The 121,896-nt window shown below is 47.7% G+C and overlaps 3 protein-coding genes and 1 non-coding gene across 4 annotated transcripts; 1 reads left to right on the plus strand and 3 right to left on the minus strand.

Annotated features, from left to right (window-relative positions):
• Positions 1 to 40,072: 40,072 nt before the first annotated feature.
• On the minus strand, positions 40,073 to 40,262 carry LOC149346977 (U2 spliceosomal RNA). Its single transcript, XR_016282603.1, has one exon. It is a non-coding gene; the product is annotated as a U2 spliceosomal RNA (small nuclear RNA).
• Positions 40,263 to 50,311: 10,049 nt separating this feature from the next.
• On the plus strand, positions 50,312 to 82,219 carry LOC149346978 (cytochrome P450 3A11-like). Its single transcript, XM_089586799.1, has 15 exons — positions 50,312 to 50,495; positions 51,797 to 51,893; positions 52,840 to 52,892; positions 53,038 to 53,134; positions 53,873 to 53,998; positions 57,157 to 57,406; positions 59,899 to 60,029; positions 69,349 to 69,463; positions 73,032 to 73,119; positions 74,455 to 74,563; positions 76,131 to 76,219; positions 76,452 to 76,592; positions 78,332 to 78,497; positions 81,165 to 81,263; positions 81,880 to 82,219. The coding sequence occupies exons 1-14, from the start codon at positions 50,440 to 50,442 to the stop codon at positions 81,243 to 81,245; spliced, it is 1,599 nt and encodes a 532-aa protein (XP_089442925.1). The 5' UTR covers positions 50,312 to 50,439; the 3' UTR covers positions 81,246 to 81,263; positions 81,880 to 82,219.
• LOC149346979 (uncharacterized) lies at positions 81,693 to 100,785 on the minus strand. Its single transcript, XM_089586798.1, has 10 exons — positions 100,693 to 100,785; positions 99,533 to 99,636; positions 97,900 to 98,024; positions 95,700 to 95,812; positions 93,235 to 93,363; positions 92,345 to 92,444; positions 90,842 to 90,942; positions 89,989 to 90,129; positions 87,603 to 89,072; positions 81,693 to 84,864 (listed from the first exon to the last, which is right to left on the minus strand). The coding sequence occupies exons 1-10, from the start codon at positions 100,783 to 100,785 to the stop codon at positions 84,217 to 84,219; spliced, it is 3,024 nt and encodes a 1,007-aa protein (XP_089442924.1). The 3' UTR covers positions 81,693 to 84,216.
• A 785-nt stretch (positions 100,786 to 101,570) lies between these two features.
• LOC149346980 (uncharacterized) lies at positions 101,571 to 118,507 on the minus strand. Its single transcript, XM_089541453.1, has 6 exons — positions 118,481 to 118,507; positions 116,529 to 116,670; positions 113,267 to 113,398; positions 107,487 to 107,665; positions 104,638 to 104,813; positions 101,571 to 101,817 (listed from the first exon to the last, which is right to left on the minus strand). Exons 1-6 carry the CDS (start codon positions 118,505 to 118,507, stop codon positions 101,571 to 101,573), a joined length of 903 nt encoding a protein of 300 aa, XP_089397579.1.
• Between the last annotated feature and the right edge of the window lie 3,389 nt (positions 118,508 to 121,896).

Raw genomic sequence — 121,896 nt, forward strand, 5'->3', positions numbered from 1 at the left:
CGAACTTGTTATCTGCCGTGTTTCGTGTATCAATCTCGAGTGCGAAGTGAGGCACTCGAACATTTCCCTGCCGAGTCGCCTGATTTCGCCATAGCTAATCGCTATCAGTGTCCTTTCACAGCTTCTGGAGGACGTTGGTAACATCATAGCGCGATACGAAAAATAGGAGGAACTTACGGCATATTTTATGACCATTGCCATTGCGCGTGCATAATATCTGCCGACCCGACCCTTACTACGGCGCAGGCTCATCTCTGCAGCAGCGTATAACCAAGCCCTAATAACTCCTGCTATACTCGGATACAACTCAAGAACGAAGCGGGATATGCTCCCCAAAGGAGCCCCCCCCCCCCCCCCCCCCCCCCAACCAATGGCGTCGGCCTAGTGTCTTGACGTCCCTGTCAACCGCCTCGCCCTTGCCACGACCGCTAGCAGATGCAAGCAGGCTCTAGGTTCGCGGTTATGACCGCGACGTCCTAACCATAGGTCAATGCCATTAGCAAGAAGGCCTCATTGAAGGAACATATCCTTCTTTTTTCTTTAGTTGTTTTCTTTAGTTAGTCTTCCTTTTTAGATTCTCATCGGATTCCTCTTAATCCAGCTTTTCGTGCACGAACCTGTAGCACTGTCTCTTCCAGAGTCGACCGAGATTTCAATGCCCCTTCATCATCAACTCCTCCAGTGGCGCGCTTGACTCAGGACACGTCGCTAGAAGCACAAACTGCCCCTTATGCGCCAGGAACTAGACTTCGTCACCGGAGACATTTAATTTATGCTTAAAACAAAATAATTTACGCCTCTACCTCTCATCACCGGCACTGGAAACCGGATATCTGCAGAGGTGCGGAACAGCTTGGTCTTCCTCTGGGTGTGGAGTATATATTTAACCGAACGCTTACTACAAACACTGGTAAAAGCCGGCATTTACTAAAAATGAGAAGTGGCGTGTGAAACACTGTAGCAGAGTTAAACAAGGTCGTCAGATGAAGAGTAGACACAACAGTGGCTGTGCATGAGCTAGTTTCTATTATTCGCAGAAATGAAGCGCAAAAGATCGGGGCTTCAAGTAGCAGTTATCTATAAGTAACACTAAGCCAGCACGCATGTTCACACGTCGTGTCGTTTCCACATGTCTCCCTCTGATTTTCGTTATTGCGCAGTACATGTTTCCAGGCTCTATACTTCACCTATCGGATGGGTAAGCATAGCGATGGCGGAATATTACTTTACACACTTCACAGTAGCTTCCAAAAGGTTCAGAGGTTGACTCCATGGACATGGACAGTTTGCCGTTTTGTGAACTGTACAAAAACGTTTTGACTGGTACAGTCTGAAGCTATTAAAGAGTAAAACAAATATATAAAGTATTCAGTAGCTTCTCCTCTCGGCTTTAAAGAGTTCAGCATAACCGACAAAAAAAAATTGCCGGTACAGGAAGAGCAAACGCAAACTAAAAAAGCCGTTACAGGTTGGTAGGGTGGAGGCGCTACAAGCGAGGCGAAAGGCAAAGGGAGCAGGAAGGAGGAAACACTTGGCAACAGGTTAGAGGTAAACAAACAACTGGGAACACATTGTATTGTATAGCGAGACACAAAGACGGGCGGGAGCAAACAACGTCATGCAAATAAGCTCGTGCATGAGGTGTAACAGTTCAGGTGGTTTGGAGGACACTAATGGAGTGTGCGAAAGGCATCTGCCCTGCATGGGGCCATTGTTGGATGCCCTCTGTCGCGTTCTTTTTTCGCACGCGTATGACATGTTGCCGCGAGGTACCAAGCACGGAAAGCCTAAGTGGACACCTGAAATGACTGTCAGGAATGCGATGATGGCAGTGAAAGGGGCAGAATTACAGAGAAAATGGAAGAGAAAGCAGGGGAAATACAGTTACAATATCATCATCATCAGCCTGGCTGCACCCACTGCCGCCATGGACCATCAGTTATCTTGCCTTCGCATTACATGACCTGCCCAAGCCCATTTCTTCCTTTGGATTTCGACTAGGATGTCATTAACCCGCGTTTGTTCCCTCACCCACTCCGCCCGCTTCCGGTTTCTTAACGTACACCTATCATTTTTCTTTCCATAGCTGGATTCGTTGTCCTTACAACCCTTCTACACTTTTACCTTGAAAGATATAGGTAAACTACCAATTTAAAAAACGTCAGCATAGAGAGAAAGGAAGATGAACGGAAAGGCAGGGAGGTAAACTAAGCGACGCCCAGTATGCTACCCTACACGTGGGGAGGGGAAGGTTAGCATAAGTGACTGTTTACAAGTGTGACCTGATAGGCTAGTTCGTGGCCCACAGTAACAACACAGCTCTAATACTATAGCATGGAGAAAATACGACAAGCAAGCACCGAAAAGCAACTGAAGTTCTATTTTAAAGGACAGGCATATTGTTCGGACAAAAAAGGGGTTTGATGTCACAAAGTTCGTGCCTGCTCTGTCGTTCTGTTACTTTTGTAGCAGAGGTAGCCAAGGCGCCTCTGTTTTTCAGAAACATGTCGTGGCGCGGCGGTGACGGCTTTGCCCTCCGCGTGGACGGTAGACCCCTCACGGCGCTCGAGGGTCAGTCAAGTCCACTCCGCCACCTCCTGTATTGTCGCCGGGTAGCGAGCGCTTGCACATTGTGGGGACGGGGAGCCCCAGTACCCTTCGCGACCTTCGCATACGAAGCTTGTTAGCATCGAGGCTCCATTTATTTTTGTTTTTCCCTTTTCCATCTTACGTCTGCGAATCTTTGATGCGCTGTGCCTTGAGTTTGTTTGTTTGTTTGTTTGTTTGTTTGTTTGTTTGTTTGTTTGTTTGTTTGTTTGTTTGCCACGAGAACGCGGCGGCGGGAAAGACGCGAGCCGGGCAGTTGGTTTTGAGATTTCGGTGCGTGCGGACGTGAGTGAGGTCAGCCAGGGAAGTGGTCTGCAAGCGAGCCTAGCCGGGTGTCTGAAGAGTAGAGCCAGTAGAGCGCGGCGACGGCGGCCCCGAAGACGCGTGGCCCAAGTTCGCCCATATCCGCAACACCCTGTCAGCCCCGCGACGAAGGGGGAAGGGAAAACTTTATTTACACTAATGGTTTTTCCTGCGGTTTGGGGGCATCTTCAGAGACGTCTTGGTTCTACCCCAAGGAGCCTTCTCTGTCGAAGTCGTCCGCCTCTAATCAGTGGTCGGTTGTCCTCAGTCCAGGGCTCCGCTGGCCACTGCCGCCCGTTGAGCTCGCTGTACCAGACCTTGTTGGTCTTCGCAGCGGTCGCTGGACAGAAGAGTCTCCCACTGCTCCGCACTCGGGTTTTGTATTTTGGGGACCACGTGTATGTTTTGGCAGGCCCATGTGATGTGGTATAGAGTAGGTTTTTCGTCGCACCAGGGACATTTGTCCGTGTGTATCGTAGGGTGCATTTTGTTTAGTATATGTAGGTTTGGGAAAGAGCCTGTTTGTAATTGTCTCCAAGTGACAGCTTCCTCTCTGCTGAGAGATTTGTGCGGTGGGGGATATCGCATTCTTCTGCCTGCATCCGCAGCCCGCCGCTCCCTGCGACCGGACCTTGCCATCCCGCAGTTAAGCCACCGTTTCTTCCCACTCCCCTGAACTCTTTTCGTTGCCCTGTCGCGCGCACTGTTCCTCGTCCTAATCTTTTGTACAATATTGCTGTAATCTTGTAGCGTTGCTATACAGTGATCGCCTTCGTGTTTCCTTCATGTTAATAGTTTTTCAGCGTCCTCATTGTGCTTGTTATTTCCGTCGCACCTGTGTACCGAAGCTATTTTGCTAAGCTTTGTTTTGTAATGATTAGTTGTTGATGCTTACCTGAGTAAAAGTGTTTGTTACGGAATCCGTCTACGCCTCATGCCTCCGGTCAACGGCTAATCAGTCGTGACCCCTATCGCCGGTACAACAGTCGAACCTCATCATTGGCACGCGGGGTGGAGAAGTTTGTCTCTCCACCCCTCCAAACTTCGGGGAGAGTGCAGTGGTAAGTAGATTGGCCCGATTTTTTATAATTTCGGCGTCAACAGACCATCAAGTCGCCCACAATATCCTGACAGTTGGCAACATCGAAGGATTAGTGCGTGGTTGCCGGATTGCAGCGGTGCTACGTCAGTAAATAATGCACTGAAGAGTGAAATCAAATAATATCAAAGACCGAGAGGTGTAAAGACTCAGCTCCTTTAGGACCAGTTCTTTTTTCGCACTTTCAACTTCCTATTTTTTTAACCATTTACATTTTATCAGTCCCTCGAGGGACGCGGAGAGAGAGATTGGGCCCAGGCTGTTCGAACACTGTTCCTACGTCTTGTGCAAGGATACACCTTAAGCAGACACCGGCCGCCAGCCGGCCACATGCATGCAAAATGCTTGCTCATAAAGCCGGCATAGGCACGGCGCTCACACCGGACGTACTCGCGCGCTGGTCCGCCCGCAAAGACTGATGACTGCTACCAAAAGAAATTGTGGCGGGGTTTTCCCCGTACAAACCAACTGAATGCCCTGGTTGCTACACAGCGCTCACACCAGCTACTATACTCCGTTTCATACATAGCAGGCCACGCTGCCAAAGCTAACGCGCTTGTCTGCACAGTCCAAATCCGCACTCAAAAAATAGTTCGTCATAAAACCAAAGTGATCACAAGCATATTTCGTCGTGACAAACCTTCAGTACCGTAATTGTCACCTCCCGGACTTACCTCTTGGCACATTTTCGAACTGCGACTCATCGAGACTTCGAGGAGCAGCAATATTTACATATGGCGGTATGATACGCGGTTGGTAGGGTGAATCGTTCCTACTCAGTCCGCGCCCAAAAAATTGTTCACGCACAGTGCAAATTGCAGCACAGAGCTCGAACAATGAGCGCCTCACAGCTTCGAACTTCATTTTTAGTGCTACCACATCTTTTGTTAACGTCTATGCACTCTTCGAAGTTTCGAGAGGGACAAATGATACTCGGCGGAGTGATATGGTTTCACTGACGCTTACTTCCGCAGCCTCCGCGGCGTTGCCTGCTCCGTATGAAACGGAGTATAGACACCTGCTTTAGGAGCGCCATAAGTTTGTGGATATGCGCCGGAAGTACTTATCTCAAGTCGCCAGCTTCAAGGAGCGGACCTGTTCCTTGTCGGAGGCTGACCGCGTCCTAAGGACTCATCTCGCCTTAACCGTTACATCTCTATCCCCCATCCTGGACCTTCGGGCCGACGAGACAACCTTTTAATAAATTATCACCAATATCATGCAGACGCCGATACTGGAGGTGGGGAAAGAAAGCTTATTAATATTCCAGTACCCGGTGGTATGTGTAAGGAGGGCAGCGTCAGTGGGAAACTGGCTTCAAGGTTGCGGGCAACGTCCAAGGGCCGGAGCAGCGCATAGAGGTCGCTGACGCAGCCGGGCTCAAAGTTCACTTTTTCTTTTTACCTAAGTAAGAGGATGGAAGTAGCCGCAACCCACTGGTAAAGTGACGGCTGCGTCGCCCTGAATGCACGTTACTGCATCCCTGACAAATTCAGACTTGCACCGAGTTCAGTTTGCAGCTAGCTATGGAGGTCTTCACAAACAATGCTGAACTGCACCCAAGGACGTTCCTCACCTCTCGGAGCCTATTTGCTTACCACGACCACAAACGACAGCAGCGACGAGATAAGCACAAGCTTTCGCAAGGGCCGACAAAGAAGTACAGGAGATCAAGAGCGCGTCCTATACAAAGCCACCGTGCTGCTGCTCCAGGATTGCGCTCTTTGGCGACCTGTGATAGATGCCAAGCAATAAAGATGCCAAGTAATGACTAACGTAAGGCCGCGGCGGTCGAATTCCGATTGAGGCGAAATTCTAGAGGCCAGTGTACTGTGCGATGTCAGTGCACGTTAAAGTATCCCAGATGGTCGAAATTTCCGGAGCCCTTCACTACGGCGTCCCTCATAGCCTGAGTCGCTTTGAGACTTTAAACCCCCATAAATCAATCAACAAAATCAATAACGAACGTAAAACAAATTCCAAACATGCGTACACAGCAGCGTCGTTTCAGTTATTACCGTAGCGGTCGTTCCACGCAATTATCCCATACTCCCGACTGGGTGCCGTCTTTGCTGACGAGCAACGCTAAATGCATGTAGAATTCACGGAGAATCCCAAGAGGCAAAGAACCGCATCACAATGTCGGGCCAACGTGAGAAAAAAACAACGCTAGGCCCGATCTGTTTTGCCACGATTGGGCTGAGCATAGAGGTCATGGAGGAAGGAAAACTGGAGAGGCTCTCGCTGTCCGAGCTGCACGCCAAAAAGTGTGCCGGAAGTGAAATCAGGTTGGTTGGTTTATGGGGTTTAATGTCCCAAAGCGACTGAGGCTATGAGAGACGCCGTAGTGAAGGGCTCCGGAAATTTCGACCACCTGGGGTTCTTTGACGTGCACTGACATCGCACAGTACACCGGCCTCTAAAATTTCTCCTCCAAAGAAATTCAGTGAAATCACGCGCTTTCGTAAGGACTACTGGGAGTCTTTGGCCGACGGCGCAGCCAGTAGTAACGCTGAGCGCAGCGGCGTTGGGGGCTGCAATGCCTGTAGAGCATGCTCGAACGCGCTGAGACGGCAGCCAAGTTGGAGGGGGGGGGGGGGGGGGGGGGAGCAGGGGGAGCCAGGTTCAAAAAATGTGGTGTTACCGCCTCTCCTGATTTCTTTCATTCCTCCATGTTAGAGGTGGACACGTGTCTCACGCGGGCCATTGTTGGCACTCTAATCTCGGGACAACAGATGTTGACTTTGTGTCATTGGCCCAACGTATTGCAAATCAAATAGCGGTAAATAGAAGAAAAAAGTACACAACCATTAAAAAAAACTGAGCTAAGGTGTGACTTCCGGAGTATTTTTTTGTTCGATATAGGCACTCATTGAAAGCACCGCTGAAATATATGAGAATAAAGAAAAGGAACACGGATGTACAGCGATCCGATCTCGTGACCTTCGAGTTGGGAAGCGGTCGCATTACAGGAGAGACAACGAAACTTTTTTAGTGTATCAGTATTACAAACCCGTTTCGCCAAAGTTGCCGTGGCCCGTGTGAAGCCTCTGAAGCACACGTTGCCTGGGTGAGCCTCCAATGTTACTGATGACAACACAGATCAAGGAGGACGTGTGATATCAGCCTGCTGTGCCTTGACTGACTGGTGAACCACCGGCATGGAACTGCTCCAATTTTTCATGGAGCAAGGTGTAGAATTGTGAGTTGTGGGGTTTAACATCCCGAAGTGACACACGGGGTATGAGCGATACCGTAGCAAAGTACTCCGCATTAATTCAGTCCATCTGGAGTCTTTAGCCTGCACTGATAACGCGCAGCACACCGGAACTTTTTGCATTTCGCCTCCATCGAAATACGGCCGCGGCGGCCTAGATCGAAACCGCGAGTTTGGGATCAGTAGCTGAACGCCAATGTCTCTGAGCCACCCCGTCGGGTTTCCGCCGGTTATAGGTTTGGTTTGGTTTACGGGGTTTAACGTCCCAACGCGACTCAGGCTATGAGGGACGCCGTAGTGGAGGGATCCGGAAATTTCGACCACGCGGGGTTCATTAACGTGCACTGACATCGCACAGTACACGGGCCTCTAGAATTTCGCCTCCATCGAAGTTCGACCGCCGTGGCCAGGATCGAAACCGCGTCTTTCGGGTCAGCAGCCGAGCACCTTAACCACTGAGACTCCGCGTAGGAAGATATTTGTCCTTCCCTCGATCATGGACGCCTACAACAGCTTCCACAAACTGGCCAGCAGTAGTGGCGGAACTAGAATCAACACATACATCGTGTACGCGACCACCAGCAAAGCCGCCAGCGCTGTGGGTGGAGTGAGCGTGAACTCTGCGTTCAAGCCGAATGTGACCAGAGACCGTGCACTCTAAAAAAAAAGGTAGTTGAGGTCACTACATTTTGGGGTAGCAACAACCGTCACATATATGACTACCTAGGTAGTGACTGTACGTAGTAACTGCAAGGCAGTAACATTTACTACCTGTTTTTTAGTTGAAAATGTCTAGTCTTTCTTTCCTTTGAGCACCTGGAATAAAGAGTAATTTCATTTGCACGTTGCATTTTATTGACATTTATTTATTTTATTTAGGCATACTGCTCTAGCCTGTTGAGAGGCCATGGTAAGGGATGGAATACCGCACACATGTCGCTGACAGTGACCGCTTTCTTCACTTGTTAAAAAAATTAGATCGTATGTCCGAAAAAACACCCCAAAAGAGAAAACACTGAACATTGATGCATCTTGCAGTAAAACCAGAAGGAAAAATGAGCACAAGTCAAGCACAGTAGCTTGAGGTTGGTGAGAAAGTACAATTAAGAAATCAAACTAAAGAATGGAACACATAGGCGCTGCGTATATATTGTATTGAAAACAAAAAACAGCACTGGCAATTTTATTAGATTTGTTGCCATTTAGAAAACCCTTTTCATCATATAAAAACATGGGGCATTGAGTAGCAATGTCACCAGGAATGTTAGTGTACATATGTGTGCATATTCCGATCATCCATTTCCAAATCAAGGTAGTAATGGATACTACCGGGTTTATATTGGGGTAGTACAAGTGTAGTAACTGCCAAAGGAACGTAGTAAGAGCAGAAGTCACTACCTTGTGACTACTTAATTTTCTTTTGAGATAGTAACAAGGTCGTAGGAACATAGTACAGAGGTAGTAAGGGTTAAAAAAAAGGTTGTAACAGCAGCCGTTACTACGTTTTCACTGCCTTTTTTTCTAATGTGTGGCCTAAGCGCCAGTGACCTGAAGACATCCACAACGTGAAATGCGTCATCATCGGCGAGGTCAGCACGATGTCCGTTGACTGGCTCGACTGCGGCGACAGATGTTTGAAGGCCATAATCAATAACTAACTGGTGCCGTTCGGAGGTGTGGACGTAATCTTGCAGGGCGACCATGCGTCAGCCGCTCCGGGCCCGCCAATACTCAGCGGTGTGAGCGGCCGAAGCGGCAGAGATGCGAAGATTCAGCGGGATGACCAGCCGAGCTGGATTCAGGGCGTAGAAAACGCAAAGCGCAAGCGGAGGCCACATGCTTGACACCCTGCTGTCGCAGATTTGTTGCATCACATTGCGGAATTGCTGGTCAGTTTTTCACGAACACGTGCTCAGACCATTTCCTAGAACCTCGCATAACTATATTATCTTTTCAGGAGGACACAGGGGCGCGACGGGAGGCACGGGCGTGGAGGTAGACAGGGACAAGCGCTTGTCCCTGTCTGCTTCTATGTCCGTGTCTTTTGTTGCGCCCCTGTGTCCTCCTGAAAAGTTATGAACCAACACGCCCAAACACAAGTACTTCTGAGTATACTATCGCTCTTTGCACCCTTCCCACGTCATATCTTCCACCACATTTCCGGCCTTCTCACCCTCTCCCTTTGTTCACCTCTCTCTTGCTTTTTTTTTCTTAATCCTAATATCCTACTATCAGTTCTCAGAAACCATGACGTTCCTTTACCCCCTCCGACCCCACCTTTTGGCTTTCTCTGAACTCGAGCCATTCCCCCCCCCCCTGCCCTGTCCTTCCTTGGAAATGCCCCCCCCCCCCCCTCTTTTCTTTCTCCTTCCAGTGCCAGCCTATTTTGTTTGCCTTGTTCTCATTTCCCTGTACCACGCTGACTAATCCTCTTATCTGAGTTTTTCAGGTCCACCCAGCGCCAACCCCACGTCGCAGCCCCTTCAAAGCCTTTGTTCATTACACACCCCCGGGATATAAGTTTTTCCACTATTGCAGCTTAACGAATCAATATTCACCTCCCTCCCCTTCCTGACACGCATCCCCTCTCACACCACTTTCCTTCCCCACCCCCGGGGCCTTCCTCCTCGGAGCGAAGGCCCTATTTAATCCCTGCCAATGATGAACGTTTTGCCCAGACGAAGACAAGTCCCCTTGTCGAAACGTTGGCTGAAGCAACCTGAGGTTTCCCCCTCCCTTGTTCATTTTGTGATCGCCAAGGACCATCTACCACACCCTCTCTCTACCATGGTATTACTTAGTGCGAAATATTGTTCAGCCCCCCATCAAAAGTATACAGCCCCAAAGGGCTTGCTTCTACGCTGTTTAGCGGTGCTCCCTACCACATCTAGCAGTCCAAAGCTGGTGAGGATTAAGAAAGCGAAGCGATTCCTGTTTCGAGAAATTACGGTGGCTGAGGATGCATAACGAGGCAGACAGCAGGCCTGTGCACAGGCAAATCACTTGGGGCGTATACTTTTGACGGGGGCTGTACGTACGTGACCTTACAAAGGAGTGACCCTCAGCGACTTCGGAATGGAAAGGACGGTGTTGTGGGCAAAGTGCATATGCTGCTTGAGTAGTGTGCCGCTTCCATTTTCAACAAGAGCGCTGATTCCTAGAGGGAAACATGGAGATTGTGCTCTATTGTGTTCCCGCTGAAAGCTGCGGCAAGCCTTGAAGCATAAGCACGTCGGTTGTAATGTCGACTTCAGCGATAGAATCAAGGCCAAACTGCACGTTTATTTGACGTCCGGTACATCGCAGCCGCGACTTTGTTTTTCCTTCGCTTTTGTGCCTAATCTGTGATCCTTATGTTACTTTGTTAAAAATGCATATAATATATATAATGTGGAGCTCTGACCGTTGTTGTCCGGCCCGAAATTGGCATGGCGCAGCCGCGCTAGCCTTAGAAAAGGTATAGGAAACTCCTCACTTAATGTCATCGGACAAACCTTGCCATCCTTTTACCAACTGCGCCCTTACTTACGTTGGCTCAACGTCAGTCCTAGCTTCATCTGCCGGTCGCGCCGGCTACCGATCTAAGACCGATGGTGGGCCCATCACCGGCAGCCGGCAATTTCTGCTCCCTATATTTCTTGGATGTACAGTCACGCACAGAAGTTTGCCGGATGCGGGTTCCAAGAAAAAAAGATAATTTCTGCGTTGCCTCGCTAACCAGCCCGAAGATGGTATTCGGCGATCAGATGGAGCACGCATGTCTCCTCTCGCTTGTGTGCATTTCATTGACCTGCTGGGCTTAACAGCGCCGAAACAAATTATTTTCCGCTGATCCGCATCCCGCAAACTTTTGTCCAAGACTGTACAGTCAGGGTAGAAAAATATGGGCCGAACTTTGGTAGTCAAACTCCTCTGGAGCGTTAACTAGCAATATTTAATGGATCTCTGATAGTCATGCACATAAATGCAGCTTGCGCGCTTCTGCGTAGAGGTAGCAGACCATTTACTCTACGCAACGCGACGTAAGAGATGCAATGCTGAAGTATGGTCGATAATATTATTTCTGCCATTGTTCCATTACGCTCACACCGCTCTAAAAATATATTTGCTTTGTTTTTACTCTCTTAACCGTAATTTATTTCTAATGCTTAATCTTTAATCGGGGTTTTGCTTTTTATTACTACCATGAACATTTTTCTCAGACCATCACTTTGTGCATCAAAGTTTACGCGGACTTAATCTTTGTCCCGGAATGTGGGCCAGTGTGCAAGAAAAAATGCAATCCACTTTATGCGCAGGCTGAAATTCTGTCACATCATAAAGAACGCCTCCAGCGCGAAATTACCGAGGCTTTTTATATTTCGCGACAGGGAAATTCATGCATAAGCGCACCGTCCATATCTTTAACAGCAAAGGAGCTGGCATACCTGGATCACACGTGGAATTAATATCATTTCCTTTTTCCTCCTTTTTTTGGGTTTTTTGGGTTTTTGGTTTGCCCTTCGTGATTGTGACCATGAAGTTTCCTGTTTTCGCACCTTTTATGTACCTTTTGCACCCTCAGCATTCTTCAGATGTATCGCCCTCTAAGGTTTATCTTGACGATATCATGTATGTTACTTTTTGATTTACTTCACGAGATGGGTATATATGTCATGTGTTCTTCCATTAAAGTTTTAGTTGCGAAAAAGCGCTCGTGTTGTGTCTTCTCTCCTACTTTAGTCCTGGTTTTTGGCGCTAACTTCATCACGATTAATCTTTGCGTTTACTCGCAAGGGATTTCATGCTTCTCCCCCCTCCATCCCCGACAGGTCGATGTAGACGCTTAGAAGCTATAGTTACTAATCGCTTCTCTTCCCTGACCGCCGCCGCGGTGGCTCAGTGGTTATATATAGTGCTCGGCTGCTGACCCGAAAGACGCGGGTTCGATCCCGGCCGCGGCGGTTGAATTTCTTTGGAGGAGAAATTCAAGAGGCCCGTGTACTGTGCGATGTCAGTGCACGTTTAAGAACCCCAGGTGGTCGAAATTTCCGGAGCCCTCCACTACGGCGTCTCTCACAGCCTTAGTCGCTTTGGGACGTTAAACCCCATAAACCAAACCATCTTCCCTGACCTTTCCTCGCGGGAAGCTTTCACGCAGAATGCTGCTGCCACCTGTCGGCTGGAGCCGAAAAAGCGTTACCTCTAATGGACTGCGAAAGCGAGGCCTTCAAGAGTGGTCTGTAATCAGTAAAGTGGCCGGCAATGTCGTCGCATGATAAGCTCGCAACTGAGTTGCCAACTCAGATAGCATTTGCATTGTTCCTCTTCTTTTCGCATGAAATATGGAACAACTTATCGCATATAAGCCGCGATGCATAGCAGCTCCTGCCACCACGTTTCCTGTCGCTACTTAGCCGTTAAAAGTTTCAGCAGCTCTATTGGGGTGATGACATTCAGAGCTGCTATGCACAACTTGAGAGTGTGGAGCGCACCCCTTGCTTGCCGGGTCCCAGTAGACGGGAACGCACACTAAACAGAACAGCCCTTGCCCATTAATATGTCTTCGAATGCCGCGGTGACTGGCAGCCGGAGATTCATGTACAGAGCACGTGATACGAACGCGAAAGAGTAAACTTTATTAACACGATAGGGCTAAAAGCTCCGCTACCAAGAAAATCCGGCGTTGGCATTGTCGGCGTTGTGAGCGAAAAATAGGGTGGCATAGGGTGGCATAGGGTGGCCACCTTATGCCAGAAGCTACCTAGGTGGGCCACCTAGGACACATGACCTTATGACGTCATCAAAACCTTCCCACCGGATTGTGAGCAAACTGACTACTACGGCAGGTGTCTGTTAATGATTGACCGCGAGAGGTTGCTATGGAAAGGCAACTTGGGTCGCGCAAATCCCACCTGTGGCAGCACCTGCCATCACAGGGCAGTGGCGCATCGCTTAACCGCTGCACCATTGTGCAAGGAGTGGCATGAGGAATCCCAGGTACAGTCAGGCCGGAATGAAACGCGAACAGAGCATGTCAAGAAAACAAAATATTTTACCTGCCTACTTTCAGCTGAAGTGTACAACTAGCCTGATTCATGTGTCTGGATAAAGGGCCGACTGAAATGCATAATCGGAAATAGGTTGTAAAGGAATATCTCGCTGCAAAGCAGAAATGTATGACATATGCGTGTTCGCGTTTCATTCCGGCCTGACTGTACATATGAATGTAAAGCTGAGAATGACTCATTCCGCATAAATGGGCGTTAACTCCTTAACGCTCTAGCATCATATCCTGAAGTCTAAGTGTCCCCTCAGATTTTTTTTTTAATATTATGCCGTTATGCCCCAGATCCGTGACGTTAGAACGGGTGTTCCGTACTTCTGGCTTCGTCCAGCCAATAATGAGTTGCGCTAACGAAATGTTTTAGCTTTCAGCTTATTCTTGTAGGGCATGCAGAGCCGCTGTCCTTTCTCCCTTTTATTCCGTCGTCTTATCGCTGGAGGTTGCGTGGTCGTATGTTGTCTCCCCGGGGCACAGATAGACCGAACTGCGCGGCCCTGCCAGCGAAAGCATTCACCTCGTATGCGGAAGGTGCAGGGTTCGATCCCCAGTGCAGCTGTGTAGGCCGGTGGTACAACTGGCACAAGCTTTCCTCTGGCCTCGTCCTCGGCTTATCTCAGGTGAAATGCTTGGGAAATAGGTCGTTGGCCCCGCTTTGAGCAGATAAAAAATACCCTATCATGGCGCTCTTTAGCCAAGCTTGCCTTGAGCCATAAAAATTCATGATCATCGCCAAGCAGCGGCGGACGCAAAAACATCGGAAAATTGAAGGAACCGGTGAGGTTACCCGCCTTGGTGGCTCAGTGGTTAGCCACTACTAATCTCCCATTGATTAACACAGGAAGGCAAAAAAAAAATGGAGGCTTATCAAGGTTAAGCCCAGTGGATGCGAAGCATGTCCTTAGCGTTTGGAGGCATCTTGACCGCATACACGCCCGGCGCAAAGACGCTGGCGCGGTTGCGGGCGCAGAGACTGACGCGACGGCGGGCGCGCGCCGCTTCATCCCTGGCGTGACGTCACATATCACGTGATGCAGCGATGGTGGCGCCGCCGCCGCGTCGCGCGCGACGGCGCGAACCGAAGCGTGGAGGCCTCCGCCGGGCGACGTCCGACGGCGCGATATGAGGCCCCATCTGCAGCCGGTGTGACGTCACATCATGTGATTTCACTTCAAGGTCAATGGTGGCCACCGCCGGGCGTCGCGCGAAGGCCCGAAACCTACGTTAATATGCTTCGCATAAAACACTACCCTATGCTTCTTGCTTTCGGTGACTGTTGGCTGTCATACGGAGCAGTTCTTTTCCCTTCCCTTGTCTGTTCAGTAGCTTAAATGTGCACTGAAGACGAATCTGAACTGGTTTTTTCACCGCGGGAACTCGATCTACACGTTCTGCGCATTGTTAGAACATTGTTAGAAACATCCCGTCAGACGGTAGGAGGAGTCAGTCAACCTTTCAGCCAGTCCCGTGGCGGCTTGCCGCTCTGCCATCGGCGGAGTGATACGTAGCGATCGGCGAAAGCAAAGAGTCCACGCGTATTTTTATTTACGTGGGCCTAACTTGCAGCTTTGTATCCTCTGACAGGATCTATTTATTCACGGAAACCTAAAAACAAAATCAAAGCGAAAACGAAGCCGCCACGCGACTGCCTGAAGGCACTCCACGCGTTAGTTGACTCCTCCTATCGTCTGGGGCGAGTGCAAAATAAGGCGGGAGCCGGGACGTTTAATCCGAATTAAATTATGGAAATCGGCCGCACAGGACAATAATTCGAAGTTTCTAAGAATGCTCGGAACGTGTAGATCGAGTTCCCGCGAAAAAAAGAGTTCAGATTCCTCTTCAGTGCACCTTTAATGAGGGCCTCGGTTCTGTCAGCCTTGACGCCATAGGCAGCATAAGAGGGTTTCCACACAGCTTCCGCCCTCACCGTTCGATCACGTTCTTACTAGGGGTGTGCGAATATTCGAAATTTTCGAATATAATTCGAATATTATATTTTTAGTATTCGTATTCGATTCGAAATCCAAGTTTCGTGTAGTTTCGAATATTGACACGACGCGAATATTCATATCTAGCCGAATATTCCATTGCGAGCACCGGCGTTCATTTCGGTCCGCAAGTCCTATCGACAAAGGCATAAGTTGCCAGGGTGTCGAACCGGAACCGAACCCGAAACCGGAACCGAACCCGAATTTTCGCCCGGAACCGGAACCGAACCGAACCTATATTTTTTTCGCCATCTTGGAACTGAACCCGAACCGGAACGATTCAATGGAACCGTTCCGAACCGGTTCGGGACCCGGTTCAGCCCCACTTTTTTGAATCCCGGCATACCTCATGTTTACGCACAAAATGAGATGATCTAGCGCATAGATTTACCCATCCGTAGCTCTCTGCACTGGGAAGTGCGAAAATGGTACCCAGTATATGCGACAGCAAACTTACAGGAAGTCTGGTGCCTGGGAAGAAGCCTAATTGGCGTTTCTGTAATGTAGTACCGCCAATACTAAAGACTTGTACGTCAGGTTTATGTGAAATCTTGAGTTATTACTCCTCCCTTTTTACATATTTGCGTAAATATTTAATCAGGTTGTTAGGACTGCTCAAACTCAATAAAGTACTATAAACAACAAATTTTTCCTTGCGTGATTTCTTCTTTCAAACGATGCGTTAGACATTGGGGTACATGGAGCACCCCGTGGTATTCACCAAACACATAATAAATAATTTATATTTGAATTTCTTCTTGACCCTGTTTCGGTTTCACCAACATAACGCTGGCTGTGACGTGTAGTGGAAATTAGGTGGCGTGAGGGGAAATAAAACGGCAATATAACTGCTGATACGTCGTTCGTTGTAATTATAGGTCTTCGAGCCGCCGGCTGATTAAAGTGCTATAGTGAGTCTAAACAACGTATCAGCGTTTGTATTAGTTTTCCCGTGCCTCTCGTGACCTAATGTTGAACTCACGTCACAGCCATCATTCGGTTGATAAAACCGAAACAACATGGGAGAAAAAATTATTTTCTAAATTATTTATTGGCAGTAGGGGAATACCACACGGTGAACCATGTATTCTAAAAACTATGGCGTCATTTGAAAGGAGTAAACACGCAACAAAACTGGGTGTCTATAGTCATTTCAGCAGCGATTGAGAATGCCTTCCTTTTCTTTGCGTCATTTCCCACAAATAGATGAAATATTAGCGCGAGGACCCAACAATGTTGTGATGGTGGTTTTTGAGGAAAGGAAATGGCGCAGTAATTGTCTCACTTCTTGATGGACACCTGGCCCATGGGTGAGGGTGAAAGAAGAAATAGAAACAGGCGCAGTAGGGGAGGGCTCAGCAATAATTTCTGCCAGCTGGGGATCCTTAACGTGCACTGACATCGCACAGCACACGGTGCCTTTTGCGTTTCGCCTCCATCGAAACGTGCCCCCCGGGTCCGGGTTCGAACCCGGGTACACCGAATAAGTAACCGAGTGCCCTAACCACTGAGCCAGCGCCGTTGGTAGTGCAACATTTACTTTTGTAAGCGCTCATTGTCTCAGACAGCAGGTTCTAAATAAAACTCCTCACGATGGGTCTGTAGGGCAATAAAGGAAAAAAAATGGCTCAATGTCTGTGGAGCTCGGCTGCTGATTCCAAAAATACAAAAACCAATGTGTTCTCTCGCACGTTGCAAATCCCCAGCTGGTGTCGTCAATCTGAAGCCCGCCATAACACCGTCTATCCTACAGCCCCAATGTCTACTCGACACGTTAAACCCGAGATATTGCTACTAGTGTTAACAAAAGAAGAATGTATAAATTGGCGCAGTTTCTTTTTTTTTTTTAAATCCGCATATTCTTGTTTGTGCGCGACGAAAATATTCAACGAAAGGCGGGCCCTTGGCAACGGTGGAGATGTACTAATCAGAAAAAAATTAAATACCGATTGCACAAAAAGGCAATGCGGAAATACATGCGGTCGCTGGCATGCGATAGTGATTACGCCCAGAAAGATGCTGCGATGAAATGTAACTGCGATGTAGTGATTTCGTTATGCCGATTCGTTGAAATCGTTCTGCTTCTGAGAACAAATATCTGCCAGTCTCCAGCGCGCGGCTCAAAGCCTCATGCCAGCATAACTCCCTTTCTCCGCCCGCATATGGAAATTCCAGACGGCGCACACGTCAAGAAAGGGGAACCAGTCAGGAGGTTGAACTTGCGCAGCATATTCCTCCTGCATTAAAGTGCACTGTTATCTAAACGGTGACCTCGTTGGACGCGGCGGTTCTGCGTGTTCATCCATCATGCTGGTTTTCCACACGCTAAACAGTCCTATGAACACGAAGAGCTCGCACGGAATTCCGAAGTTTTTCATCGCAGCCATAAATGTTATAATCAAATGTATGATGTCAATAGGTTTTTTTAAGAGACTGCTTAAGTATGTCCTAAAAGAACACAGCATCGCGACAAAAATATCATTTTATTGCTCAAATTGATTCTCGTTGCTCGCACAGGTAGAAATGCACTGACCACGGCACAAACGTCCATTTGGCGTGAAGGTACTGCCTGTTGCAAAAGTTTACAGCCCACCTCACCATTGAAATAAACGGCGCGGTGGGCTCTAAACTTTTGCAACTGACGGTACGTCCTAACATGTAAGGCCCATGTCTGAAGCGTGAAAAAGGTTTTTGTGGCCGATTGAATTTACAGTCGAGCCCACTTCTAACGAACCTGACGGTCACGCGAGTTCAGTTCGTTATATCTGATGTTCTTAGCAAGTGGATTCTTCTTAGAACAGACAAAAACACTAAAGCCGCTAAAAGTGGCGTTTATCTCTAATAAAACTGCGGCCTACTTGTGCAAAGCAGAGCCTGTCGCAGCTCTTTCCAGGCTATATAGGGCGGTCATTTAATCCCCGTCGAGACCTTGCTGCCAACTATCAAATTCAGGGACGGGGTATCACTAATCATGGATGAAGTGTGCATGAAAACTGGTGGCAGGTCGGCCACATAATTGAGATTCCTGGCAGTAGGGAGAGCTCGCGCTTGGTGTTCAACGTCTCCGTCAGAGCAGGAGCTTCTGCGATTTTGTGGTCTGCAGGAACGTAGTTATCCGAGGAACTATCTGGTCGGCTATGGATCCACGAAGCGCGTTGCCACAAATCTGCATGTTCCTGGTCACGCGTGTTTTCGAGCTTCTTCTACCGTACCTGGGTTGATGCAGCGACGAAGTAGCGCAGCGCTTGTGGCGCAGAATGCATCCGTTGCACTGTCCGCTGTATGACAATGCCTGCACATAGTAGCGGCGCTGAAGATGGAGACGACTGGGCAGGCTATGCATGCCACGTGACCGGCATGGCCAGCAAGGATTTCAGAATTGTGAAATCGTTGCTGTTAGTTGATCCGCGACCATGGTCAGCAGCTTCGCTTTCGACGATGCCCCTTTCTCACGCGCACCGCGCTTCTTCTATTCGGGATGCTTTGCCCAGCCAGTGAACGCGTAGGCAAAAATTGCCCTCGTAGGCCATCGACGCGGGTTTGGCCGGCGGTTACTTACTATTTCAATAGAGAGTTATAGCTTATCGTTACCGTGTTTACGTCACCGTTTACAGTGTTACCGGATGCCGGACTTTCCGGTTAGCGCTGCGTACGCCAGTGCCGCCTTTTAATTCCATTTCTAGGTTGACATGTTCTTTCCGGTGCGGTGTCCTGAAGGTTGAGAGGCGCTATTTCATCTGCGTGCTTAGCAGAAGAACTACCTCTACAACTTCAGGGTAGTTCACCGCGCCACCTCGTTCGCTGTAACCCAGTGGTGTGACCAGAGTTGTTCGCTGTATCTGCGACGAATTTGCGTTGCCCTTATGCGTATTTTCACAGGAGCACCACACCCGCTCGTAATAAGCGAGCGTTCGTTATATGTGCGGCCATTAAAGTGGGCTGCACAGTACATCCGCTGATGATACACTAGTATCAAGAAAGTCTAGGTAAGGCTGTATATGTAAGGGTAGAGGAAGTAATAACCGATCGCAACATTTGCCATCTGCCTTGTGGAGAGGCCGTACAGGTAAGTAAATACGAAGAGTGAGAAAAGCGAATGAATCAGCACAAAGGTTTCTCGCGAGCATGTCCCAGAAATACAGGCGAGCACTTAGTCGCCTATTAAGCACAGCTGCCAGAAAGGGGTTGTTTGTAGCTTTGAAAATAAATGGCTGAAACAAGTTGGTAGAAAAATGGTGCAGGCCAGATTAACCACTATTTATTACTCCATCAAGGGCGCCAAACATTCTGCTGGCACAAAGGTTGCCTTTGATAGCGCCCCAGGAAAAGTCACAAACATTCTATGTAGTGCAAGTATATCTACTTCCTCGCACAATGCTGCACTTGCAAGAATGCTGCAGCTCAACGTCGCAATGAAGATGTTGCCAATTGGTGTTCGTGCAAAAACGAAGCTTTCTCAACCCATTCAAGCGTGTGTTTTTTTATCATACACTTTTTATCAGAAAAAAAGAGGTTGACGTCACCATATTAAGCCAATGTCGTAATTTCTTATTGCATTATAGTGAGAAGCCACGATTAGCTGTGTTTTTGAAGATACTGAGCTATAGAGGCTCGGGATACATAACGTGAGTCACAAAGGTGATGTTGAATAGGTGATTTAAATAAAATATATTTGCTAAGTTCTGGATGCTAGGGAGAGCCAGTGCTCCCATGAGGCTCTCGTTGGGCGGCAGATGGGCGGTGGAGGGACTCTCGCACATTTTTTTACCATGCTATAGAGAAGGGGGGGGGGGGGGCGGGGGGGGGGGGGGGAGGACTGGCAAGTCGGTTTCGGGGCGACGGAAAGGTCTCTGTCTGTATGTAGGTGCCGCTACATGACAGTTTCGTTTCTCAGTAGTGCGCGGGAACACACAGGGCGGGTGCGGCGGCAATTTTGGGGCCCTGTAAGTGCACTGCGAACAATAAGGTCCCAACTGACTCAAGCTTCAGGGGAAACCTATTACTCGCGCGACGGGGTCTCCCAAACTGCTCAAGCAGGAGGGCTTTGTAGATGCAAAATCCACCGGCTTTTCGCATTGCACATCATAAGGTGGATTATAGCGTATACATAGCCGATTTTCATTAACTTCGAGTTCATTTCATTTTGCGGTTGTTGCCGTAAATTCATCCTTTTGCTGCGGACAATAAAATAAAATGGGTAAATTGAGAACATCTTGCATTAAACAATTTATTCATGCTTAAGTAACGCACTAAACACGGCAAAAGGAAGACGGGAGACGACACGAGCGCTGACTAACAACTGGTTATTTTTTCTGGGAAAAGGATGATGTCACGTTGTAGTGACGGCAGTCCAGCGGTCAGGAAGACACCAACCAGTCTTGGAAACGAAGCTCTTTATTTTGGCTGACTTGCGCCCACAAAAGAACTGAATCACTCGGCCGCGGCGTATGCAATAAACGTGCTCGTCGGTCGTCGAACTACGAATGCCAGCTGCTCGTGGCATCGTTCAATTTAAAGCCGGCTAGGAAACTTCGAGATAACAGGTCGAGATCATCTAGAGTAATCTAGAAACACGTAGGCGAAGCTGTTCATGGCTGTGAACAATCGAGATTAGTCCGGTCGCTTCTCGCGTCAGGAACAAAAATGATAACAGCCCTTTCCTGCAGCCTTGAGCGTGAACGAACAAACACTACAATGATACGTGGCATTACCCCCCTTCCAAAGAAGCATCGTCTCGATGCTTTAAAATGAAAATAAACACGGAAAATGAAACTTCGAGTCCTTTAGCGTTCATAATATGGCTTCAGGCGTACGACATGTACGACTTCCGGGCGTGGGCGGCGTCGCTGAGATGCTGTCGTGGCGTCGGGGATGACTTCATAGTCGAGGTCACCGATCCGACGGAGAACCCTGTACGGGCCAAAGTAGCGTCGCAGCAACTTTTCGCTCAATCCACGGCGGCGAACTGGCGTCCATATCCAAACCCGATCACCTGGCTTGTAATGCGTGTCTCGTCGGCGCAGATTGTAGCGTCGGGCGTCGGTGTGCTGCTGGTCTTGAATGCGAAGCCGCGCAAGTCTTCGGGCTTCCTCGGCGCGATGAAGGTAGGCGGCGACGTCGAGGTTGTCTTCGTCGGAAACGTGCGGGAGCATTGCGTCGAGTGTTGTCGTGGGCTTCCTGCCGTATACCAGCTGGAATGGGGTAAACCTGGTTGTCTCCTGGACGGCAGTATTATAAGCGAAGATCACGTAGGGCAGAATGGAGTCCCACGTCTTGTGTTCGGCGTCGATGTACATGGAGAGCATGTCTGCGATGGTCTTGTTCAGACGTTCTGTGAGTCCGTTGGTTTGTGGATGATAGGCAGTGGTCCTCCGATGGCTTGTCTGGCTGTAGTTTAAAATGGCTTGCGTCAGCTCCGCTGTAAACGCCGTTCCTCTGTCTGTGATGAGCACTTCCGGGGCGCCGTGTCGTAGGAGAATTTGTTCGACAAAAAATTTTGCGACTTCTGTTGCAGTACCACTAGGCAATGCTTTTGCTTCGGCGTAGCGGGTCATGTAGTCGGTGGCCACGATGATCCACTTGTTTCCTGATGAAGAGGTCGGAAAGGGGCCGAGGAGGTCCATCCCTGTTTGCTGAAAGGGCTTAGATGGCGGTGGTATGGGGTTCAGGAGTCCGGCTGGTCTAGTCGGAGGCGTTTTGCGTCGCTGACACTCACGGCACGTTTTCACGTAATGGGAAACGTCGGTAGCTAGCCGTGGCCAATAGTACTTCTCCTGGATGCGGTGCAACGTGCGAGCAATCCCGAGATGTCCTGCAGTCGGCTCATCATGACATGCCTGCATAATTTCTTGCCTGAGATTTTTGGGCACGACAAGAAGATGCACTGTCTTGTTCGGCGCGAAGTTCTTCTTCAGGAGGACATTATTGTGAAGGACGAAGGACGACAGTTGCCGCTTGAACCCTCGGGGAGGCGATGCGGTCTTGCCTTGCAGATAATCAACTAGGCTTTGCAAGTCAGGATCCGAGTGCTGCTGCTGCGCGAAACTGTTGTTGTTGTTGTTGTTGTCCTCTAGAAAATGGCGCATACCCACTGCGGGGGATTGGCCAAGACACAGGCGGCAACTGATAGGTGTACAAAATGTTAAACAAGAAAATAATTGTGGGGAAAAATAAAACTGCTGGCGCTTACCGGTCCTAAGAAAGCGTCGTCGTCTTCCTCTTCGGGTGCTGCGTCGACAGGAGCTCGTGACAAGCAGTCTGCATCGGAATGCTTGCGGCCAGATTTGTAGACTACAGTTATGTCGAATTCTTGAAGACGCAGGCTCCAACGAGCAAGGCGGCCGGAGGGATCTTTCAAATTGGCCAGCCAGCACAGAGCATGGTGATCGCTCACAACCTTGAATGGTCGTCCGTATAGGTAGGGGCGAAATTTGGATGTGGCCCAAATAATGGCGAGACATTCTTTCTCTGTCGTCGAATAGTTGGCTTCGGCTCTCGACAGTGAACGGCTAGCGTACGCGATAACTTTCTCCTGTCTGCCATTTTTCTGAACGAGGACCGCTCCTAAGCCCACCCCGCTTGCATCGGTATGAACTTCGGTTTCGGCGTTTTCATCAAAGTGCCCGAGCACAGGAGGGGACTGTAAGCGGCGCTTCAGCTCGTTGAAAGCTTCCTCTTGTGGCCTTTCCCATTTAAAAGGCACGTCAGCCTTGGTAAGTTGAGTCAAAGGTTCAGCGATGCGCGAAAAGTTCTTGACGAATCGTCGGTAATAAGCGCACAATCCAAGAAATCTGCGTATAGCCTTCGTGTCATTAGGCTGTGGAAACTCTGCGATCGCAGCCGTCTTCTGGGGGTCTGGGCGAACTCCATCCTTGCTTACGACGTGACCAAGGAACAGCAGCTCCTCGTAGGCGAAGTGGCATTTCTCTGGTTTCAGTGTCAGGCCTGAAGACTTGATCGTTTCCAGCACTATCCGAAGCCTTCTGAGGTGGTCTTCAAAGCTTGAGGAGAAGACAACAACGTCATCTAAGTAGACTAGGCAAATCTGCCACTTCAAGCCTGCGAGCACCGTATCCATTACTCGCTGGAACGTCGCTGGGGCAGAGCAGAGGCCGAATGGCATCACCTTGAACTCGAAGAGTCCGTCTGGCGTGATGAACGCAGTCTTCTCGCGATCTCTTTCGTCGACTTCAATTTGCCAGTAGCCGCTCTTCAGGTCCATCGATGAGAAGTACTTAGCGTTGCACAGCCGGTCCAGTGTATCGTCGATGCGGGGGAGGGGGTAGACATCCTTCTTCGTAATTCAATTCAATTCAATTCAATGTTTATTTTCCAACTCTAGGTTGGGGGGCGCCTCAGCGAAAAAGCAGTTTCTCACTGCTTGAGAGTGCCGAGGGCCCTCGCATACATCAGCAGGCGACAGTTTTAGCAGGAAGCTGCTTTACATGGAACATATTACAGGCATAAATACAGGCATAAATACAGGCATCAATACAGGCATAAACACAGGTATAAACACAGGTATAAACACAGGTAGAAACACAGGTAGAAACGCAATATAAACACGGTATAAACGCAGGTATAAACACAGGTATAAACACAGGTATAAACACAGGTATAAACACAGGTATAAACACAGGTATAAACACAGGTATAAACACAGGTATAAACACAGGTATAAAGAAATAGATATGTGGTTACCGAAATAACAGTGCAATCTCATGGTATTACCAGAGGGATACAATCAAAGCATAAAAAGGATTGTGTCAACGTTTCACGAAATATTCGCGAACTTGTTTTCGAGTAAAAGTAGTGAAATCAGCACGCAGTTTTTCATGTTTATTCAGCACAAAGGGAACCTGGTATGTAAGTGATTGCAGTAAGTATCCCGTGCGACGATGCGGTAGAAACCACATGTCTGAAGCACGGGTTCGGGGATCACTTCTTTGACTTGTTAAGCAAGAAGAAGCGGTTAGAAATGCTTTAAAATCTTCACTTGAAAAGAACAACGAGTAGACTAAGCGGAATTCAAAGACAGTCATCACATTGATAATGCCAAAATCTGTAAATAACTGGCCGGTTGCATGTAGTCTTGGAAGATTGCCAATGTAGCGCAAAGCTTTCTTTTGCAAACGATGAAGAATGTTTAGATTCTTAAGGGTCGTTGTAGCCCACACAAGTGTACAGTAATTAATTCGAGAAGCAAAAAGAGCGTGGTAAACTTGGAGTTTGGCTTTCACTGGTAGGAGCTGCCGGGATCGTGATATTGCACCTGCTGCTGCTGATAGGTGTTTTGATAATGATTCGATATGACTAGTCCATGTCATATCAGCGGAGAAGGTTACACCCAATATTTTAAGTTTATCAACTATTGTTATCACTTCAGGACCAAGTACAAGAGGGTGGTTTATGTCCACATGTTTGTTTCTGGCTTTGAACAGTACACCTTTAGTTTTAGTTGTATTAATTTTTAGTCCATTAAGATTGGACCAATTCCAAATTTTCAGCAATTCAGATTGAGCTTCCGCTAGAACTGTACTAATATGTTTGCCAGAAACAAACATGCTCATATCATCAGCATAAAGCACAAATGATGAAGTATTTCTATTTTCAACAGCGTCATTAATATATACATTGAACAAAAACGGCCCCAGAACACTACCTTGAGGTACGCCGGAGGTAACTGTTTGAAAAGACGAGCAGATATTGTCAATAGAAACACATTGCTGGCGGTCACATAAGTAAGATTCAATCAACGAATGACATACACCACGTAAGCCATATGCAAACAGTTTGCCATATGCAACAGCCATATGCAAATGTTGTTCAGGCGGCGGTAATCGACGCAAAAGCGAAGGTTGCCGTCTTTCTTTTTCACTAGGACGACCGGTGCTGCCCAGGGGCTCCTCGATGGCTGTATGACGTCGTCACGAAGCATTTCCTCAACTTGCTTGCGGATAGCTTGGCGTTCTAGCGGCGATACGCGGTAGGGGCTCTGTCGCAGTGGTCGCGCGTGTTCGTCTGTGACAATGCGGTGCTTGGCAAGCCGGGTTCGTCGCACATTCGATGCTGATGAGAAGCAATCGGTGTACCTTTGAAGAAGACTGCGTATTTGGTCTTGTCTGCTCCGGGGTAATGCCGGGTTGATGTCGAACGTGGGTTGATGGCCTTGGTCAGATGGTTCTGCGGGTTGGTCGGGTAGGGCAAATACGTCTCTGATGTCTGTCAGCTCGTCGAGGAAAGCGATCGTCGTACCTTTGTTTAGATGCCGGTATTCTTCCGTGAAGTTGGTTAGCAACACCTGGGCTTGGCCATTTCGGATTTCGGCGACTCCCCTCGCGACGCCCAATCCTCGATCCAGGAGTAACTGTGTGTTCCCCTCGATAACGCCTTCGGCATTTTCGATGTCTCCAGTACCTATGCCGACGAGAACACTTGATCGGGGCGGCACGCTCAATGCTTCATCGAGGACGTTTAAGGCAACGTGATGAGTCGCGCCCGTCGCAACAGGTATGGCTTTTTCCGTGGAAAGCTTGATCGACTTAGATCGAAGGTCGATGATCGCCCGATGTTCGTTCAGGAAGTCCATCCCCAAAATCACGTCTCTAGAGCATTGCTGTAGGATCAGGAAGGTTGTCGCATAGGTTCTCCCATTTACAGCAACTCTCGCGATGCAGCGTCCTGACGGCGTAATCAGGTTGCCACCTGCGGTGCGGATCAGCGGGCCATCCCAGGTTGTTGTTACCTTTCTGAGTCGGACAGCGAGTGGGCCACTCATGACAGAGTAGTCAGCTCCCGTGTCCACCAAGGCAGTAACCGCGTGACCGTCGACCGTAACTTCAAGGTCACTTGTTCGCGTTCTCGTATTGTACGTTGTCTTCGGTGTCCGATCTCGGCTTCGTCGAGTAGTGAGGCTGCGGTGGGCGTACTGCGACGTTACTTCACTGGGCAGCGGTAAAAGCTTCAAGTCTGGCCGCGTCGTCGTCGTCGGTGTCGTCGTCGTCGGTGTCGTCGTCGTCGGTGTCGTCGTCCTTGGTGTCGTCGTCGTCGGTGTTGTCGTCGTAGTTGAGGCATGGTCTTGAGTACTCGTCGATGGAGGATCTTTGTCATTGCGCTTAGAAGCAACCTCACCTCCAGAGGCTGCTTTACTTAGTTTAACCTTCGGGGGCTGGGGGAGCGTCCACGCACGGCGTAACCTCGGCTAGGGGATACAAAGCGCGGGGACGATGGCGACGGGGAACGTGATAGGCGGCTCGGCGATAAGTATTCTTCCCGTCGTAAAAACTCCTCGATTTCGGCTGGTCGCTGGCCGGGTCGGGGTCGTGGAGCGTCGTAAGAGAACCCTCGGATGCCCAGTCTTCTGTATGGGCAGTGCCGGAGGACGTGACCGGCTTCGCCACAGTGGAAGCATAGTGGGCGGCGCTGGTCGGGAGTTCTCCACTCGTCGCATTTCCTCGGCTGCGCGCGTCGCTCGTAGGACGGGCGGGTTGGGGCGAGTGGGCGGCGGTCCAACGCAGCTGGCTGAGGGCGATAGGGGCTTGGGTCCCGTCGTCGAGGTGCAGGACGGCGCACAGCTGCGGCGTAAGTCATGGCTGGGGGCTGCAGAGGCTGCGTGGGTGTCGGCGTCACACCCAAGGCCTGTTGAACCTCGTCCCGGATTACGTCAGTATGTGATGTAACCTGCGGCTGCGTTCCATTTGGCAGCAATCGTCGGAGCTCTTCTCGTACAACTTGGCGTATAACCTCCCGCAGGTTATCGTTGTTAGCGGCGTCCAGGCAGTTTGCTGAAAAAACGCACTGCTGGCGCTCATATTGGCGGGCTCGGGCGTCAAGAGTTTTTTCCATCGTGGAGGCCTCTTCTATGAATTCCGCCACGGTTTTCGGTGGGTTCCGTACGAGGCCGGCAAAGAGTTGTTCTTTAACTCCTCGCATAAGCAGCTTGACCTTTTCTTCTTCCTTCATGTTCGAGTCGGCACGCCGGAAGAGACTCTTCATCTCCTCAGTGTACACTGCAACGGTCTCGTTTGGGTGTTGTATGCGAGAGTGTAGCAGCTGCTGGGCTCTCTCCTTTCTCACGACGTTTGTGAAAGCCTTGAGAAGCTGCTCTTTGAAGGTTTCCCAATTCGCGAGGCTGGCTTCCTCATTCTCAAACCAGACTCTTGCTGGTCCCTCCAGGGCAAAGAAGACGTACCTAAGTTTCGTGGCATCGTCCCAGTTGTTGAAGATAGCCACACGGTCGAACTGCTCCAGCCATTCTTCGGGGTCGGCGCCAGGCGAAGCGTCGAAGGTTGGTTGGTTTATGGGGTTTAACGTCCCAAAGCGACTAAGGCTATGAGAGACGCCGTAGTGGAGGGCTCCGGAAATTTCGACCACCAGGGGTTCTTTAACGTGCACTGACATCGCACAATACACGGGCCTCCAGAATTTCTCCTCCAAAGAAATTCTAGCCGCCGCGGCCGGGATCGAACCCGCGTCTTTTGGGTCAGCAGCCGAGCACCATAACCGCTGAGCCACCGCGGCGGCTGAAGCGTCGAAGGTTGGTGGCACCCGGGGCTGGTGAAGAATGATTGGAGTCGTCGTCTGGGGCAAGCTCATGGTAGACGTTGCGGCTGGCTTCCGCTTCCGGGTAGGGTCCGGCAGATTCCCGAACTCTGGTGCGTCCCCTTGAAGGCGTCGGCTAGCGCGGTGGACTGGACTCAGGTCCTGCGGTTGATGACTCAGAGGGCTGGCGTCACGGCTTGTAGCGGGTGTCCGGAACATGGGAGGCTACCCCGCACCTCCACCAGATGTCAAGTTGTAGTGACGGCAGTCCAGCGGTCAGGAAGACACCAACCAGTCTTGGAAACGAAGCTCTTTATTTGGGCTGACTTGCGCCCACAAAAGAACTGAATCACTCGGCGGCGGCGTAGAAAGAGAAGTTTATTTTTTCTGTTTTAACATAGAAAATACAAAACAAAACAGATGAACTTAATTCTCTGATCAGTCAAGCACATGCGCAGTGACGCAGCACTGAGCACGTCAGTAATGCAGTAAAAACGCCGTCGCCCATTATGTCGACCATTTGCGCAAGAACTCAGCCTCGCTCATTGACAGAGCGTCCATGCATGCTTGTTCAAAGAGGCGCGTGCGCAGGCGCTGCAACATTGGGAACATTGTTCTTTGCGGACGCCCATTTAAGGATGCCACTCCACGCTGCCGCCACAAAACGAACATGCCGACACACAAGAGCATATTTTGAAACACTTCGGGAGAACTAGTGCGCGCTTCCAGGCGGGTTAAAAACATGCGTGACACTAATGTCCAAAAGGTGCGCGCAACTACACACTCAAACATTGCGTGCTGCAAAGTTTCAAGCAGACCGCACTGCGGGCATCGGGCGGAGGGCGCCACGCCCCACGCCGCAAGGCGGTCTCTTGTGGGCAGGACCCGCCAGCCTCGCTGCCAGCCGAAGTCCCTGACATCTGCAGGAAGCGTAGCTGAGGTCAGTTGGCGCCAGCGTGCCCGTCTCGTTTTCTGGAGTTGTTCGCGGGTCAGCGCAGCGACCGTTAGTGCTTCACACATTCTGGAGGGTGGGGTTTCATCAACATCCAGATCGGGCAGGCTGGCAGTCAACGACGTCAGTGTGCGACGCACATTAACGAAAAATTCCGGCGGCTGCTCGGCTGTAGGGCCAACCACGTGTTGTGAAAAAAACACGTTACGCGCTGTACCCAGAAAATATGTGAGGAGTGTTCTCCCGGGATAGTCTGGGTTGCGTACAAGATCTCGTACTCCTCGCAAGGCGAGCACATTGCACATGGTGCGGATACAAGGTATACCAAACCCACCCATGTACGATGGAAGGCGCATGAACATTCGTGACACAAGTTCGGTTTTGCCCGCCCAAACGAAAGAGCCACAGGCTGAGGTTAGCCTGCGCGCAAACGTGCGCGGTGGGTTTGCGACGCGGGCGACAAAGAAACATGCGGCTAGGATTGTGGACTTAACTATATAGCAGCGCTCTGCCATTGAAAGGCGGAAAGTTGACGCCACCGAGAGGCGTTTCTCAGCGTTCGTGCGGAGGTTAGTCCAGGTTTCGCGGGCTACTTCTCCGCTGGCGAGGAATACTACTCCCAGGACTTTCACTCCCTGCACCCACTCCACCTCGCCCGCAAGGTTCGGTGTGAAGGTGCCAAACCTTAGTGCCTTGCTTTTTCCCCTGTTCAATAGGGCCCCCGATATCTCGCTGTACTCGAGAAACAGCCGCGAAAAAGCGGCGTAGCTATCCTCGTCCTTGAGGAAAAGCGACACGTCATCGGCGTAGGCCGATACCTTGATTTGGCCCTGGCCAGGTAGAGGGAAGCCGCGTATGGATGGGCTGTCGTTAATGCGCCGGATGAGTGGATCCAGGCACAACACGAAGAATGTTGGGGAGAGAGGGCATCCTTGCCTTATGCCCCTGGTGACTGAGAAGGGAGCGCTCTGGTGGCCGTTTACGGAGAGACGAGCATTCAGGTCTGCGTAAAGTAAGCGCAGCCTGCTGACAATTTGCGGAGGGAATCCGAAGGCTTCAAGGACTCCGAACAGATACGAGTGTTCCACCCGATCGAATGCTTTCGCCTGGTCTAGTGAAACAAAGCACCCGCTGAAGCCCGTCCTGCTGGCAAATGTGAACAGGTCTCTAGTGAGTGCCAATGCATCAAACACAGAGCGGTCAGGGACGCTGCTGGTTTGAGCCCGGTGGATTAGGTGAGGTAGGATCGTCCGCATTCTTGTGTTCAGTAAAGATGTGACTATTTTGTAATCTGCGTTTAAGAGGCTTATGGGCCGCCATGCTTGCGGGTCGGAGGGGTCACCGCCCGCTTTCGGAATGAGTATGATGCGACATTCGCGGAAAGAGTTTGGACGTAACCCATCCGCGAGGAAGCCGTTGACCATCTTCAGGAGCGCTCCTTGGATCTCGTAAAAAAAGTTTGAATAAAAACTTGTTGGAATGCCGTCTGGACCGGGGGCAGAGGCTGCATTCATACTCTGCAGGATGGCGTGCAGCTCTTGGCTTGTGGCTGGTGCGCAAAGGTTTTCATGCAGCTCTTCAGCTACTCGTGGCAAGTTTCCAAAAAAGCTTTGTAGAAGCCCGTCATAACCATCTTGAAGATGTAGCCAACTGTCCGTAGAGAATAGGTTCGAAAAGTGGCTTGCGAAGATCGTGCAGATATCGGCCGTGGTGTTGCTTTGGGTGCCGTCTGGGAGTGTCACGAAAGGCACAGTAGCGGGAGCGAATTCCTCTGCCGTGCCTGCGCGTACGTGTCGTAGCACAGCCGGGTCTGATATCGGCCGCCCGAGCTGGTGTGCACGACTAGCTGCCCGTGATGACTGGCAGAGCAACACGTGGTAACGTGCTTTAAGTAGACTCAGGTAATCGCTCATGGCAAAGGTTAAGGGTGCTCCCCTTTGCACTATACGGATGCGCTTGAGGGTGTCATTCAGTGCATGAGTTACCCGGCGTCTGCGGTCTTGACCGGCCGCCACCAGAGTTGCCTGCCAACGAGCCTTGAGTGTGTCCCATGAATCAGTCGCAACGAAGCTCTTGCACGATGCTGCCAACGCCGTACGCAGCGACGCCACGCTTTCCGGGTCCGCCAGTAGGCTCGTGTCCATGCGCCACGTAACAGTACGTGCGGTGTCCTCACCAAAGTCGAGCCTGACTGACAAGGGGTGGTGATCGGAAATCACCGGCGTGCCTGCAGGGAACGCGAGAACTTCGCAGCTAACGACAAAAGAAGCGAGCTCTGGTGGAAAATAGAATTTGTCTATCCGACTCGCTGACTGTGCTCTCTCAAACGTCGCTCCAAAGGCATCCCCGTGAAGCTGCACCCACGCGTCAGACAAGCGGAACTGAGTCACGAGATCGCGGAGCGCGGGGGCACCGCAATAACGGCGACCGTGACCCTGTCCGCGGACGTCACGGTCGATGTTAAGTACACAATTGAAGTCACCGACGATGAAAGTGGGGTAGGGATCAAGGAGGAATGAGTCGAGGCGCTCAAAAAAATCAGAACTACTAGTCCGCCGGGCTGGCGCATATACAACCAACGCACGTACCCGCCGCTGGTTTAGTGTGAAGTCGACCGCAAGAGTGCGGCCGTCCAGCCCGAAAGTGCAATGAGCACCCGCGCGCAGGCAGGGGTTTACAAAAACGACACCAACACCGCACATATGAAAATCAGTCAACGAAAAATAAGCAAAAACAGAAAACCGGGTGGTGAAATTCAGCACATCAAGTGAAGTACGGAAGTTGCATTCCTGTAAAAACAGGATGTCGACGCCCCTAGCCCTGGCAAAGTGCATCACCTCTCTCTGTCTGTCTACGGATTGAAATCCCCGAACATTCAGGGAGAGGAGATGCACAACCGCCATGACTGCCAAGAGCACCGACGGCATAGCATACAACCTAAAGAGCGCTGCCATGGGCGGCGCTTGGCGCGCGCGGCACTTTTTTGCTAGAACGTTCGTTAACAGTCCCTTTGGATTCCGATGATTGGGGGTGGGCACGTTTGAAGTCTGGTCGAGAAAAGTCCATGTTTTCGGGGCTGTCGGCGCTTGTGGCCTCGCTCACCGGTTGCTGCGTGGTCTTGGCGACGCTCGCAGCTGAAGCCGACGCCAGGGTCGCCGATGGGAGGGTGTGGCTGGCTGGTGACGGGAAGCGCGCGTCGTCCGCACCTCCAGGAGTCGTCGTTCCTGACACCTGGCCGCACGTCAAGTCGCCTGTCAGGCGAAGCGGCGTGACTTTGTCCGGTACGTCCACCAGTTCGCCCGACGCCACGCTCGACTCATCGCCGCTGCTGCTCTCGGTGTTGAAGGAAGCTGTGCGGGGTAGCGGCGGCAAGGGTTCCGCGAAAACAGCACCGAACGGCTCCACCTCGTTTGAAGGCGTCCCCTCGAGCTGCTCCTTCACGGGCACCTCCGTCGCGGGGGCGGGTTCGGGCTCCCTCGGGCGGCTGGTCGTTGGGTGCTCGTCGGCAACAGGCGTCCGGACGGTTGGTGGGCTCCGCGTTTCTGCGGCCACGTTGTCCTTACTCGGTTCCTTCCTCGAGGCGGCGGCCGCCGCATAGGACCGTGGCCGCAGGCAGTCCGCTGTGGCGTGCCTTCCACCGCAGCGCCTGCAAGCCGCTCCGCATCCGGCCGTGTCGTGGCCGAACACCTCGCAGCGAGCGCACCGCGGCGTTCGACACGCCGCGCCGATGTGGCCGTCCTGCCCGCAGCGGGAACACACCTTCCGGACGCCTCGGTAGTCAAACATGACGCGGTGGCCCTGGACGGTCAAGAAGTTCGGCACCGCCTGCTTCATCTCGATCCGGACCACGCGCGTCCCGTTGCCGACGTGACGACGGCCCTTGAGGACGGGGTGGGTGATGTCCAGCACCTTGCCGAAAGAGCTCAGTGCCGCTGCCAGCGCCGCGTCTCCCACGAACAGCGGCACACGAAAAGCCGTCACGTGGACCACGGCAGGACCCACGCAGGCTACTGGGACGGAAGTGCCGTTCACGTTGAAGGCGCCTTCCACGAGCATCTTCTCCGCCGCCGCAGCCGAGGCCATGGCGACGCAGAACTTCATGCCTCCATGGTGCTGGAGGCTCTCTAGCCCTTTCGGGCCGACAACCAACTCGATGCCGTCGACGATGTCGTCAGCTGTCGCGTCGGATGTAACTGTGAACGAAAAACAGTGCGCCTTTGGGGGCGGCGCACGGAACACCGGAGGGGCAGCAGGTCCCGGGCCTCCCATGACGTCACGGGCGGCCGACTGGGCTGCTGCTTGAAGGCCAGGAAGTTGCCCGAGCACCGGCAAAGGCACGGCGCCTGGGCTGGGAGGCTGGTTGCGGATCCTCGGGGTCGCAGTGGATCCGAGGCCCGCCTGCACTTGTCAAAACTTCTCAGCAAGCCAGCGCCGAAAAAACTTCGCTGGTTCTGGACGAGCTCGGGCAGCAACAAGCGTGCTCGTCGGTCGTCGAACTACGAATGCCCGCTGCTCGTGGCATCGTTCAATTTAAAGCCGGCTAGGAAACTTCGAGATAACAGGTCGAGATCATCTAGAGTAATCTAGAAGCACGTAGGCGAAGCTGTTCATGGCTGTGAACAATCGAGATTAGTCCGGTCGCTTCTCGCGTCAGGAACAAAAATGATAACAGCCCTTTCCTGCAGCCTTGAGCGTGAACGAACAAACACTACAATGATACAATGATGAAAGGCGCAGGACACAGGGAACAACCCCAAAAAACAAAAGAACAAAGGTTAAAACTTAACAACCATACTGCGCATGCACATCACAGTCGAGTCATGATGTCTTTTTCAACGAAATTCGAGGACTATCTTCCATAGTAGACGGCACTCTCCTATCTCCTGAACCTCACACTATTGCCAAGAAAGCCTGACTCCTTATCTACAAAATTGACAGATGATGAAGCAACACACTCATCTGCTTCCTTCCTGATCATAAAGGCCTCGACCAACTCCCTACAAATGCAAACAGGGTTATTAAACAGGACACTTGTCTTCTTTACTGAGGGAAGCAATTGTGGCACTCGCGGCAATGCAAAGCCAAGTTGTACGACACCGCTACTTTTTTCACCCATCTGTGATGTTCGAACTGCTTCCACTGCTTCCCCACTTAGAAAGACAAGTCTTCTGTTTAATCACCCTGATCGAAATTCTAGGGAGATGGTGGAGGCCTTTATGATCAGGAAGGAAGGAGATGAGCGTATTGCTTCACCATCCATCACTTACGTAGATAAGGAGTCAGGCTTTCGTGGCATCTGTGTGATGTCCAGGAGATAGAGGAGTGCCGTCTACTATGGAATATAGCCTTCGAATTTTGTTGAAAAATATGTCATGACTCGACTATGATGTGCATGCGCAGTATGGCTTTTTAGTTTTAATCTTCGTTCTTCTGTTTTTTGGATTGTTCACTGTGGCCTGCGCCTTCATATAATTTTCCGAGAATGTAATAACCAGTTGTTAGTCAGCGTCTGTGTCGTCTCCAGACTTCCTTTGGTCCTGTTTACTGCGCTGCTTAAGCATGAACCCTTACCAACTAGCCAGTTTTATGTTCTCGTAAACAAATCTTTGCATTTTTTTTTGTATACCGATGTGCCAGAAAAAAGAAAACGCATGGCCAGGTTGACTGAAACCCATCTGCGTTCTAATTTTTTTTTTGTCCTGAACCCGTTTGAACCCGTTTGAACCGGTTCGAGACGGTCCGAACCGGTTCGAACCGGAACGGAACGGCCCTCTGGAGCCGAACCCGGAACTGAACCCGAAAGGCGTGAACCCGAACCCGAACCGAACCCGAAAAAATGCCGGTTCGACACCCTGGGCATAACAACATGGCGGCGCCCATAGCAATGCGTAACGTTGGGCCATGCAGTAGCTGACTGCGCTGGTGAGCTTCTTTGTGGCTATACCTGCGAGCTGGTGTAGTCAGAGCTGTGCATGAAATACCTCGCAATATGTGCCAGTTCAGTGCCAATTGAGAGGGCATTTTCTGCGGCTGGAGAAGTGGTTTCAGCTAGAAGGGAACTACTTCTGCCTGACCATGTGGAGCAGCCGGTTTTCCTTCACGACAACCTTTTTTGTTCATCCCAGCAACGTGCTTTTGTGCTTATGGCAAGCTAGCCTTGATCAATGCTGTGTACTAGCCATCTTCTCTGATATTTCCACTCTTCTATGAACAATGTTCTAGACTTTGATACTTTTTGTGCAGTCGCACACGCCTTTTGTGCTCATTTCATCACTGATAGTTCAACTGTGATGTTCTTAGGTGCTCAAATAAATGTTTTGTAGTGGTTAAATGCGTCTGTCCTTGATTATTCGATATTCGATTCGATATTCGGAACCAAGTATTCGTATTCGATTCGTATTCGAAAAATTTGATATTCGCACACCCCTAGTTCTTACGGTGCACTCGCGGTAATACAGGACGTTCTACGTCCGCCAATATGAACAAGGGTGGCGGTGTTGAACACTCTCAAGGTTCGGTTACACTACGCATAAATAGCCCCGAAAGGAGAACACTGGACAACCGTCGCCGTAGCTCAATTGATAGAACACCAAAAGCGAAATTCGGAAGTCGTGGGTTCGTATCCCACCGGTGGCATGTGGTTATTTTTCTTGTGTTTTCCTATCAATTGTATCAAGCTATAAAACAATTGCACTATTAATCTCCTATTGATCAACAACACAAATTTAAAAAAAAAACTTCTTCTATGCTCCTTGCTTTCGGTAACTGTTGGCTTCCTTCAAGCGAGCATACATACGTATATATACGAGCAAAATTTTCCGACTCTTTTAAGAACTGAAACTCCTTAAACCCATCACATGCGGGGCAGAAATTTAGACCATGTGACAGGGCACCCTCATCGCATTGAGTCAAAGTGAAGTTTTGAAAGACTGACAATTGAGCTTTCGAAATGGGTGGTGGTGGTGGTGGAACTTTATTTCCAGCGGATATAGAGGAGCGACCCGAAGTCGCCCCCCGCTTAAACGGCGGCCGCTATCCCTTGGGCAGCGGCGGCGTCTTCAGCCAGCTGGAGGAGCTTGATCTGTGTCCCCGGGTTGGGGCTGAGCAATAGGGCCTCCCAATATCGGAGTCGGTAATGAAGCGACTCGCGGGTAGGGACTGCGGGCAGTTCCAGGTCATATGATTTAGATCGGCTTTGGCATCACAATTTTTGCATTTGTCTGAGTACAGTCCATCCGAATAGAAGTTACACAATTGGGGATTTGGATAGGTTTTAGTTTGAAGTTTACGCCAGGCTTTCACCTGTTGCTTGGAAAGCGTTTTATCTGCTGGGGGAAATCTGAGTTTTGCAAGCCTGTAGTGCTGCAGGATTTCTCTGTAAGAAAACAACCTGTCCTTGCCGGAGTATAGGGCGGGTGGACTGCACGACCCAGCTCGGCGGGATAGTTCTCGAGCTAGGTTATGAGCCGCCTCATTACAAGCAAGGGAGGCATGAGCAGGCGTCCAGATTAGGCGAATGGGCCGCGTGGGCTGATAATTTAGCAGAATCCGTGCTGCTTGTGGAGAGATTCTTCCAAACGTGTAGTTACGTATTGCCAATTTTGAGTCGCTGACAATAGTTTCTGCCGAGGATCCCGCAATGGCTAGAGCAATGGCTGTTTCTTCTCCAACATGTGTGTGCTGAGTGCGTATAGTGCCCCCCGTTATGAGTGTACCACATTCCGTGGTGACCACAGCTACCATCTTGCCAACCGAAGAATCTGCTGCATCAACATATTCCTGAGAGGTATCATTAAGGAAGCGTTTGCCTAATGATTTGGCTCTCTCTGCACGACGTTCAGCGTGGAAATCGGGGTGCATGTTCCGACGAGGTAGTGGAGGAATGACCAGAAGCTGGCGTATATGTTTGGGAAGGTCAGTTGTTGGTCCGCCTTGTCGTTCGTATGTTATGCCGAGTGTGGACAGAATGTGTCTGCCAATTGGTGTGGCCGTTAGTCGTTCGTACTGCGAGACGGTTACCGCCTCAATAATCTCACTTAGGGTGTTATGAAGACCGAGACCTAAGACTTTCTCAGTCGCTGTGTGCATGGGTAGCCCAACTGCCTGTTTGACGCATTTTCTGATTATGGCTTCCACTTTCTCTTTTTCAGCTGACTTGAGATGTAGGTAAGGGCATACGTAAGCGATGCGGCTGATCACAAAGGCTTGTACTAAACGGAGAGTATTGCTTTCCTTCAAGCCCGAGTGGCGGTTACTAATGCGGCGAATGAGTCGCATAATTTGCTGCGAGGTTCCCTGAAGCTTCTGAATTGCGTCACCATTGAAGCCTTGTTCTTGTAGAATTAGGCCCAAGATTTTAATTTTGGGTACTCGAGGAATGGGGACTCCGCGAATACTGAGTTCGATGGCCGGTGGGGGTTGCGCAAGGGATCTGATTTTGCGGAATATGAGAAATTCAGATTTGGCTGGAGAGCCCCGCAGCCCCCTGGGGTCTACATAGCTGCCCACGATATCGATGGCACGCTGGAGTCTCTCTTCGATTTCGGCATCACTGCTCTGGGCGGTCCACAAGGTGATATCGTCAGCATAGAGGCTGTGGTGGAGTTGCGGGATCTGCGCCAATTGATGTGGAAGTTTCAACATTGCAACGTTGAAGAGAAAGGGTGACAGGACCGATCCCTGCGGGGTGCCCTTGTTGCCGAGGGGGAAGTCACGCGAGTGGAGACCTCCTACTTGAAAATGCGCCTTTCTACCTGAGAGAAAGTCGCGGATATAGTTGAAGGTGCGGGCTCCCACCCCGAGTTCATGACGGTTCTCCAAGATCGCATCATGTCTGACATTGTCAAAGGCCTTTTCCAGGTCGAGTCCAAGAATTATTCTGGTGTCCCGCGTTTTTGCCTCAATAATCTGATGTTTGAGCTGAAGCATTACATCCTGCGTAGAAAGTTTTGGTCGAAAGCCAATCATGGTTGGGGGGTAAAGCTCGTTCTCCTCCATAAACCGGTTGAGGCGGGTATGAACTACGTGCTCCATGAGCTTACCCACACAAGACGTCAGCGAAATTGGCCTGAGGTTCTCAAGGCTGAGTGCCTTCCCGGGTTTTGGAATGAGAATGACCTCTGCCGTTTTCCATATTTGTGGGATTGAGCCCTCCGACCAGCATTTCTGCATATACTCAGTTAGCGATTGTAGCGACTGTTCATCTAGGTTGCGGATGATCTTGTTGGATACTCCATCTGGGCCAGAGGCGGATTTACAGTTTAGCCTGGCAATCTCTGCCCTAACCTCATCCACAGTAATTGGGGAGTCGAGCTGCGTGTTTTCCGGACCAGCATAATCTGGGAAGGCTTGGATAGGAGCATTGCCAATATATCTGTCTTTAAGTTCAAGGAAAAGGTCCTCTGGTGTGCCTGCGTATGCATGCACAAGCTTTTGCAGGTTCTGCCTCTGGGTGGTTTTGCTACCTGCAGGGTAAAGTAGATGACGGAGCAAGTTCCAAGTCTCGAAATGGGAGAAAAATTTTGTCGAGCTAAGGCTTGTTGAACGACTTAGAAAATTTTGCCCGTGATGTAATACAAGGAATATTTCCACGACCGGCCACAAGATTCCAAGCATGATGGTAATCTCTCTTCGTAAAATTACTGGACTCCCCTACTCACAGAGGAAACTGCCTTGGCATATACATTAGGGCAGTCCAAAAGATGTACAGTCTTTGTCAAAAGTAACCAGGCTGCACGTTTTTCTTCTCAGTCCTATATTCCAGTCATTATGCCAGCCCTCAAGCTCTAAATCTCTGTATGGTATACGGAGAACCCCGGTTCTCACCTTCAAAGAACTTTTTGATTTTTAGAGACGCGGTGAGGGCTCTGTTATACAAATAAAAAGCAAACCATGGAGCCTGGTTACTTTTGACAAAGACTGTACCTAAAGCATACAATACCCAAAATAGTTCTCGTCGCCACCGCAGCAATACAAAGGCTGGCACGAAGGAAGCTTTGCGCGGCGGCGCTTTCCCGCGTACTCCTCGCCGCTGATATGGCCGTTCCTCTCGCGGCGGGCGTTGTGCCTGCAGAGGCGTGCCGCGAGTTTTGAAGCGAAAAGCTTCACAACGCTAGTCAACACCGCGCTTCGCATGAGCCGGCGTATGTCGGAGCACGAGTGACGTCACGCACGAGTGACGTCACGCATGTGCGCCGCCGCTTTTCCTCCTCGCCCCCGCTTGCCCATAGAACAGGCGCACACTGCCGCGCGCTATGCGACATCGTTTGACGTTCGCCGCAAGGGCGTGTTTATCGCGGAGGCCGGCTATATAACCGCTTGCAACCATAGGTTGGTTGGTTTATGGGGTTTAACGTCCCAAAGCGACTAAGGCTATGAGAGACGCCGTAGTGGAGGGCTCCGGAAATTTCGACCACCTGGGGTTCTTTAACGTGCACTGACATCGCACAGTACACGGGCCTCTAGAATTTCTCCTACAAAGAAATTCTACCGCCGCGGCCGGGATCGAACCCGCGTCTTTCGGGTCAGCAGCCGAGCACCATAACCACTGAGCCACCGCGGCGACCATAGGCTAAATCATAAGCATAATCATAAGTTAAACCATAAGAGAGAGAGAAAAACTTTATTGCAAGAGGTATTCGGGGCACGCCCCAGGGTCCCCGCACGACCCCACTGCACTCAAGTGTTTATGTTCCTAAGCATATCCATAAGTTAAACCGTAAGCATATCCATAGGCTAAATCATAAAGGCCGCCGCGGTGGCTCAGTGGCTATGGTGCTCGGCTGCTGACCCGAAAGACGCGGGTTCGATCCCGGCCGCGGCGGTTGAATTTCTTTGGAGGAGGAATTCTCGAGGCCCGTGTGCTGTGCGATGTCAGTGCACGTTAAAGAACCCCAGGTGGTCGAAATTTCCGGAGCCCTCCACTACGGCGTCTCTCATAGCCTGAGTCGCTTTGGGACGTTAAACACCATAAACCAAACCAAACCATAAAGCATAACCATAAGCTAAACCGTAAGAAGACTAAATCATAAAGCATAACCATAAGCTAAACCGTAAGTATATCCATAGGCTAAATCACAAAGCATAACCATAAGCATCACCGCAGCTTTTCGCTTCGAGATATCCAGGCTTAACCTTAGCTAAGCCTCCGCCATTTTTTTTCGCTAGTGTATGGTACCTTTAGGGGTAGTGGAAGCGAAACCCACATCTTTTGAATCTCGGCACTAGGACGGAGGAGAATTCTGTGAACGTTTTGTACTCCATGCGTACTACTAATTAAGGAGCAGTGTGTATGTCTTTCTTTCGATTTAATAGAATCCCCCATCAGGGGTGGGCCATTCCTGGCGATAGTGCAATGCCAGGACGACCCGTGGCGCTGTGGAAGCGAGCTTCGCAACAGCGCCCAGTCACAAAAATAAGTTCAATATCCAAGACCCGGTGCAGGCCATATCAGATATTAAGCTGATAAGAACAGAAACTACGCAATGATCTGAGCCAAGAGGCCGAGAAGCGATGGCGACCTTCGGTCGCGACATCTGACCCCATCCAGAGTGTAAGGACAACAAGTGCAGGTTACAGCTGACGAAAAGTTAATATTTATGAACGCACTGAGTCGTCAACTAGCAATCTGAAACGGCTCAGAAACACTATTCATATGTGCGCAGCAACGTTTTAGTTGAAAGTTGCATTCTTTTCAGCTCTCATCCACGTAGTACAATATATGTAAGTGTTTCTGCAAATATAACCGCGTCTTGAAGTGACATCGTTTTAAAGCCTGCTGAGAAGGGTGGTGCCAACCTGGTCATGAACGGAAGTGTTTATATCGCTGAAGCCGGAAATAATCTTGCAGATAGCTCCTTTTACCGCCCCCTATAGATAGCGATCCAACAGCTAAGTTCAAAGCTATTTTGGTCGAAATCCTATCCAATCTCATTCAGGGTAAAAAAATTGACAACAGCACAGTCAAGTCAATAATTACACTCAGCCCTGCACCGGGCAGATTTTAAGTATTGCCTAAAATTCGCAAACCTAACAGCCCTGGGCGACCTATCATTTCCGGAATAGGAACCATAATCGAAATTCTGTCAAGCAACGTTGAACACCTCATCAATAAAATTCCTGTCATATTTTAGTCCTCCTCAAAGGACAAAACACAATTCCTAGCTGATATAGCTGACATCAACATCCCCCATACGGTGTCTTGCTTGGAACTCTTGATGTTGTGTCGCTTTATACTAACATTCATCACTCCAACGGCATCCGGACAGTTGAGCAGGTTTTCGAAACGCGAAACTTGTGCACAAACGTTGACGGCATAGCTGTCTATCCTTTTGAAATTAATACTCGAACTTAACTTCAAATTTCACGGCAGACACTATGTCCAGATTGACGGGACATCGCTGGGTACACGGATTGGTCCAAACTATGTCAACGTATTTATGGACCTATGGGAAGATCAGTTTCTTCCTTACCACCCATTGAAAACCCTTTCACTATAAGATGTTCCGTCAATAACATGGTATCATCAGTTTTTTTGTTATTTTTTATATCATTTTTTTCTCGTAAGTTTTTTCTCCTTTGCCAACATGATGAAGCAGAACTTTTATCATTTACCTCTGCAGAGCCGTGTGTACTCCCTTGAATTCGGCGTTTATTTACGCCACTGAAAGACATGTATACGTTGTTGCTAATTATTTATTCTAAATTGACCAAAACAAAACGGGAGGAACGGATGGGTGGCGGTCGCGGCAGCTGCTATCTACTTTCTATTCCCTTCAAGCTGTACTATAGTAGTAATTGATGTAAACAGCTGTAAGAAAATGAAGGAAAAAGTACACGGGCCAGTAGGCTGGCCCCAGCTGGGCCACTATCGCTGGGACATGCAGATAGGAGAGAAAAAGCAAAAAGAAAATAAGAGGAAAGGAGAAGAAAAAAAAATTAGACGCTCGTCGCAGCCGATATATGCTTGCCAAAGCATTCCTTCATGTGTTCTAACCGGCTCACAAGGCTTCTGTGAAGATTGACCTTGAAGGTGACCTTGGCAAAACATGGCATAGCAACTGTCCATGCAGAAATAAAATTAATATTGCCGCCACTGGGCTTCGAACCCGCGGCGGCGTGAACAGGTCAGCTTCGCTGGCCAGTGCACGAGGGCACTACGCTATTACCGCTTATTTTTTGTAAACATGGTACAGTAGCCGATCACGCCTCGTGTTGAACGGCAATACACTCTCGCGCTGTGCATTGCGTCGGCGCTTGATTAACTAATACTACTGTCTATCTGATATCGTCGCCAGACGTGCCGACAACCCAGCAGAGCAAAACCATCAGGCTAAACCAACCAACCAGGCTAAAAAACCAGCCAGGCTAAACACGTGCTGTCGCATAATTACTTGGTTTAGCTACGTTAACAAATTGGAAGACGCTTAAGCTTCGTTTTTAAGAGTGGATCGCGACAGCGTCTTGCAGGTGGTGGTGGTGCTGTAAATGAACGCATTTTTCAGTTTTTCAATTGTTTCAGTTGATTAACTAATCATTTAAACACTCGAAATTTTCTTAATTACCATTATCAAGCATTGGCGATCGTGCTGATCATTTGGACACCATTGAACCCCCTTTTTCCAATTTTTGATTTTTTATTTATTTAATTATTCTATTAATTACAATTATTTCATTAACTCGTCGTCGCCTATCACACACCAATCAATCTTCAATCACAAGAACCACAAATTACCATGATATGATTTTTTTTACGCAGCCCCCGATTATCCCCGACACGCGGTGCCGACTATTACTACGCCGACAGCTCTTCGACCGAACGAGCTGTATATGCCATCGCGTAATACCCTACAACTGTTTTTTCTAATGCGAGGTTGAGAGCAGCCAAGCCAAAATCACTCGTAGAATGCTAGTGAGTGTCGTGAACCCACGCAGCCATCAGGGAACGGCAGTCGAGCAAGCTTGTTCACATAATTAAGAATACGGGCATAATGCGGGGATAAATTTTGTAATTGATTAATTAATTTGCCAGAAAGGAAGAGGAACAATATAACGACAAGAAAGAACACAGCACCAAATAGAAAAGCGCTTCTCTGAGACATCATTTGTGTTTAAACACGCATTCGGAAAGACTAGTCATTACTACGAAGGTGCGGGGAAAAAAACAACAACCAAGCGAGTGTTTTCAGAGCTCGTGTTCGCGAATTTGTCTCCGAGATAAAGTGGGAAACTCCACCTGCAGTTTTTTTCATATTTATTTAGTACGAGGACGACTTTAAGTGAATGCAAGAGGGGTCCTCTACGCCGGAGTGATATGCCACTGCTGCCTGAGACACGTGTGCGACAACCATTTCTTTGCATAGTTAAACTTTACATCGCAGTTAAAAATGCTTTCAGTTTTTCACGAAAGAAAAACCAGGCATACGCCGAAATGAACTCGACAACTCTATTCAGCACGTATTAGTCGGCAAATAATTTCACACCTGGATGTAGTAGTGGCCAGTTAAAGGTGCTTTCTGTCGCAAATAAAGAATACTGTGCGTGGTTTTAACTCTCGTTATAGCCACGAAACTTGGAGGGATTAATGTGAAATGCAAAAAACGCAGTGATGAATTTGTAGTTTTCAAGCTACTATCGTCACTCTCAGTGACAAACGTGGCGAATCTTTCAAGAAAATTGGTTATTTTTCTCATGTTTTAAACTTTGGAATTACTTCACATGTGTAAAAATAAAAGTGATTGCTTGCGCGTATCACAGCACCCCCCCCCCCCCTTTTTTTTAGTGCGTAAACACTACTCAAAAGGGTCAGACCCTACCAAGAATCTTGTGTGAAGCCCCGGAGTAACTCGGGTAAGCTCGGGTTAGTTCGGAGGAGTGTCACGCAAGCTGCAGCCAATGTGAGGAAGCTCGGGAAAGTTCGGAGGGGCGTCGCGCCAGCTGTAGCCAATGGGAGTAGGACGTCGCGTCAGCTGCCGCCGAGTGGAGAAGGGGTGTGAACGCGGTTCCGTGCACGTGCAGATGGCAGAAAGAAGAGGCGACATGCTTTACACATGCTTTCGCATGTCTACTCGGTTTGACTACATTAAAACACTGCCATTTTTTGCACCACATTATGATACTCAAAGTACATGGGGTGCATAGAAAATTGGGCCCCTGGGATTCACAAGAATACGATGTGTACAGCTGGCAGCAAGAGTTTAGGGATGCGGATGCGGGAAAGAATGAATAATATCGGCGCATTCACGCTACTTTTCGCCTTAATTACTTTAAGTTATTAGTTCAACCTTCTGGTACCAATAACAGGAGAGTGGGTCACGATGCAGAGGTACGTATACGCTCAGTTTATTCTGAAGCCCATGCATTTCGTATACTTCTGGCGGCTACGCATACAGGTTGTTTCGCGGAAGTCTTTCTGCACTTTTTCAAAATAGGCTTTTTGAGTTAGAAGATCGCTTTTTCCGGCCTAGCATTGTGAGCGGTGTAGTACATCAGAATACAGATAAGACGTGCTAACTAGAATGCTGGTTAACTAACACCGAATGGTTAACTTTTTAACTATTACTGTTAGGCTCCTTAATTAGTGAGAGGCCTGTAGCCCACCGTAAGTAATGTCCATATCAGTTTGCAGGATTTCGCTGCTTGTGTCTCTTTCGACGAGTTACATGCGCTTTCGAGAAGCTTATCGAAAGGGCATGTATTTTTGCGTGATGTAGCCAAAGTTTGTTGGGCCGCACTGCCGAGGGTAGCCGCGTTTTCGAAATTCTAAAAACTGATATGGATGTTACTTACGTGGAACCGCCGCGGTGGCTCGGCGAGGGCGCTCGGCTACCGAGCCGACCGCGGCGGCGCCGTTTCGATGGAGGCGAAACGCAAAAGGCGCCCGTGTGTTGTGCGATGACAGTGCACGTTAAAGATCCCCAGGTGGTCGAAATTATTCCGGATACCTCCACTACGGCACCTCATTCTTCCTTTATTCTTTCACTGCCTCCTTTATCCATTCCCTTACGGCGCGGTTCAGGTGTCCACCGAGAAGTGAGACAGATACTGCGCCATTTCATTTCCTCCAAACCAATTTGATTTTCATGTTACTTACAGTGGGCTACCTGCCGCTCTATAATTAAAGGGAAACTGCATAGGTTTTAGAAATCAACGAGCTTAAGAGGGTCGAATGTGTGAAACATGCAGGTAAAGCATGCGAAGTCTTTTTGGGCTAGCGCTTGAAATAGTGTAGTCACCGATTAAAATCCGGACGCCCTTCAAGCTTCTCCGCAGCGCACAACGCCAAGTGGCGGGCGCATGATGACGTCATCGAAGGTATCGGTATACATTTCCAACGCGCAAACGCCTGATTTGAAGGAAAAAAGCAACTCCACCGAAGGCAAACCCTGCCGAGAGTTGTTTGGCAGCGTCTAACGAGTCAGGGCAGGGTGTGGCTGAGGACAGTGGTAATTTGAAATCATACCTTCCGTGACGTCACCCTGAACTTTCTTGCAAACCTCCGGTGCATTGAGCAGAAGCGCAAAATTCAATCGTCGATTACATCACTACTTCAAATGGTAGTGCAGAAACACTTGACATGCTTTACCTACAGCCTATATAAATTTGAATCCTTGAATATCGCGAAATTCTCAAAAAAGTGCTGCAGTTGCCCTGTAAGGAGCCTAATAGTAATAGCTAAAATTTTAAGTACTAAATACTGAAGTTAACCAGCCTGCTAATTAGCACGTCATAGCTGCACTGTGATTCACTGCACCACTTACAGTGTTATGCCGAAGAAAGGGTTACACGGGCTCGATTCTGGCCGCGGCGATCGAATTTCGATGGAGGTGAAATTCTAGAGGCCCGTGTACTGTGCGATGTCAGTGCACGTTAAAGAACCCCAGGAGGTCACAATTTCCGAAGCCCTCTACTAGGTGTCCCTGATAGCCTGAGTCGCTTTGGGACGTTAAACAGCCATAAACCATAACTTAAAAAAAAAACCTATTCTAAAAAATTGCTAAGCCGCCGCGATGGCTCAGTGGCTATGGTGCTCGGCTGCTGACTCAAAAGACATGGGTGCGATTCTGGCCGCGGCGATCGAATTTCGATGGAAGCTAAATTCTAGAGGCCCGTGTACTGTGCGATGTCAGTGCACGTTAAAGAACCCAGGTGGTCGAAATATCCGGAGCCCTCTACTAGGTGTCCCTCATAGCCTGAGTCGCTTTGGGACGTTAAACAGCCATAAACCATAACTTAAAAAAAAAAACCTATTCTAAAATATTGCTAAGCCGCCGCGATGGCTCAGTGGCTATGGTGCTCGGCTGCTGACTCAAAAGACATGGGTGCGATTCTGGCCGCGGCGATCGAATTTCGATGGAAGCTAAATTCTAGAGGCCCGTGTACTGTGCGATGTCAGTGCACGTTAAAGAACCCAGGTGGTCGAAATATCCGGAGCCCTCTACTAGGTGTCCCTCATAGCCTGAGTCGCTTTGGGACGTTAAACCGCCATAAACCATAACTGCAGAAAACCTATTCTAAAAAATTTCAGGAAGTCTTAGGTGAAACGCCCTGTGCATATCGTTCCCGGTGAAGCTGCTCGCGAACCCAGCAGACGAACGACGTGCTTCTTACGCCCGCCACGTGTCGCGATAAAGTTTATCTCTGATATGCCCTCCAGATGCAAAGAATTGCGTCAGCCCCGACCAACACGGAAGAGCGGAACACGGAGAAAGCATATATGTAATCCGAGGGCCCTCGCTCTAACCTACGCCCTGCAAGCGATATCAACGAGCGAGAATAGGAACTGGCTGGCAACAGCCCGCAAGGGTATGAAGGTCAGAGTGACAGCGCCGTCATCAACAGCGGCTGCCAGGCGCTAACTAGCCCTTTGAAATCTGTCTGTTCTGAGCGCTCACTCCTGCGTCGCGAAATTATCTGACTGCAGCCGCGTACCATTCCCCCCTGGAGCGGTAGGGGCCTGCAGTGTCGACGTAGAAGACGTGCTTGTTTGAGCCTTAGTGGCGGTGCAGGGCATGCGCCCGCGCCTGGTGCTGGCCATTACGGTCCTCCTTGTTCATCTTAGTCGGAAGGGGTCGAACTTGGAGGGCGCGTCTTCACAGTTCGGGCACTCGAACCCATTCCATCGTATGGTGATCATGTTTTATATGTAACCCGTCCAAGAGGCGGCGACCGGACACGGTCTAGGCGAGACGCGTGTATTGGTTAACGAGATGCGCCTCGCGAAGTTCCCGATAGGTGTTCACCACCCCCAACGCGAGGTGTCGCGCGTTGGAAGTGGAGATCGGGAGGTCGAGGACTTCCTCGAAGATTATGCGGAGTGCAATCTCCATGCAATCTTTGTCATGTCTCCATAAGCGGAGGTAGGGAGTCAAACAGTACTCGACTAGTTACGAATTCATGCACGAGCCGCATCGCATCCTTACTTCGTAAACCTCCTCGCTTGTTGGAAACGCGGCGAACCATTCGGCCCACCTGGTCGCCGACTTTGCGGAGTTTGGCAAGAGTTGTGTCTGCCTTACGATGTTGATTAATAAAGAGACCGAGTATTCGAAGCTCCTTCGCTTCACGGATGGGGCCGCTGGCGAGATGCTGAACGGAGATTTTGCATTTCGGAGAAGATCGAATATGCACAAATTCAGACTCGGACGGGGAGCACTGGAGGCCGAAGGACGTGGCATAGTGGTCAGCCATGCTCGCCGCTGCTTGCAGGCATTCCTCCATCTCTCCTATATGTTTCCCGTAGTGGCCCAGATGCTGATGCCATCGGCGTACAGCGCATGCTGAACACCGCCGACATCCGCCAGCTGTGCCGGGAAATGCATCATAGCAATGTTAAAGAGAAGCGGGGACAACCCAGCTCCCTGTGGTGTGCCCCACTTTCCCATCTCAAACGGGCCGTACTCGGTCTCTTGTATAGACCAGAATTTCGAGCCTTTCCCGGGCGCGGCCATTTTGCACCGACTGGCGCGCCGCGGTGCGGGCGTTTCTTTGGGGACTGCGGGGCTGCGGCAGTTCCTCGGCCGCTCGTGCATATAGCCGCGCTTCAGGCGCTAAAAAAACATTGTCGAGCATACTTCCGCTGCGTGGCTGTGTTGCAGGAAGTATTTACGTTATCAAAGGGAGCACATTGATGCGTTTTAATGACATTTAGTTTGACATTCAGGCTAATTGTGCTGGCGCTTAGAACGCGCTCGTGCTTATATCGAATTCCGTATTGGTGCTCCACCGCAAAGAAACTTTTTGTTCAATATCAATCATTGGGTGTGCGGCTAGCATGCAGTTCCAATTCCCATGCACTCTTACTCCTTCCTGCCGGCCAGCCATAAAGCCCCCCCCCCCCCCCTCCCCCTTCCACAAACAGGGCTTTCTTGTCGCCGCGCCAGTTTATCAACAAATTACCGCTGTGAGCTCAACTGAGTCGCAGCGCCAACAGAAAACAAATTTTGTCATGGTTTATGCCACCTGGTGCATAAAAACGTACTTTCGCTTAATTTATCGAAGCTTGAATAGATATGAGCTGCTAATCCAGCTTTCACTAATTCTCAGGTCCGAAGTCGCGTTATTTTATTCAGGAGCTCTCGCCGCGTGTGAGAGCGTTGCGTAGCCGTTTGGCTAAGTGTGGAAATGTAATGAAATCGCGCATATTTTTCTATGAATAAGGTAGATACCGCACCGCTGCGGTCGCTCAGTGGTTACGGCTCTCGGCTCCGGCCCAAAAGACGCGGGTTCGATCCCGGCCGCGGCGGCCGAATTTCGTGGAGGCGAAATTATAGAGGCCCGTGTACTGTGTGATGTCAGTGCACGTTAAAGAACCCCAGGTGGTCGAAATTTCCGGAGTCCTTCACTACGGCGTCCCTCATAGCCTGAGTCGCTTTGGGACGTCAAACCTTAAAAAACCAAACCAAACTAAGGTAGATACCAGCAGCAGAAAGATACTATAGATAAACCTTTACCCCCCAGATACCTCTGACATGCGTGCGGAAAACGCAGCTGAAATCGGTAGCGGTCGTGCTTACAATCCTGTGCATGAAATGTGTTTAATGGGAACAAGAGCAAGCTCAGCGCAAGGATGCCGAACACGTACTGGTGATCGAAAACACGCGCTCCGTCGGGACAACCTTCAATCTGCAGCTCGCCTATCCAGTTACTACTCCACTGAGTCAAATCAATAGATCTACATTCTGATGCATAAAATTATCATAGATGATATCGCACGTAAAAGGCGACAACAAACGACACGACAGCGCAGAAATCTGCTTAGAAGTGCCGGTTTTCAGTCCGTAGACTACCTGGTCGACTACCCTCGGATATCACGTTAACGAGTAACTGCGCACAAGATAACCGCAGTACTGTCTGGAAGAGGGAAAATGTGAGTGGTGACGCGCAGCACACACCCTCATAGGTTAGCTGATGGAGCACAGCAACGGCAGAAGCGAACACGTAAACATGCGTTCTACGCGCGGCGCCGGCGCGACCCGCAGTCCCTCGGGCCGCGCACGCCGACAGATGGCGACTGGTGTCGAGAGTAGGAGCGCGCCCGCAGCCTGCGTGCGAGGGTAAAAAAATCTGGTCTATACGTATATAGGTAGGCCAAACGGTCTGCTAAGAAATGTTTTATGTAGTTGAATGTACGAGGACCACAGTGCGTCTCGCTAAGGTGAAAAATGGTGGCTTGCTTCGTATTCATGCACTGTCGGCGTCTCAGATTATTTGTCAATATTGGCGGGAGGTCGGAGACCCTCTGAGACCCCTTGAGTGTAAGCACTGTGTCAAGGGCTGCCTCAGGGTTCCGTCCTCGGCATGCTACTCAACACCTTGACCCTTCAGCCGCTGGGCAGGCCCCTCTCAGCTAATCCGCACACCACACCACAGTGCGGAACACACACGTCCAGTTGATGTCCCAGACACGGGGTGGTACCCGAGCCTGTTTCCGGTCTGTGGGACTCAACCTGTAACTGGAAAAGACTTGACACCCGTCCCAGAAGTCTCTAGGAACGCGGTAACGGACTCGTGACCCATATCCACATCGTCGGCCCCTTCTTAATATTACTAAGGGAACAATGTTTCGCCTTTGTTTTCGATAGCAGTATTTTTTTTAAACCTATGTTTATTGCCTCAGGGCATAAAGGGTATGTAATGATGGCTGACGAGGATGCGTAAATAAATAAGAAAAGGTTCGCTGATCTAATGAGGTGGCTGATCTAACGATGGTGTGGTCAACCATTTTACTTCTTCCGCAAGAAACAGTGACTTAAGAATAATAATAAAGAAAAAGAACACCCGACACATGGACCTCTTCAAATTGCGTGTTCGAATTGCTACGCTATTCGCGCCACAACATCGGCCGCCGATATTGCAAACCCTGAAGATTCGCGACACCAGGTTTTCAGGTTTACAACAGTAGCAACACCGAGTGCTGGAAAAGTAATAACTGCTAGGCGAGATCACCAAAGCAGTACCTTTAGGTTTGGCCATAAGTTTCACTCGACAACCACAGAAATCGCACTCTGGGAACTACGTTACTTCTCGGAGTAATTTTGACATGAGTGTGCGAAGGTTGTGCCGCTTGTTCCCCTTTCACCGGATCGCTCGCTGCAGATAATCCGCGGCGAGTGTCTCGACCGGATCAGTGCGTTTGTGTGTTGTGGTAAAGTGAACTCGACGTGTTACCGAACATCCGCAGGCAACGAAGGCATGGCGTTGTCACTCTGGGTCGCTGTTTTCATCACACTGCTCTCGACATACATTTGGTGAGTGCCATTCGCGAAAACGCGCGTGCGAGTTGTTGGAGGCTGCGGAGCGACCGTTTCCGTAAAGTGATGCGATCTTTCGTAAAGCTTGATTCACAAGTTGTGACAGCGTGTAATAACTGTGCTCGCGTATTTTTACACCAATACTAGTAGCGAAATCAAACGTGAAAGCAGCATCGTGTTTGGAACGGTGGCAAAACGTTCGCAGCTCGAAAGCGAGCTACGCAGCCTTTGACAAGCGGATTTTTGGCGCGGAATTCAAATTCCTCAATAAGCAAACAAAAATAATAAATACATTTGATGGTGAGTCAGGATGAAAAAAAAAAGGGGTACTTAAGTCATGACATGTGCCCAGCGACCACATCTGTTTCGTCAAAAATAAAAATGAAATGAGCCCGGCAAAGCTGTTCAGATTCGTGAAGCCGAGAGGAGCATGTAAAGACTAACAGGTGCGCGAAACATGCGGCAAATCCGCTAGGTATTTTTTTTCTTCTCCAAAAAGGCTCTGTGGTAGTGTAGTAATGTGCACTATGCTTTCTATGTTAGCATCTACGTGCACTGATTTTAGGGGTTTCATATAATATGTGTTCTTTTCTAAAAATGGCAGTGCAGCCAAAATATGCGGCAGATTCTAACGAGTTGAACATGGTTCACAGTATGCAGTCGAGGTCACTGAGGGTAAATAGTGAGTAGGTAATTAGGGAATTGTGTACTAATACACTGCTTTGAACTAATGAAGTAGTGTTTTTCATTTGCTTTAACCTCTGCAGGAGCAGTGTTGGCTTTCGTAGTCATCTAAAAACTTTTATGACTTTGAACATCTTCCATATGTAAAATTAAATTCACACCTACATTTGTATAACTAAATATGTGCCTAGTGTGTACTGGTAAACAATTTCTAGTTAACTGCTTACAATTGGACTTGTGGGTGATAATGCTTTCAAAAATTACTAAGTACCTCAAAGAGGCTGAAAGTGAAAAGGAAAAAGATGCACCCTAAATTATAAAGTTTTACTATAAATGCAAGAAGTTAGGCATTTATTTTAAAGAAACAAGAAATACTGTACTTCTAACCCCTCATAACATTGCTGCATCGTTGCTAATCTGGTGTTGCCAAATGTGTGCTAGTCTAAAGATTTGGTTCTGTGTTGATTGCATGAAATATTCAGATCAGAGCTCGTTAATTAATGTTGGGGATGCAGTAAACTGCAGAATTCATATTGTGGCATTTTTTTAACTTTGCTATCTTTATTGTATGTGAGCTCAATTTAAAACTCTCATGATCTTTCTCTGCAACAAAGGCGTCGACGGAAGCGGTTCCTGCTGTTCAAAGAGCTGGGGGTACCAGGACCGGAACCAAGCTTTTTTTCTGGAAACACTAGTGAAATTCTCAAGAAAGTAAGTCCCAAGAAAATACCTAGGCCTTCGTGCCCGTCATACCAAGTAGTTGCCAGTTTCAAAGCTTGTAACTGACAAGGTTCAAGATTGACACGGTTGTGAATGGTTCATTTATGATCCTTATGTCTTTGTTTTCTTCTTCGTTTATTCCTGCTTATCACATTTTGTTACAGCTCCGCCAAGGGGGCTTTCTTTTTTACCCATTTTGCTTGCATGCAGCCGATTTCAGGATATTGACCCTTTACTGTGCCGTGAACGGTTTTCTGGAGTTTTTTGCTAGCCATTGGATGATTCGACTTTTGAATAATTCGGACGTTTTTTCCAAGCCTTTGAGGTCCCTGTTAATGTGGTTTTACTTTGTTGGAAAACCAGTGCATTACTGATAACCTTTTTTCAACCACACAACCAGCTGGGAACTGCTGGTTGAGTAAACATAGCAGTGCCTTTCACTTACATTTTACGTTATGCTAAAGCTTTTAGCTATGCTTTCATAGAGAAGTAATTTCAAGGTGCTCTTTTACGGATAGATGTCCATAATGCAAATCACGTTTAGTCTTGAATCACATTAAGGTGCACCTCTGATAATTCAAACAAAATCGTGTGGTTCCTTGAAGTTTGAATTAATGAGAGTCTACTGTACTGGCAACTATGAACTTAAATCTACAGTACCAACTAGCCCAGCTATTAACTCTTCTGATATACAGGCAAACTTCAATTTTTCCTCAGTTTTCCTTTAAATGTGTCGCGTAACTTTTCCTTATGTTAGTTTTCAAAACTGTTGCCCTACCATGATGGATGACCATTGTTTTCTGATGTGCCTATTGGCATGCTTGTGCACTGACACCTCCTAGAACCGAAGTTTAGCAAGCAGGGCAGCATTCCTGGGGCTCTAGTTTGGCGAGTGACAAAGAATAATGGCCCTACGTTTCCTGGCATGGTATTCCAGGGGTCTGTGAAGGCATTCGACGACTGGATTAAGAAGTTCGGAGACGTTGTGGGGTGAATACCTGCTTTTCTCACGTTTTAAAAAGGGGGAGCCTTGGCAGCATGGAAGCTGTAATTTGGTCAAGTGGTCAGGCTAAATGTAAAAGCTGAAGGTAGGGTGTAAGCACACAGTGTGATTTGTGGGTGCTTTCTTTTGCAGCTTCTATAATGGTGGGACACCAATTCTGATTGTGAAGGACACAGACTTGCTGCGGAAGATTCAGGTCAAGGACTTCGGGAACTTTGCTAATCGAGGTGTGAGTAATCGCAGTGTCCTCTGATGGGTTCACTTGTGCAACTTAGGCATAATGCATTGTTTGTCCTGAACAGCTACAGAGCACATTCAAAATGACCTTTTGCTGAAGAGATGAATGTCTACTAGCGATGCAAACAGTGGAAGGAAGGAAAGTGACAGGTAACATTAGGAAACGGGATGAGAGCAAACTGGGTCAAGGAACAAACAAGAGTTTATGATATCCTATTTAGAATCAAATGCGAAAGGAAGATTACTGATGGTTCTTTAGAGTAAAATGAGTGGATTCTAAGGAAAGGTGCATAGAGTCAGGTGGGCAAGTGAGGTGAAGAAATTTGAAGGGCCAGTGTGGCTACAGCTGCTGTGAGACAGGTCTCACCGAAGATTAATTGGAGGCCTTTGTCATGCAGTGAGGTTAGCCAGGCTTTTGCTGCTGCTGCTAATGATGATATGTTCTAACAGTCCTAGGACAAGTACATACTTTTGGAAAAAACAGAATTCATTCACAGTGCTGTTCTCGAAGCACGAAGGTCTATAGTTATGAAGAAGACTGGAACCAAAAGAGATGCTTGTGGTTTCATGCATTGTAGGTGTTTTTTCAGAATTCACCAGCTGAAGTGTTCTGTGTAGCAAATGTCTGCTGGCATCGCACTCTTTCACGAACATCGTGACTGGTTTAAGGATCAAGGTACCACTTCCACTGCTTCATATTTTGTGCTTTTTCCTATGTGTGTTAGCTTAGGTGGTATCTGTGACATCGCGTCATCATCGCATCAGCAAGATGAGTCTCACCAATGCGCCGAGCGAGAGATGGAAAGAGATGCGCAGCCTCATGACACCAGCGTTCAAGTCGAGTGCCATGAAATGTGTAAGGACATTCATTTATTGTGTGCTTTGTTGCCAGTATTACTGCGTCATTGCTAAACAGTTGTTGCAGGCATCTTGTAGTTGGCAGTATGTGACGATGTGAGTGTTACCACTGTTGACCTCTGTTAATTTTGACACTGGTTAATTTGTGACCTCCTCTGATCTAGCCATGCCTAGAAGTCCATGCAGCCACCCGTGGTTTTGTACAGAGAACGGAACTCATTTTTTTTAAACTTGAAAAGTGTATATACTGTATTCCTTGAGGCACAGTAACTGGGTGGTTAGGTAGAGCACAAGCAATGTCGGGTCATTTTTCATTTATGACATACTCTAAGCGGATTATGTGGGACGCTTACAAACAGCTGAATCAAGATGTCCATTTCTATGTGCACGCTTCCTGGGTGAAATTGTCTGGGGACAGTTGCGTTGAGTGTTTTTGCTTGTGCTGAGATGGAAACTGTGAATTTACTTGCAGAACAATTCCTGCGCTTAAAGACAGTATCTTCCAATGTGTACAGCGTTTGTCAGTATTTGGAAAGTGCTTGCGTAGTCAAGTGTTAATGAATTCCGATCAAGATTGCTGAATTTATTTGTTCATTATGTACTGTAGACTTGAGTTCCAAGTTGGGAGGACAGTCAAAACAAACAGTTAAATATCATTGCAAGTACTAGCATAACTGTTAGTTCTTAGCCTGGTGCATAAAGTTCAAAAATTTCTGCCTAGTACATATGCAGAAACAAGCTTGAATGTGTCTATTTTGGTGAAATAGGGTGCTAGCACAATTTTATAGGCATGCCTTGTGTGGTTAAGGAAGACAAGAAAGGTGAAGGATCAAGTACTGCTTAGAGCAAGAAATAGTTACCTTGCTTCTTGCCTTTAACCCTTTGGCTTTCAAAGCTATTGGATCAACACTTACACCAAGCAGGTGCATTTTACAAAAGCTCTCTAAATGACTGCCTGTGGTTTTTAATTCTTCTTGCAGCTGTGCTGCCTGAGATGACTTGCTGTGACTAATTGTTAAAGAGATGTTAGATACTTTTGGGATAGATGATACTAGAAGTTTCACATTTTAGAGGTATTATTGCTTCATCTGTTAATGGTTTATTTTGCTGTTTTGCGGCATATCAGGTAGCTGTTGCAGGGAGAAGATGTGGTGTGGCTTTTCTAATGAAAAATAGTGGATATTCTTTTGAGAGTCATGATATCAAATGGAACATTATAAGCGACATTTTTTTAGCAATACAGACACGATAAGTAACACCACTGATGCGAATGACTGCAGTGATGTACAGCCATAAAAAATTGATGCACAACATGCAATACATGCATTAGAGCAATATAGCATCCATTAGACAGGTGTATTACTCCCAGAATGTAAATACAAATGCTGCTTAGTTTCGCTTGTTTTCACCTGTTAGTGTGTTTTGTGACAACCGAGGCAAACAAATGCCCCATAAATGCTGCAACAATAGTAGCTGCGAGTGCAATAGTCACTGATTTGTGGAAGCTTCAGCGGTGGAAAATGAATGCTTTTTAAACGAAGTGCACATCATTGCCCGTCATCACCCTGCCTACACTGTCTGCAGATTGCTTGACTAGCTTTTTCTGAACAAGCGTTCAGTTAAAAATAGCATTTCAGTATTAGGCTCGCTTTGTTGCTGCTTCACTTTTCACTAGATAGGACTTCTCCTGGTGCCATCTCTAGATCACATACTCACTTCTCAATGATCATTGAAATTTGCTTTGTGGCAGTGGCACTCTGGAAGACCCTAGAAAATTTTGATAGGCATTGTCGAAATGTGAAATGAGTTTATGCGTGTGACAGGGGCATTACATATAGCAAGAAAAATGATGTACTGAGCATACCACTTCCTTGCGGGGCTCCAGATAAGACTGGATGGACAGAACTGGGTGGACTTGAAAGTGAACAACAAAGTATTGTAATGCTGCATGTTGCAGCAGGGGCAGTGGAAATTGTGTTTTTGAAGTGCCTATTAAAACGTTGGCAGTGCCCACCTTCTTGGTGGGTACATGGGGTCACAGCTTCCTTTACTTTATAGAGCCCCAGATTTGGCGTAGGTCAGTTTTAATAGAGTTGGGTAAGGAACGGAGGATGGTCTTGCTACTTTGGCTGCTGACGTGCTGCACAACTCTCCGCAGAGGCACCATGTTCGAACCGTGATAGCTACAGACATAACAAAGGCATATGACAACATCCTTCACTCTGCCATTCTTGCCTCCCTTCAAACTCTTGGTCTCCTTCACCAGTTTCTCCTCTCCATTCGGGCATTTTTAACAAATCGAACCTTTAGTGTACGTGTCCGCGGAAAGCCCTTTGGTAACTTAACATCCAATATAGGAGTTCTCTAGGGCTCCGTTCTTGCCCCCACATTATTCAGTGTGGCTTTATTCCTCTTGCTCGAGGCCAAGAGACCATCCCTTCTATCCGTGTGCTTGCGTACGCCGATGACATAACCTTGTGGTGCTGTCCCCCAGATGCGCCTATCCATCAGTCGGCCCTCCAGCATGCGCTGGATGTCTTGAAATCTCGCCTCCCACCTCTGGGTCTAATAGTGAAGTCGTAGTTCCTTGGAGTCGAGCAGTGCACATGCAAGTCAGCCTTTTAGTCCTAGTTGAGCTAGCAACAGCACGTCTATTTCGACATTGTCAACTTTGTATACTACATCTGTGATGTGATGCATCATTCATTTTTCTTGCCGGTTTATGGTTAAAACAATTGTAAGTTACTGACTGCGAATTTAAGATTCATCCTTTAATTATAGCTTGGTTAATTCAGACTGGTTGGTTGATGGTTTATGGGGTTTAACTTCATAAAGCAACTCGGGCTATGAGAAACACCGTAATGAAGGGCTCCGGAAATTTCGACCACTTGAGATTCTTTCAGTGCACTGACATTGCACAGTGCGCTAACCTCTAGAATTTCGCCACCATCGAAATTCCAGCCGCCGCGGCCGGGATCGAACCCGCCTCTTTCGGGTCAGCAGCCGAGCACCATAACCATAAGTCACCGCGGAGACTGATTTCACTTGTTGTGAATGGATGGAATCAGTATTAATTTAGTGTCACAGTTTGCAAATGTGCATTGCTTTTTAATGTATACGACTTGAAAGTTGCCCCTGCTTCCGCACCTGTTACAGATGATTGCACTCATTGAGAACTGCATCGACACCTTCGTGGAGGTTGTTGCGGCCCAGCAGAAAGAGTCCACTGCCTTGGAGATGCGCCACCTTTTCCAGAAGCTCTCCATGGACATTATTACGCGGTCCGCATTTGGCACTGAAACAGGAATCCAGCGGAGCCAGGGTGACTCGGCCGCTGATACCCTGTTGTCTTTGGTCCAGGACAGACTCGCAGAATATCGGAGAGGCTGGCTGATGTATTTTGCAAGTAAGCATGCTCTGTGGACAAGTATTGCCTGTATTCTGAAATTTTACTGATCACAGCAGACTCCTGGGTGCATGGATGTCTAGAAATTGGGAAAACTGGTAATTATTTAGGAAATTTTATGCACTGGGACAAATTAGTGAATTGTTAGGGACACAGTTTGGTAGCTGGCCAAGTTAAGGAAAATAATCGGCTGAAATTAACGCAGTGGCTAGCAGTAAGCTGTCCATCCACTGTGACATGGCTTCTCTTTACGTTGCGTGCATATGAGGTGTCACATTCCTTTTCTCGTTCATAGTTTTCTCATTCTAATTGGCTCCGTACTCTTCACCGCTTTCATCAGGGATTTTGAGCTGTCAGAAGAGCAAGAATAGTCGCATTAAAAAGTGATTTTGGTAGAACGTTCCTGTGTAGTGCTCTGATTTCACGCACTTTCGGTTGTGTTGTGGGGCATTGTGTTGCTCTACAGCTGTATCAGAATCTTGTCTTTCAATGCCATTGCACAGGAGCTCTTGTCCTTGAATCTTGCTAATCTCGTATGGCATATAGAAATCGAAACAAACCCAGGCTAGATGCTTGGGGTCTTAACTATATTTGCAAAATCACCGAGAGCTACTCTTGTTCTGAAAGTCGTGCTGTGCTCATCTCGCAGTCATGCAGCTCTTGTTGAAAACTTGAAAGAGGAGTCTGTAGTTGCTTTAGAGCAGTGTGCGATGCACTACTAGTAAGTAGCAGGTGGGGTGACCAAGGTAGAAATTATGTACACAATGGTTCAAGTGGTGTGCACTGCCTAGGGTGCCTTCAGAGAGGAGTTATAGAGTAATATGAAAGAAACGCTGCAAACATCAGTTGCTCTGAAGTGAATAAAAAAATGTGTAACCACTCACAAAAAGAAGATTGATGATTGCTTGAAAATTTGCCTGTTGAGGCCAGACTTCTTGAGGAAAAAATATTCTTTTGGACACTGAGAGGAAATCTGTATCTGTGCACCGTTCACACTTCCTTTTAATGGCTTTTTTTGTGGTGAATGGCTCACATATAATTTTCGTTATCTAAGGCTATATTTTTCTACCTCTTCAATGGCCTGGGGACTTGAACAGAAACAACAGAAACAGGAACAACTTCATAGCCTAACTGGTTAAAGCTGCATTCAAGACTGGATTTTTAAATTTAATGCCATGCTTTCAACATACCATGCATTGTAAATTAGCACAAAAATTGTAATAGCTCAATTGCAGTCCAGTGTTTGCCACAGTGTTTTAAGCTGCTTGTCACATTAAAGGGAACAAGTTTGTTTTCTAAATTATTGCTTCATCCTTTGAGTACGGAGCATAGTGGAAGCCAGGTAATCATGGGAAGTAGTAGAGGCTGATTATGATTCAGTGTATTAAGTACAGTCATCCACACACCTCTCTAGAGCACTCCAGGGGCGCACCAGGGAAAACACTAGCATTATATATGAGTGGTCTAGGGCTTGGAACAGGACCGTATCATGCATACACATCCCCGTGGATCATGATTAACTCCCCATGTCTTCAAGAGCTATACTGATCCTGCCAGGCAGCTGCAGTTAACATAAATGCACAATGGAGCACGCCATTCGAGCTCTCCGGCCAAGTGTGTGTTCAATGCTGTCACTCCTTAGATGTATCTGAAACCTGATGCTGCGTTATTGGCTGAACAGTGATCTTTATTGCATAGGTTGTATTTAGAGCAGCACCTCTGACAGTGGCAGATTTGAGGGGGGGGGAGGTTGCGGAGTCAACTGCCTCTCCAAAGCGAAAAATTTTGCGACATGAGAAAGCCGTGCCGAACCCCATTTTTTTTCGACCAAAGAAGTTTGAGAAATACATGGTTCAAACGGGACCGCCTTCCCAAGAGCGACCCATAAATCTGTGTCTGTGTCTCTTCTATCTAAATGTGGCAAGTCTGAGTTTTTTTTTTTTAAAGTATTGTTTTTACATCCGAAAAGTGAGATTTGAGAACTTGGGGCATTTTCTGACAGTTTGGAATCATTTTGCTTCCATGTAAATTTCAGTACATTTTAAAGTATTGTTTTTACATCCGAAAAGTGAGATTTGAGAACTTGGGGCATTTTCTGACAGTTTGGAATCATTTTGCTTCCATGTAAATTTCAGTACATTCATACAGTTGCATTTTACCTTGTATCAGAAAAACAATGAAATGGATTGGAATATACTGTCTTTGTGGCAAACCAGCATTCATATGCGCCATTCTGTAGCTTTCGTGTACTGTTGTTGTATATAAATGAAACAAACGGTCATACTGGTTCATGCTGGAGAGTGGCTGCTTTCAATTCTTGGTGTCTTCAATGTCAGCTTGACAGTGCCATTTTTTTCATGCCTTGGTATAGTTCCAGTGGGTTACAGTATTGTAAAATATCTGAAATTAAGGTTTATTGCTCATAAATTTTCACTATTCTGTGTCAGTATTGCCTGGCACAACAGAGTATATATCTGTTTTATCTTTCACAGACTGTTTCCCAGAGTTCCACTTCCTGTGGAAGTTTCTGTTCTCTCGGGACGTGAATCCTGTGATGGTGCCAACAGACTACATTAAGAACAACCTAGCTTCAATCATCGAAGAAAGGCGAGCGAACAAAAAGGTACCCTGCTTGGTATTGGCACTGAAAGGTGCTGCTGTAATCACCGTGTCTTCACTAGATGGCAAGATCATCTGATCTGTATAGGTGGCACTGTACACGTGAAATGTCAAGCGCCAGAGCCTGCGGACCGGCCACTCACTTTCATCATCATCATCATCAGCCTGACTACGCCCACTGCAGGGCAAAGGCCTCTCCCATGTCTCTCTCCAACTAACCCTGTCCTTCTTTGCCAGTTGAGGCCATCCTATCCCCGCAAACTTCTCAACCTCATCCGCCCACTTAACTTTCTGCCGCCCCCTGCTACGCTTGCCTTCTGCATGAAGCTAGCTACTAGGTCAGTGTTAACATGGGATTCCCTTGCTTTTTGCATCATTTAGGGCAGTTTCTTAGAACTGTTCTTGAACTGCAGACCAAAATGGCTGTTAAATAATGCTGGACATCTTGCCTAATCCATTCTAGCTTGCACTAGTTGACAACTGGGGCTGATTCTAGAGTGGGAAATCTCATGCTTGCAATTTTCATGGAAATTGGGTTTATTTGATTGTTGTCCTCTCATAGAGAATGTCTTCAGGCTGGTCATTTGGGGTTAGTCTCAGTTTTGGGGTGTGTGCAGAGTTGAACTGTTCAGTGTGGTTGCAACAAAATTATTGTGATGATGCTAGAAGTGAGTGTGCCTCTATTCTTGACAGTTGTGCTGCAACTAGTAGTTTCAAATTAGTAACTGGGCCTTGATGTCTTGAAGGTTGTACTAGCAAAAACAGATTTCATGTACTGGGTATGTAAGCTAATGTGACCAAGTTTTTAAAAAGATGGAGTGTCCTAGACAAGTGAATCCAACTCGGTGCTGTTGACAGTCACGTGGCCTATCCTGCGGCATTTTTTTCATTCTGCAAAATTTGCTGAATAGTTAATATGAACTGGCTAGCTTTTTAAGTATTGGCTTTGAAAAAACTGTCACTGCCGCCGCGGTGGCTCAGTGGTTATGGTGCTCGGCTGCTGACCCAAAAGACGCGGGTTCGATCCCGACTGCGGCGGCTGAATTTCTTTGGAGGAGAAATTCTAGAGGTCCGCTTACTGTACGATTTCAGTGCACATTGAAGAACCCCAGGTGGTCGAAATTTCTGGAGCCCTGCACTACGGTGTCCCTCATAGCCTGAGTTGCATTGGATGTTAAACCCCCATAAACCATAAGCCATAAAGCAAAACTGTCGGATAAGAAAGTTGCAAATCACCTTGAAGAACAGCCAGCTGAAATGTTTGTAACAAGATACCGTTCACGTAGCTCTTTTTACCAACCCTAAAAGAGAGCATCTGAAGTTCAAAATCCAGCACTTCACAATGGTGCTACTTTAACACCCCAAGAGGAGTGTGCACTGAGAGAGAAAAAAATAACCACCTCTGGAATGCTGTCTCCGACAGGGATTTTCGTTTGCTCTTGGCGTGAGATATATGATAAATGGATTTTTCTCTCTGATACTATATCTTGGTCATACAAGTAGTACCGCTGTCAAGTACACGGTTTCTTTTAGAACTGATAAAAGAAAAACGGTACCTTGTTGCGAACATTTCAGCTAGCTGCTTTTCAAGGTGATCAGCAACTTTCAAATTGACACTTTTTCCTGAAACCAATACCATATTTACTCGCATAATAATCCCACTTTTTTTTTTTTTCAAAAAATTGACGCAAATTTAGGGGTGCCATCATTACGTGGGGTAAATTTTTTCCAAAAAATTTTTCAGGACCGAAAACGCAAACAAGTTGCAGGCAGGCAACCCTTGTCACATGGGCGTGCTACCCGCGGTTACGCCGCTAAACGCGGTTACCGTGAACCGAGCTCAGGGATCTCAGCTTACGTCGTTCACCGAGAAGGTGGAGTGCGAAAAGAGCATGAGCTGGTCCGCTTCAGGAACATGCTTTCTTCGCACTAAATCACGTTCCAAGAGCAGCGCATCAAAATAGGCAGTGTGTACAGTGCTGCGCGACGGCGCTTTTAACTCTTTTGCTACTGCGGAAAAATGGACGATTTTGAGTGGATGGAGCTTATTAGTTACACTTCTGAATGAAACAAACAGAAGAGTTGTGTGTGCAAAAGTAAATGAACATTTATTTGTGAAATTTGCTAAAAATACAAAAAAAGTATATAGCAAAAACAAAAATTACCGGCTGCACTAAGCCCGAACTTGATTAGAGGAAAACTGGAATATACAAACTGTTGCACATGTTTATAGGTGTCATTCCCAGTTTCAGCTATGAGAAAAAATTACTGCTCTTTCCATGGCCTGTCAAGTCAGGGGTCATGACTGTGGTGCCACTGTGAAGAGCAATCAGAGGTGAAGATGTGAAGTAGAGGTAGACTGACAAGTGCTTCACATAAGGTTTTATCTTTGTTCCTCCCTTGTTCTCTGATAGCCGAGCTTGCAGTTTCTTCTTTTTTTTATTTTTTTCGGTTGGTGTTGAATGGATTCTATGAGAGGATTGGGGGCGTGGACTTCTTTTCCCTCATCATACCCGACGATTTCTTGAATGAGCTGCTCCCTGAAAGCCAGCTGATAAAATTTGGCATTTTAGGCAAGCTCTAAAACATCAGTTTCGATGAAATAAGTTTTATCGATGTGATTCAAAAGCCAGAACACTTTCCAAGTCTTGCCAATAGATGCTGCCGCCACTGAATCATCCGGGTCCGTTACGTGCAAAAAAAAACAAACAAAAAAAGCAAAAAACCATTTTTGAGAAATGATTTTTGATGGCAGAGGGCCAGAATAGATTATTCTGGTATTTCAGTAGAGATACAGTCGTGGCAGGTCAACAATTCCAATGTATATGATGATTCCAATGAACATCAGCATCTCCAATAGATTCATGTCTTCCCATGAGCCGTCACGCCAAGCGTATTTTTATTTATTTATTTATTTATTTATTCGTTACTGTCAATCCCATCAGGGATCGTAACAGGGAGGGCATTCAAAAGTACAGAGGCACACAAAAAAATAGCAATGGCAATTAATCAAAGTACATAAAAAATATGACACGAGATTATACATTAGAAGATACGTATAACGAATAAACCAGAATGAGGAGCATGTGACATGATTTTGGGGACAATAATACCACAAGTGAAAACACAAACGGAAGGAATAACTTCGTAATGACATATATGAACTCAATAAATACTAAGATATAAGTAGCTGATTTTCCACACGTGTGCTAAAGGAATTCAATGATGGATTACTAACAATGGATGTGTTCAAGGTGTTCCATTCGCGTATAGCACAAGGGAGGTATGAATATTTGAAAGTGTCAGTACGGAATGAAAACTCGTTTAGAGTGTGTATGTGTTTATTACGTGTTTGTCACGTTTGTGATTGTGATATGTATCTTGAAGTGTCGACTTTTAATTGATTGTGTACGAGTTGGTACATGGTTTTAAGGCGCGCTAGCTTTGCTCTGTTTTGAAGGGTTAGTAGTCCTGCGTGTTTGAGTAGTTCTGTTGGTGAGTCTGTCAACCTGTGTTTATTAAATATACATCTGTCCGCCTTCCTCTGCACTGCTTCTATTTGTTTAGTAAGCTTGTTAGTGAAAGGAAACCAAACAACATTAGCATACTCTAGAATTGGTCTGACATATGTGTTATACGCAAGAAGCTTTGTTTCTCATGGTGCTAGTTTGAGGCGTCTGTTAATGAAAAATAACTGTTTTAAGGCGGTTGATGTGACATTGTTAACATGAGAATCCCATCTGAGGTCAGAGGTTAGTGTTATGCCTAAATATTTATATTCGGACACCGAATCAAGAGGAATGTTGTTTTAATGTGTACTGGAAATTTGATTGGTGTATCTTTCTGGTTACGGATAAAGCAACTGATTTTTTAACATTAATAGTCATTTGCCATTCTTCACACCACTTGGTCACTGCTGTTCAAGCGTTATTTAAAGCTATATGGTCATTGACGCAGTTTATTTCCTGGTAAAGTACACAGTCATTGGCAAAGAGTTTAATATTGTGAGAAATACTAGTAGGTAAGTCGTTTATAAAAATTAAAAATAATACTGGGCCAAGAACACTTCCTTGTGGCACGCCGGATGTAACATTAGTTGTTTCGGACTTAGCATTGTTAATTTCGACGAATTGAGTACGGTCAGTCAAATAATCAATGATCCAATCTACTATAGGGCCAGCTCCAAGGGTTGCATTAAGTTTCATAATAAGTTTGGAATGAGATACGCGGTCGAAAGCTTTCGAAAAGTCTAAGAAAATGGGATCGATTTGTTTCTGCTGATCAATAGCGAAGGATATGTCATGTGTAAGTTCGATTAGTTGTGTGACTGTAGAAACTCCTTTCCGAAAGCTGTGCTGCAAAGGTGTTAAAATTTGGTTTTCCTCTAAGTAGGTTGTTATGTGCTTTAAGATAATGTGCTCTAGTAACTTGCATACAGTGCTTGTTAGTGAAATTGGTCTGAAATTTGAGGGATCTGATATGCTTCCTGTTTTGTGTATAGGTGTCACTTTAGCTAGTTTCCATTCTTTAAGAATGGTGTGCGGTGACAATGACTTGTTAAAAAGTATTACTAAATATTTTGCTACCCATTCGGCATATCTACGCAAGAAAATGTTGGAGATTCCATCAGGTCCTGATCCTTTCTTTGTGTCCAAGTTTAATAAGAGGTTTAAGACTCCTGCTTCTGTTACAGTAAGGGGTTCTAAATTATTTCCTGAGCAAAAACTAATGCGAGGCTTAATTCCGTTGTCTGTAGTGGAAATAGAAGTAAAGTAGTTATTCAGCGTGGTTGCAATATTTCTGTTTTCCTCTGGAGGAGCTTGGTTATCTTTTCGTAATTTAGGGTTCAGGTGACGCCAGAACTTTTGGGGAGCATCTTTTAAGAAACGAGTCAGGGTATTAGTAAAGTAAAATGTTTTAGCTGTTTTTATTTTGGTTTTTAAATCAGTGATGGCCGAGTTTATTTTTTCAATTCTTTTTGGTGATGGATGGCGTTTCTGCACTTTTTTCAGCCGTCGAACTTTTCGCTTGGCATGTTTGCTTGCTCAAAATCTTCATCCATGCATACTTATTAGTGTTTCCGCACACGATCGACATCATTTCCACCGTGAAGAGCATCAAAAAAAGTTGAGAGGTCGAGCGAATCTCCGAGCGCCACTCTGCAGCGATGTGCTGATATGGACACCTAGCTGTCGTCTTGGTTGAAGAATGCGACGCGACCTTGAGCATTTGGCAAACTGTCTACGTCATAGGTTGTGAAGACCCTGAAGCACAAAAATAAACCACTGTCATCAATTACAAACCATATGCACCGCAGAAAACACACAGCAAACGAAAACAGAACTTACATGCAAGTACGCGCTGACATTCCAGGCGCCCGAGGCGAAGTCTCGCTGTCGAAATCGAAATCCAACGCTTGTACATTGTTGCCCGACTAATAACCGCTGCTTTCGTCGCAAAAAACGAAATCGAAACCGGTCGACGTGCTCGGTGTCAGCTTTCGCTTCCGAGGAGCGCGCGGCAATGCGGACGCCATTTTCGATGCTGCTGCGGCCGTTCAAAGTTTTATTTTTCATGGCGCCCCCTCATGTCAAAACACTGAAACCAAGGCTGCAATCAAAAGAGCAGTGGTTGAGCTCGCTAACTAGATGGCGGAGCACGTCCACGATGCTCCAAAATTAGCTTTTTTGCACGGGCGATTTGAGTGGATCATATGCGAACGATGGCCCTATGGCGCGGTAGCGAAAGAGTTAAGCAGCCTTCGATCTCGTCCGATGGCGCAGCAACAGCATACAACAGCAACGTCCCGCGGCACACAAGCTATGCGTTTCACCGCTGTTATGCCGAAAAATGTCCGGTCCCTGCCGCATCGTTGATGTACTTAGATGACACGTTCGCAATGCTCGGAGCACCGTATTTCGCGCGCTTACAGCAATGGTGCCGCCCGCGAGCTCGGCGGACGCCGCTGCTCTGTACTCACAACCTAGTCATCGCTAGGTTTCGTATCGAAGCCACAGTGGACGGAGCTTTTGAATTGACCAACGCTATAATGAATGTTCTACTTATGGCGCTGCCTTACTGACAACCTAATTGCTACACATTATATACGATCGATTTCAGTGACGCCTTAGCAGTGGAGCTGGCGCGCAAGCAGATCGGGTCACTCGCGCTGTAATGGCGGCAGCTGCTACGCGGCTGCGAACGTAAAACTAGCTTTTATTGCAGTTAATACTCCTACCAGCAACTCGGTACAGGCCAGCGATCCTCAATGAGGATTCATTTTTGACGGTCCCGTATCCAGGGCTTATTATTTACAAAAACAAGAAAGTTTAGCTGGATCACCGCGTCACTTCGTTCGTTGCACCGCAACCCAGAACGGTGGCGAGCCTTGCAACAATGGCGAACCGTGATTCGAGATAACCGCAGTTAAGTTTGGTATCCGCGATTAAGCATAACTGCACTTAGACTGCCCGTGTGACCGCAGGTTAACCAACAGGCGGCTGCCGCTGTAATGCTGACAGAGCAAGATGGTCACCTGCACGTGCCATCTGTCAGACAGGTGGCAAGTACAATCATCGTCGGCTAGACTCGACATCGTTGACAAATTGCAGCGGCAAGTTCGGGGTGCGATCATTACGCGGGGAATAAAAAAATTGAATTTTACCAACAAGATTCGGGGGTGCAATCATTACGCGAGTGCGATCATTATGCGAGTAAATACGGTATTTAAAAAGCTAGCTAGTCAGTCTTCATTAATTAAGTAGCATTGCAAAATGATAAAAATACTGCTGACTAAGCCACACGACTCTCAACAGCACTGAGTTGATTTCACTTGCTTAGAAGGCTCCCTCCTTTTTTTTCATAATGTTGTCACTTTTAGCTGGGACACCTACGATAACTAATTTAGCAAAGATTCAATCAACTGTCAGTTTCATGGAACGAAGACAGCACATGCAAAGGAACACACAAGCAGAAGATAGATGGAAACAAGAAAAAAAATGTTCGAAAGGATTAAGGGGTTTGTCACTTTTGGCAACACAGCTCAAACTTGATTCTCTATCCTCCTTGAGCCATCAAGCTAATTCTGTCAAAAGCGTCAGTGACTGCCTTTGGACTAATTTGTTGTTGTATGCACATCGTATTAGTATTTGATGATGATGATCATCATCATCATCAGCCTGACTACACCCACTGCAGGGCAAAGGCCTCTCCCATGTCTCTCCAGTTAACCCTGTCCTTTGCCAGTTGTCGCCACTGTATCCCCGCAAACTTCTTAATCTCATCCGCCCACCTAACTTTCTGCCATCCCCTGCTATGTTTGCTTTCTCTTAGAATCCACTCCGTTACCCTTAAGGACCAGCGGTTATCTTGCCTTCGCATTACATGCCCTGCCCAAGCCCACTTCTTCCTCTTGATTTCAACTAGGATATCATTAACCCGCGTTTGTTCCCTCACGCACTCCGCCCTCTTCCGATCTCTTAACGTTACACCTATCATTTTCCTTTCCATAGCTGGATGCGTTGTCCTTAACTTAAGCTGAACCCTCTTTGTTAGCCTCCATGTTTCTGCCCCATAGGTGAGTACCGGTAGGACACAGCTGTTGTATACTTTTCTCTTCAGGGATATTGGTAAGCTACCATTCATGATCTGAGAGAACCTGCCATATGCGCTCCACCCCATTCTTATTCTTCTAGCTACAGTTGAACCTCGATATAACGAAGTCCTACTTGCAACCGAAAATTTCGTTACATCGCGAATTTCGTTACGTCGAGGTTCCCATGTTTCAGCTGTCAAAATAAAGTATAACTGGTTCAGGAACACTGCTTGTTGATGGGAACTTGTAAATCACTTATTGAGGAAATACACAAGAAAATTGAGTAATAGTATCGCTAACAAGGGCACCGGATGTTTTTTCTACATCAGGAGCATAATGAGTGATAGCAAACACCGCGACGGCATCATTTTTCTCCGTGTGCGCATAGCGAAAGAACGAGCGCAGCGCCTAGTACTGAAAGCCGCCACAAGATGTCGCTACTGGTATCATCATCATCAGCATTGAACATTTGCAGCCGGGGACGCATCAGAGAAAAATAAAGAAAAATGTTCGCATCGCTCACGCCGGTGCGGTGGGATTGTGCTCGCGGCGCGGTTATACTCCGACGTAGCGCGCGTGCGCGCGCGGCACGGCGACGTCACGTCCGCGAAACAGCGGCGCCCGATCGCCAGCGTGTTCGGCGGCTACCGGCGCGCTCTGACGGCGCCCGGCGCGGAATGCAGCCGGCTGCATTTTGCGCGGGCCGCACCGAGAGCGCGCCGAAGCCGCCCACCCAGAATGCACCGCGCGCGCCTCCCACGCCACGCCTCCCCTCTACCCCCTTCACCACTCGCCTCCTCTGCCAGGGCACGTTTTTTTTTTTTTCGCCGCTCACCCATTTTAAAGGTACGACCACACTAGCTCCACGAGTTTGTCAACACTGAAGACTTTTTTTTGTTGTTCTCTACGAGGACATCGCACGCAAAAAAAAAAAAAAAAAACGAACGGACGCTGCAAGAAAATTCCGGTTTGCGCTTTCACGTTCAGAGTCTACAGCTCGCCAGTGGCGTCATGGCGCGGCGCGTCTTGAAACTTCCATGCCGCGGGCTTTGTATGCGCACGACAGATGGCGCGGCGGTACGTTCTCGCAGATTCCCACACTGCCGGCAAAATTGGCGCGTAAAAGGGCAAGTACAAACTGCGTTTCGTCTCGGCTAAACTTTTAGCTCTCATTCGATTGTCAAGGTAGCTCCTGGCACATGCATGCGATGCGCAAGGACTTCGTTACATCGAAAGTGCGGAGCAAAATTACTTCGTTAAATCGCGAAAAAAAATACATGGTTTTCAATGGGGAAGTGATTGGGAAATGAAAAAATGCGTTACATCGCGAATTTCATTACATTGAGGTTCGTTACATCGAGGTTCGACTGTATTTCCCTCTCATGATCCGGATCTGCGGTCACTACCTGCCCTAAGTAGACATATTCTCTGACTACTTCCAGCACCTCGCTACGAATTGCGAACTGCTGTTCCCTTGCTAGGCTATGCTAAATTCAATGGCAATGCTAAATTCAATGGTAATACATACAGCAACATCCTTTGTGAGGCAAATGAATGGACATTGCTGGCATTTACATTGTTGCAGTCTGCATTCCTTGAAATCTGTGCATGCTGTGCATTGATGTTTGTTGAGAGTTGTGCAAATTGTAATGCAGAAGTCACTTCCATTGAGATTTGAAAAGAATGAAGTGTTCCATGCGGAAAACATGTGTGTCCATCTCTGGTGCAGGCAGCTCGTGAGGACCTCTTGCAGCTGATGTTGAATGCAGAGGAAGAGGCTGACTGTCCCATTGATGTGCATCAGCTGACGGTGCCACACGAGGAGGAAGTTGTTGCTCAAGCATGTGAGTTGCTTGCACAATCGTTCCTGTGCATGATGGTGTCGTTTACAGTGCGACTTGGTTATATCAGACTCGGTTATAATGAATTGTTCTTTATACCTAACAGTTTCTGAGCACTATAAAGCTATATTAGAGTACTATTTTGAAGAATAAGGCTGGCGTTTGGGCTAAAGAAGAGAGCTTGCGCTCATGGTGTCAGATGTATACGCACAGCTGCATGTGAACGTGCTGAAGCAGCTGTGTAAATATAGCTCCTCAACAACATTCGATCATGAAACATTCCAATTTCTGGCCCCATGATTAAGCAGCAAGCAAAAGATTGCTTTTGTTCTCAACAAATCCGACTTCCACGGTGCCTCCGGCTGGCTGCAGTGCTTTAAAGAATGCCACAAAATTGTCAACGAGGCAACCACTGGTGGGAGCCTTGCTGTGGACATCGGCTTAGTGTTCCCGGAGACTGTGATGGGGCCCGATTGATTAGACTGGGCGAGACACTGATGAAGCGAGCCTGTTTGTTGAGCCACCATGTTTTATTCTTCCTTAGTGGCCAACAGAGTGGTAACATTTGGCTAGATGCCGATTACAAACACTACTATCGGCGCTATGAACAAGTAGATTGAAGAAACTTGGGGTGACCTCGCAACAAGGTACCAACCCTGCAATATTTTCAACACAGGTGAAACTGCGTTATTTTGGCAGTTGCTGTTCGAACAAGTCGCTGGCATGTTGCAACAGGTCCCACAGTAGGAAAAAGAACAAGGCTAGAATATCAGTGTTTCTCGCTATCATCATGGATGCATCGACGAAGCTTCAACCACTGGTGATCGGTAAAAGCAAGTGTCCGCAGTGCTTCCTGAGTATGTCTTCCGGTAGTTCCAGTGACCTGCAGGCCTGATAGAAAGTGTGAATTACCTGCAAATGTTTTGCCAAGTGCCTGCATTCTTGGAACAATGACCTGGTACGCCAATATCGTAACATCTTCCTCCTCATAGACGGCTGCTGTGCCCACAGCTGCAGGGCCAATTTCAACAACATTGAAGATCGCTTCCTGGTGCTGAACACTGCATGCTGAAATAAAAGAATATGAAATGCAAAGTAACCGTTGGGTTAGGGGTTAATCCGTGTGGTGAAGGCTGGTGATAGAAAACGTCTGATTGAGAGGCTCCCACAAACCTGAGGACTGGAAGAGACCTAAAAATCGCCTTTTTAAGCGCCCTGTCTGCGATGAGATGGTCATGGAATCATGTCAAGAATGAAACTGTACAGGATTGCTTCTGACATTCTGGTCTGTACTTTCCTGGAGAAAATGAAGCAAATTCTATGTTGGCCGAGTTCATTGAAGCTGTCATAAGGCTTGGTGATTGGCGGGACCAGTTTTCCGAATTTCCTAGGGCTGTTCGTGACGTGACAGCAGCAGGCGACTTTGTGTGTCTGCGGACAATGACACTGAGACCACGGGGAGCTTGCAGAGGACGACGTCATTGTCAACGTCGCAGATAACCAGGACACCACTGACGCCAACGCGACAAGGACTTGAGAGAAGCTGTGCCCACATGCTTCGACATGCTCCTTGCGTTCTGTACGGTTTATTGCATTGCACATCGGTAGAAGGCAGTTGTCCCAGCTGTTCGGAGTCCATCGATAAAATTGAAAAATGTGTTCTCTCCAAAGCATTGAAGAGAAAAAAAAAAACTATTTTGCTCAGTTATCTGCGCGCAGTAAGTGGTCATCATACAAATACAGTAGAACCTTGTTAATTCGAAGTCTGTCGGACCGCGAAAAATCATCGAATTAACCGGGTTTTCAAATTATCAAAAATCGACGAAAAATGAGAAATACACGTACGAAACATGGCTGCATCAACACTGCACCTTTATTTTGCCTGAAAAACGGTCACTTGAAGTAGTCATCGATGCGCGACTGCTTGGCGCGGTAGTTAGAGGCGCGTATATACTCCGACGTTCTCGGCGCGCAGGCGAGAGCCGGTTGTGGTCGGATACGTTAGATCGGCGACGCTGCGCCAGGCGCTCCGACGCGACTGCTACTTGTGGCTACGGGAGTGGGGGGGGCTCGCTCTTCTGCCACCCTTTGATTAGGGGCACTGCTTGGAGCGGAGCTCCGACGCGAGCGCATAACGTTCTTAGTTCGACAGAGGAGGCGAGTGGCGAAGGGGGTAGAGGGGAGGAGTGGTGCGGGAGGCATGCGCAGTGCATTCTGGGTGGGCGGCTTTGGCGCGCTTGGCGCGAAATAGAGACATGCTCCACGGTGCGGTCAGAGTTCGCCAAAGCCGCCGGACACGTCCTCAAAACTCATCGCCGTGCCGCGTGCGCGCGCGCGCGGCACGGCGATGATTTTTGAGGACGTTGATTTTGATCACCTTGATCACGAACTCTGCCTGTGCTTGATTCCACTTCGGGATGGCGACCTTCCTTCGGGCCCATGAAGACCCTCCTTTTTCCGGTGCAAGCAAAAAGTTTGTCACGCAGCCCTCTCCAATGGCGAACATTCTTTTTGTTCATGCCGAAGTCTCGACTAGCTTGCAGGTTTAAAGACTGCTCTGCAGTGAGCATAGCTTTTCGCTTGAAGGCAGCACTATATGACACTGTCTGTTTGGTGCCACCACAGGAAGAGAAAATGAGGTCAAAATGGCAGCCAATTAATGCTCATGTGTGCTTTTGTCGGCATCGGCTACGAATAGTAATGGCTACAGTGCCGTCTTCTGTTGGCAGTTCGTGGGGTTGCCACCTGTGTGCTACTCTTTTTTTTATTTTTATGCGTGGTCATCGTATTTTAATAATACAACAAAATCCTCTAATCTAAGCCAACTGAAGAGTTTCACATCTTGTGTTCTTGAAAAAACTATTGGCCTAGTTTCGAATAAATACAGTAGCTCTTCAACTGCGCCTTGAGGCTGATTGAGAAAGGAAGTATCCTGGCTAAAATGGAGCAGTTGAGAGATTGATAAAACTGGTGTGTAAAAACACCGCAGCCGATTTCTTACACTGTAGGTGGAAATGATTCCGCTTACATGAAAACAAGAGCATTACAGATGCTCAATGTAAGCACCCCTTCCACTGGCCCATCACCATGCTTGATACGTCAGATAATTTGGGCAGATGGTAAATGGTAGTATATGTTGGTCCGCATGCTGTCAAAATTTTAAATGTGATTTTTGTTGTATCATTTTGACTGCTTAGAATAATGGAGTGATACGAATTTTGTTGGTTGTGATACCAACAGGCTTAACTGTGTTGTTACTGGAACTGGCACGTTAGTGAAGCAAAGCATTGACTGTCACATGAAATAGCGATTTGCTTTTGTTTTCTATTATGCATACTTGCATTGCATGACATTGCTAACAGAAAAAACAGGCTTCAGTGTTTGAGGTTCAGTGAATATGTGACAGCCATTCAAACAATTTTGTATTCAAGCTGCAACTTCTCCTTTCAGGTGGGACACATAATGTGTGCTTCACAATTGACTACATTTGTGTTTCTCAACTGAAACTTATTCTAATGGGGGCTTCTTGGTGGACTTGGGGCCTCTGAATGTCTGGTGCTTTTGTTTTCAGCCCATGAGAGCATTCCTGTCATTCGCAAGAGGCGATTCATGACCACGATGGAGATTCAGTCCAATGCAGTCATGTTCCTTGTCGCCGGGTGAGTGTAGTGAAATTTGTTCCAATCTCTTGTGGGTGAGATTGGTGGGCCACTGGTTGGTGGTGGAGTCTGGAGAGTAGAGGTGGGAAGTGTATGGAACTTCTGGAGGGTGGGTGTCGTGTGGGGACTTGTAGGCGGGTGATGCTTTTGTATTGGTGGGTGCCTGGAGGTGCATGTGCAGGGCCCAGCAAGCCAAAAACCTCTCAGAGACGTCTAGCTAAAGACGTCTCTGAGACGTCTAGCTAGAGACGTCTCTGAGACGTCTAGCTAGAGACGTCTCTGGGAGGTTTTTGGTTTGCTGGGGAAGATGCTGTGGGGAAGCACCTTCCAGGCTGGGAGGGAGCCCAGTAGGTGCCCTGATCTGCTAGGGTCACTGGGCGGTGGAGGCTTCACACGCACAGCACCACAGGACTTATTGCTCGTGGTAGTATAAGGAAAGAGGCAGACAGGGTAAGATGGGTATTCAGCTGAATATTGTATAGGAGATGAGCTTGGGACGTGTCTAGTTGAGGGGGAGAAAGGTATAGGGGAGGGCTTCTTGCATTCATACAGTATAGACCCAAAGTCACACTGGAAACGAAAGGTATCTTCCTTGGTGGGTGGATATGCCCATAGAATTTCAGATGCCCAGTGCTAAGAGGAGGCCGAGGGATGCAGAACAGTTGTACAATGTTTGTTTTGTGAAAGTACGTGTCGCACTGAATACTCCAGTGATCTTGAGATCAGCCAAGGAATAATGATGCAGACTGCTAAAATTATAAGTGCATGTCACAGTTTGTGACGAGTAGAAATGAATATATGCAGCCCTGTTCTGGCACATGCAGTCGAAAGCTCCTCCTTTGTTGTCGCATTTTTATTTGCACTTCTAGTTTCAGTCTGTCCTTCAGAATTCCTCGCTTTTCGTATTGTGTGCTGAAAGATGCTCGGGTTTGTGTGCTCCTAGACAAGAGGCATCATTACACTGAAGAGTATAATTCACAGCTTTTCCTTATTTCTTATTACCGAACTCCTCCCAGAAAACGTAGGAAGGCTGCTCTAAATTCAATTTTTGACAGCTACAAAGCTTGTTTTGAAACATATGCTTAGTCATTGCGCTACTCCACAGTACCGCCTTGTCGCAGGCATAAAAAGGCTTGGAATTTCAGCCTAGCATTCACACGACACACTGCTTAGATTGCATGGCTGCTATTTTTTGCGCAGAAAGTGTTGTGATTTTTGAACAACGGCATCTGTCCTGAAGATGTGCTGTTAAGACTTTCACTTTACGCACTGTACGTTCTTGTGCGTTGTTGCAGTAGAAACTAATAACTCATTGAGCAATCTTCAATTTAATAGGTATGAAACCACTGGCACTACACTTTCATTTACGTCATATTTGTTGGCAAAGTACCCAGATGTACAGGAGCGGACGAGAAGTGAAGTACTGTCTGTGATGGAAGCTGAGGTAAGCAGTAGTTTTGCATGAACCTTTCAGAAGACATTAATCTGTTTTGAATGGCTTTGATTTGATTGATCCGTAATGTTTGTGAGACTGCTCGTAAATTATAATGACACCCACTGAAAAGGACAAGCCTTTGGTACTGGTGAAAAAAAAAAAGACCTTGCATGTCAAGTGAATACCTTAGGTCTCCCTTAGACTGAACATTGATTGTATAAGAAGTTCAGAACATGCAACCTTTTTCATTCTAAGCATCATTGTGTTTCTGTTGAGATTTGGGTTATTTTTGGGTTACCTAAGGTAGCAATTGAATACCTTAGGTTTCGCTTAGACTGAACATTGCTTGTATAGGGAGATCAAAACACGCAACCTTTTTTACTCTAAGCACTGTTGTGTTTCTATTGAGATTTGGGTTATTTTTTTTGTCAATTTAATGTTAATAGTGGTGTATGTGTAATCAGAAACATAGATTATGTGAAGCCCAATGATGTGTCCTGCATGTTATGCCATTTTATTTTTATATTTTGAAGACAAGACCGTCAAAATAATTACAGTAATTTGCAAATGTTACATGTCTTGGCCAAAATAGTTTTGTACTGGAACTTTTGCATCCATAAAAACATACATCATTTGCTCGCGTAGTGAGCCCACTTTTTTTTTTTTCAGAAAAGTTGACATCAATTTGGGGGGAAGGTTTATAACACAGGAAATAAAAGTTTCGACTGAATTTATTTTTGAGAGTCGAAATCTCGTATACATAAGTTGGCCTGCCCATCCGTCTGTCCATCCATCATGAACAAAAGCACATGGCCAGCCGCATTCCTGTCGTCGGTGTTTAGCATCGTTCCCTTCTAAAGGTGTTAGCTGAATCACAGCGCGATCCAATGATTTTGTAATGAGACGGTGCCGGCCAATTATGGTGAGATAAATTTAAAAAAATGAACACTGGCCTTGATTGAAGGTCAGGTGGGTATTTTTTTATGAGGTTAAGAAAATTCGCAGGACAGTTACGAGTGCGTAACACAAATATTTATGCGTGAGCTGTGGTGTGAAAGGATTAAGCATTTTCGCCGCCGATTTCAAGCTCTTCAAATCACTGGGGGTGTGAAGGTCTTCCTCCATAGCATTTCAGTATAGAGGATGTTTTATAGCATTCTGATTTAAACTGCTGCGCTCCTCTCCGACGCTTAAGTACTCACCAGCTTTCTAAGCATACACTAATGCAGCCACTAATGCAGCACTAATGCAGCTAATGCACTAATGCAGCTCTGAGAAGTTTGCTGAGCATGCAAACTTGTCAGAGCTGCCAAGACCCCCACAGGAGCTCTCGTCAAAATATAAATGCACCATGACCTTATTAGCGCACAGCATCTTGGTGCAGTGTCAAGTTCTGCGTTGCAGACAGTGTGAAACTGATGAGCATGGTAAAAAAAGTTTAGCGCTTAAAAAAAGAAAACGTTAATTCACAGTGACTAAGAGGAGGGTGGGTTCATTACGCGAGTAACTATAGTAGTGAGATTGTGTGCAATCTAACACTTTGGTGATTTTTTTTTTGTCTGTATTCTTCAAACAGGGTGGCTTAACATATGACAGCGTATCCAAAATGCGCTACTTGGATCAAGTGATCTCGGAAGCACTTCGATACTACCCTGTTGTTGTCGGGTGGGTCTCATTGCACGTCAAGTTTGCATTGAAAAACATTTCGCCTGGTAGTAATATGCTTGTTGCTCTGACTTTGTTATATAGAACTTTGTTATACTATAACTTCATGCGCTACAATTTTCTGGCTATTTTGAGCAAATTCATAATTATATTACATGACTGAAGCGCATTTTGTTGGAGCTCTGGATTCTAAACTGCACAAGTCGTCACATTCGCATGCTTTCCATGACAGGTTCATCACAAGGAAGTGTGAGCAAGAATATCAATACAAGGACATCAAGATTCCCAGCGGGATGTCAGTCTTGATTCCTGCGTACCAGTTGCACCATGACCCCACTCTGTGGAATGACCCTGAAGCATTCATTCCTGAAAGGCAGGTTACCTGCACATGTGCAATAGTTAGCCTGGAGCTTATCTTTTGTGCTTAGCTTTATTCTGGCTTCTGTAAGTATGCGGTAAAAGCAGTTCTGGTGTTTGAAGCCGGCTGTTAATAATTTGAATTCGAAGACGTCAAAAACTTGTTTTAATTATGTGGATTTCCAATTACTTTGTAGCTTTTGTGATGCTAACCCTTATAAGGGGAGTCTATTATTGCTCTTTGGCTGTTATTTCGTAAAGTTCACTGGCTTAGGTTGATAAAAAAAATGTGAGGTTTGAGTTGCACCAGTCACCATTCCTTGAAGTCACCACCAGTGTGGATGTCCACTGTCATCAACCGGTGATACAAAAGTTTATGCCAATGAGAAATTCATGCAAGAAAAACTAGAAAAAAAACTGTGAGGAGGCTTGCAAATACATTCAAAGCCCCAGAAATTTGTCTTATATATCCTGCAAGATAAACTGAACCTCACAAGGAAAGCTCACCACCAGTCACCACCAGTGTGAGTGCATTCCTTTATGCGATGCAGGTTTTTCGTAACATACTTCCAAATCACTTTCTTAACTTCTACAACTCTGTTTAAGGCAGCGATGTCCTGCTTTCTGTCGTTACACACCTTTCCACAAAGCAGGTGTTTTTGTACGTTGGGAGAGCAAGAAGTCACAAAGGGAAAGACTTGGGGAGTCGGCATGGCTTCCACTGTTGGATGCCAGAGGATGCAATGAAGGGTATTTTTTCCTTGGCTTGCGAGTGCATTGTTGTGATGCAAAGAGAATTTATTCATTGAGCGATTATGGTGGTCCTTGAGAGCATCGAACACCAGGCTCGCGAAGGTCTCCACATAGACAGTTGATGTTACTGTTTTCCCCTTGCTGAATGGGATAACAGTGAAGATCTCTTCTCGAGTGAAGAAATTGTCAGACATCACCTTTGCTGAAGACTTGAAGCAGCAGGCTTGCATTGAAAGGCGGTCTCCCCTCTTGCCCACATCATTGACTGTTGTTTCATTTCTGGATCAGTGTTGGGAACCCACGCTTTGTCACTGTTAACAATTTTAGTACTTATACTTCACGATGTTGCACAGTGAAAAAATGAAAAAAGCAGAAACATGCAGCAAAATCGGATTGTCTAGTTGTTTCCTAGGCTTGCAAGAGACTGGCAACCCAGAGTGAAGCTTTCCTTGTGAGGTTCAGTTTGTCTTGCAGGATATATAAGACAAATTTCTGGGGCATTGAATGTATTTGCAAGCCTCCTCACAGTTTATTTTCTAGTTTTTCTTGCATGAATTTTTCATTGGCATCAACTTTTGTGTCACCGGCTGATGACTGTGGACATCCAATGCTTCACCTGTGGTTTTCACGTATCTGCTTTGGAGTAGCTGAAACCACTTGAAAACTCCACTTCCAAGAGGTTGCTGAAGCTTGACAAGTGACTAGATGAGATCGACAGCAGAGTGAAAATGTCTCTCCAGGATCGTTTTTGCTCGTTAAAGAAAGTCTCATTTGTCCTTGCACCAGCTGTGTTTATACTTTTAATCTTTGTGTTTGTCTCGGCAGGAAGAATGAAACATTTATGCTTCTGAAACGCCATAAAAATGTCGCATGAAAAGTAGACATGAATGTCACATATTAGAATTTACTATCAAAGTGCACAGAATTCCCACCCACACCTCGAACCTTGCTTTACAATCATTGACATTTGTTGCTATTGTACGCGTGCATCAATTCGTGCAGGTTCAGCCCTGAGAACAGAAGCAAGGTAGACCCGATGGCGTACCAGGCATATGGAAGTGGGCCACGCAACTGTGTTGCCATGCGCTTTGCACAGCTGGTGTTGAAGCTAACTTTGGCAAAGCTGCTCTCGAGATATCAACTGACTCTGGATGCTGAGAGGCATAAGGTATGCTTGTATGTGTGCAAACAGATGTCTTTAAATTGGTCATGTTTGGGTGGTTGATTTATATATCAGTCAGACATTACTCTCCATTCAGCTGCACAATGCATTGCTGTGATGCATACTAAGGAGTTTTCAAGTCGTCTGCTGAAATGAGTAGATTTTTTTGACAAGCCGACCATATTGTTATTCAGCTTATTTGTTCCTTGTAAAACCAAGGGCTGACATAATGAATGCTGGAATATTTTAAGAAATGAGGTTGCATTGCAAGGTAGCTGTTGAAAAACAAGTTCAAGGGAATGCTGTGTTTACTCGCATACTGAACACAGCCCCTACAGTGGCTGTCAAAACGTGCAATTATCTTTCCCTTCCTCTGCACCCCTTTCTTGTGGCATGCAGCCTCCTGCTAGCGATAGCGAACACCGAAACACCTACATAATAATGTAAAGCTCCATCTGTTGAATGAGAAGAACACCAAATAAAAATGTTTCTCAAGGAGTCCGGAAACCAATAGAAACCATTCCTTTTCACAAAGGGTTTCTCTGTTCGATATTCCATGAGGATTGTAGCAATTTGTTGCGGTTCGAATTTGCACTGAATATAAAGGTTACTGGCTATGCTGTCGAGCATGTAAACTGTGTTGAAGGTTGTGTTACGTTTTATTTAGGATGCGAGTCACACTGCAAGAAGTATTCATTCCACAAGCTTACTTCTCTCATGCTTTTAACCACTTCAAATTTTTTATATTTTACTGTGCATTATAGTAAATGCACCGCCAAAACTTGGAATAATTTTTCGAGAAAATAAGTGCAGTCATTCTGCAAGTAAATGTGCTATTACAAGGAAAATGTATTCGAGTCCTAGTGGTTGCAGTACTTGCCAGTGCCAGCTGAACGCTTATGCTTGCTAGCTGGTAGAAATTGTTAGTCCCCCCCCCCCCCCCATATGAGAGTGTTCACTGCAGGCTCTAATGTTTCATAGATTGACCCTTTTCACTGGCCTGCCTGGTTAATATTCTTATAGCCAGCGGGTGAATGGAAAACTTGATAACAATGTACATTACACTGCTGATAATGCCATTTACCACAGAGGAAGTCCTGACTGCAGTTATTGTAATAAAACATTCTTTATATTGTATTCCTTGCTCAATTTTAGCTGGTCAGTGCAATGGGACGTGCAGTAAAACTGGAGTGGTAAGTTTCCCCCGGGTGCTTCAGAGAAAAAAAAGTTATAAGAGCCAGGAAACTAAGGCATACAGAGCTTCCAGATTGAATGAAAGACGTGTTGAACTTAAGCTGTTCATTTTGCAGAACTGGTCAATCTCGAATTTGTGCCTGCCATTTCTGTCAATACTCCTCCAGTGTCATGCACTTCTCTAGCCTTTGAAGTCTGTTTTTGCCGTCCACATCGCATTCACGGTCCACATATTTTTGTGGAAATATCCAAGGCTATGTACAGCATCAGCAAAGCTTTGCTTCAAAAGTTTTTTTTTTTTTGTCATCACTGCTGCACCGACTACACAGACTGCAGTGATTTCTGCTGTGCTCTGGTACTTAGTGGAGCTGCGAGGTACCTCAGCCTTTCTCAATTCTATTATCTTGTGAAGAAGTCTCCAACGTTTCGCTCTTTTTCTATACTCATGCTTGCGCTTAAAAGTTTTTATATAAAGCTGCCCACTAGTAGATAAAAACTGCACGCGAGCACAGACACAAGGATGCAATTAAAAACCTAACACAGCTCTACCATCTAGCCGAACCTTGATGTCTTGGCCACCATTTTGCTGTTAATTAACAGCAAAACAACTTTCGAAACAACTTGTTAAAGCTGGAATCGAAACAACTTGAAAGAAGAAATCCATTAGAAATTATCTACTTAGCATTCCACGTGGGGATTCGTGCATACAAATGTCTTTTGCATACCGTTCCAAGAAAGAGAACATGGAAATAAAAATTTGGTGTATACCTTTTTAACATCTGCTTGCCTGAGACCTGCCAGTTTTCATATGGATCATTGTTTAGTGATAGTTGGCAGTGATGATGACCAGTGTGCTGAATGCACATAATGTGTAGTTGCATTTTTTGACTTGTGATATCAAATTAATAGTTTTGCTGAGAGAAGTATTTGAGGAGAGCACATTTTTGGCCTTTAAATACATTGCAATAAGGATTGTGCAGTATCATTTTTTTATTTATATTGATACTGTGATCATTTACAAGACCTTAGCAGGGTGGGCGTACAGTATACACGTAAACATGCTGGAAGCAATAAACATGCTCTTAAGATGTTAAAAGAAAATTATAAAGCAATTATACAAAAGTATAAATCAAGAAACAAACACAAAATACATGATGCAAATGCAACAACAATGTCATGTTTTGGAAAAGATGTAAGGAAACTAAAGATGGGCTTCAAACAATAGTGACGGTTGCAATACTGCATCATTATTGAGATTATTCCAGTCTGTAATCGTTCTGTAGAAATAGGGATACTTATAGGAGTTAATTCTTGCGTTTAATGGTGTTACTGAAAAATCGTGCCGTCGCCTTGTGTTATATCCAGATGAGTACAATAAAATGTTGGAGGTGTTAACTTGTATTCGTCTTTGGTTAATTGAAAAAAGAATTTTGAACTAGAGATGCAGAGTGATTCAAGTGCGCATTGTATTGAAACCAGGGTGACTTGAAGGTAGGCTCGTCATTCACACTGGCGTATCCATCTGAAGGCGTGTGGCTTCAGCTGCAGGAACTGCGTTGACTGTCATCTTGCCTGAAGGTGAGTATCACAATCAAATGGGGTTAATTGGGCTTGATGGGAAAGGTAGCGTTAAGCTGGCCAAAATTTAGGGAAAGTAAGGGCTACAAAGTAGATATGGAAATGAATTTTTTTTTGCCAGATTTCGCATAGAAATAGCGTTGGTTTTCCAAATAGAGTACACACATATATATCCTACTATGCTTAGTCTTTTTGGGGCTACATATACTGAATGCTTGGCATCATGCTGGAGCTGTAAATTGCTGCGCAGCGTCCTATTTTTCAGTGCAACTTAGAGGAGGAGCAAGCAGAGATGTGAAGAAATAGATACCAGAACAGTAGTTGCATTGTATTGTTATTGTATTTTTGTATTGTAGTGCTTGTTCTTGTTTTTAACTTACCATTGGTATATATGTTATCGTACACCCCCCCCCCCCCCCCCCCCCCCCCGCTTTGTGTAGTACCCCACTTAGGAGCCTTTAATGGCTAATAAATGATGATTCAGCGCCGTTATAGCATAACGCCGCATCTAATAAGGGAGTCGGTGTAATGCAAAATGTTTTGCTTAGTTTACGCTCTTGGCAGACCACTTTTCAATCTTTGCTCTCACTTTTTTGTATTGTATTTTTCTTTTCAGGCTCTTCAGACTTAGCCACTTACACCACATCATTTCAGAACTGCTCATTGAGATCCAGGTGCCAAAGTTGGAGCTTCGTTGTATATGTGGAAACATTTCACCAAAAAGTTCAAATGCAGTTTATATTTTCATAGTCTCTGGATTTCACTAAGTCAGCCATGTGCTTCTCTGTCATATTGAGCTTAGCACTACTATCTTAATGAGCATCAATGATATTAATTCGTAGTTTGGCCAAAGCTTTATTCATTATTTTTTGCCCTTTGTGCACCCTATTTTGTGTGAAGATATATTTTTCTACATGACGTAAGAAAGACCCTAATAAAGCTTACAAAATATTCTCCTCAAGGTGTTTCATTCATGTACTAATAATAAAAGGACAGCCTGCTAGTATGTTGTTTGGCTGCTGTGAGCCACCTTTGCTGAAAAAAAAGTTTCGGAGATTCAGTGGCTTTGTGTGTCTTATTTTGCGTATTGAACGGGGAGGTTTCACCACAGCCTGAAGCTTCATTTTTCATCAGCCGACATTTATTCAAGTCGCAGTCTTTTTGCCCGTTTGAAATTCATCACCTCAATTCTCCTGGCATTTCTGTTGTGTGCTTATGCAGGGTGTTTTAACTAAGCTCTACCTAGCTTTAAAAAACGACTGTGCACTCTGCATAGAGCCGATTAGGCCATATATGTAGGCAGTTGTCTTGAGCAGGCGAGCATATTTTTTAAAGTGCCTCATTTGCTAATTAGCCAAGATAACTTAACTGAGGAAACTTCTTTCTGTGAACTTCAGCACGTGGTTGAGTTCTTGGTCATTTTTTAAACTTGGCAGAACTTAGCTGAATAGCTGAAACATGCTCTGTGTTGTGCTCGTATGGTCTTATATAGTCTCTATGCTTTTTCGTGTGGATGGAAGAAATCCAAAGCGAACATAAAGCATTGTAGTCATTTTTGTAGATTCATAAATTCCAGCTTAGGAGACAGTCATAATACCATGTCATAGCGGTGACAGGTGGGCAGGAAGCTACTGAAACAGGCAGCAAACTGTTCACTGGAAAGTTTTGCTCACAATAAAGGATGGAATTTGATGACAGTGAAAGTGTCGCATGTCAGTCATGCATGCAGCTATGCACTGTGTGCTGTAAATGAAGTATTTACTAAACATTCAAACAGATGTAAAGCATTGGACACAGCTGAGTGACAAGGTGTGCATTGGGCATCTTGGGCTTTCCGAGTATATTGTGTTAAGCCTAAAGTGTACGCAACAATGGCAGCGCATTTTGGACAGCCAAACTATGAAGTACACGTTTGTATCAATTTCATGCCAAGGACAACAGCGCTACTTGGAGCATTTGTAAAAAAAAAACCTGTGTATATATCTGTGACCTGGGCGATAACTATCCTCACATTGGGCAATTGAAGATGCAATGAAGAGCAGACTTCTGAGTGGCTGGAAGATGCTGTCTGTTGGCAATATGCTGAGTCTTGAAGGAAACAACAGAACTAGTAGCTAAGGTCCCTTTCTTACTGATAGCTAGAAAATAGCGGTAAATGTGCAAAGAGCGATTTCTATTCAGTTCGGTGAAGTCCATGTGTCCAAGCCAGTGTGACCCAAGCTCAGAAAGACAAAAGAGAGTACCTTCTGGTCTGTTTCACTGAGGCACTTCCACACTATCTAAACTTCTTTCCACTAGCTAGCTTATTACAATAAACTTGGAAACATGGCTATTTCTGACCAGTCTGACCATGCGAAGAAATAGGTCTGTAGGGAACCGAGTATCTCTGGTCTACACTCACAGACTGATGGTTAAGAACAGCCCACTGAGGGAAGACGTGGCACAAATGAAAAGAGACTGGAGAAGTGCTAACTCTCAGCTCTTTTGACTCACTTTGCCAAAATGCTTTCACTGTAATTGCGCGAAAGTTTGCTGGAACTCTCGGCTGGACAATTTTTTATATGTAGATGAATATTATCGACTAAAATGAATAATATAGAGCTAATTATCAGCTCTCTACAAGTCCACCAATTTCACTGTGTCAAAGAAGGTCATTATCGCTATACTGCACCGCCTATGCCTGGACCACACGCATTTTAACCTAAACGGGTGGCTTTCCCATCACGAGCAGTAGTCCTCCTCAGTGATGTGCAGATATAACCATACTGGAATAGCGTCCCCCCCCAATAACTTCTGATGCGCAGAGCCTAACTCATTGTGTACCACTGTGCTACTGGTATCCCATAATTCCCCAAAACAAAAGGAGTTTCGCATATAACTAAGCGGTTCTACATGGAAGAATGTCATTTCACATATCGGAGCGCTATACGTCTTCTACGTGTCCATGTAAATTTCACTGACCAGCCGATCCACGCTCGCGATTATCCGCGCTCTCCGAACTGATTGTGTCTGGTTGTTTCTTCGAGGACTTTCGGCGCTTGCGGTGGCTGCTGGTTTTACTGGTCATGTCCCGCTGTTCCCTGGGGCTGTGGGTAGCCAGGGAAGCCACAGCTTCCGGTGCCGCGCCCTCTTTTCCCGTAGCAGCAGCGATGTCCATTTCCGGCGCCAGTGACGCCAGCGAATGTGGCGTCTTTTCGATGGCCGCCTGTTGGGACATCGGCGGAACCGACGCACTTGCAACTGCCCGCTCGGCTTCTGGAACAGCCGTGCCTTGCTGCTGAATGGGGACTGGCACAGGCGCCGTCTCGGTCGCGTAGGACTTGTTACTCTGCACCGTGGAATGTGCCCCCAGTGAAGCGAGCGACGGGTAGTCCGGGGACGCCTTCAGCGTTCCGGCACTTGCAGCGGTTGCAGCGACTCCACTAGTTTCGAGATGCGCATCGAGATGCCTTTTCGAGCGGCGTCCTCGGTTCCAGCGGGGTCTGTGCGCGACTAGCTTGCGCAGCAAATTGGTGGTCTTGCCCGATGATGACTTGCGGCTCCTCGAGAAGTCTGTCAGGCTGGTGTGAGGCTGGGACGGGTTTGCCGCGTCTTGCTGTGCCTGCAAAGAAGCGCCGGATGGTGGCCGTGATGTGAAAGGTGCCCGCATAAATGACATTGAAACTGTTCCCGAGATTAAATACAGGGTGTCCCAGGGAAGCCCGAAGTCTTAAAGATGGGCATTTGGAAGTAAAAGATTGATTTTGCTATAAATACCAGTACCAGTGGTGGCGGAGGTTAGATTTTAAAGATCCCCATGTGGTCTAATTTATTCGGTAGGGTATCCCTCTACTACCGCACTTCTTTCTTTCATCTTTCACTTCCTTCTTTATCCATAAATGACAGCGTCATTTCGTTTCCTCAAAGAGCTATTTTCATTTTTCAGTTTCCTTTCTTGATTTACTAGGCCGTAGAGATTATGACTGGACTCATTGAACTTAATTGTTCTGTACTCGGGGATCCGAAATATGCTTGAGTATTGGGAGCCTTTCGCTCGAGGAAAAAAAACTACAAAAGAAAGGCAGCACAAGTGAATGAAAGCTAATAAGAATAAAGCTAGGGGCGAATGTTTCCGTTTCGCTTGAGGGTGTTAGTGCTGCTATTCAAAGTGCTAATATCTAGAAGCCCGGGCGGTACGATATGCGAGGCAGAATGCCTCAGTCATTCTCGTACAACGGCATACAAAGACTAATGCCCTGTTGGCAGAAGTACGTCGCGGCTGGTACTTTGGTGAAAGGTAATGTAGCTGTGAATGTATCCATTCGGAAAGAACATTCTAAACCTTGGTTTCGAAAAGCGAAACTTATCAAAATTCTATCGTAATAAGTTCCCTTATACTAGAGGAAAATGCAGTTAAACCTGGACCAATTATAAGTTGATATAAGTTGGGAACATTTAGTTACATGCAGTTTTTGCATGAAGACTAAAGGGAAATGCAGAACAGAAACCGAAATTGAAAATAAAAGTTCTTGAAATGTGCTTCTTGAAAAGTTCTTGAAAACGCGCGAAAGTTGATGAACCCTTCCCAGCGTCTTTCATTCTTGCACCCTCCTCCGTCGCTCGCACCTGTGTATGCATATTGAGAGATGGCTATTGGTTAGATTCTTTCAGACGTCAAGCAGCTACCATGTCCGCGGCCAATAAGCCGCGAAGCTCCGTCGGGCCAGGAAGCTCCGCCCACGGAGGTGGAGCCGGCGGAGGAGCGCAGACTTTCCAGTGCTCAAAAAGTGACGAGAGCAGAGGGAAAGGCGCGGAGACGCTGAAATTCAAATTTTGACTACAGATAACTCAGCTTCTATAGGAGGTATTCACTGAGGCCGCGCTACCAGACGGCGCGAGCGTCGTCGCGGCAGGCGCGCCATGTTTGCGGTCGTTTCAGGCCAGCTCGCGCAGTGTCACGGTGCGCCGTGAGGTACCCGGCCTGAACTGTTAGTGATCCGTAACATATTTGTATGTTGTTGAATACGTCAGCGACCACTTATCTTTGTGGAGCGCGTATTGTGCATGAAGCTTGCAGCAGAATTCTTCTGCGCCGTGTTATAACCGAGCTGCCTCAACTCGGCAGCAAAACTGGCTGGCTGCGCTGCACGCAAGAACGTACACGACTTGCAGCTTTTAATATCAGTTGATAACTGTCAGCTAGTCATGCAGGGCACATCGTGGATAAACAGCACGATTGATTACCGAAATTCCAGAACTGCCACCGCAGAAATAGATAATTCAAGCGCCTAGCTGTAGTCCGCGAACTGCTGACGCTTCTCAGACGTACGGTCTTTCAGCAGAAAGGCAAAGCGTCATAGCTGCCTTATTTACCCGACAGAACGGCCAAACAAATACTGCCATGCGCTCGCAGCACGAACGGCAGACACAGCGAGAATGTTTTGCAGTTTTGATTGTAGCTACGTAGCGCTGCTTCGTATGCACAAGACCGTTTTCGCAGCAACGCAGTGTGCAGCCATTCCGCTAGATTCAGTTGTAACACGTCACTTTCAGCAGGTAGAGATGACAAGTTAAGCTACAGCTAAGTGAACAGACCCTTCGAATTGCTCACCTGTTCAAAAACGGCACTTCGGCCGTCGGCACCGCGGACGTCGGCACCCACAGCACGGCTCTTGGACTCACCCGCTTGTCAAGTAATTGCACCCTCTCATAGGTTTATATCCTTTAATTCCTTGGCCTGCCAGCAAACTTAAGCCGTGCACAAGGTGGGCTTCGATACCGGTGAATTCAACGCGCGGCAGCAGTCTTGTATACGTCGCACACCATGCCGGTGCCTCCGCATTCCTACGGGGGTCGACCTTTTCACAAAGTAGAACCTTCTGAGCGTGCCCGCTCTTTTCTGCTTCGCACAGTTCACGGAATATTCACTCAGTCACGCGGCGGCACGGGTCGGACAGAAATTACGTGCGGCGAGACGCGAAATACACACACATTTCACCCATCACCAGCTATTCAAACGCTGCGGCTGCAGCTGCGGCGGCCGCGCGCACGACCACCAACATGGCGAATGCCGCGCCGGCCGCTAGCGCCCCTTGCGGATGACGTCATGTGAATACCTCCCATAAAACGCATTGAAAAAATTCTTCCTGGACAATAGACGTGAAGCGGCGTGCTTAACATCCCAGGCATACCGCAACTTTATTAGAGCCCCTTTCAGAGATCATTTTATGGGCGGCGTAGGGGAATTGAGAAATTTCGTAATATTGAGCAAATTACTACAAGAGCTTCGTTACATCCAGGTTTCACTGTATCGCCGTACGCTATGTGCTGCAGCTATCGAAAAGAATATGTTCGCATTACCGTCGACATTTCGGCCGCATCCATCCCTTGCTGCTCGGCCGCTCTCTCGGGAGCTGTTGTCTTGCGCTGTCCCTTCGCGACAGCTTCACTCTTGTCAAGCGACGTCGCTGTGTTGGCCGTAGGTGCTCTGGCTGGGACCTTTGCGCGAGACGCTGCCCCCGAGGCCTGCTTGTGGACCGGTTGCTTCAGCTTAGACTGCCTGCGGTCGTCGCCAGTCGATTTTTCGGAGTATGGCGCTGAACTCGTGTCTCTTGGAGGCACCGCCGCCGCTGTGGCTGAGGAAGTGCCGTACAGAAGTGCTTGCTGCAAAGGCTTCTTGTCTGCAGTGGCAAAGCTCGGTGCTTTCTGGGAAGACGATGAGGACTTCAAGGAGGACGAGTGCTTTCGCGAGGAGGACTTCTTGGGGGTAGTCGGTCGTCCCTCGGGCGACGTCGTCACCGGGGGTCCATGCGGAGGCTGCTTGAGGAGTGCGTTTTCCTCGGTTGCGCCCGGTATAGCTGGAATACCTAGAGGTTCTTGGGCAGGACCGGAAGCCTTCTGGCCTTTTGAGTCCTCCGAGGCCCGTTTCACCGCTTCTTCTGGTATGGCGAGATGTTCGTCATGCACCCTGGACGCTGCGACGTTGCTAGCGCCTTTGTGTGGTACCGTCAACTTAGCGTCGTGGTGCGGAGCTGTGAGTAAGTCGGGCTCTGGTCGTTGTTCCTGGACGCTTGGTTCGAGACCCTCAGCCGCGCGGGGTTGCGTTGGATCTTTCCGTGCAGTGTCGTGTTGTGACGACACTGACTTGAGGGAGGCGACATCTTGCTGAGCGGGCTTCTTAAGAGGCACGCTGCCAATGGACGCAACTGGTGCCAGCAGGAAATGCTCAGCCGCTGAGTCGATGACAAAGTCCTGGTTGTCAATGGTCTCGCCGCTGTCGTTCTGTGCGTTTTCAGGGATGCCGACCGCAGATGGAGGTATGATAGGTGCGGAGGGTACAAGGCCCGCTGAGGGTATCGCAATGGCGGCCGGCTTTTTTGGTTTGACTATAGCCTCTCGAGTTTTGCTTGCCAGTCGCCTCAAGGAGCTGAGCCTTCGGGACACGTGGGTGGTGCCAGACTCCGGAATGATCTTTTTGGAGGCCCGCTTCTTTTTGGACTTTTTCCCTCGACGGGTCTCTTCGGAACTGCATTCACGCCAGTCGGCCGGCGATCCAACGCGCTTTGCTGGGTCTGAAGGCACGTACTGGTGCGTCGCAAAGTGTTCCGAGGTCGATTTGGAAGTTGGAGAATGGTGCTTTTTATGCGAGTGCTGCTGTTCTGCGTCCACAGCGGCCTCCGTCAGCGACGGCGGAATAGAACCCTTTTCCAGTTCGGGCTTTCTCTTCAAGATGTCGATGTCTTCGACCAAGGCCTGGTTCCGGTAGACCATGGCGTCTTCCCAGCTCAGCGGAGTCCATGTGGGCAACGGATCGAGGCTGTTCTTTAGTTTCTGTTGGAGGAAAATTTGGGAGACATGTGGAAGTGATTCGAAAATGGCGCTTTTTGTGACCGCTATTGGCAGAGCGTTTATACGAACCGCACACCGAGTTCCTTGGTGTAATGGGTTAAGTGCGTAAATGCGTTATCGTGACATCCACGACGGCGATTACGCTCAAAGAAGGCTTATCTTTCATGAGCAAGGTAGCCGACAGCGCGCGCCAATCATTCCATTCATATCGTAAGACTTTAGCTGTAGTAAGTTTGGTGCTGTTTGGCACACGTGTCGGTTGATAGAAGATATTGAGGTGAAAGCCTTTAATGGCTCATACCGTTAGCAGAGGGTGTCACACCTTAGGCAGCGTTTAACTCGTGTTAACTCGGGAACTAAAAAAGATAAAACGAATGGTTGCTTCAGATAGAGGAGGGAAAAATGAACCGGAAGCTACGTTCGATGACTGTAGAGTAATTAATTAATTATAGTGAAAAATGTCAAAACTGCGTCGAAATAACGCACACGTCGATATAGCCACGGGAACGGTGTGACGTCACATCTACCGGAAGTCGTCACGGCATAGTGAAAATTGTCACAGAATGGCCGAAAAACGCGAGATTTGTGTCAAATTGGATGGAAAGATGTGTAATTAAGCGTAATTAACATTTAATATCCCCGAAAGATGCATAATTTGGGTATCGATATAGCCACGGGAACGGTGTGACGTCACACGCACCTGAAGTCGTTACGGCATAGTGTCCTCGGCTTGCACATCTCAAACACTGAAGTTGCCAAAGTGTCCTAGCAATTTTTATCGCACGTACAGGATACCAGGAAGAACAGACAGGACGAAGCTCTAATTTTTATAAAAGTTGGTTACATGTGAAAATATCCTTAGTGTCCTCCTGAACAACAGTCTCGATAGAATGCTCACCATCTTGGTGCAGACCAGAAAGACGACAGCGAAGACTGGTATGAAGCTGAACTCGACCATCTCGAACCACGCGATGATGAACGTCAGCCCGACAGGGTAGCTCTCCCAAGCGGTGAACGCAGCCTTGGCCCACATGAGTGTCTACGAAAGCGGGCAGGGAGGGAAAAGCGAAATCGTTGAGACGCGAGAATGTCCTTTCACCTCATAGCTTAGGGCGTCGTGATACGCATGCGCAGAACCCAGGGATGCCCTGCGTGTAGGTTTTGTTTTAGGTGTGATTGAGGGGGCGCCTCAAATCTGTGCCACGTCGAAGATATCATGAAAGTGCGCGCTGGCTCTTGCTATACAAAACATTCGTCTTCGTTCGCTCCCTGTGCATCGCGCTAGCAACTAGCTAATAGGTGGGCGGATGAGATTAATAAATTTGCAGGAATACGGCGGCCGCAACGGGCGAAGGACAGGGTCAATTGGAGAGACATGGGAGAGGCCTTTTCCCTGCAGTGGGCGTAGTCAGGCTGATGATGAGTTTTGTTCTGATATGTTTCGGCCGCCGTGCAATGTTTCAGTTAGAGAACAGCTTAGTTTTAGAGATAAGGTGTGAATTTAAAGCTAATTACCCAAGCAGCGCAGGTATAATCGGCCCAGTATTGGAAACGTATTGGCGAATGCCGGTCCTACAGGGGACCAGAACGAAACCATCCATTCGCAATATTGAGCCGATTACATGTGCTTCTTTGGTAAAGCCTATTGCAACCGCCTGTAGTACGCTGAAACAAGGGCAGGAATCTAGCTGCTATGAATGCTACAAATTGCTTCCACCGTACTCGGGGCGCTTCCGTTTACGACCACTCACAGCGACGGCGACCGGTATGATCGACGTCCAGGAGACCTTGACGAATGTGCTCGGTGCGCCATTGGTCATCATGCGCGAGCTGAGGGAGAGTCTTCGGAAGCCTGAAAAATGGAGATGCGATTTCGTTCCCTTTCTTCGGCCCTCGAAGCAGAGGGTCCAGCTTATATTTCCATTGTTTACAACCATAAACCATGCCCCAAGAAGATGGCCGCCGTGGCTGTAGTAATCACTGCGGAGCAGAGTTCGAACACGCAACCAGCCACGGAAAGAAAAGAAACAAAACAAAACTTTTGTGTACCGATGAATGTCAACGGAATGAGCACGAAGCATCTTACAATGGCGTGCCCCATAAGTGATCCTTAGGCTATTGGTACAATAAGTTGTGCATGTGTGCAAGCATATATAGAACCTATAGGTATTTCGAATTATTAACTACTGGAAACACACAGTAAATCGTCTTGTAAATCGTATGTAAAAGTATACGGAAGCCGTGCAGTATATCGAACTCCAATTTCGCACGTCATTCGATATAGCGAAGTGCACTGTTAAATCAGTTTTCGCACGCGGAGATGGATGAACTGCGTGGCATTGGGCACCTTACAGCAGCGCAAGAGCTCTGAAACAATGTGACAAGGTGATTAACGTCGGGTGCGCTTTAAGGGGGTCTTCAATCTATAGTCCCCATTTTCCACGCGCCGCCGCCGTTGATCCGTGGTTATGGTGCTCGGCTGCTGACCCGAAAGACGCGGGTTCGATCCCGGCCGCGGCGGTCGCATTAGGCGAAATTCTAGTGGCCAGTATGCTGTGCGATGTCAGTGCACGTTAAAGAACTCCGGGGGGCAGAAATTTGAGGTGCTCTCCACTGCGTCGTGCCTCATAGCCTGATTCGCTTAAACTCCACAAATTAAACCATTTTCCACGCCACATCACTGTCATGCCTTGCGGGGTTTGACTCCTGGCGTGCTTCACCGCAGAAGGCATTGCGGCACCCAAGTGCATGCTACCTTTAATGAGGCGATTGATTACGGACTGTCCATTGATAGTCTACTGACGAGTTCGTAATGAATGTCTAGTCGGGTCAGGGAATACGTTGAACAAATAGCCTTGGATGTTACTTGCAGTGTATAGAGAACATAATCGATGTTCTTTTAGGTAACAGAGTGGGCTTCAAGGGAAAGGAAATGTATTCGTCAGGAAGAGACAGCTGCAGATTCGGCTAGTGAGGCGAGATAAGGAAATTTGCTACCATAGGGCACAAGCGCTTATCTCAGCACGGGGATAATTCGCTTATCAATGCGAATCGCCTTTGTCCTGCAGTAGAGATCGCATTCCTGCTGTGATGGGAACGGACTAGTAGACGTATCAGAATAGCCCGTTTAAAGGTCAGGCTGAGATATGACAGGAGAAATGGTTAGGAATTCCGGGCAGAGAAATTGGCAATGCACAATAGTTACGCGTTCGAGCGTAGGTGAGGAAGGGCATTTCCGGAAGTTTTCCACTCACCGTAGAACTGAAGGATAACGACCGTCTCCAGCGCAACCATCAGTAATCGGAATCTGCTGTCCTGTGTGTATGCCAGCACAGAGACGACGCTGGCGCCGCCCTGTTGGACATAGTGCGAAAGAAAGGAAGGTTGCTGTTGGACGAAAACGGTTGTTGAAATTGCGACCGACTCTTATTGTGCGGAGAAGGTAATTGGGCGCGTTGGCTGGGCCTCTTGTACCGTCGTCTTTTTTTTTTTTAAGGTAAAAGTCGTGCCCTCTAGCGGCAGGTTTTGTTATCAAATCAGAAGCCGACTGATTTCGCGTCCACAAATACCTGTTTAGGTTGGCGCTGACGATCCTGCTGGGCAAATTACTTATTATTCTAGAGAACGAGACCACTGTTAACGAGAATAAAATGCAGCGCTTACGGCTTACGGGGACATTTCTGTAATGAGCGAATACGAACTTGGCACTAATGGCTGCTGTGCAACTACACCCTGAGCGAAAGGCGCTGAAGGTCAGAATACCCGCGCGGCTTTTTGTGGCTCGATTGTGCTTCTGTCCTTGCAAGTTAACGACTGAAGATAACACATATTGTGCTTATGAGGTGTGTACAGCTGCTACATTATCAATGGCCGAGAACGATATTTTGGGCGTAGTTGATGCAAATAGTTTTGTGGGCACGTATGGAAAAAAGGAGCAGTGTCGCGGGTAGTAATGTAGTAGCTATGAAGGTTTTACACCTCAGAATTCTTCGTCCGTGATCAAAGCACATACGTTTCTTGTGCTAGCCCCGAAGATATTTCAGCAGATTCACACATGCCGTTACAATTACGCCTTGTAGGGCTGATTGAAGAAGCAGGTAATTATTCGTTTCTTTTATTTTTAAGAAGCAGCAAACTCGCTTACCGGGCTACAGGTGGCGATGCTGATGACGAACATTAATGTGCAGACGAAGAGGTGCGCGGCGCCACGGTGCAGCAGAATCACCGGATGCGATGCCGACAGCACCTCGATGACGATGTCGGGGACAATCAACTGGGGTGAACGAACCCCACGATTACTCTACAACAGTTAGGCTTCAATCGCTTGCGCTGAAGATAAACCAGTTAACTCCGGTCAGTAGAGGCATACACGCTTGAACATGGAAGGTATATCTAACTGCTTTGTGGGTGATTTTTTTTTTGTCTTGGGTCCATACCGCATCTCCATCATCACCGGCACTAGCCAGACTATGTATACTGCAGGAGGGCTACATCTACAGCATAAGGCGGGAGCAGTATCGTTGCCCTAACATACCATCGATTACCTCTTTGCCGCAATACATGTTCTGCAGCTATCATAACATCACTGGTCCCACGTACTTGAAGCGAAGATTTAAAAGCAGCGGTGAGGGGTAAACTCCCACTCTCCTCTGAAAAGGGGTCCTCAACGCTGCTGTACTCAACTGTAGAGTCATGCCCACTACGGGAGAAATGTTTTTCCTCTTTCTTGAGCAGCCTTATCTCAGCTGTTGACTACCTTAACGGTGCACATTAGCGTTTGTCACTCCTGATTATTCATCCTTAGCCTCGGTGCGCACTCCGTTACTGCAACAGATAATAAATTATTTTTCCTGGACGTTGCACGTCCTCGCCAAGATTGTGTTAACCTCCAAACTCTACCTCGGTGTCATCAATTCGATTTTTTGTTAAAATCCACGCTACTTTCAGTTTTCCCCTCAACATTACACCTCTTTTCGATTCCATCTGTCACAGCGCTCTTCACAGTTTCACTTGGAGATATTTTTTTTTCACTAGCCTCCAACTGTAAGCGCCATGGGAAACGGTTACTTGCTTTAATTTCGGAGTATACATGGTAAGTTAAAGTACCGTCGTTGCCAAAAGTAACCGGGCAAAGTTTGTTTGTTTCTTAGCCGCGCAGCGAAGGACTCATGGCAGCCATTAAGATGTGAATCTGTGTAAGTAGGGTGAGCTCTTGTTCTCACGTTCTGACACCTTTCGATCGTTAGGGGTGCCACAAAGGCTCCGTTATACGGCTGAGAAGCAAAAACCTGTTGCTTGGTTACTTTTGGCAAAGGGAGTAAATGCCGTGACGGCACCTGCAGAATACTGCCAAACACATTGATTTTTCCTCTAATTTCTTAATCGCGGTCAGCATCTTCCGTGGTTACTTTGCCTGGACATGGCAGACCAGCGTATCTTTTAACTACTTCCTGCGCCCCACTTTACCATTCTTAAAACCTCGCTCGTTGGCTATAATTTTGAACAATACTTAGTCTTGCTTGAGATACACTCCAAGCGTACCTGCGCTAGTGCTTTGCTTGCGAAGACCGCAAGCATTTTGTGAGTCGCATTTCCAGCAACGGAGAAAAAACTTCGCGACACAAGTATAGTCGCAACCCTAACAGGACGAAGCGCTTGCGTTTAAGCTAAAACGTGTGTGAACGTGCAGTTGTCTACTCCTCGTGTCGGTCGGGGTCTGAAACATTCAAGAGGCGCCGCGCACTTGTGGCTAGACAGAGCAAATCGAGCTTCGCTGTTCACTTGCACTAACGCGGAAACGCTGTGAATGAACTTCTGAATGAATGCTGCGAGGCATATGAACCCGTAGCCGAAGTCGCGAAAGCAGAGGAGGCCGCAATTCAGAAGAGAAGTGTTCAAACCGCGGGCTTTGGGTTCGAAGGCAATGACGCGCATTGCTCTTCGCATGAATGCAATGCTTGGTTCAAATGCATGGTTCACCCTCTGGCATGTTTTGCCTGCTGGAATCACCGTGCATGGTAGACCCTCCTCCGTAAAAGCGAAATCACCTCTAAATATTATTTTCTGAAAATCTACATAATACGGATCATACCCCATGTGCAGAGCTGTCCAGATTCTCGATGGGTTTTACGTGCTGGAACCATGTAATGATAAGTAATATGTATCTGCCCTTGAGTTCGAGCCGTTTGCCTTGTGATAATCGATAAACCATGGAATGCTGGCTAGTTTATCACGTGTAACGGAGTGAATATCGGCTATTAGGTGGTTCAGAAAGAGGATTTACGCGCCTGGTTAGGTAATTAGGTAACCAACAAATTTTTCGCAGGTCAACGGGCTTTTGATTCCATGTGCGGAGTTACTAATAGCTGGGACAATCTGGTATCGTGGCAACTCTTGTTGCAAAAATTACCGCTAGTCAGGGCAGGCGGGCATACAGTAAGAGCTTGGAGTAAAACATTAAAACAAGTGACAACCTTAGAGCAAACAGACCAGGACTAGAGAAATTGGTAGGTGTATTCAGTTTAGCACTTTAGCACATTTTGTTTCCAGACGGTGCGATAACTAAGCTATTTAGCAGTTCTGGGTGTGCTTGTTTCAAAGTTTACTCACGAACTTCGGTAGCATCATAGATATCCGCCACAGGAGGTAAACCTGGCTCCAAAACTCTGGGTCCGGAGCCAGACTGATGGCCTGCGGCGTGATGCTGACGATGAAGTTGGACCCTGCGGAAGAGTAGGGTTTAAACCGGTGACAAGGGTTTCCACCCGCTTTTCCAAAACTTTATGTGAAACAATGTGGAAAACCATGTGGCACGTTGGTCCCGTGGCATAATGAAATGGTTTGGTTTATGGGGTTTCACATTCCAAAGCGACTAAGGTTTGACAAAGTGTAGTTTGTTTTAATCCACATTGATGAGGTCTCGAGAGATGATGCATCTCGACGCTAATACTGTAAGAATAATGGTTGCTTATAAGCGGGGTACACATTTTGCATGGGCACGCTTTTAAGTAATATTTTTCAAATTTTTATTATTCACTTTTTGCCGGCAGTTGTCCTTCGTTCCTCTCCCGCTAACTATTCGGTTACGTGAAACAGCTGTGTGATGACCGTAAGTGGCTTCACTGTTCGCTGGTTGGATTTGCAAGTTGGGCGCTACTAGATGTTATATCTCCTTATCGTTGGACTGTACGAACTGTAAATCAACGAAGCGTTAGACAGAACAAGACAGCGCAAGCAAAACATTTTGCAGTCCGTGCTTCGACTGATACCGCCAGCTCAATTCCGTCATATGGTTGTGAGATATGCATGTGCCTTTCCTGTTTTCATAATTTCCCCTTCTCTACAACGCTAAGCGCGACAAAGCTCGAGTGGGCGAAAGGAGCACGTTGCCTTTTACAAAAGAGTTGCCGCGCCTTTCATCCGCTCCTATAGTTACTAACACTGTGCAACGTCAAGAGTGGCCGAGCCCTTCTCATTAAGGCGAAAGTCTTTAATACCTCATTGTTGTCGACAGAGAGTTGTCAGTACAAGGTTGTCAGCAGAGGTGTCACGCTTTTTCTAGTCAGACTAAAAAAAAATCTTTGTGCACGATGGGATTCAAACCCCCATCCTTCTGTTCCGCAGCCGAGCGTGCTAATGGCTAACGCTACTTCCTGCCAACGCATAGGCAGTTCTCCTTGTCTAGGATGCTGGAGAGTTTGCAGAAAGGCGTGGAATCAAGCGGATGCATCCCAAACGCCCTCCAGTGTCTCCAACATTGAAGGTTCACAAACAATTGTGTACTTAACTAACATCTTAACTATACATCAGGGACACAAGCAGCAACACTGCGCTAAAGGCTCTCGCCTTACCGCACTTTAGGTCAGCAAAGTGCCCCCCTGAATTTTTCTACGGGATTCTTCTTTAGCGCTAAGCGTGACAGAGGTCATATGGCGGCGTGAGAAAGCTTCACTTTGCGCAGCACAGTTGTGCCTTACCCCCTCTCCTATACTCTAAACAGAAGAGAATAAAAAGAGAGTAAACTTCCCTCTAGCTAACACTTTTATATAAAGGAGAGTGCGCTAGAAAACAGCTCACTCCCTGTTCACTCCGTTATAAGCGGATTCGTGATTAAAATGTAATCACTTACTGTCCGAAAAAACTGCGACAGTGTTCCTTAGCACGATGGGCCATTTATGATCTCATATCATTCTCCTCGCCCTCATAACAGTAAGCATGATCGATCCTTTAGTTTTTAATAACCTCCTCCTTGGTCTCGTGACACAAAGCGTGAGCAAACCTTTCATATCTCATAGCTTGCTATTCGACCTCAAAGCTTTAAGCAGAACCGACCCTTTATTCTTTCATAACCTCCTCACCCTCGCAATGTGAAACGTGACCAATCCTTTGTTATTTCATAACTTCCTCTCCCTCCTAACGCTAATCGGAACAGAGCCTTCTTCATTCATAGGTTCTCCTCACCCTCGTAACGGTTATTATGACTGATCCTTTTGTATTTCATAACCTACTCGTCGCCCTTGTGAAGCTAAGCGTAACGGAGCCTTCCATACTTGATAACCTGCTGCTCACTCTCGTAATGCTAAGTAGAACCTCGCCTGTGTTGTTTCATATCCTCCTCCTCGCCCCCTTAATGCTAATCGTGACCTACCATCCATAATTTCATTACCTCCTCGTCACCCTGGTATTGCTAAGCGTGACCAAGTCTTACTCCATAATTTCGTCTATCCCTTCTTAACGCTATTAGCGTGACCAATCCTTTAATTTTTCTCAACAAACGGCTACCGGTGTAGCAAGACCGGAGACTACATACGAGTGTCGATGAGCGTGGCGATGTCGATGTCCACGCTGGCGGACAGGTGGCCAAGGAAGAGGAAAGCCATGGTGGTGACGATGACCTTGGACGCGACCTCGGCCACCAGCACGAACATCACGTCTCTGTTGAAGGCGTGCCATGGAGTTAACGTCGCTATGAAAACTCACTACAACCTACGCTATGCTCCTTGAGACCACGAAACTGGACTCGTAAACGGTCTGTTTTCCTAAATGGCTGCCCCTTTCAACCCTTCCCGGTTAGTTTTATCATTGTACGGGTATCGCGTCTTTTCTTACGTTGTATAACATAGACACAGCCACGCACTGACCATTTGAGAGGCGTTTCTGAGCACTTGGCGGTTTCTTATGACTGCTCTTCGGACAACAAAGGCTGTCCAAGACGCGGGGGGAGTACTGCGTGGGCACGGGGTGGTACCCAAATGCGTTCGAAGAGCAACGCTCGCCCTCACCATCATTTTATTTCCCTAATCTGCGGACAAAATTGCGCTGTGCGATGTCGTCGTCAAGCTAACTACGCCTTCTGCAAGACAAATGCCTCTCTATATCCCTCCAATTAAGCGTGTCCTGTGCAAGCTGTGGCCATATTATCCCAGCAAAATTCTTCATCTCATTATCCCGCCTGACTTTCTGCCACCCCTTGCTACGCTTGCCAACTCCTGGTGTCCAGTTCGTTGCTCTTAACGACTATCGGTTATCTTGCCTTCGCATCACATGTCTGCCCATGCCCATTTCTTATTCACGAATTCGACTAGGATGTAATTAACTCGATTTTTTCCCTGACCCACTCTCCTGTCTTCCGTTCTCTTAACGTTACATCATTTTGCGTTCTCTCTGCGCTGTCCTTCATTTAAGTTGAAGCCTTTTCGTTAGCCTCTACGTTACACATTACACGTTATACATTGCACCATTACACAAAAACGATTGTCATGAGCACTCTGACTCACAACGCGTACAGTCGCGTTACATTACGCGTGAAAGGTTTTTTTTGCGTTTCTGAGCGAATGAAAGATGAAGACCAGCAGCGCTTATTGTTAGTCAGTTTTCGTTCTTAATTTTCATTGTATACTATACTCCGTTTCAGACATCAGGTGCAACGCTGTCAAAGCTAGCACTCTTGTTTGTGCTGCCTGCATCCGCGACAGAAAAGTAGTGCGTTCCTTGTGGTGAGCGAAACACGGCAAATGCTACATGACACTTTTGTCATGAGCTTGATGAAATGCACTCTTATTGCTGACGACGCGCTGTCGTATTCTCGTGCCTTAGACCGCTCCGCCACAAAACAAGCGCGGAGTAACATGCCTTCCTTTATTTTTCCGCGCGGACTACTTCCGTATCTTTCACAGCGTTGCACCTGTTGTATGAAACGGAGTATAAGTAGCTTAAAAGGCAGCGAGCATAACGTGCTTCTAGCCAGTGGAAACTTCTCTTCTCCACTTCCAGTTCACTGCTCTGAATGTAGTTTTTAATTTTGTTTAATGTGTCACTCATAACAAGACTATATCCAGACACATAGTACCCGGAATGACCAGTAGCACACGCTGGCAGATGCAGACTTCCAAAGAATGTGAGCCGGGGAATAGAAAACAGACACAAAAAGCATGCGAACTCACTCCTGGAACTTGTTTTTGAAAGAGTTGAACCTCTCGACGCCCAGGTAAATGGTTCCCGTGACGCCGACACTTTCCAGACACGTGGTGAGCGCGCGGCTCCACATCTGCGCATTTTATGACGACCAGAACAGGGGTTTGTCCCTGTTCTGAGATATTTAGCAAATTCCTGGTTGCAGTGTGCCAAATGCGTGTGATATTCTATGCATGCAGAGTTGCGCGCGAAGCGGTGGGGACAGATTTTTGTAGCATGCTTTCCCTTGGGAATAGTGCACGAAACATTAATAAACATGAATCATCACGTGGAATTCGGCAAAGACCGAATAAGTTTAGGTAATAAGTGAATAAGTATCTGATAATTTCGGTTTCAGTGGCTGTACTGTGGCTATGACGTATGGAAGACGGTTCAGATCACGCAAGAAAAGCTGTTCGCTCATTGCTACAGCTTTCCGGGAAGGACGGCGTAACTGGAGAGGTATTAAAATATGAAGCAGCCTTTTTATTGGTTACTGTACCAATAATTTGGGCCTTCGGAGACGCTGTTAGACCGCTGAAACCTAGACACACACTACATAGAAGTATTTCGATGCAAAATTATTTACCGGCGGCAAAATTCCACGCAGCGACGGATTGTGAATATTATTCGTTTAGCTCATCTTTCAAAAGAGAAAGAAAACAAGAATTGCGTGCCTCCACGTTTTTATTAACGATTAGCTCACAGGAGTACGGTACGGTACGGTACGGTATCCTGATTGTGGGTATTCAGAGTGTACACGTTTACAGGTCTGTGTGTGATATCTTAACTATTCCTTTACGAGCATTGAATCGTTTTGCGCATAAAAACAAAAAAAGTGTAATGAGCGAGGAGCTTTGAACACGACGAAGAAAATACTGTTAAAGACTTTTTATTGCGGAAATAAGAACTGACCTCAATCTCAGCCTTCGCTGCTTGCAAAGATAGTGCTTAGTATATTATAGATTAATGATAATGTTTTCAAGCAAGCACGTTCGGGCAGCAAACTAAACTCATAAACAAGTTGGAAGTGCAGGTATGAAATCTTGTAGGTGCGGTTTGCGCTCAGAATTTCCACTGTGAAGCACACCGACATTGGACAGCCTTCTCTTGATCGAGCCTAGTGCCAGACTTTCGTTCTTTTACGCGCCTCGACGTTGGCCATGTGGCTCCAGTCGGCGCGGAAGAACACGTGGAGACCCCTGGCGGAGCCCTCCAGCATCGCAGCCCGCGACAGCAGCATGATCGCCGTCGCGACGCGTAGCGACAGCATGACGTAGAAGAACTGCATTGAAACCGGTGGCCACGTAAGATGAAGCAAAGTAAAGCCTGTCCATGAGTGTTAAGTAAAAAACTTTTAGTGACAATGGTTTGGAAGTTTTCCTCGTTACACTGCCGAACACAATCTGAAGGCGCGAGCTCTAGCTTGCCTACTGCAAAGTTTGAGGAGCAATGATGCCGGAATGAAGCCACGATGAAGACAATGGCCGCGACGTTGCCCTTTTACTCTGTGCTGGTTGGGCCTCGTTCCCTGTGTCGCCAGCAGGTTCATCTCCAAGTTACTGACACGGTTTTATTTGTCTCTCATTACTGGACCACTGCAGAAATATTTGCAAAGACCGTTTCAGGAGTACCTCTGCAGCCGCAACAGCACTACAGCATGCAACAAGAGTTCGGCATTGTGTCTCGCGTGAATGTACCCAGGTGCTTTGCACTAATACTGATGAACATAAAACACAGCATCAGTAGTCGAACTGCCGAGCCACATTCGCAGTGGCTTTTCAAATGCCACGGCAGCGCCACGCTCTTCAGATGATGATGATGATGATGTTGATGCCTTTACGGTTGACGGTGGCGCCGCTACGCAGCTGCCTTGAGTATCATATGAAGCTTCTCTCAAATTTCCAGGGAGGAGTTTAATGAGCAAGGAAAGCATTGAAGATCTATATCGTTACTAGGCGCTTGGTTCATGTGATGAGGTATGCGTAGTCATTGGAAGAACAATAACGTGTGACAATTTCGTAAGGATTACGCGGCTGCGCCAGGAATCCTGCTCAACAGACTGGTGCGGACATTTTCATCTTGCGTACTTTCGTCAACATCAGAGACAGTAGCAGAAGGGGAGGCCGTTGAGGCGAGGTAACGCACGTTTTTGATTCCGACGAATCCCCGGTGGGCGACCGCGAACACCAGCAGCCACACGGCGCCGATGCAGAGCAGCGGCTGAGCGCGGACGTTCTCGAAAGACTGCTCCGTCCACCTGTGCTGGCGACGGCTGCACCAGGGAGGGAGAGATGGTGGGATCATCAGAATAAGAAGCTTCGCTGAAAAATATACGAGTAAAAAAATATTGAACAAATACACAAGTGTTTCTTCATTGTGAGCACGTCATGCTCAGTGGCCGTTGTAGCGCTGTCTTTATGAAAGAAGTATCAATGCGATGATTTCTTCTCGAGAAGCATGCACTCCCACTTGTGTTCGTCCTGGTCGGGTCTGTCTGATGACTTGGTCTGTTGTCTACCGAATTGACTTATGGATGGCGCCACCGTTCATCATAGTTTTCATCATCAACAGCAAGAGTAGCACACAACAACTCTAACCACTACCACAAAATCTAAGCAATGCGGATCACGGTGGCCTGCATGGATTAGAAATAAGGCTGGTCACTCAACGGTACCTTCGAAGTTTCCTTCCATTATCAAAGATGTGCTTACTTTGGTTTTGGTATCGGAGCACAGCGAAAACGTGTATACACTGTAAACACGAATTACCCTATACGGGTGTAAAAAGGGAGTAAACGGTCCACGAGTGCGCTTCCTGATAGGTACAGGGTGTGGTGCTTAAGCCAAGCCATAGTATAGATTTGCATCACTAAAAGACACAGAATACGTACGGCTGGCAACGGAAACAATTTTCTTCAAACAACGCGAACGTCTGGCAGTCACCAAGATTATACCCGAGGATTCAATCATCTCTAATCGCTAACCTCAAAACTCCAGTGCCGCATGTAAAAATCTCCTTCCAATCTCGTTCCTTGCTATCCCAGCGCTGCTTCCTTGCTGACCAAGTTACTATAGCTTTGAGGTAGAAATATGAGTGCTTTGCTAGCAGAATTCGTTCGGTATTTTTTAGTAGTCGAAATCTGCCCCTGGACTTGGGTAGCATATCCTGTTCCTAAAAGAGAGTGCGCTGAAAGGTTTCTACTCTTACTTTACTCCCTTATGTTTACAGGGTGTAAACAGAGTACTACCAAGAACGGTCGCCCATCGGATTAAACTGCAGCTCAGACCGAGAAACGCTTTGCTAGAGTTCGCCGTGTATAAGCAAGGGCCGAAAAGCACATCTGCAGTGATACAGCTTCAACCCGACACTCAAGTGCAAAGAACACACGCCAAGGCAGCGCAAGCACCGCTTCAGGCATGGACTACGTTAAAGAATCACCACTTGCATCGGTTGCGGTGCCAAGACCTGGAGTCACACACGTGAAAGCTCGGAAGCGGATTTTGCGCCGAACGGAAGGAATTTACCCGGGTCTTGCGTGAGTGCCAAGAAGCGGGACACGCACGCATTTTCAAGTGCACATTAAGCTGTACACGTCCTACGCACTTCAAATACATTCTGCCCCATGGTCAAAATGCATCGCGCGTTTTACCTTCAGAAAGTCAGCGCTATCACTTAACGGAGAAATTTCTGAGTAGCATGTATCAAGGCGCAGCCGATATCTGCAAGTTAAAGTTTCTTTCGCGCAGTATTTTTGCAGTTCATGACGAAAGCGTTAAAGTACTCTGAAATTCAATAACACACGCTTTGACGAACGATCTACTTATCCGCACTGGTTAAATCAGTAGGTTGAGTTTTTCCGAACATGCTGTGGTTTCGGGTGCCAGACGCACCAGAGCGAACGTTTCTTCAGTTTGAAAAATATGTTTGCATTTCCCTTGTAGTCGACAGCTTAGCGGTTATGCTAATAATTTCTGACTTGATTGAAAGGTACTCCACCGGAAGAAGTTTTCCTAACATACACGACTAAAGCCTTTCTGTACACCTCAGCTCTTCTTTGCCCATTGATGCTAAGCGACGAAGATAACCGTATCATCGGACTGCTCATCACTATGCGGCTTGCAGGTTGGTTATGGTGTTATTAGAGAGTTTTAGCTGAGCGGGTTTGTGCGCTCGCTCCGCTCAGCGAGCTAGCGGGAGCGCTACTGCGCATGCGCGACGCGCTCAGGCGGGAGCGCGCGAGCGGAACGGCTCCTCCGCCCCGCTCCCGCGCGAGCCAAGCGGAGTCCGGAGCGGGCCGACGAGCGGGCCTCGCCAAAGCCTTCTGGGCTCGCGCTAGCCGAACCAAACGTAAAAAATCAACATGGCGGCCGCCAGCGCGGGTCTTGCCGGATACTTTTTGGCATGGCGAACAGATTGCAGGTGGTGTCGGATAACTTGCGAACGTAACTCGATCACGATCGACGCTCGCACGCGTAGAGGATGAATGCACACGCTAGACAACGCTACAAATGCGTACACGCGCACGTTGCGAGGGGAGACTTGCGTGGTCTTGGCTTGGCTCTCGCAGTGGCAGACATTTTTTTTTTTGTAATACGAAAGCTTCACTGCTAAAACCAAATCACTGTTGTTACCAGAAAGCATACAGCAAACGTAAACAGCTATCATTTATTTATTCACGCATATATCAGAGAGGCTTACTTATAACCATTTTCTGGCAAGTCCAGTTACCACCACTAGGAGGTGCAACGAGTCACCTCGCTTGAGCGGACGGGGAAGACGCTGCGCTAAAACTCTACTCTTGCGCGACGCTCCGCTGTGGCTCCGCTGGGAACTGCGAGCGGAGCGGACAGTAAACCCGCTCAGCTAAAACTCTCTATTGGTGTCTGGTGCATGAGTGTAACTGGTTACCGCTGATGAACCATAATCGGACATCATGGATCAGTGTCTCCATCACATTCTACGATGGAAGATGCGTTTTCCTGGTGGCCTCTTTGCTTTCTGGCTTGTTCTTCATGTTGTGTTGTCCAACTAACTCGCAGGCACCGTCATCAAAAGTGTCGCTCAAGGTTGCTGAGACGCGTTGTATACTTACAAGTCGTAGACAGGGACCGGTGTGTGCAGGTCGGGCGTGCAGCTCACGGCCTCAGGGCGGTACACCGTGGACGGCACCAGGACCACCCGATCTCCGTGGAGCAGGGGCACCCCTTGGCCCATTTCGTGGCGCTGAAACAAGTCCGCGACCAGACTCCGCACAGTGCGGCACAGGGTCTGTGATGGAGAGCAAGGGAAGGTAGAGAGAGCTGGCGTTGATAACCATACTCTTCATATGCCTTTATTGCACTGTAGGACAAACGCCTTTCTCAGGGACTTGGAATTATCTGGTCCTGTTTCAGCTGCGACCACCCTGCAACCTACCACTTATTCTCACCTATGGGCGCCTGTTTTTGTGCTACGCGTTGCTATGCATACTTCTACTTCGAATCGACTCCATTACAGCACTGAGCCGTCTTATCTTTTCTCCCTACTATATTCCCGCGCCATGCCTATTTCCTTTTTGTGGTTTCAGCAGAGATGTGATTAACAGGCGTCGGTTCTTTATCTCTCTCCTATCTTCCTGCTTTCCAACGTGAATAACTGTCCTCAACAATCAATTTCAACCGTTTCGTTAAACCTGACCCGCATGGAATGTTTTTTTTTTTTTGCGAAAGGAACTCGCTGCGTATGAAAGGCACTTGGGCGCGCCGCCATACTTGCACTGTCGCCAGCGCAATAAGCGTGAGCAATAAACGCCCATGACGGCGAAACATCGGCAGCACGGCCAGGAGCCTTCGAGACGCGGAACATTTTCGCGTGCAAAAAATACCCTATGCTGGCCACGATTTAGCCTCCAAATTTCTGTCCCATAGGTGGGGGGGGGGGGGGATCAGACTGTGCGGTCTGCTCGTGCCCCCCCCCCTCCCCCCGGCCACCGGATACAGGCCGGTGTAGTTTCGGCTACTAGGCTTTGTTCCGGTGCAACGCCAGCGGTAGGTATAGGATGGAAGGAACCGATCCTCTGGGGATGCGAAACCCCATGGGAGTGGCAGCGATTCCCAGGCGACTGTGAGGGCGAGTCGCGCGTGTGAGGTCCGATTCCTGAGCAGAGGCAGGCCTGAGATTATACCCTAGTTGGACCCATTTACAAAGACCAAAGGTTTTGAAATACATGCTACTTCCCACCGCACGCGGGGGCGTGCTAGTCTGGCTACCGGCGCGCCGGTTTCTGGTTCCGGAGAAACCAGGTCCGCGCGTGGGTTCACACTGGCTAGGCTCTAAAGCGACGATTCCTCGGGGAAGCGGCTTCAAAGCCGGCCGCGGGGCTGTAATGGCCATTGCGGGATGCCGAGGAAGGGAGGCCTAGTACGGTCATGAAAAGTCCAGTCTATATCGTCAGTGTTGTGGAGTGCCGGTGCAGTAGGCCCGGTCCATTTCACCCTAAGCCTCGTTCTTGATTTGAGGCCCGGTCGCCTGCCTTGAACACTCTCTCCTCGGTAGGGGAGGAGGAAGGTAAGGGTAGGAAATAAGTGCATGGTTGGTTGGTTGGAAGCACAGGTGGGTCCCCACGGACGGTTGGGTCATGGTGCTGAGGGCCGGTAGGCCGATAAGCTGACGGCCTTAACCTCTACTGGCTGGATCACATCACACACACTTCCAGTGTCTGAAAAACCGTGAAAAACACTCGACGGTTCACGCTGGCTGGTCGGAAACAAACCCTACGTCGTGGAGAGGCCCCAGGTAGCTGACCCCGAGTTGGTTCTCCTGTCCCCGGTGGTCGGAGCCCTTTGCGTTTGGTGGGTGGTCGGGCATCCTGTGGGCGGGACCGCACCACTCCCTGTCCTGGCCAGGCAGGCCAGCAATGAAGTCGAGATCATTGAAGGATCAGAGCAGAAAACTCGCTGTCCCCGTTCCCGCACTTAATCCCATAACCCATTTACTACAACCCCTCATCCCATCCATTTCGCCATCCCTTCCGCTACTTTCCAGGGGAGATCAGGGGAGACTCCCCGGGCCCGCTCCCCCTGCTGGTGGTCTCTATAGTAGCTTTCCCTTGTTGATTTCTTTCAACCTTAGGGTGGAAAAATCACAACTCCCTACGGGCCAAATCTTTTATATCACTATTGGCTTTATACCCGCGATACATCAGTGGTGCGGGGAGAGGGTTATTTTCTTATTCATTTTTCATGCCTCAAACTATACTTTGTCCCATAGGTGAGAACTATCAAGAGACAACTGTCCATAAATTAACCAGTTTTAATACGCGAGCAGAGTGAACAGAGCCTCTTTTCAGAAAAATACTAAATTTGTACTAAATGATGGGCAGCAGCAGAGAAAACCATGCCCTGAATATTAACGTCTTGCAGTGGAGGTTTGCTTTGTGCTCATCTTCAAGAGTGATCCACTACTGTCACAGCAGAAACTTCGTAGTTAAAGACAAAGAAAAATTCTTCCTGGTCCGGGGTTCGATTACACTTCTACTCCACCTTGGGGGTTTCCCCTAAATATTTGGCCAACACAGTTCCCACTTCGAGTTATTGATCAATTCGCTCTCGCCCTACCACAAGCTTGCCGTCCCGGTTAGCTCATTTGGTAGAGCGACTGCTCCGGTGAAGCGGTGGTACCGGGTTCGAACCCCGGACCAGGACGAATTTTTCTTTAACTACGAAGTTCCTGAGAAAGCTGTATAGCTTTCCTTCGTAGCCGTATGGCTGCGCTCGGTTGGATGTCAATGAGTAATTACTCCCTTATTACAATTCTACTCCACCTTGGGGGTTTCCCCTAAATATTTGGCTAACCAAACTACGTATATCCTGGCATAGCCGAGCTAAGCCACTGCCAATCTTAAGCCTAAACTGTGCTTAACACGTAGACTGGTGACGTGGCACGCAGGGTTACGTCACTCACCGATCCCTTCCTGATGGCGTAGCAGGTGCGATTGTTGGCCGACCACCCCCCGGGGCACTGCCCTCCACCCCACGCGAAGGTGTCCGTCAGGCCAACCATCTGAACCAGCACGTCGGACAGAGGCACAGAGTCGGCGACCACACGCAGCAGCACGTATAGCGTCAGTGCGTAGCCCGTGCCTGTGCCGATGTCGCGGGGTCCGAAGATGAAGACATGGTGAGACGAAGACGCCCAGGAAAGATCAGGGGAGCCTCCCCGCGCCCGCTCCCCCGGCTGTGGGTCGCTACAGTAGCTTTCCCTTATTGATTTATTTCCACCTTCGGGTGGCCGGCAACGAGCACTGAACTTGGAGAAAACAACAACTGAGAAGGGAGCATCACGTCACGTAATCACCTTAAGCAGAAGCAGTTACCTTCCCCATTTTATATCACATGAAAGCCAATGTTCGGCCCACGTCTCCCTGGTAAATTAAACGCCCTGTTGACCATAAAGTGAAGCCGAATGTTTACCTTTCTTTTGGCTAGACTTCGAAACTGCCACTGCCATGCTGAGTTTTTTCCCGTGACGCTAAACCATGCTCTACCAGGAAAGGGCGAACCTTTAGTGAGCAAGATGGCGACTTGACTTTCTACTAAGCGCCGTAGTGATCAGTAGTTGGTACATAACCGGTGCTCACCTTCTAAGTCTTTTTTAAGTTTGTAAAGTGAACTCCATGTCTTGAGCGTTACACATGCCGCAATCAAACGTTTCCACTATTAGACATCATTTGTCCAAAGCAGGCCGTGTTTCTCTGCAGCAGCAGAAAATTCTTTTAATTTGAAAACAGAATATTTAGTTTCTTGAAGTTCTTGAATCTCCGGTAAAATTTTATTCTCTCAAAATTTTACCTCTCAAATTCTCCGCAACAGGAAATGTTCCGGAATGAAACATCACGCTGCATATTTCGACAGCTAGTCCAATGTGGCTAGGGCTAGCTATATTTTGATGTCGAATTCAAGTAAACGCATTCAGATAACCTGCCTGACGCACAGGCTACGTGATACAGCATGAAAGCTTTCCTCGTCAGTGGTATACTAAATTGCACTTGCTGCAGTGTACAGAAGTGTAGACTGTGAATATAGAAAAGAAACATTTCGCAAGGACACACTCAAATAGCTGTTCATCTCTGCGCGACCCCTAGTATCGCTCACTAACTTCACGCGAACTGAAGAACGCGCCTTGCTACGCAAGGCATAATTAAGTGCGTCGTGACTTGTTTTGATCGCTATGGTTGGTTTCCATGTGTCACAAACTTCGGCGCATTTTAGAAACAAACAAAAAAAAACCGCCGCGCGCACGGCGTCTCGCCGGCGCGAGCCCAACGGGAGAGAGGGAAAGCCCCCGCCGAGCGCGTGCCTCTCTCTCCATCGCCACGGCGTGCGCCGAAGGAATGAGTCATCCACGCCGAAGATTCTCGAACATGCGAGTCGGTTCTTCTGCTGACCGGAGGAAAAGGGCGTAGCCTTGCGTGCACTAGGTCACGTCCCCCTCCTCTGCACTCGGACGTCGGCGACGCCGCCACGACGGCGCCACGCTAGAACACGCTGGAACCTTCGCGAAACGACTCCTGACTCTGACCAATGGGGACGCGCGGCCAGTGAGAAGAGGGAAGGGAGACAGCACTGCAAATACTGCGTGTATGTGCGCGCCTACTTTGGCGCATACAACAAACAGACGTGAGAGCGAGCCTATAAAAGAAGGACGCTGACAGCTATCAGTCAGTCCGGACCGCCGCTTAAGCTTCATCGAAGCGCGCCCGTTCGACTCCCGGGAAAACACCACTCGGCCAGCATAGGACCAACGAGGGAACGTTTGCCAGTCTGCGGGACGGCATCGTCATGGAACTCTGGTCGTCGGACTGCCGCAGTGCCCGGTGAACAAATTGTGTTTTGCTTGTTTACCTCTCTCTCCTGTTTTAGTGCACTTTAGGTGCAATATTGCCCTTGTCTTGTATTCTCTCTCGAGTTTAACTTTGCATGAGTTGCATAGTTCTGTTAATAACTTTGTATGTGTCTGTACTAGGGATTGTGAAATCCTCTGTATCGTCTCTTTGCTATATAAACCTTGTTTTGTTTTGTGAACCTTTGGCTCCGACCCATTCTCTGGCTTGCGACCAGCGAAAGCTGGGCACCGAACGCCCAAAAACCTCTTGTCACTTGGTGGCTGGTCTCCGCTGAGCTTGCCACGCTGAGTCGAGGGCAGCTCCTTCGAGTCCGAGACCGCTACCCCCACACGCTCTAAGGGTGTCTGGGAGCTTCCCACTTAAAAGTGCGCGAAGTCTGGGTGACAATATATTCTGGCGTCCGCGACAGGACGTTTGGTGTTTGCAAGCGCAGAGAACGGAGAAAGAGTCGGAAGGAGTTTACGAATCGTAAACGAGTGTTAGCAGCAGAGCGATATTTGAGGTGCCGCGCCGAAGCGGTTAGTGAGGTTCACCGTGGAGAGGTATTCATTGCCTTGAATGTAGAGTTCGGTCTCCAAACATGAGCTTCAAGGAGCTAAAGGAGCTAGTAGAGGCCGGTCTCCAGATGGGGATGACCAGAGCCGAACTGCGAGAATGGGTGGACCAGGAAAGAGACAGAGCTGAGAAAGAAAGAGAGAGAGCTCGAGAAGAAAGAGAGAGAGAGAGAGACAGCGCGCTAGAGAAGCCGCTGAGAAAGAGAGGCAAATGAAACGAGAAGAAAGAGAGAGAGAGAGACAGCGCGCTAGAGAAGCCGCTGAGAAAGAGAGGCAAAGGAAACGAGAAGAAAGAGAGAGAGAGAGACAGAGCGCTAGAGAAGCCGCTGAGAAAGAGAGGCAAAAGAAAAGAGAAGAAGAACAGAGAGAACGGAAAAGGCGCGAAGAAGCGGCCGAAAGAGCTTTCGAAAAAGAAATGGCAATCATTCAAAGGAAGATTGCTGAAATTCGGCGTTTGAACGACGTCAGGGAGCCTGTGGAGCTTAACCCCGTAGAGGCCGGGTGGAAGACTAACGAGTCTAATTTGTTGACAACCACGGAAGAGGTTGTAACTAGCTCCACTAGAGAGAGTGAGTTTGTGGAACAGTCTGTGCCTGCAGCTGCAACCACCGAGAGTGAAGAACAGACCGGAGTACCGCTTCCTCAGGAAATTGAAAGTGGAGCAACTGCTGAGGTAGTAAGCACTGAGGACAAGGCCATTCTGACGCTTCATTCGGAGTGCACCTTAAAGAAGTCGCCTGAAGACGACGAAAGAAGTTCGAGCTCTAGCGACAAATCACTGAGCTGCACTCCTGAGGGTGGCAGTAGGGACCGTGAGGAAGAGCGGTCAAATGTCGTAGAGAACGAATGCTCCGACATAGTCATAGCTGAGGAGAGCGCACTCAGTGACGACCCGGAAACCGTTCCGAGTGAACCCTCGAGCAGCGAGGAGAGCTTCGCCGACGAAGAAGGCGAGGAAATCTGTGCCTCTGACGAAGGAGAATGTGCAGTGGAAGGAAAGGAGCAGACTGAGGAAAGGTCTGTATACGACTGCACTGAATGTGAACAACTGAAGCAAGGAGTTGACAAAGGAGAATTCATAAGTGAGAACGATCCTTCAATGAGTCCTGAACCGTGCTTCGAGCACTGCGCTCAAACAAGAGTCAGAAAGAAGAAAAGGAAAAAGGACTTGGAAGAAGAAAGCTCTGTGCTCGAAGAACAAGAGAAAGCTGAACGAGTGGCTTCATCACGAGAGAACAGCTCGGATGACGCAACTGGCAGTGAACCGGCCTTGACCCGAAGAAGAATTTGGAAGAAAGAAAAAAGAAAGAGAAATGAGTCGGACACCACCGAAGGAGGTGAAACCGAAAAGCAGAAGCCCTGGAGAAAATTCGGGAAGAAAAAGAACAGAGACAGAACCGAGCTGAAGACAGCCGAGCCGAATGCAAGCGAGCTGCACGAGCATCGCACCAAAGTGAAAAAGAAGCTGAGACGAGCAAGCCAAGCGTTCAGCAACGACACCGTCCGGAGGCGAAAGCGCAAAGAAACGGGCGCACGCCAAGAAGGAAAGCACGAGAAGTGGAGCCGTCATGAGCGAACTGGCGTAAAATTTGTTCGCAACAGACGCGCTAGCCACAGGAAAAGAGGAAGAGCTCGAAGCATGAACCGATGCACTGAGAGCGGCACGAATAGGAAGCTGGGCTACAACAGCGTTCGCAAGAGAAGCCTCAGCATGAGGCGGAAGAAGACTAGAACGCACGACAGGAAGTAAAGTCAGAGTCGCGTGCGTAAGAGAACCACGAGTGCGGCCGAAAGCTTGAGCGAAACATTCCTATTCCGAACCAACTTTGTAGGCCAAATCTGGAAGTATAGGCGAAAGTATGCCTCATACTTGTGTGCTTCCTGTTTGCAATGTTAATGTAATGCCCAATCTCGGCGTGTTTTTTTGTGTATTGTGAACATGGCATTGAGTTACGTATGTGGAAACATCATTGTATTGAAGTATGTACTTTGGCATTCACCCTTGACTTTGTGAGCGCATGCATGAGCGCGCGAATTTTGTGATTTGTGAATATTGTTACACAATATTCTTAAAGGAAGGGGCAGTGTCACAAACTTCGGCGCATTTTAGAAACAAACAAAGAAAAACCGCCGCGCGCACGGCATCTCGCCGGCGCGAGCCCAACGGGAGAGAGGGAAAGCCCCCGCCGAGCGCGTGCCTCTCTCTCCATCGCCACGGCGTGCGCCGAAGGTATGAGTCATCCACGCCGAAGATTCTCGAACATGCGAGTCGGTTCTTCTGCTGACCGGAGGAAAAGGGCGTAGCCTTGCGTGCACTAAGTCACGTCCCCCTCCTCTGCACTCGGACGTCGGCGACGCCGCCACGACGGCGCCACGCTAGAACACGCTGGAACCTTCGCGAAACGACTCCTGACTCTGACCAATGGGGACGCGCGGCCAGTGAGAAGAGGGAAGGGAGACAGCACTGCAAATACTGCGTGTATGTGCGCGCCTACTTTGGCGCATACAACAAACAGACGTGAGAGCGAGCCTATAAAAGAAGGACGCTTCCTCTATCTGCACGTGGCAGCGGTGGTGGCTTGGCTCGAGCCAGTAGCAGGCCCGTGCAATTTCCTTTTCGTCCTTCTCTCGGTCACAACAACAACAACAGCTATCAGTCAGTCCGGACCGCCGTTTAAGCTTCATCGAAGCGCGCCCGTTCGACTCCCGGGAAAACACCACTCGGCCAGCATCGGACCAACGAGGCAACGTTCGCCAGTCTGCGGGACGGCATCGTCATGGAACTCTGGTCGTCGGACTGCCGCAGTGCCCGGTGAACAAATTGTGTTTTGCTTGTTTACATCTATCTCCTGTTTTAGTGCACTTTAGGTGCAATATTGCCCTTGTCTTGTATTCTCTCTCGAATTTAACTTTGCACGAGTTGCATAGTTTTGTTAATCACTTTGTATGTGTCTGTACTAGGGATTGTGAAATCCTCTGTATCGTCTCTTTGCTATATAAACCTTGTTTTGTTTTGTGAACCTTTGGCTCCGACCCATTCTCTGGCTTGCGACCAGCGAAAGCTGGGCACCGAACGCCCAAAAACCTCTTGTCACTTGGTGGCTGGTCTCCGCTGAGCTTGCCACGCGGAGTCGAGGGCAGCTCCTTCGAGTCCGAGACCGCTACCCCCACACGCTCTAAGGGTGTCTGGGAGCTTCCCACTAAAAGTGCGCGAAGTCTGGGTGACACCATGTAAAAAACGTTTTAAAGTGTAAGCACTTGGAAACAGTATGTTATGCACTAACCGAGGAAGAGCGGGACCGTGGTGAAGATGCCGCAGTTCCCGTCACCGGCGAACTGGGCCAGGTTGCTCTCCAGGTACATCATGGGCATCGCCACGGTGGCCAGCAGAGTCAGGTACGCCACCAGGAAGGGCACTGCGCGTGCGCCATGGTCACGCCACGGTGCAAGGTGTCAGCTTACAGGTACTCTCTCTGTTAACTGATCCCGAGAACCCTGCTATTAATGTGAAAGCATTGACAAAAAAGCCCGGCGTGGGCGTTGACTAGCAGCAGTGGTCTAAAAAATACTAGATGACGTCACCGTGGAGTAAATAAAATATAATATCGTTTAAAGTTTATTTATTATTTACATATACTGCAGGCCAATGTTTTGGCCCAAGCAGGATGGGCATACAAATTTAGAACACGAGAAGAACATATATAACGCGAGAAGGAACACATGGGAAACAACACATTTCTGAAAAGAGCAACTATATGAGAAAACTAATATTGGGAAATAAATGGACAACACATCTCATGAATAATACGAATTCTAAATGCATGACCAATAACTCTTCTGGAAGGAAAAGATATGTTAGGTATGCAAAATATGGCTTTCTAGTCCTTTCACGAAGTCTTTGCTTTGAAAAATGTTGCGTGGTAAAGAATTCCATTCAGTGATCGTGCGGGGGAAAAAACTATATTTAAATGTGTTAGTGCGAGCGAAGATTGGGGCTAAGGATTGTTCGTGATTATGCCGCGTTTTCCTTGTACTAGCATGTTTAACAGATTCTGGTATGGGTAACTTGATCTTTCCGGAAAGACCGTTGTAAAGAAATGCAAGACGGCTAACTTGCCTTCGTGCTGCTAATGTAGGGATATTATTGAGCTTCATTAAATTAGAAGGGGAGTCTAAGCGTTTATATTTTCCGAAAATAAATCTAACTGCTTTTCTTTGTACCTTTTCAAGCTGCATAATATCTTTTTTACAATGAGGGTCCCATACAACAGAGGCATATTCTAGTTTCGACCTTATGCATGCATTATAAGCTAGGATTTTTTGTACAAGGTGGTGCGCTTCTGAGTTTTCTTTTCAGGAACCACAACTTTCTAAGAGCGGCTACACAAATATCGTTTATATGCTCGGACCAGGTTAGCTTGTTAGTCAGTGTAACACCAAGGTATTTATACTTATCAACTACTGAAATAGGCCTGTTATAGAGCGAATATGTGAAAGTACTAATTGACTTCTTCCTAGTAACACGCAAGAGTACCGTTTTATCTGTGTTCAGCTCCATCCCCCAGCGATCACTCCATCGTGCTATTGCTAGAATACTGTTCTGAAGCAAAATATGATCGTTAGCGCAGGTTACTTCTTTGAAAACAAGACAATCATCAGCAAACAGTCTTATAGATACTTCACCGGGGATAACATCCACTAAATCATTAACATAGATAAGAAACAACAGTGGCCCTAAAACACTTCCTTGTGGTACGCCTGAAGTAACAGGAAGGACACCAGATGCACAACTTCTTATTTCAACAAATTGGCTTCTATTGCGGAGGTATGCACCGACCCACTGAACAATAAAAGAAGGGAGACCAAGGCGTTCTAATTTATACAGTAGTTTACCGTGAGGCACTTTGTCGAAGGCCTTTGAGAAATCTAAAAACAGAATGTCTACCTGACCAGACACATCAAGCACACTCGATAAATCATGCACAGTTGAAACCAGCTGGGTTACTGTAGACATGGCTTTTCTGAAGCCATGCTGATATGACGACAACAAATTATGGTCTGCTAAAAAATCTTGTATGTAACATGCAATAGTGTGCTCCAACAATTTACAACATGTACTTGTAATTGAAACAGGACGATAATTATTTACAGAGAGTCGGTCACCCTTTTTATGAATTGGTGTAACACGTGCAATGCGCCAATCAGCTGGAATGTCACTTGTAGCAACCGACAAGTTGAACATATCAGTTAGAAACCCTGAAATCTGCTCAGCATAACGTCTAAGAAAAGCGTTCGGAATGCCATCAGGGCCTGTGGACTTTTTTGCATTCAAATTAAGCAACATGGTAATGACACCTTCGCGAGTAATCAATAAAGCTTTCTCTGGAGCCGTTGGGGTACTGTGATATTCATGTTTATCCCGCTCCGAAAAAACTGTCTGAAAATACCGATTGAAAATTCCTGCTATGTCTGCTGGTTCATTGATAATTTTATTTTCAAATTTTATTTTATGAATCTCCTCATTATCTTGGCTTACGTGACGCCAAAATTTTGGGGGGTCACTCACAATAAACTCTGATAGCGTTTTACTGAAAAAATTGTTTCTTGCATGCCTGACTTTTGTTACTAAATCGTTTTTCATTTCACTAAACTGCGGTGTGGAAGTTTTATGCTGTTTTCTCAGGCGCTTAATTTTTCTTTTCATGTGAATAATATCGCGATTGATCCAAGGGTTAGCGCGACGCTTGGAAATTTTCTTTGTGGGAACAAAGTGGGTAATGCAAAATTGTGCCGTTGCGCGAAAATGTTGCCAGGAACGTTCTACGTTATGACTAACGCTATCAAGATGCATGTCCAGGTAGTCAATTATGGCCGTGTCGTCCGCTCTGGTGTAATTTTTAACTGCAGTTGATGAGACAAGTCGCCCGCTTGTTGTTTGAAAGTTGCTTCTTGGCGAATAAAGGTGAACCTTGTGCATGCGTTGCCTTACGACTGTGTTTTAATGAGCAGGTGCGCCATTAGAAAGACAAAAATAAAGAAGTGAATAAAAATATAAAGTACAAAGGAAATTAAACAGGTTTTCGCGTTCAAAGAACGTAAGTAGCCTCAAGCGCCCTAAGTAACTTTTGCCGGAACTCTCCAAAGTCCTTAGTCCTGCCTTTAGTTCGCCCTTTCCTCACCCTCCTTGCAGTCACGAATAAGTCGACGCGCCGCCTGTTAACTGTAATACCGAACGAAATGCCGCTATCGGCGACGGGTGGACCGCGTTCATCGTTGCGACTTCACCCATAGCAGAACGCTGTCGGCACACCAGCCAGGTATGAGCATATTGCTAGGACTGTTTTTCGGACGAGCCAAGAAACTCTACCTTGGTTGAGCACTAGTCGCTCTCAAGATTTCTCTCATTGATCCTATGACAGCCTTTAAGTGAAACTGGGCAACCTCAGATGACATAACACGTCGTCTGTCTGCCTGCGCCTTTCTCTGCCAGAAAATAGAGGCCAAGGTTTCAATTTATGTGGCTTGAGTGGTCACGTGGGTGCGTACCTCCGCCGTAGAAGATGAACATCATGGGAAACATGGCGGCGTTGCTGCCCCCCGCGGTCATCATGAACAGCGTGGCAAGCTTGTGGGCGCGGCTCTGGTACGTCGTGCCGGGGCTCTGCTTCGCCGCCGGGTCCTCCGAGCGCTGCATGCAAGCCGCAGCGGAGTAAGGTTTGTAACATGGCGCAGATCGCATTTTTATCAGTATGGCGCCTCTTTCTTCTTGACAGCGATGCAGGTAGTGGAAATTAAGATTTTGGCTTACGTAAGGCATATGCTGTGGTGAAAGAGTCTTTAGCGGAAGGGGGGGGGGTTACTTAAGAGTTTCTCGAACTTTTCTGTGGACACGCCCGACCAATGCCTTCTTCAAGTAGAACATTTCAGAAAGGGGAGACCATTGTCCGCTCAAATAAATTGCTGTTTGATTCGCTAGAACAGCTTAGTTTTCCGTTGCGGTTCTCCGGTAAATCTACCCGTATCATCTGACTATACAAGATAGTAATAGCATACCTGTGCGCAATTTTAATTGAGAATTCATTGCAGGTGAGCAGTACCGTGGTTGAAGGTAGAGGGTATTTAACGGCGGTCGTAGTTTAATAAAACACTATTTGCCGGTGTTGTTGACTGCGCATCAACATCGCCGGCATGTAAAAATGCTTCCGTGTTGCTATTGGTTCTCACTTTTACATAAGCCACTATTCAGGCTATCCTAACTGAGCGCAGCGTAGCACTACACGTGGAAGGGATAATTACAGAAGATCAGTCCTATGACTCTCACCTTCACAGATTCTGCTTTGGCTAAGTTTGTATTTATTTATTTATTTATTTACTCTCAAGGCCGCAGCATTACGGAGAGGAGTGGGTGATACACAACAAAAACAGAACAGGTAACGCAGCACTACAATGTAAATCAATTACAGCATTTTTAAACAAGTCGGCGTTTGTAATGGAGGCGATGGGTAGGTGGTTCCATTCTCTAGCAGTCTCAGGGATAAAAGAGGCGAAGTGTAAGTTGGTGCGACTGCTGGGTACGCCAACTTTGAACTGGTGGTCGCTGCGGGATGAAATGCAAGACGGTGGTACCAGCAACTTATCTCTGAGATGATGGTTTGAATGGTAGATTTTGTGGAATAGGCACAGACGGGAAATTCTTCGACGAATTGAAACATCCGGTAAGTTTAAATTTGCTTTCATTTGAGTTACACTTGCGGTTCTATGACAGTTACAGAAAATGAAACGGACAGCCCGATTTTGAATAGCTTCGATTTTCAGAATTAGTGAGTTAAGAGGAGGGTCCCATACAGACGACGCATATTCAAGTTTTGGCCTGACTAGTGTTTTGTACAGAATAAGTTTCAAGTTAGTGGGCGCCATAGAAAAGTTGCGACGTAAGTAACCGAGAGTACGGTTAGCGTTACTTGTGACATAGTCCACGTGAGCTATGAGTGTTTATTAATAGACCACCCATCTAGATCCTTAAGACCTCTAATAAAACTGGCCGTGTTTAGCAAAACACCGGTTATCTTTACGACTTCGGCACCTTTTCAGAAAGCCTTCCATGTGACAACAATCCGGGGTGTGAACTGCGGAAGAGTGCGCATGCTTCCACGAGAAAAAAAACAGAAGCTTCCAGAGCCCAAAGACGGCTCTTAATCCCCGTTCAGAATAGCCCTGATGCCTGCGGCCCACCTGAACAGGGAGAGGGCTGAGTCGGGCTGGTTGGTTCATGTTGAATGGTACGGCGAAACGTCGAACATCGCTGGAGTAGGAGGTGAGTCCGTAAGTTCTCACTTACGAGATGACACGTCGCCTATCGAAAGTACTGTACGCCAGAGAAAATAACGAACGAAAGCAGATGTAGGAAAGGCTTGGACGTCAACGAGAGTACGGTTAACCCTAAAGAACGTCCGCCCTGCCGCAATCGCTGTGGTAAGGAACGGAGAGAACAAACTCACCCCGCTTTCTTCGTCGCTGTCGGCCATGCGCCAGGCGCTGGGTAAGAGTGGTTCCCGACAGCAAAGGTGGGAGAGCACGTCAGAGTGGCGGCAGGCAGCTTCGAGAGCAGTCTTCTTCTGACACCAGGAAAGACCCCGCTTCTACTCGTGCTGAAATTCTTCTTCTCTCGCGTTCTTTCTGATGGCGATGCTGTTGGCAGTATGCATGCGTTGTCGTGGGGCATTAACGCATGCGTTAATGTTCGGGAGAACGAGTCCGAAAATTGACTATTTTCTTTGGTTCGCGGTGGACACGATTGTTTTTATTCTTCTTGTAGCGACAGCGCTCGAAGGGGCATTTTCGTCGGTTGGTGGCGTTGTCAGCGTTATCTGTTGACTTTTAGTACATCACAACCGAAAGCGGCCTCGCCCTTCTGCTGCTCAGTGAGAACCGAAACCTGATCTTCCTGGGCCATATTGCCAAGAACAACATCTACGAGTTGTTGAAAGAAATCTTTTGCCTCCAGCTTTTTGGCTTTCGTTTTGACACTTCGGGAAGAAGTGTTTTCGTTTTGGCAGGCGAAATCAGCCGACGGTCACGTGGCTAGCGTGTGCACTGGTCGCGAGAGCAAAGACGAAGTAGAGTGTTCGCAGCCGTCTGACGCGTAGCCGCCGGCTTCGTGAGGATGAGTGATCAAGGTAAGCAAACTTGATGCTTGGTTTGGTTTGGTTTATGGTGTTTAACGTCCCAAAGCGACTAAGGCTATGAGAGACGCCGTAGTGGAGGGCTCCGGAAATTTCGATCACCTGGGGTTCTTTAACGACTACTGACATCGCACAGTACACGGGCCTCTAGAATTTCACCTCCAAAGAAATTCAACCGTCGCAGCCGGGATCGAACCCGCGTCTTTCGGGTCAGCAGCCGAGCACCATAACCACTGAGCCACCGCGGCGGCACCAAACTTGATGCACTGTCTGCAGTGTTGACAGAACATCCGCTGTCTCAACAGCCACCTAAATTATGGATGCAAGTAAATCCGTGAAGGCTGTTCCCAAATCACAGTTCTGGACGTGGAGGGCAATCAGGCTGGCATTGTGCAGTTCCCGCCCGTGGTCTGGGAGCAATGCGCGAAACAATCGCACACTTCATGGAGTTTACTGCTGTCTAATACTTCATAAATTTTTCGTCATTTTTAGGATTCCCAACCTACAACTTGTGTATATGTTTATCGTGAACTTGAGCATGGTATTGACAATTCATTGTCTCCCGAAAAAGCGCAGAGTTAGAGATATTCAGCGTTATAATGACTGCAAACAAGATGCACCGCTGTGCAGCGCACTGGATCTCATTTTATAGGCACTGGGAGCCATAGGAACGCTTGGCCGAAAGGAGTAACACACGCGGCTTCTTAGGTGCTTAAGGCGAAGGCTGAGTTTTAATGCTGAAGCATTAGAGGGTCCATGACAGACATCCTAATGATAACGATATCCTGGTCGAAATCAAGAGAAAGAAGTGGGCTTGGGCAGGGCATGTAATGCGAAGGCAAGGTAACCGCTGGTCCTTAAGGGTAACGGAGTGGATTCCAAGAGAAGGCGAGTGTAGCAGGGGGCGGCAGAAAGTTAGGTGGGCGGATGAGATCAAGAAGTTTGCGGGAACATGGTGGCCGCAACTGGCGAAGGACATGGTTAATTGGACAGACGTGGGAGAGGCCTTTGTCCTGTAGTGGGCGTAGTCAGGCTGACGATGATGATGATGATGACGGCCAAAATTGACCGTCGAGTGAGTCCGCGCCTAGAGAAGAGATCGAGCGAAATAAAGAGAACACGCTCTCGAGAGGGAGTAGAGACGACAGAGCGGAGAAGGACGGATGTGGCTGGAGAGGAGGGTTCATGATTCAGTAAAATGCCTGAGTGAACGTGACGTCACATACCACGTGATGTCACCAAACTGGAAGTGACGTCACCGAACCGGAAGTGTTCTGGCAGCGTCTCATCTCAGGTGTTGTGATGTGTAGGTAGCGGTAAATAAACGCTAAGTCTTGCTGTAATTTATATTTCTTTTACAGCTATATTTAGCGAGATGTATCAGGCTTCCTTACGTAAGTATTGCATCCGCTTCGCTAAGCATAATGGCGTTTTCGTGTGGTTGCGATAGCACTATAGTATAATTGGTATTGTAATAGAAAATGTACACTTGGCATGAAAGGAATATCATAACAACCAATGAACTGTCATTCCGCATGAATGTGTGATCAAAGGTGTGCGCCAATGCAGTCGTCTTGCTCTGGCAGTGATAACACCACTGATCTGGGCGTAACTCTTATCAGTATCAGAATATATTCAGGAAATATTTTGGACTTGTAGAAATTGACTCGAGCTCTACGGGTTGTACGGTAATTACATCTGCTAAATCCTAATCACAGGTCAGCAGTACAGCTGAAATGAATGACTCGCAGTCGGATACAACGGAAGAACGCAGCGGAAGGAACCCCTTCCAGCCAATGGCGTCGGCCGATTCTCGTGACCCTGCTAGGGTGACGACCACATACTGCGCGGGTCCACACTGGACGCAGAGGCAAAGGGACACGGCTAGACTCAGTTGGAAAGACCTTTGCACCGGCCGAGGGAGTTGTCGAAACGCCTCCTCTCTGGACTGCCAGAAACCGGTTCCGCAGCCGCTTCCACCGAGCTAGCGCGAGGGGCTCATGACAGTCCCGTGAACAATATGGCAACACCCAGGGAGCACTTATTGCAAATGTCTATATGTTCAAGAATTACATGTTATTGATGCAGAGGCTGGGGTGCCCAATATTGCATGCCGCTGCTTTGGCGCCGGAGCCTTCGTCAGAAGGAACGGAGGGAATGCGGAGTTCACCTTGTTCGTTCGCTCAGGCGTGTCTTCTTCCCCGATGATCTGGGCGCTCCGGTGACCGGAGGAACGACTGCCAGAGGTGTCGTCTCGGGCCTTCCTCGTCACCCCCCACTGAATTGATTCTTATCCTTTCTTTTCCCATTCATTCGGGCGATCCTTCTTTTATCACCCTGCTCTCAGCGCCGCCGACTGCCGCATTCCTTGTCTTTCCCCCCATTTCCCCACCGGCTTGAGCTTTTTCTCCTACGGCCGGCGCCATTGCCACTCTTGCGGGGTGGGCTTCACCACTATTGCCGGCGTGCGAATAAAGATGACGGCCAGGCTGCCAACCTTCAGACCCGTAATGTGCCCTGGTCCTCTGACACCCGACGATTCCTTGCACCATACAGTTTCCTTGTTCGAGCGCCTACGGGTTCCCACAAAAAGATGATGTCCCCTGAGATAGCGGCCTTCCGGAGACTCGCAGCGTACTGCCACACTAGTATAACAAAGCAGGGAGTTGTAGAAGAAATGGGATAATCCCTTCCCTCTATGGTCAGGGGAAAAGCTCCTCTCCTCATTCTGC

Source organism: Amblyomma mixtum, chromosome 4, assembly GCF_055824585.1.
Source record: "Amblyomma mixtum isolate Tamu chromosome 4, ASM5582458v1, whole genome shotgun sequence".
In the NCBI taxonomy this organism is placed as follows: domain Eukaryota; kingdom Metazoa; phylum Arthropoda; class Arachnida; order Ixodida; family Ixodidae; genus Amblyomma; species Amblyomma mixtum.

Coding starts and splice junctions, on each gene's coding strand:
- LOC149346980 (XM_089541453.1), bottom strand. CDS start 118,507: ATGGCCGACAGCGACGAAGAAAGCGGG. Junction 113,399..116,528: donor GTTCATCTTCTACGGCGGAG/GTACGCACCCAC, acceptor GCGCACGCGCAG/TGCCCTTCCTGGTGGCGTAC. Junction 104,814..107,486: donor ACGCCATCAGGAAGGGATCG/GTGAGTGACGTA, acceptor TCTCCATCACAG/ACCCTGTGCCGCACTGTGCG.
- LOC149346978 (XM_089586799.1), top strand. CDS start 50,440: ATGGCGTTGTCACTCTGGGTCGCTGTTTTCATCACACTGCTCTCGACA. Junction 51,894..52,839: donor CTAGTGAAATTCTCAAGAAA/GTAAGTCCCAAG, acceptor ATGGTATTCCAG/GGGTCTGTGAAGGCATTCGA. Junction 60,030..69,348: donor AAAGGCGAGCGAACAAAAAG/GTACCCTGCTTG, acceptor TCTCTGGTGCAG/GCAGCTCGTGAGGACCTCTT.
- LOC149346979 (XM_089586798.1), bottom strand. CDS start 100,785: ATGCTGCTGTCGCGGGCTGCGATGCTGGAGGGCTCCGCCAGGGGTCTC. Junction 99,637..100,692: donor GCCACATGGCCAACGTCGAG/GCGCGTAAAAGA, acceptor TAAAATGCGCAG/ATGTGGAGCCGCGCGCTCAC. Junction 93,364..95,699: donor CTATGATGCTACCGAAGTTC/GTGAGTAAACTT, acceptor CGTTCACCCCAG/TTGATTGTCCCCGACATCGT.